The sequence below is a fragment of the Bactrocera neohumeralis genome, chromosome 3 (genome assembly GCF_024586455.1).
Source record: "Bactrocera neohumeralis isolate Rockhampton chromosome 3, APGP_CSIRO_Bneo_wtdbg2-racon-allhic-juicebox.fasta_v2, whole genome shotgun sequence".
NCBI classification, from domain to species: domain Eukaryota; kingdom Metazoa; phylum Arthropoda; class Insecta; order Diptera; family Tephritidae; genus Bactrocera; species Bactrocera neohumeralis.
The window spans coordinates 51,046,083-51,156,748 of NC_065920.1; the positions used below are offsets into that span (position 1 = coordinate 51,046,083).

The 110,666-nt window shown below is 35.2% G+C and overlaps 5 protein-coding genes across 6 annotated transcripts; 1 reads left to right on the forward strand and 4 right to left on the reverse strand.

Moving 5' to 3' along the window:
- Nucleotides 1-241: 241 nt before the first annotated feature.
- Nucleotides 242-1,488, reverse strand: LOC126753394 (proliferating cell nuclear antigen). Its single transcript, XM_050464799.1, has 2 exons — nt 1,228-1,488; nt 242-1,163 (listed from the first exon to the last, which is right to left on the reverse strand). The coding sequence occupies exons 1-2, from the start codon at nt 1,333-1,335 to the stop codon at nt 489-491; spliced, it is 783 nt and encodes a 260-aa protein (XP_050320756.1). The 5' UTR covers nt 1,336-1,488; the 3' UTR covers nt 242-488.
- Nucleotides 1,489-1,873: 385 nt separating this feature from the next.
- LOC126753378 (uncharacterized) lies at nt 1,874-65,037 on the forward strand. 2 transcript variants are annotated; one of them, XM_050464772.1, is made up of 5 exons: nt 1,874-2,248; nt 2,313-2,448; nt 2,521-3,933; nt 4,005-4,125; nt 64,238-65,037. In XM_050464772.1, exons 1-3 carry the CDS (start codon nt 2,050-2,052, stop codon nt 3,863-3,865), a joined length of 1,680 nt encoding a protein of 559 aa, XP_050320729.1. In that variant the 5' UTR covers nt 1,874-2,049; the 3' UTR covers nt 3,866-3,933; nt 4,005-4,125; nt 64,238-65,037. The 2 variants fall into 2 exon arrangements, with proteins under 2 accessions (XP_050320729.1, XP_050320730.1); XM_050464773.1 differs by lacking the exon at nt 64,238-65,037 and having other exon boundaries at nt 1,874-1,989; nt 2,048-2,248; nt 4,005-4,418.
- Nucleotides 7,493-8,364, reverse strand: LOC126753396 (putative nuclease HARBI1). The gene is made up of 2 exons (XM_050464805.1): nt 8,067-8,364; nt 7,493-8,010 (listed from the first exon to the last, which is right to left on the reverse strand). Exons 1-2 carry the CDS (start codon nt 8,183-8,185, stop codon nt 7,575-7,577), a joined length of 555 nt encoding a protein of 184 aa, XP_050320762.1. The 5' UTR covers nt 8,186-8,364; the 3' UTR covers nt 7,493-7,574.
- On the reverse strand, nt 17,974-19,726 carry LOC126753698 (uncharacterized). The gene is made up of 2 exons (XM_050465373.1): nt 18,995-19,726; nt 17,974-18,929 (listed from the first exon to the last, which is right to left on the reverse strand). The coding sequence occupies exons 1-2, from the start codon at nt 19,410-19,412 to the stop codon at nt 17,974-17,976; spliced, it is 1,374 nt and encodes a 457-aa protein (XP_050321330.1). The 5' UTR covers nt 19,413-19,726.
- Nucleotides 65,038-93,687: 28,650 nt separating the features above from the next.
- On the reverse strand, nt 93,688-95,932 carry LOC126753373 (E3 SUMO-protein ligase ZBED1-like). The gene is made up of 3 exons (XM_050464768.1): nt 95,670-95,932; nt 93,969-95,572; nt 93,688-93,900 (listed from the first exon to the last, which is right to left on the reverse strand). The coding sequence occupies exons 1-3, from the start codon at nt 95,686-95,688 to the stop codon at nt 93,715-93,717; spliced, it is 1,809 nt and encodes a 602-aa protein (XP_050320725.1). The 5' UTR covers nt 95,689-95,932; the 3' UTR covers nt 93,688-93,714.
- Nucleotides 95,933-110,666: the final 14,734 nt, after the last annotated feature.

Sequence of the window (110,666 nt, forward strand, 5' to 3'; positions counted from 1 at the left end):
AGTGTTGCTTTAGATAATATTTTATGACGAATTTTGTGAAAATATATTGTCAAATATAAAAGTCTTACATACAATTGCATGATTTTGGCTCTAAAAATTAAATCTTTCTTTACCGCTTCCTTTCAGTCAACTTTGTAATTGGCTGTTGAAGCTTTCCATATCAGACTTTATCGAACTTGCATACCTATATACATATACATATGTATGTATGTACATATATCAAAGATTTTAAACACCAAAATTGTACTGAATATGCATATAAAATTTATTTTGAAATATCTGTTGCTACATTCAAAAAAAAAATTAAATATACTCAACTGGATGTACACATGTGAAAGTAACCATTTTACAATGTTAGCAACAGTACAATGACGTACTACATATTTTAGTGCTTAAAATTAGTTAATATTTAAGTTTCTTACATCAAATCGAAAAAAGCTAGCTACACCGTGACTGTGCAACCAACATACCGATATACGCATATACAACTAATTCTCATCATCTTCAATTTTCGGCGCCAAATAATAGCGGATGTGTCCCAATTCGGCTATACGATATTCAACCACTAGCGGCACATCGGCCGACATCGACAGCTGCACTTGATTTGAGAGTGGCGTCGCCTTTGTGAATGCGTTCAGGTAACGACAAGCGAACGTTAATACAACAGGCTCTTGCATTTCAATCACAATTACTTCATCATCCTTGTCAACGTTTAAGTTTTGTGCCAATTTCACATTAGCCGAACCAACATCGCCGGATGCAGAGAACTTTACACCTTCCTTTGTACAACAAATAACAACAGATTCACTGAATTGTGCTAGATCACGACAGATGCGTGCAAATTCCATTGCTGGCATGCGTACAACGCATGAATAGTCAGTCTCCGGTATACCCAGATGTTCCTGATCTAAATTCATCAATTTCATTTCGTAGTCGGAAACTTTCTCTTGGTTTTGAGATTCGAACATAAATGTAACTGTATCTGCATTATCCTGTGCTTTAATTGTTACAGTATCATCGTTGTTGGCACATTTTAGAATTTTAGCCATGCTGCCTAAATTCATTCCCATTGAAAGATTCCGATCACAACGGAATTTATCAAAGCCATCTGAGCGTAATGTTAAAGATACAAGTGAGACGTGAGAATTATCCATAGCTTGTAACTGCACGGAAAATTTAGGAATCAGTACTAGTAATACAAAATTTGATAATAATTTGTGGACCAACCTGTATGCCGGAATCGCTGCAATCAAATGTGCCTTCGTTGAGCAAATCTTTAATGGCGTCCAAGATCTTCTTGAGTGTAGTTGCATTATTAAGACGCGCTTCAAACATTGTGCCGGTTTATTGTGATTAAAGATATACAACTTGAAATATACACAAATCAAACAAATCTACTTTAGCTAATTCACAGTGTGAGATTTCACAACCAAGCGACACGATGTAAATTTTTCAAATGATCAATTTTACAAATTTTGCACAAGAAATGAAGGGAAAACGCTTGTTTTGGCGCCAAATGTCAAAAGAGAGAGAAAGAGAGAACGTCAGCTGCTTTGGCAACAATTGTGACATCTGGCGCTTAATAGCTTATTAATCATTCCAAGTAAAAGATTGGAAATATTTGCAAATAGAACACAATTGGAATTGCAAATTAGGCTCTTTAAGTAAAAAACTATAATAGAAAATTAATAGAACAGTCAAACAATTGAAAAATAAATTATTTAATAATAAGGTATTGGTTAAACACTAATTATTAAGTAATTGTATGTAGTAATTTAAAATTGTCGTTTAAAGCGTCTTAATTCAGTCCGGCCACACACATTAATTTCCAATTGTTTTGTTTTTGTGCAATTATCATTTCTTTTTACCGCATCATTTGCCGGACGAACGTTGCATTTTTTCACAGAATTGGTTGAATTGAACATAGTGGAATGTGTAAAAAGTGGTTGCAGTAAAAATCGCATAAGCATTAATATTTTTTACGGTGAAGTAGGTGTCAAATTCTAATTACTCAGCCAAAAATTATTGTAATTTCATTGCTTTAAAGCAATGGCGAATGATTACTATGCAAACGTAACTGGCGTCCCTTCGTGTTCATCCTCACGCTGGCTAACAGAAGAGGTTTTCAAGCTGATCGATATGGTGCAGCATGATGAGGCCATTTATAATCCGCGCCATAAATACTACTTTTGTCGACCATATGTAGAGAATTTCTGGCGTGAAGTTGATCAAAAACTTGAAAAGAATCGTAAGTAAACGATAACTGCGTAGTTGTAACAAGCACATTGTTATACTTTATATTTGAATTGTAGCTGGCGCCAGCCTTGCAAAATGGACTAATTTGCGTATATCTTTTCGCCGCGAGTACACAAATTATCTAGAAGAAAAGATACCGCCCTGTTGGACTTATTTTGATCGCATGTTTTTCTTACATCCTTATTTAAGGAAGTAAGTGTGTTGTTGAAATTTAAGATTAGTGTTTTATAATATAAAAAAAACTTAACTACTTTTTTTTTTTAGAAAACATACACCACCCAAATCACTTGACTCACAAGTACAGGACGCCTTAGTACGTATCAGCTCTTTATCTGATCGTTTGCAGCGAGAGCGCACAGCAGCAGTGGCTGCCAATGCAGCTGCTGCTCTTAGCGGTAATAACGTTACAAGCGATGTACACTCGTCAGTTTTACATTCTCAGCAAACGCATCAGCAACCAATCGATAATTACTTGGAATATTTTGATGATGCCGAGCCGAATAATTCCGATGATTTAGATGATGTTATGGATGATGAGCAGCGAAATCGCTTTCGACATACAGACGGACATGTGCATACACTCAACAATGATATTAAATCGGAATGTGATGATGTTAAATCGGATGTTGATGATTATGAGCCAGAAATTGCTGCTGTGCGTCAAGAGGAGGAAGATAATGAACTTGAAGAGATGGAAATGCGTAATTTCATGATGGATTCATATGCCAGCAGCAGCACCACCGCAATTCCATTAGAAGATAGACGTGCACAACTACGTATGCAACAGTTTATGCGTTTGCAATCACGCTCATACCAAGATGAGTTTCGCATTAAGCGACCACGCTCGCGCGATAGCATAAGTAGCACACATGCTATTGCTGCTGCCGGCAATTCGGCTAATACAGCTGGAAGTAGTTTACATACTAATCCACACCCTAGCGCTCCTCCAATACCACCGGTTAGCGCTAGTGGCCATACACGCATGCATAGCTCCCAAGTCAGCACAGCAACAACACATACAAATATATCCTTAGTACGACCAACGCTGGCAAAACCAATGGAATTGGTCAGCACTACCACAAGCAATTCTGGTCCTGTCGGTCTCAGTGTTGGCGCTGGCGTTAGCACAGGCAATGCATTGACAAATAATCCAAATAACGAAGCAGATTTGAATGCGAGTAGTACATCGAATATAAGTAACCAGGTTGCAACAACTTCGACTGCTATGAGTCACCAGCATCACCAACGCCACTCAACTGCTAGTCATCACACACACAATTATAGTCATCATAGTGCCGGTGGCAGTGCTAACTCACATCATCGTTTAGAAATTGCCTCAATATCGTCTGGCACGTCTGGCGCTGGTTTGAGTAGCAGTAGTGCTGCAAGTGCAGCGGTACCGGTGTCAACATTAGTGAATGCAGCCAATACAGCAGCGCCTCCACCTACGCCTCAGTCACATGTGGAGTTATGTGACTGCAAAACGGATCCGGACGCTATGTTCCTCATGAGTTTGCTGCCTGATATTCAAAAATTGAATGGGCGAGATCGTGGTAAAATTAAGATTGCCTTTCAAAACATACTGCAGGATTACTTGTATCCCGATTAGGAGTAAGCATTCTAGAGGAGCTACCAATAAACCGTGATTTTACTTTCTGTGGTTGAATTTGTCGAAAGGTGTGTTGCTGTTAACAACAATATCACCCCCATCTTTTTTTGTTACTCATAATGTTTTGTTTTTATTGCAGATAAGTGATTTCGAGTGTTAAGCAAACTAATTTTGGTGAAAAATATTGCTGACATCGAAAAGCAGATGAAACTTCTATCCATAATAAAGCTTTTAAGTGGATTGCTGTTGTTGCCGTTAATGTAAGTTCTAAGCTTATTATTATTGAACAGCATAGATACTGAGTCACAGCGATTAGTATGTAAGACATAGAGGTACAGACCAAATAATAACATTTAATGTATGTAGGGTACATAATTCACCTTCAAGCATATATAGATTTAATACTTTTAATATTAGTTATAGAATATTCACAAATGTGATGCTTGATTTAATTTTAATACATATGAAAACCCTGCAGTAACTATTTGGGCAATTCACAAGTTCAAGAAAAGTATAAACATATATTTTCAAAACAACTATTTAAAAAAAGAAATATTTTTATCAAACGAAAAAGAAATATTTCAAAAAACAAAAATATTTTCAAATTAAAAAAAATATTTCAAACAAAAAAAAAATTCAAAAGAATTGTACATATTCAATATGAATAATTTGTTAAGGTTAACGAAAAATAGCTTAGAGATGACACCATATTACTAGTATAGTTATTTCCTAACATCAGCGATTTTGTGAATTGCCTTAATGAGAGAATAGCTGAAATCGAACATTTAGATCTTTTTTGCCAATTGCTGTTATAATTATTATTTTTTACTTTAAATTTACATATTTTAATTTTATTTGACTATATTTTACTACATTGGATTATTTGATTTGATGTTTTAGCTTATTTAACAAAGCCACTGTTTGTTCTTGAACTCTACTTAGGCTAATATAAACTAAAAATTTCATGCACTCCGGCTATCAGCTTCTTGACAAGCATTACTTCTCTAAATATTTCAAGTCAACATTATTTGTTATGTTTTTCTCAAAAGAGGATAGCGTCCTACTTTAATAGCGTTCAGCAATAACATGAAATTCTATTGTTGTAACACGTAAGGTCATTCCCACAAAAGCTAGTTCTACGTTATGGGAATTGAGCCGTATTTTATCCGGTCAATAGCTGTTATTTCGGCGATCTAACCCTGTTTGGATAGGTAAATTTTAGGTTAGATGGGTTATCCATGCCTGAATGAAAAAGAAGCGACAAATCCGTAATAAATCCGCGATTATTCGAAAGCAATACCTGATTAATATCACTTTTGATATTTTTATATGGAACAAACCTTCCCCTTCTCTTTGAGCTTGTTCTATGAAAAGACTAATTTTACCAACTTTTCTGTCCGAAAAATAGCAAAGAGCAATTTCCGGACAGCCAAGCTCCTCCAGCCGTTGCACCAACCGATCCCAGCTTAGGTAATCAGACGCCCCCTTAAAGTCAACAAATATGCCAAGGATATATTTGTTGACATTTTCCCTAACAGTATTCTGTACATACATCCAAGCATCCTCTACACTGCGTCCTTCCCTGAACCCAAACTGCCTATCCGACCACATACTCCTCGTTAGCTCCTGAAGCCGTTCCACCATTACTCTTTCCAGCACTTTTCCAAGTACTGGAAGTAGACTGATGCCCCGATAAGAACGAGGATCGCTCCTGATCTTATCAGGGGACTTCAGGAGAGGAACAACCCTAGTTTTTTTCCGCTCACATGGAAAATATCTCTCCCAAACGCACTTATCATAAATAGCCTCCAGGTATTCAGGAATGAACTTCCACAAGCTTTTGCACATCTCTCCGTTCAAACCATCAAAACTAGGAGACCGTTTAGACCTAACTAGGCCAAAGGCGTACCCCAACTCCCCATCATCTAATGGAGGGACGGGTACCTCCGGTGCTTTAGGTACCTGCACCTCGGACCTGGGAAAGAACGCACCTAACAGAACCCCCGCACACTCTCTCCACGACGATAACAGAGCGTCATCGACGCGAAGAGAGGTTATTGGTATATTGATTAGTCCCTTTTTTATAATTTCTTTAATTTCTTCTGTATTTAATGCAGCTGAGTAAAAGTTTCCATTTTTTGCAAAGTTAATTGTTGTGGTTAAGTCTAATAATTCTTTATGAGTTTCTTCGAGAAGAAGTTTTGATTTTAAAGTTTTCGGATTAAATTTACCTATTAGTTTCTCAAAGTTTGAATTTATCGTTCTTTGCTGGTTATTGTTTTCTATAATATCATTTAGTGCTGTTTTTATTTCTACTAGATCGTCATGATCTGGTACTCCTGTGATAAATTTTAATGCTGAACCTAGGAAATCTATACTTCTGGTTCTTCGTTTTTGTAACAACTGGCTTTTTAATATTTCTATCCTATTGATTAGGATATCCTCCGTAGGATCTCTTTGTGTTGCTTCGAGCATTCTGTCACCAGACAGATTAGAATGACCGCTGGGCGTCTTCTTTATTTGAACGTCAAAATACAACTGAACTTACATAAAAGGAAAACATAAGCAATCGTAGTTTACAGCACATTGTATGTTAAATGAGAGAATAAATAAAGAGATACATATATGAGAGAATTATAATACTAAGACTAAAATCTAAGAGTGACAATTCCTTTAATTATGTAATAGGGTTGTAGGATTTTTGTAAGGTTTCTTACATGGAACAAATAGTCTTCGTTTTCAAACAGATATGAAGGATCTGTTTCTGTCAGTATATATTTTTTGTCTTTAATGTCCGTTATTACTAGTGCTAGGGTTGTCCCTATCATTTGTAAAACCTTCCCCGTGGTTGTTAAGATTGTTTCCTCACGATTTTCCTTGATTATATATTTAACGTAGCGTTTTGTATATTTTTCGCGACGGCTTGATTTCTCGTAAATTATTTGTCCTGGAATATATGTTTTATTTAATCGTTTTTTATTATGATATTTTAACATTGCTTCTTGTTTTATTTCAATTTTATCCTTTATTTCAGGATACTTACTTCGTTCAAAGAAAACTTCCACCGGTTCCTTGTCCGTTACTGAATGTATCGTCCTGTTATATTCTTTTATAGCCTTAAATAATTGCTCTTATGCAGTTGTGCCTGTGTCAGCTGCTAAGGCTCTAGATATTTCAAGTATTGTACTGTGCAAACGTTCAACTTGAGCGATCAGTAGAAAAATAATGAACTTAAACTTAAAAATTCAATTTTTTAATGGAGATCAGTCCAAAAATAATGCAACTAAAATATAAATTTATCAAAATTAATTCTTCTGGTGGGAATATTTAGGAAAACATTCTACACATACGGGCATGTGCTGCAATTCGTTTTCGCATGAAATTGTCAGCGAAATCGTGCTGACATGTGCTGAATTTCACTGATCCGTTTTCGTTTTCGAACATCAAATCGCAACGATTTGACATGTGCCAGAAATCGAAACCGCCATTTGTTTTCCATTTTGAAATCGTGAAGCTGCGGGCACGCGAATTTATTTATACTTTGAAAACTGGATAAAAGAGACTGTTTTATATTGGATAAATTGAAAATAAAAGCATCATGACTTGATTCGGGGTGGCACGCACAGCTGTTATACTCATTTTATAGTCACATACCTGCAAAAGCGTTAATATTAATTTTGTATATACAATAGTATGAAAGCCATATTATTTAACTTACTATCATAGCATTGACGCTAAAACAACCTTTCCTATTTAAATATAAATGCTCATTGTCGCAAGGTTTTAGTAATTTGATGTGAGTCTCGTCGATGCAGCCAATAACGCCAGGTATAGCAAATTTGTTGTAAAAATGTAAATTGGACTGACGAACTTCATAATGTGTCCTTCCAAACTTTACCCACTTTGGACATTGTGTTCGCTCTAAAACGTTTAACATCTCTTTTAAAATTTTTGACACCGTCGTCCTATCACATGCAATATGTGAATCCTTTCCAATAGACCGTTGGAATCCTCCTTCCGCAAGAAATCTCAACGTGGTTGCTAATTTCAACTCAACAGGTATGGACGACAGATGTATTAAAGGCTTAATATCGTTAACTACATTCCGAAAGGCTTCTTTGTTTATCCTGTAGTACGAAATAAAACTGCAAGAAGATGTTGTGTTTTAATTTTTAATAGAACGCCTTGCGCATGCACTTACACAGGCTCTGGAATATCCAAAGGATTGGAGTGGTCTCTTAAAAGTCGTCGCGCAACATTTTCATCACTTTTCCAGTTCATTTGATTCAATAAATAAGCAGAAAGAATGAAAACGCTCATTTTAACACAAATCTTCAACTCAAAATTAAACAAATTTTTTCTTTTCTCTGACAATCAGCTGTTTCGAACTTAACTTCGAACTTCACTGAAATCGCGTGGAATTCAGCACACCCCAAACTAATTCATGCGATTTGCAATTTCGGAAACGGAATGAAATCGCGTGATTTCCAGCACATGCCCGATAGTTGTGATTTATTGGGACATATTGGGCAGTAGGTGGTGGTCCTTTTTAAGCTCTTTCTGGCTGTTACCCTATTAGTAGATTTTTTTGACATGGCATAACATAATACGCAAGCACGCCTTATTGTTTTTCCGTTATCGTCCTTTCTTTTTTCTTGAAAATGTTTTCCTTTTGTTATGGGTTCTGGAGACATGAAATCCAACAAAGCATTTGAAATCGCCTGCCGAAACTTGTTTATTGAAATTTGTTTGTTTGTAGCCTTTTTATATATTATAAAGGCATTTACGACAGACATTCCAAGTAACAGTTCAAAAAGTTTAAGGTTTGTTTCGTCGAAAAAAGATCTTTTTTCGTGAATTTTTTTTTTTTAAATTATTGCTGTAGATTTATTTTACTTATTATTATATGAAAGTTCAACACTTGAAGGATACTTAAAAAAAGTTTTATCGAAAAATAGCGAGGAAAAACGGATTTATAGTCGATCTTTTCAGGCACCTCAAAAGTTGTTGTGCGGTGACCAGCCTACAGCATCACTGGATCATTCGAAACCAAAAAATCAAAATGCTTTCTTTAGTTTAATAGTTTATCTTTCAATTGACGTTGAGTTTTTTTTTTAATTTTTGGTAACATTTTCAAGCCAAAATGACGATTTTAGACGAAAAAATCGACTTATTTGTTATTGTAAAATTCTTAGAAATTAAAATTTTTGGAAAAACTCGACGTCATTCGAGAGCTATATATATGTAGAATATTTGTACAAAATTTCAAAACGATCGATGCAGTAGTTTTTTCTGTAGGCTGGTCACCGACTTTAAAAATGGCATATTTGGGGAAAATCGATTCAAGTACACTCAGCGCAGGTAGCTGGAAGTACCGTTATTCAACCTGCTGTAACTTCGTTAGTTTTTCTCCGAATGACCTAAAACTTTAACACAATATTCTTGAGATGTTGATGGTTCAGAAAAAAATAAAAAAAAAAAATGAAAAAAAAAAAAAAAAGTTGTCAAACCTTACCTTGCATTTCTGTGTGATCGTGAGTGCGTAAATTCTACTATTTTTATTCTGTCTTGTTCCGCTGTAATGTCTTTTAATATGAGTTGCGCGAATACTTTGGGATAATTGACAAATATGTGTTTAATTTGTGGTTGAATTTTGTGCCAAAGTTCTAAATCAGAGTGAAATGCTTCATAACCTTTGGTTTTAATATAGCTCTGATATTTTTCATTAAAAAGTCATGATCTTTAAAGGTGTTTAATAATACCTTCTTTGCATAAGGATAATCACTTCTAATATAACTACTTGTGGCACCAGTATCTACACTGAAAAAAACACTAGTAAAACCAAAGTATTCTGCATTTGCCACAAATACTTTTTGCATTAGAAACGTGCCCAAATACTTTGAGCATTTGTTTTAAAAGTGCGAGCACTGTTGAAGTAAATGCGTCAAGTATTTAAATTAACAGTGGAACACTTTTGATCGAAATACGGGGCACTGTTGTAGCAAATACTTATACATTTATGTTAACAGTAGAAGTATTTGAGATTAACAGTAATTGCTCTTGATTCAAATGTAATCGTATTTGTTTTATTGTTGTGTTTTATATAGGCAATGTTTTGAATATATTTAAGTCAACTTCCTTTGGGTCATTGTAGATGCATAGTTGATCTTGATATTCATGGATTGCTCCAGTTCCTTGGGTAACTTCCATCTGGGCAAGCCTTCTCTGGAGGTCCTGAATTATTTCGTTAAGAGCATTTGTCTCTGGTTGATTAATTTTTGTGAATTTAATTTATTATTTCACTAATTTTAATTTATATGGAATTTATATTCCTTGTTGATTTATAGGACTATATCCTAGTTTGAATTGACTACACTTTGAAGGATTTTGTTTTGAATCCTTTTTGATGCGTAGCTCCACGTTGGGCGCCAATTAATATTTCCTGATTCAAATTAATCAAAAAATATATTTTTTAGTTCTGTACTCACACGAATGTTAGTATCAGAACGTTCGTTTATTCAATATACTTAACTCACATTTCTCACTGTGTTTATTATTGGTTGAACTTTAAAAAGTCGATCTCTATTCTGCCCTTTTTTGTCCATAACATCAACCAAATGTAAATTATTTCTAATAGAAAAAAAACGTTTTCTGGTCATATTCTCTCTGAAAAATGATATTCCAAGCGAAGGATCGTAAAACATTTCAACACTCGGAAATTTTAAAACCCCCATCATTATATGATGTGCAAAAACAAATCGAACTTCATTGACTGAGCACTCGGTGAAATTTAATTGACCTTTCTGTTGAGCATATAAATTGGTATGATACGCAGTTCCAATGAAGAAATCATCAGTAAGGTATTTTTTAAAATATGAATATGTTGTACCAATTTCAATATCTGCAGCATCTTGTGTACGTTCAAACTGAATTGCTGTCGAAGAATGTTCTATAAGATTTTTTCTCCAAGAAATAGCTTTCTTTGCTGTGAAGGTCAATGGAATTTGTATGCTTGACCTTGGCTGCTCATTATCAACTGATATACCCATTCCAGATATTTCGGCCTCAGTGATAAGCGGCAATTCCAAATCTAACACTTCATCTAAGTCTTCACCGACATCTGGAATAATTTCCCGTTCTATCACTTCAAAAGTATTTCCATCCACCTTTTCGACATCATATTCCACCATATCTTCACACTGGCACTCATTTCCATCTTCAATATCAGAACAATTTGCAAGAATTTCAAATATCTCATCATCATTTAAAGCTTTATATGCCATATTTTCTGAAAATTCATTATAAATAACCAAACTTTTATATACATTTTTTTTTCTAATCGGAAAAAAAACTTACTTTGCGGGTCAATGTCAATTATATTCGACAACAATATATTGGGAATTATACTTAGGTATACGCTAATTACTTTTTCTTTGTTTTTTTTTTGATAAGAAGGATTATTTAAACACTATTGATTAACATATAATTTTGTCGAACACTTCTGATAAATTCTAAATACCTAAATTTATGTTGAAATATAGCCGATCGGACAATCTTGTTGATAACCCAGCAAAAAGATCAAATTAACTAAGTAACTAAAATTTAGAAAACTGAATGTAGCTTATGTTCATTAAAATGCTCTCTGCCTGACTAACTAATTTAACAACAAGAACTTATGAGCACGTTTACAGTTACTTTTTTGACATGAAAAAGCGCGCTCATCCAAAGTCGAATATATGTATTCGACAAATCCACTGAAAGGGTTAAACGGTACGTCTGACCTCTATGGCTGCTTATACAATAAAAGACAAACGTGTTACTTAATACACTGGTATTTATATGTTTACTTTACATATAGATTATTGTTGAGTGGCATATGGCGTGATATTGTTTGGACTTTGTACCTAAACACGTGGTTACTGCGTGATTGCATCCTTCGGGTGAGCGTTGTTGCTATGCAATGTGTAGCATGATGTCATGGTTAGTGTTATAGATATTAACTCGGGCGCCAGTTTTCTCCCTACGCGATGGGAAGATTAAAAAAAGCTGCGCTGTGAAGTAACTTCTTGCTGATAAGTGAAGCTTCGTCAACAGAGTGCACTAATTTAAGTAAAGTTGGCGATTTCGTATGCTCGCGCAGGTAGCGTCACATACTTCTGACTGCGATAATGCTGGCTCACATATTAACTCGATGGAAGCCTCTGCAGGTTGCACTGACTCAGTTGAGGTAAAATGAACTGATGTAGGAAATGGGGTTAATGCTGTGGAAGGTAAATCTTTAATTGTATCAATAGAAGGCATATGTATGTATATTGCTCAATTTCAACATCCACGTTAATGATGATTCAACGACGATATTTGAGTTCTGCTTATTAGAGAAAAAACTCCACGAGTCGGTCATAATGTGGATACATTTTGTGTAATTTTTCTAAAATGATATTAAATAAATACAATATGGACTAGCTTAATGATAATTCACCTTATTACCTTTTACTTCGGAGCATGCATCTCTTATATCAAGTCATGCGCCTCTTGATTTTTTCCATTCTTCTGCTTTGTTGAAAGTCGCCCTCCAATACCGAACATTCCTTAGTTTCTTTCTTCTTCAAATACAGATAAGCGAAAAATTATATTTTTCGATAGATAAATAAATAATTCATTAAAATTTTTATTTATTTATGACAACAAAATGTTATTAAAAAAAAATAAAAAAATAATACATTACTTTTTTACACTGACAAAAAAAAAGCTGATTACTGTTTACCATGTAACGACAATTTGTCAGAGGCTCCCATGACCTTCGGCTCATTAACAGCATCTGGTGGGAGTTGATTATCTGACAATAGAATTTACTTCTCTTATTGGCATTGCAGGCTTCCTTTACGTTTTTAAACTTTGGTGCTTGATATTGATATTGTTGATGCAAATATGTAATTGACAAGAGATGCTATCGCCAGTGACCCAAATACATATACGTAGGTGACCTAACTGTAATGTGTAAAATGTGAATAGGTCGTGGTATATTATATACAGCCGAAATAATACCAAAGTGAATATCGAATCATTGAATAAAAAGTAATATTTTATTGAACCTTTTTTTCTTAAAAGATATATACATATTGTGAGTATTAAAAAAATTGAAAATCTGGTCATCAAATACGCACTAACGTGCAAATTTTGTTGCATTGGCTTAAACAGCCTGTTCCGATGAACAAAGCATGAAAAATTATAAGAACACACGTTTGTTGTTTTGAAACGCATACAAATGGCCTTACATTTAATATGAAGTTGCTCCCCACGATTTTTTATTACTTCGGCACATCTGGACTGCATGGAGTCTACAAGGGTGCGACATCTAGAGAGGGGTATATTTTCCCAAGTATTCTTTGCTGCTCTCCATAATTCTTCCAAATTTTGTGGCTTGCATCCCTTATTCCCTTTTTTACATCCATCCATAAGTGTTCGAATGTTAAGGTCTTCATTAATTTCACATTTTTGCTGCTGTTTTTGAGGTATGCTTTGGGTCATTATCTTGCTGATAGACCCAACGTAGTGTCAATCGTTAAAAACCACGTCAAATTTTACATAGAAAATGCGTCCATAATGCCGGTGATCTTTATTAGAGGCCCTACACCATTCCACTATGGCCGAAATTGGGATTTTAGCGACAAAAAATACTTCCTGGCAAGCTAGCTTCACCAAATTTGGTGTGTAGATTTCTAATGATAAAAAAATCGATTTGAAAACAAAATGGGCGGGCCACGCCCCTTTTTTTCAAAGTAGTGGCAAAATGTACTTCCTGGTACAAAAAAGCAACTTGAGAAAAAATTGAACGGTCCACGCCCTTTTTTGTGTATCCAAAACCCAAATTGTCGCCAAAAATACTTACCAAAACGCTGGCTTCATCAAATTTTGAAAAACTTCTTCTGACAAAAAAATTTAGAAAAAATTATTAAAAAATATATAAAATATTTTATTTTTTATATTTATAATTTTAAAGAAGTTGTAAATGTATGGATTAATCTTAATCTTTTTGATAATTCCAATGAATAATTATTTATCGACTCTGCATCGGAATCATAACTATAATTGCAGCTGGAGGCTTCTTGAGAGAACGATTCTGGTGGCAATTACTTCTCGAGGAAAAGGAAGTTTTTTTGAACTATGTACGTTCTTGCAAACATAAACTTGAAATATATGTTCCGGCGATCTATGATAATGTCAAGTATGTTGTGCACTTTTGAATCCTTTCGAGCGTGACCAGTTCGATCTTTTTTATAAAATTTGTTTCGCGCCTCAGATGCATTTTTCAGGACTCCAACAAGCCGACAATAGACGAATGCACTAATATTTTGTGTATTGTCGGTGAATTTCGTAGTTTTGGAAAAATATTTCACTGGTTTTAATGCAATAATCACGAAACCTTTCCATCAATTTCAGGTTGTTTTGTGTAAATGTTTCAAAAAATCAATATTTATACCAGTAATAGATGCTAAAAGGTCGGTGCGAGAAAATGCTCTTCTAGCTGTGTTGCCATCGTTGGTGTTGCCGCTGCCATTTGCTTTCGGCTTATCGACATGAAGCCCCATTTGCAGCAAAAACTCTTTTTGAATTTTTTGTTTCTTTTCTAAATTATTTTCTCTTCTCTTCTGAGAAACTTGATTTTTTCAAATCTAGCTTGTATGAAAGTTTTGGAAACTAGAATCCACGCATGGCGCTTAATCCATATTTCAAACGATCAAAGTTTCTTATAGTTCGAAATTCCTTTGGACCGGCATGACAGATGGGACATTGCTGTGCACTTTTAGTTTCTGTCAACACATTTAAGACTTTCCCATCTATTAATGTCATATATAAATTATATTTTACTTTAATTTTTTCCTATTAAAGTGATTTCAACTCCTCAATCTGTTTCTTTATGTTGTGGTTTTCAGTTAAAATGTGCTCTTTTGTTTCTTTAACAAACTCCACTTTTAAAGGTCTACAAAAGCGTACTGACTGAGGTGTACGGTTTACCCAAATGTTATACCCTGCTGATGAAATTATTTTTATTGGAATGACTGATGTCACAAAAAGGGAATGATCGAAACTTTCCGAAGTATTTTCCACAAATTTTTGTTTAAACAAGCTGTGACCGGTAGAACCATCAAACCCGTAGCTCGAAATTAGGATCGATTCTTCAACATCCATTGTACACAATACTTCATCTTGATATTCAAGAATTCTTTTAGCTGTGTGGTCTAACAAATTTTGCAACGACACTTCGACAGAGCTTTCATTCGCTTTGATTTCATCCGGTCTACATTTCAATTTGCTTTCATAAACTTTATCATAAGTCGGATAAATACTACAATTGTGTTTTATGTTTAATTGCCGCATATTTGAGTACACCTTTTTAGTTAATCCGTTTTCTAACACAAACATTAGAGCTTCATCAGGTGATACTGGCGTAACTTCTTTATGGCTAGTATTAAGAACTTCTCGAATTTTGGATGGGCGATTTGGAGATGTAGCAACTTGCTGTAGGACAAATTTCAAATCCGTTGCGTGGGATTTTTTGGCAGATATAGAGGCAGCATGAACTAATAATTGCGCATTGTCTCCTTGCTGGGAAGCTAATTCGGAAGCTAATCTCCTTTTATTTCTTTCGCAGCTATCATCATACGTCAGTTTTGGTCGCCCAATAGTATTAATCTTTTTCGGTATTACAAAAATTGTTTCTCCACTCAACCATTTCTTATTATATTTTCTAAATGCATTCTCATTTCTGGATTGTTTATTCCATTTAAGTTTAATAAAATTAGATAAGTTCCGAGCTTTAGTACATATCAATTTACTTAATTCACTGTCAATTGTATGAAATCTTTCCTTTTATGTAATTCGAAACATTCCTGTTGTTTCTCAATCAAAACTCAAATAGTTCAGAATTTTTGAACCTGAGTGTTTCTACAAAAGTATTAAAAATTCGTTCATTAGCAGTCAAATGCATACACTTTTACCATGACATAAAACTTGAGTTTTCTACAAACAATCACATGTAAATAGTTCCAATGACACTTCAAAACAATTTTAGTTTTACTCCACGAAAAACGATAAAACTCTTCACAATTTCACAAAAAAATACATACAAAAAACCACTAAAATTAGTACGAAATAAAAACATTTAGCAAACTATATTTGTATGTAGTAAAATAACTCACTTCGAGTAATAGAACTCATATTTACAAAGTTTTTTTACAAGAATATATTATTAAAAAACAGTTTTTAATTTTATAAAAATTTTGCTGCTTCACTTGTATTAACACGTACTAAAAAATTTGTAAACATTACCAGCTGTTTGTACATAAACAGGGTTGCCAACAGTAATTTTTTTTTTTTAATTTTTTCTTATCAATATGTTGGGTATTGAACACCATCAAAATAATTGCAAAAATTTAAATTTGAAAAATTGACTTTTTGCCGCTAAAATCGCAATTTCGGCTATAGTGCAATGATGTTTGGAAACACTTTGTTGATGAGCTCCTCTTTCGTTGAGACGAAATTGCAAAAATTTGGCGGGAACGAAATGAATCTATAATTCGATTGCGTCGACAGGAACATGTTTGTCGATTGATTACACGATAGGTCGATCGTGGTATTACTTGTAGTGTTTGCCGGAAATCGCCTGAGAGTAAAATCAATGCACCCCCAAAATGTCTTGCGTCATTACGCAGATCTTTCATAGTGCGATTCAGAGCTTCTAACGCGCGTTTATGCAACATTGTGCATTCGTCCCAGATAATGATTTTGCTTGCTACCAAAACTTTGGCCATTGCTGAATGTTTCGCTATGTTACATGTCGGTTCTTCAACCGCTTACAGGTTTAATGGCAATTTTAATGCAGAATGAGCGGTTCGGCAACCTTCCAACATCGTTGCCGCTATTCCAGAAGAAGCAACTGCTACAGCAATTTCTGATCTTGGCCGAACTGCAGCCAAAATCAATGATATGAGGAATGTCTTTCCAGTTCCACCAGGCGCATCAAGGAAAATCATGCCGACATTTCCATCATCAATTGCCTTCATCACCGTATCGTACACTTCTTTTTGTTGAGGATTCAGCAATGGTACATTCGTTCGAACCAATTGGCTTAATGCATTTGTGTCGTATTCACGTTCACGCTGCAATTCTCGTTCGAAAGCGTCGTTTACTCCACGATCAGGCGACGTCATTCCTAACCTGGCTAACAAACTGCCGCACATGAGGTAACACATGTCTTCTATCAAAACCAAAGCGTGGTTGTGCATCTCTTCATTCATATCAAGATGGGGATTGTCTGAATGGACACGAACTCGATGCAAAATGTCTTCTGGCATGTCATCCTTGTACTTCTCCCACAATTCACGTGGATTCGATGGAAAACATGTGGAAATAATGATCGCAAATAATGTGTGTATCTGATTTGAAGATGCGGAAACAGTTGCTTCAGCAATTGTCGTGTCCCAATGCGTATCGTTTTCCAGCAAATTGAGCTCCTGACATGCAACACGAAATGTTGGCAGCACTACACCATTGACAGTTCGAAGTGATTCAAATGATGTCGGGCCACGAACATTCACCAGCAATAGTCGTAAGTAAAAGCATTCATCGTTTTTCGGATGAACTGTATAAATACGGCCAAGAGCTTCAGTAGAACGCACATCCGGATGGCCAGGAACTACATTACCTTGCTTTCGACGTTGAAATTTCTTCGATGAAGCATTCCAAGTGTAATAACGCGGCATCTCTGAGTAAAGTAACGCACGTGTAAACGGATCACTTTGGCAAATCGAGAAGAAACTGGTCAATGTTGTCGCTGGTGGGTTTTGAGCACGTTGAGCGGTATTTGCTGGGGTGAAATAAACTCGTTGACCGTTCTCCAGATGCACTGCCCAATGTGTAACACTCGGATAGCGTTCATGAATGGGAAATAAGAATATACGCCAAATCGCCTCATTGCAGCATACGTATCGACCAATTTGATAGTGGGTGATTTCATCATTGGGGTCAGGAGCTTGAAGACCAAAAGCCGCCATGTCACTGCCCTTCGTGACATATTTGCAGATGTACTTGATGGACTTCACTGAATTTCAATACTCCACGTTACAATGCGCACTGAATGTTTTGGAAAGAAGTGGCGAATACGGAACAACCGAAGAGTTGTCGACCACGAAATCATTTCCTTTCACTTTGACTGTGATTGTTCTACCGCCATCATCAGAAGATCGACGTCGATACAGTGGATAACCATCTTTGCCAGTGATGGTATCAGCAGTCAAATTTTGTGGATAACGCTTGGAACACTTGCCGTCGACCATGCACGGTGATTGTGGGTTAATGGCGCCACACGGTCCATGAATCATGTTTGTAATTACGACATCATGCAGGTCTGGATCGGTTTCGGGATCAGGAATCTCGGCAAATATGATGTCATCAATTTGGTCTGGCTGTATTCTTTCGACTAACCAAATGAGAATGTGCGCATGCGGTAAGCCTCTTTTTTGCCATTCAATGGAATACATCCAACATCGAGTATCCCCAAAGACACGATGCCTAACAATATAGTGCATGAGCGACCGGATTTTTTGCCTGAATACACGTGCGGTGATATCGTGCCGATCACTTGATTGTTGGCCAGGAAGCAGCAGTTGAACAATTTCTATCCACTTAGGATTGCACGTGAAGGTGATGAACAGGTCTGGACGGCCGTAATGACGTACATATGTCATTGCATCTTGCGTATATTCATGCATATGACGTGGACTGCCAACGAACGTCGCCGGTAAAATAGTCAACCGACCAAAATCAGATGCATTTCCTTCGGTTCTAATTGCATCGCGTAAATGAATGTACTGCTCCGTACGTAGTTTGGTTTGATTTAAAGTGATAAAATGGAGGCGCTCCGCTTCTATTTTGGCATACATATCGACGCAAAATTGCTGAAACAATCGGCGAAATCGAAGCAAATAATTGTCAACATTTTGGCGAATCATCAAACGATACGCGTAAAAATTCATTCCGCTGACCTTCCTGGTAGTTTCCTCACCTAAAATGATATCAGTGACATTAGTGTCATATTGAAATGAAAATTATTATGATATCTATTCTTACCGGTCGATGGATTTATCATATTGATGTTGATATAATATCCATCGTCTCCTTGCCAAAACATCAGTGGGTATTGCAATGCATCGTATGAACGATGAGTTTCGGATATTCGTTGCAATTGCCCAGAGTCCCGACGTGTGAGCACAATATCGCGTGATTCCCGGCTTTCGCCAACAATCACAACTGCAACCTCATCTATTGTTGGAGCGTTAAATTGGCGTTCGTGCGTTCCAGCAGGTCGTTTATCCGCTCTGACCACGACTTTATAGTCATCATTTGGCATGCGATCCAACGCAGTTTTGAATAACCGAACCAATGCATGATGTTCATGAAGCAGCTGCTGCAAATCGCGAAGAATTCCTCTTCTCATTACCGTATTGATTGTTTGGCGCTGATCAAGTTGATGTTCCACATTGCCCATGAAGTAAATTTGAAGGAATTTATGTTGTGCGTCTTCAAGTGGTAGCAATGATCCAATTCGCTGGTGAATTTGGCCTTGGATCTGTAGAGTCAATTACGAAATTAGATTCAATATTTTTTGTGTATCAAAAGAAAATGATCGGTTAATTTATTACCTTGAATGTCGGATTGAATCCGCGTTCATGAATAATATCTGCTCCAAATGAAGTCATTTGAAAGCATCCGTTGTATTTCTGAGCGTTCGATAGAAAATGACGTGATTCTGGTGTTTCACCAATAAGCAAAGAACGCAATGGCTCTGTTGGCAAGGGCAATGGTGGTAATTTAACCTTGCCACTGAGACAGCACAGTCCAAGTGTTTCTCCAGCGAACTTCAATGCACCGCAATGGTTGCACACAACCTCCATTGAGTGAATTTTAATGGAAGGATGCGAGCTGTAGCCAAACGTATATAACTACGACATGTTTTTAACATTAGTATTTAAAAATATTAGCATTTTAGCCTTTTCATCGTCTAAACGCGTTCGCCTTTCACTTAATATCATTCCAGCCATAGAAAATAACCTTTCACAAACCACTGATGACGCTAAGCATACTAATTTTTCCTGCGCAATTGGTGACAGTTATGGGTACTTATAACTGTTTGTTTTCCACCATTGTAACGAATTTTCTGTTCGGCCGATGACTTCGTCTTCCAAATACCTCTGAATTTCTATAATAGCTCTCGAAGTATTAGTACCTTTAGGTCTGTTTGTGGCAATATTTGTATCCAATTTACTCCATATTGAGAGTTTCGAGAAAGAAGGTACAGGGGTTGTAAGTTGCTCATTTTGCTGGTTTTGGATTTCTCGACATACCTCGGTAGTAATGCGGTTTTTTTTACAATATCTGCTACTGTACCCTCAGAAAAGGCAAATGTTTTAAATTTCGGATCCAAAAACGTAGCCATTGTCAGCGTATTGCTCTCTTCTGTGTTTCCCAGTCGTTCGGTTAAACCTCTTAACAACGTACATAGATATAACCGTTTTTATAAAATCCGTCCATCATTCGATAAATCAGTCAAAACTTGCAAAAGCCCATTTACTAAGGGAACCACCATAGAAGCCGTGCAATATCCAAGATGCCGCCACTTTAAATCGTTCTGAATCGCATTTTTAATATTGGAGGCATTGTCAGAGACCGCTAACTTTTTTAACTAGTAATTTTACTAGTAATCCCCCATTCCTAATAAAAGATGCTAGATCTTTAGGGTTTTGTCAGGATTCTGATTTATTATTTAAAGATTGTATCTCGTACAATATTATTTATTATTACATAGTTCAATTATATTAAATATATTCGTTTTGAAAGTTAAAATAAAATGAAAACTAAATGATTATTCACGAACGATGTTGACGCGACGACGTATCTACTCCGACTACTTTTCTCGGGTTCTTGGTGCGCTCGTTCTTTTGTGTTGCAGGGATGCAATTATGCGGTTGACCTTACACTAAGTAACTCTCATTAATTCAGCTGCCAAATTTTTTGAAGTATGCGATTCAGTCATTGGACAGCATTCCAATAGTACACTGCACATACATATCAAATTTTGCATTGAGAAAATGAGCTGTGAAGGCAATAAAGCTAACGGTACTACGCGATGTCCAATAATCTGTTGTTACGCAGAATTTGGAACCTGCACATATTTTTTCTTTCATTTGTTCAAGGCATGTTTCATACAATACAGGTATTATTGTATTAGAAACTGAATGCCTACTAGGCAACTGATAATCTGGCCTTAGTGCTTTTACAAATTCGCGGAATCCATCATCTTCTACAATGCTAAACGGCTGTAAATCCTTTATAAAAAGCATAGGTAGTGCGTCATCGATTGCCTTTTTTTTGTATTCGTAGACATTTTTGTCCTGTCAAAACCCGCCGTTATTTTTGTTTGTCTGAAACAAGTTGTAGCTAAAAATAAAAGAGATTATTAGTAATTTTTAAACTAATAACGGGCTCAAACTTACTTTCAACTCTTCCCTCTGCCGCCGTAACAATTTGTCTCGAAGTTCCTTGCTCATTATCATTTATCTATTGGAGTTTCCGAGTTAGAGGGGGTTTGAATTACAGTAGTTGTAGTATGATTTGCTTATTTATATTAGTAAAGCAAAAGTGAATAACTTTATATTAAAAAATGTTAAATTATGATAATACATATAACATAAAATAAAACAATAAGTTTTTATGTACAGCACTATGTGCTTACTTTGAGCTTTATTTCAAAACTGAGTACAGTCGATCTATTTTTAACGCGGTTTGCCGGGACACAAATTTATCCGCGTAAAAAAAACCGCGTAAAACCCACATTTCAATTCAAATTTGTTTATTCGTTCCTATTTTACGAAAAATCCGCGCAAAAAAAAAAAATCCGCGCTAAAATAACCAAAATTCCAACTGAAACTCAAATTTGGGGAAGTAAACAAATTTATTACATATGCACATATTCGCTATGCGTTGATATATTCTATATCTTTTAGTTTTACAGAATTTGGACAAAAAATCATATTGAGTTCAATTACATACATATATCCGCTATGCATTGATATATTTTAAATATTTTAAATTTGTTTTACAAGATTTGTGCAAAAAATCACATTGAGATCAATTGTAACTTAAATTATATTAAACTACGTACAAACGTACAAAACAGTATTTTAGTTCTTAAAATAATCTGTTAATAATCTTTGGGGTTTTTCTTTATGCATCTCTTTATATAAATGCTGGTAGCACTCCATAGCGTTTTTAAAATCTCGACGAAACTTTGATAAGCGAATGCTTTATGTAATAAGTTTTTAAAGCTGCAATGATGCCTTGGTCCAGCGGTTGCAAAAGAGATGTTGTGTTTGGGGGAAGAAATAGCACTGTCATGAAATCATGTATCCTCTTACTTCAGGCACAAAACACTTTTCGAACCACTCCTTGAAAAGCGATGCGGTCACCCAAGCCTTTTTGTTTGCCATCCAATGTACTGGCAATTTCTTTAGATCCATTCCTAAAATCGGAAAACATAAAATTTTTGCAAATCAGCTATTAATGATTAAAACTTACCTTTCAAAGCTCGCGGCTTTAAATTTTTGTTCACTAATAGAGGTTTTAAAACCTTGTCCCCTGATGCATTGCTACACAGTAAGAGCGTGATACGCTCCTTTGCTGTTTTAAACCCGTGCACCGATCTGGTCTGTTTAGCTACGTAAGTGCGGCTTGGCATTTTCTTCCAGTATAGACCGGTTTCGTCCGCATTGAAAATTTGGTCTGCAACATAGCCATGTGCTTTAATTGTGTCTGAAAAAGTTTTCGGGAAAATTTTTGCTGCCTCTTCATCTGCCGATGCACTTTCGCCTGTTATCTTGACGTTGTGCAGCGAGTTTCTTTTCAAGAAGCACCTAAGCCAACCATTACTTGCACAAAATTATTTCGTATTTTGCATATTTGAACTAGATGGTTTTTCGCATTTAAATTTTTCATAAAACACAGTGGCCTTTTCTTTTATGCACCTAGTATCCACAGGAATTCTTCTATGGACGAGGTCCTCAATCCACCATACAAGCGCGCGTTCAACTTTAACCATTACGACATCTCTAGTGTTGTACGAATATGTAAGGCTACTGGAACCGCATTCAGTAAAAGTTTTCCTTACGGCGTTTTCCTTTCTTTTAATTGTACGAACTGATGATTCGTTAATTTTATGCCTCTTGGCAATGTTTGCAGGTTTTTTAAAGAATTTAAAATGACAATTTTTTGCCTAAGGCTTAACCTTTTGCGCTTAGGTGCCATTTCGCGGTAATTTTGTTTTTTTTTCGGTTTGACATTTGGTTCTCTTTCACATGGTTGCAGGTTTGCATTTTTTTTTGCAATACGAACATACATGCTTATATAAGGCTTAGACTTTCAATTTAAACAGCACTTGCAAAGCGCACAAGAAATAAAACAAAAGGAAAAAATCAAAATGATTCGCGAATCGCGTTAAAAAAGTAAAACCGCGTAAAAAAAGACAATGGGGGATTGTTAAAAACTCCTCGTTAAAAAAAATCCGCGTTAAAAAGAACCGCGTTAAAAGGAGATCGACTGTATTTAAAAATGCAAATAAGAATAATTGCTACAATAATAATAAAAATTGCAAGTGCTATGTCCGTGCTCAAACTAATTACATGAGTGCTTTTATTTTCATTTAATAATATCTTAATATAATCATCATGTTTTAGTTGCTTTAGGTGCAGATTCTTTAGTTTTAATTCCGTAGTTGTTATATTCGTATTTTCTCTAATTTTTGTGATTAGGTTTGGCAATATAATTTTGTCGTATATTTTTATTTTAACGTTTGAGTATGTTTTGTTTTTAGCAAAGATTTCACAATTTTCAAATTTAAGTAGGAATGTTCCTTTTATTTTTAAATCTACTTTATTACAATTATGAGATAATTCGGAGAAAAAATTTTTGAAAATTAATATACCAGGTAATATTTCGATTATATCAGTGTTTGTTAACGTTTGCATAGCGCAGTATGCTTCTTCAAAGTTCAATATTTTCGATATACATATATCAGAATTTCTTTTTAGGTTTTTCTTAAGATTATTTTTGATATTTATGTCATATACATTGTTGTTCGAGTCCGTAAAATATTCGTAAGTGCTTAATTTTATAGATTTATTGTTCATATTAGGAATAGGTTCGAAAATTATTCTTGAAAGGATATTAGGAGAATATTGGGGAATTTGGAGGATTATTATAATGTTTTGATCTTGCGTGCCGACTGCTATCTTTATATTTGTGTAGCTGTCAAAGTCAGTTATTATGTCTAGTTCTGTTTTTGTTAAAATGTCCGAAGGGATTATACCGAGCTTACTTGAAAAAATTATTTGTCCAATGTCGTTAATGTGATCTCGCAAAAGAGATATGTCATTGTCTATTCGGTACACCTGTTCTATAAATTGTACTTCGTCTTCTAATGTTTTTATCCTATTCTGTGTGTTTTCTTGAAATAAATTTATGTAGTCCTGAATAAGGGTCTGCTGCTCATTTATGTGACTCGTAATGTTACTAATTTGATTTGCTAAGATGTTGTTAAAGTAAGTTAGATTACCTATGTTGTTTTCCATAATTTGGTTATTTTGGTGAATTTTACTAAGGGCGTCATTGACCTGTTCTTCGTCCTCACTGTCCATAGTGCCTGCTATAAATTTCAGTCCTTTACCTAATATATTTACTAAGCCTCGTTTCGTCTTAAGATGTGGGTGCAAATTATCTATTTTAGCTCTTAGTAAAATGAAGTTTTTATGTAAAGTATCCAATAATTGTTTGTCTTCGAAAGTTATTGCTGTTAATGCTTCCATGTTACGTGAAATTAAAAAAGTCGTTTCGTCGTATGCTGTCAGATTGACGAAGTGAAGGATCTTGTCGTAATGGTCGATTACCCTTAATTCGTCCGTCTTGATGGGAATATACCCGTTATTATTGGTCAAGTCTTGAATGTCAATTTGTTGAGCCATAATCGTCGTTGTCAGTAACAAATAAAATGCTATTTTTTCCATGATCGTTCTTGATGTATTTTCTTTTTTGTAGAGTTGTCTGTATTTTAGTTCCCTGATGGTCTCCTGGAAATCGGCGGTGTCTTCGTCTTCTCCGTATATTTGTCCTTTTGCGTCTTCTTCCGGGATTGGCGTGAACGAGGATATGGGGCTAGTGATGTCTTCCTCTGGATGTTGCTCGTTAGGCAGCATGAGTTTCTATCGCGTAGGCTGGTACGTAGTACCTCCTTTTTACCGAGGTTACAAAGGGGCCTTTGTCGAATTAAAAGTCTTTAGAGCCGCGGTTGCTAATGTTTATATTTAGCGAAGAAGCTTTTTTTTCCTAAGCTTTTTTTTCCTAAGCTTTTTTTTTATACTTTTACACGGCGCGTGATACAGGTGGCTTTACGCTTCTTTGTATCCTTTCTTACACTTTACGTGATTTTTGATATATTTTTACGCGGCGCGTGATACAGACGGCTTTACGCTCCTTTGTATCTTACTTTACGTGGTTTTTACGTACAAACAGCTTTACGCTCGTTTGTAATCTGCTCGGGCGCCAGTTATGTTTTCTAGTGCGAAAACATATAAAAAAAAAAAATTATTTATTTTTTTATTTTTATTTTATTTTATTTGGACAGTATGTCCATCTTTATTCCGAGTCAATTCACAACTGACTTACATCTTAATAGCTAGTTCTTTTATATGCTAAATTTATGCTAACGCACCTGAAAGTTTGCTGGCTAAATTCTGAGAAGAGGTTATTGAATTTACGTACTGATCGGAAATCGCTCAAACAGCTGTGTCAACATTATTGCATTAGTGAATTACGTGCGATCTGTATTGTAACAATTGCACTAGCAAATTACATAGAATCTGAATTGCCACAATTAAATAAAAAGTTTAATATTTTTGATTCTAAGAAAATTAACATTGAGGTGAAAGCTCGTGCCGGATGTTGGCTAAGGGTTATTAACATTGGTGAAATAAAATGCGCGTGTTTGTAACATTTGTAACACCGCTTGTGTTAACTTGCTTACTCTACACGTACATACGCTGAACTGCTCCCCTCCGCTGATCACTCGTGTTCTCACCCGCATACACTCTGCATATATCGACTCAATTGCAAACACAGTTTATTTCGACGCTTTCGCCAACTGTACCAATCCTTTTTACTTAAACTACTCACTCTCTGCCTTCGCAAAGTTTGTATTTTCAAACACTTGCCTCTCAGTCTATTTCGACGCTCTCGCCAACTGAAGACAGTGCTGCTTACTTTCGACTGCGCTGAACAACGCCGAATTGGCGTCACAACGGCTTGAGTTAACGGTGCCCTTAACGGTCACGCCACGCCAAGTTAAGAGTACCCGACACTGTACCCTTTTACAAAATTCTAGAACGTTCTTTAAGATAACAACAAGTCTGTTTTTGCAGTTTGCTTATAAGTTAACGGTGCGCTTAATGGTCAACACCGGTCACTTTACATGAAGTCCAAATTACCCGACACTTCTGCCACTTTCCAGAACGTTATTTTTCAAAAAACAGTACAATCAAGGCCGCTCTTCGTTCACTCGAACAATCTTTTATAGTTCACAAAATTCGAATTTCGAATTACTCGGCACTTCTGCCACTTTCACACAAATTAAGAATATTCTTTAGTTATTCTTTAAAAATATATTTCCCTTGGATTCCTCCAAGGTTTCTTTATTTAAATATATATCGCTCATTTGCTGCAACGTCGTCATAACTCAAAAATAGGGATATTACAGAAGACGCATTTTTAGTTTTTGAATTGATGTATATTTATTAAATTTGTAGATGAAAGTAAGATTAGGGTCCAATTTGGTCAAATAACATCTGGTTAAGACGTCCATGTAAACTAAAGCTTGAAATGTATAATGGACTGTTTTCTGTAGCTTCAAAAGTACTCCGAGTTTTTCTTATGACGTTATTGCTGCTAGAATAAGTTTTATGGTCTGACATAATTGAAATTGTGACGTTACTGCAAATAACAAAAAGATTTATAGCTCAAAACCTTTTGCAAATTCTGATTTATGACTGCATTATATTTTCGCGTTACTAAACATTATAAGAGAAAAAAACATGGATATAAAATAAAATTTATTGCATTCATTGCATATTTTATTGTAACATAAAAATTAACATAAAATATTACTTCAGGTACAAAAATGAAGGAACATAAATTAAAAAATAAATGCAAAAAATTAATGAATAAGGATTACAATTGCTCGTAAAAAGGTCTATAATAAAAGGTCTATAATAGCAGATCTTTTTTTTTGCAGTCCGCTATCTGAGGTTTTGTATAAAATGCTCTTGTCAGTGTAATATCCTTCGTGTTTTTCTTTTTAATAATATTATTTGCCACCTTAAATTCGTCATCGTTATAAGATGTTTTAAAGAAAATTTTGTTTGGTGAATCGCGCCGAGCTTGCAGAACCACCACTGTGGAAATTTTTACCTGTGCCATATTTTGGAGTCCCATTTCAGTTGCTAAAGCCTTCATATCATAGAAGTCTTCAAAGCACAGTTCCGTAACGTTAAATGGCTTTCCAGTTTTTTTGGCTCCACGAATTGCAGATATGAATGACTCTGGCGTGTACATTGGACCACCTTTCAGCTGTCGTTTCACATGACGTTCAATTAAAGAGTGGGCGGAATCTCCCTCGTTTTGTGTGTGGCCTTTGATCAGGTACTTATGAGTTATGCTTCTTACGTTGAGATGAGATATGGCGTAGAGGTAGAGGGCCACCATGAACTTATTTTTTTGCTGGCCCGCACAATTATCAGAATAAAAGATGAAATCTTCATCACCTGACAAAGCTCTTTTATTCAAAAACCGAAGAACGCACGAACCCAACTCGTTAATACCTCTGTGCCCATTGGATTCATCCCAAACAAAACATTCACATTCGTTACTCTTTAGATCGTAGATTGTAAAATTAAATACATTTAGTTTTGATTTATAATAAAAAACTGAGACATCGCCCTTAGGAATCTGCATGACGGCTTGTAAATCGTACACTACCACATTAGCATTCACTTCCTCCTTATCATACTTCTTTTCCTTTCTGGATAATTCTTTCTCTACGATATGCTGATTATAATATTCTTCTTGTTTATTTTTTTCATCACCCTCAGCGATATCGTAGGCACAACAAGTTTCACATAAATCTTTTTTTGGCGTAAAGAACGAAATATTATAATCTTCTGTAAATATTCGATAAAACATTACATAGTTAACAAACGGAACGTTTTTATCTTTACACTGCGCGAAGTAGTCTCGGTGAATGTCCGCAATAGATTTGCTACCATCAATAAAATGTTTACTGGTGTTTGCACGAGTATAATGACTCTCGATTTTAGGGATTTTATCGATAAAGTTTTTAACACCTTCCTTTAAAACTTCATGAACTTTCCTTTGTTTTCCATGTTTTCCTCGACAATCCTCCAGCAGTAAAACATTTGCCACCTTATTTCGTTTTTCCTGCACAGTTCTTATTGGGCGATCATTAATATTTAAAGTATTTTTAAAAAACAATTTGCATACTCGAACTTTCTGTCCATTGAGATGGAAATAGAAGGCATTATTATTGTCCCTTTTCTTTCTCGTACCACCTTCACGCACATACCGATATTTAGGCTGAATGACCATCATACTATTCTGAATAAATAGTCGCTGTTTTTCGTACATCGCCAAATCCCAGTATGATCTAAAAATTACCATCCGTTCCTCTTCTGTAAATTTTTCAAAACATTTCAGCTTACACTTCTCTGTACATGGAGGTTCCATTTTTCTCTCTTTTCGAACTTTTTGACACGTAGACCTCATTTTGTATTCTTTTCCACTATTTCTTAACTTTTTGTTTAAATTCCTTACCCAGTTATTCTCATTTCGTTTACGCTTTACTCCTTTTTTTAGTGGACTCGTTAAGATCATCGGAGTTTCGACACCGGTGATGTTAGCCTCAGAAGTGTCTGATGTCGAATTTGCTTCGCAGTGACTGTTACTCTTCCTGACAATATCGGGTGGAATGTATGTAGTATCACGTACAGAATCGTCATCATCTTCAGAAAATGAGCTCGGGCTTAATGAGTCTGATTTCATTTCAGCAGAAGACACTGTTGATGTACTTTTTATCTGCCATTCTTTATCATTTCCTTTTTGTTTTTTAAAAGCCATTACCACCATTTTAGCGGACCGAGAATTAGATTCCATGATTTTTTTTTACTGAAAATGACAACAATACTGACAGAAATGGAAATGATTCATAGCAAATTATTTATATTAAAAAAATATTTAGTGCAAGAATGTCATAACAGCGAATAGTTCTTTAATGCACTATTGCTGCACTAATACATCTTATTTGTAATACTGTTTTAAAACAAAATATTACTGAAATAAAAATTATATTTTTCTACAAAAACGTCAGAACACTAAAAAACACTGCAAGAATTCACTCAAATTTTTACATACACAACGTCATATCTTAAAATAATGCAATATACATGATAACGAAAGAGATAGAAAAGTGATCTTACCTTTTATTAATATTGTCACAAAACGAAATATGGCACTTTTCTTGAGAACCTAACGATGTTTACCAAGCAAAAGCCGACGCACAACTGAGATAATACGTTGTTACAAATAAGACGCAATAGGATATGTAGTTAGAGCAAAAGGCTTCTATCGCGATGCTGCGTAAAATGTTAAGACCTCGAATATAACACTTTGCCAGTTGATCAAACATATTATTTCCGATATATTAGTGATGTTAACTCAAAATTTGGATTTTTTGAATTATGACGACGTTGCAGCAAATGAGCGATATATTGTGTGTTTACACAATGCACTGTGGTCTGAAATTCAAATTTTTTGGCATAAAATAGAAGGAGTGGTACTAGGCCATTGAAATTTCGCATACAGGTTATATATGACTTAGTTAAGAAAAATTCCAAGAATGGATGAAATCGGTCATTCTCCAGGGGTACCTCCCTTGGACCTATAGTAAAAATTTTTGAATTTCAGCTCCAAAAATTGCGATATCTTCACGAAAATTGGTAAATATGTTGTTCTTGTAATACGCATCGACGATACCAAAAATATTTGAAATCGGTCAGTCCCTAGGAGTACCTTCCTTGGACCTATAGTAAAAATTTGGTTTCATAAAATGAAAAATTTGCATATGATAGGCAAAAAAGGTCAAATAATTTTATTACGTATATCCAAATATTTATACATATTTTAGGATGCCAAGTCTTTTCGCTTTTATTTCTCAAACAGTACTGTTCGCTTTTTGACCGAAGACGGTTACATATACTTGTTCTAACATACATACATTTTCTCTGCTTACATGCTATGTATTTACTTATACATCTTTGAAATGGACACATGAACTTGTGAAACATGAATATATGTGTCAACACAATGACAACCAAGAATGTGTTTTAATGAATACAAATGAACTTTAAAAGAGAATCAGCAATAACTGAAAACGAATCTTAAGTTAACGGGACACATCTACATTAACCCTTCAATGGTTTACTCTTTTATATTTACATTAACCCGTCAATGGTTTACTCCTTTATATATAAGTATAATTAGAATAACTTAAAGTTAGGATGTATTATCATACACATGGTACTTATTACTACAATATGTTTTTACTGAAACAATTATTTTTATAATAACATTGACTGTACATCGGAAATGAGAGAGAAGTTACAGAAAGTAGCTTTCATCTAATTACTTCCTCATAGCTTGGATATATATTGCAATTCCTTTCTTTATTTAACAACCTCATGTTGATATATTGTCTTTTGCTTAAATCATTTTCAAGTAAAAATTCGAGAGCTTCTTCCGGAGTGAATGGATCTGCTTCCGGTTTTTTGGAGGTAACAGATTTTCTTATTTCGCTTTGTTCTGCTTGATGTGCAGTTTTCTTTAAAATAAATGCTAAATCACTTTGTTTTGATTTTTTGCCGCCACAGTAGCTGCATGAATCAAAAATCAACATCGTCATTGTTTTCACAAGAAGGATCACTTGTCAGCTTCCTCTTAAGCCGATCTTTTGCATCTGTGTAGCTAACCTTTGGTCGTCTTGCTTTACTTGAACAGGGTTTTTCAAAATCATTCTCAGAAATTTCAATAATAGTTGTTGCGGAAACCCACTGGGGGTATTTCTCTTTAAATCTATTAACCATACGATTACATTTTGATAATTTTTGGCTAACATATGCTAATAAATTTTGTATTTTTTTTCTTATTTCATCTTTTTTCTTTAAACTTAACTCATTAGTATTAATTTTTTTAAAAACCCAATCCAAAACAACATTAGTTTTGCGATCGCCTTCTATCCAAACTCCAAGCATTTCTTCATGTTGGAATTTAAAGGTTGCTGAAAATTACAAATATACTTAAATGGGGCAAAAACGGGCCAATGTTACATACTTGCTTTTAAAGAACATACCCCAAACTTCCACCGAACATAAAAATCTGGAACAATACTCACAACTTTCACTCCACAGAACACAGGTTAATACGAAATTTTCGGTTAAAAAAGCTATCAAACAAAACTCCACACTATTCAGATATAACACAATAAACCACATTTTTTTCCATTAAGTTAAAAAATAGATACCTTTTTTATATTCTTCCATTACAAATTCATTTCTTTTTTTTCGTTTTTAATTATTATCGAACAGCTGTTTTCTTACAATATTTTACTGAACTGTTTACAAGTTTGTTGTTGCTTCAGAAGCATCATGTTTTACAGCTCATATTTAGAACAGAGTTGCCATATCCAAATAATTTTTTGTATATTTTAGACCACTGAAATGTCTCAATTAATACTGCGTACCTATTTTTTTGAAATAAGAAAAAATAATTTTTGGATTTATGCCAAAAAATTTGAATTTCAGACCATAGTGTGTTGTAATGAATACAAACTTAATTTCAATTTAAGTATAAAATTAATTTTTTAACACATCATTTTATAAATTTAACAATAAAATACTACAATATACTAAAAGACGTATACGTTTTAGCAATTTATAAGTTTAAACGATTTTAATAGATAATACAAATGAGAGTCGATAAGACCCATGGTTAGTAACCATGCGACATGATTTGAGGTTAGTAATGCAGGGTTAACACTGTATTTTCTTTGTCTTCTTTAACGATGTGTTTAATGTATCTTTTATTATATTTTCCACGTCTACTAGTTTTTTCGTAAATTGTTTGTCCCGGTTTAAATTCTTTTAGAGTTCTTTTCTTCTTATGGTATTCTAGCATTTGTTGCTGTTTATGTTCAATATTATTTTTCACTGTTTCACTAGTATCCTTGTTGAAAAGAAGATCGAATGGCTTCCTTTGTGTCACTGAGTGTATGGTTTGGTTATATTCCTTGATGGCGGGAAAGATTTGTTCTTCCGTCGTAGGTTTTTTATCCTGAGCTAAAGTGCGAGCTATCTCTAGAATGGTAGAGTGTAACCGTTTAACTTGCGCGTTGGACGTTGAATGATTATTTGCCGTACGCGTGTGCTTTGCATGCCTACGGAATCGTCCTGATGAGTCTACATCCATAGGTTCGACTGGTGGTTGTCTTTGCTGTTGATACTGCTGTAACTGTTGGTATCCTTGCATCATGGGTTGCCTCATCTGTGATACCCGTGGTATATATTCTAGCTGATGATATTGTGAGTCATGTTGCATGGTTCTCGCAATACCATATGCTCTGGAGTACAGTGCATTTTTAGTTGCTGCACTTCTTAGTCCCGCGATGAATGTCCTGACTGCTTTCTGTTGTATCTCTTGTGATAACGCAATGATCACGTTCTCATTTTTGTGCTGCATTTCTATTTTGGATAATACAGTGTTTAATGCCTGATTAAGGTGATCGAAGTACACGTGAAGAGGTTTGTTTTCTTGACGTATCTTCATCATGTCTTCCTCCAGGACATACAGTGGTCGCTGATCTGCATAGGAGTCATCCAGTCTGTCTATTATTACATCAAAGTTTAACTTTGTGTTATTGTTGATGAGTATCTGGGCCGCTTTCCCAGTTATCTTTCCTCGAATTAATATTAATGCTTCCGTGTAGATATTTTGTCCACGGAATTGTTTTACATTATTCATTAATGTAGAAAATGTTTTTCCATGTAATACTCTTTGTTTATTTTATTCAATTCACGTTAACAAAGTTTAAGTTTACACGATTTTTATTTCACATTTAAGTTTAAAATATACATAACGACTTGCTCGCGGCGCTGGTCAACATCAACTGTGCTGTTGTCATATGTTCTTGTCCGTGTTAGGGTCCGTTTAATTAGTTTCGTCAAGTTCGGTCAAACCGTCAGGGATGTAATTATTGGTATTTCTGTCCGCTTCTATGTTCCCTTCCTACATTAATGTAATAGCTAATCTTCTCCAGTTACGATATTCCTGATAGTCTCCGCTGAATATGTTTATGACTGATTTGAAGAGGTTTAAGTCTACCTCCTTTGGATCATTGTAGATACAAACTTCGTCCTTGGCTTCCTCTATGGGAGCTGGTTCTAGGTGAGCTTCGGCGAATCTGCGTTGCAAATCTACCACTATAGCTTGGAGAGCTGAGAATTCTGGTTATTGAGCCATCTTTGTTTTTAATTTGAGACACTTGAATACTTTTTGAAAAATTTGTTGTTTTCTACTCGTATTCTCACTTTGAAGGAATTTATTTTGATTCCTTTTAGCAGTGGGTCCCTGCTCGCGCGCCAATTAAGAATAATCTTTAGTTATTCTTTAAAAATATATTTCCCTTGGATTCCTCCAAGGTTTCTTTATTTAAATATATACATATATTGTATGTTTACATAATGGACAATATATTACTAGCTATGCCTATGAGTATATTTAAACTGAGAACAAGTGTTGTATGCGCGTCACTCTTTTATAGCAGTGCAGTCAACTCGTGTCGGCTACCGATTGGCTAATTTCGGTGGCGTGGCATCTTGGATAATGTCATGCTTGTTGCTGTTGGTCACGTGGTGGCTGTACATTCTTGAACGATGATGCCCCTCCATGTGTTTGTGTGCTTTGTTGGTGGTTTGCTGTTGCTATGTTGTATATAACTTAACGATTTTCCTACTGAAAAAAAATCGTTTTTGGTCCAGCACGACCTTCTCGTTATGACTTTATTTTTAAAAGTGATTTTTACAATGTTCTTATTCTTAATCTAAAAGCTTAACTAAATGCACCGGGCAAAACATAATTAAATTCCACGAATTCGCTAATTTAGGTGGCGCGTATGCTGACAGTGCGTCTGGGCTGTGCTGTGGGAAACATTGTGTAACTTGAGTTCTGTTGGGGGTATAATTGAGGATCACCATATATGTATGTAGGATTGGCCGATTAAATCTTTAATTAAACACCGATGTAAAATGAATATAACAACTTTATTAGGTTACTAATACGACCGCAAAGAAATAATTGTGATCCTGCGTGGTCCGTGGTTGCCGGTGGTCTATCTGTTTGTCTGTCCTTAATTCGTCTTTGTCCCTACTGTTTCGTTATCATTTCAGTCCGTTCACAGCTGTCACATCTGTTCTCTACGCAGTGTTGCATTTCTGTTTCAGTCTTATTGTCCGTTTACACAGTCCTACATGTATAACACAAATGAAGAAAAACTTGAAGTCACGTCTTTACTCACGGGCTTTTATTCAACGAGTAACTTGCATATATACAGAATACAAAATGGAAGGATAAAACTTATACAGAGTTGCATTATTTGGTAGTACGATCTATTCGAGTTGTAATAGATAGTAACCGAGTACTTTTCAACACTCTTCCTCAACACGCGTAGATCGTTTACATTATTGTTGTTCAAAACCTAAAAGTTTTACAAATTTTTCATGTTTAATCTTACATAGATTCTTTGTAAGTACATCAGCTATCATATCATTGGTACAAATATATTTAACTTCAATTTGTTTCTTATTTATTGCTTCTCTTACAAAATGATACTTAATGTCTATGTGCTTGCTTCTTGAATGATATACTGGGTTCTTCGCTAACTGCTGTGCACTTAAGTTGTCACCGTAAACTCTGATCGGGTCATCTGAACTGCTTATACCAATCTCTGCTATTAGGCGTCGTAGATATACCGCTTCCTTCGCAGCTGTTGATAGTGCTATATATTCAGCCTCTGTACTACTGAGAGCTACGCTGCTTTGTCGCTTACTTTTCCATGAAATTGCACTACCGCCCAAGAAAAATACATACCCAGTGTATGATTTGCGGTCGAGACTGTTGCTGCCCCAATCGGCATCCGCAAACCCTTCTATTTGTTTGCCCGTACGACGGTATACTAACTTATAATCTTCAGTCATAGATAGGTATCGTAAAATATGCTTGATACCTGATTCATGCTCTTTATGAGGATTTTGATTTCTTTGAGCCAATTTAGAGACTGAGTGTAAAATATATGTTTTCGTACAAATGGCTAAATACATTAATGCACCGATTGCTGACTGGTACTGCTTAACGTCAGCTTTACTACACGATTCACTGGTGCACCCAATTTGAAAACCCATGTCTAATGGCGTTTTCGCTGGTCGACAGCTGGTCATATTATATTTTTCTAAAATCTCTTTAACATACAATGATTGGCCAACTTCTATGCTGCCTGTTTCGCCGTCTCTACTGATTTCCATCCCCAAAAAATATGAGATTGGACCTTTGTCGACACACTCGAAGTTATTTGCGATCTCTGCTTTGATTGTAAGAAGATCTTTCTTTGCTTGGCAACTTACGATCAAATCATCAACATATACAAGTTATGTTTTCTGGTGCGAAAACATATAAAAAAAATTATTTATTTTTTTATTTTTATTTTATTTTATTTGGACAGTATGTCCATCTTTATTCCGAGTCAATTCACAACTGACCTACATCTTAATAGCTAGTTCTTTTATATGCTAAATTTATGCTAACGCACCTGAAAGTTTGCTGGCTAAATTCTGAGAAGAGGTTATTGAATTTACGTACTGATCGGAAATCGCTCAAACAGCTGTGTCAACATTATTGCATTAGTGAATTACGTGCGATATGTATTGTAACAATTGCACTAGCAAATTACATAGAATCTGAATTGGCACAATTAAATAAAAAGTTTAATATTTTTGATTCTAAGAAAATTAACATTGAGGTGAAAGCTCGTGCCGGATGTTGGCTAAGGGTTATTAACATTGGTGAAATAAAGTGCGCGTGTTTGTAACATTTGTAACACCGCTTGTGTTAACTTACAGCAATGAGACATAAATTACCTTGACTGCCCATTCTGTACAAACAATGTTCATTACAGCACGCCACGAAACCAATTCGCTTCAAAACTTCGTCCAACTTATGGTTCCACTCTCTTCCTGATTGTTTCAACCCATATATAGCTTTATTGAGCTTCAAAACACGTTCTGGAAACTTTTTGTCGACGAAATTTTCAGGTTGCTGCATATATACTACATCGCTTAGCTCACTGTTAACCCTTATGTCAACGGCAACATACCTGGGTATGTTTTGCGTTTTCAAAACGCTGTAGCTCTGAACTGGATAATCGGATAGACTTGAAATTTGGTGATATCCTAGCGAAAACTGTTTTACGCAATAGTCCCAATTTTGGTTAGGATTGGATCATCCGTTTGGTAGATAAAGCCCATTTACAAAGTTGCACCCTTACGTCAACAGCATACATACCTGGGTATACCATACCACATGTATAGTAAAACGCATGCAAATATGATGATATTTGAAAAGTATAGTTTATTTTGAGTGACAAAAATACTTATGGCATAAAAATTATTATAAATTATAAAATACTTTTGAAAAACATATTAAAAACACTACGAAAAAATTTAAAATTATTGAAATTCAATTACATCTATCGCATTGCGGCAAGTCTTTGGAATGCTCTGCGCACACTGGTTTGTTGCGTAATGTGCGTGCTTTACGAGTAGGGCGTCATTTGGAGCAGATGTAGCAATTCCTCTTTACTTTTAGGCGTCCCGTACTATCACGCTCCTCCGCTTCATGTGCTCCAGCATCCACAACTCGGATGGGCCTACCTATCATGGCTTCGATGGCGTTGCGCGTTGAAAAAACTCTGGATATTCTGCTGTTATTCGCCCTTCTCTCTATTTCTGGCTTGCATAGTTGCTCACTTAGCTGATGGAGAAACATCCTACGGCGGCTTGTATATGACTTCAGGTGAGTGTTGTTGTCAACGTATATTATGTATGCAGCAAACGCAGCAACGTCCACAATATTATAAAAGAAAGTCAAAGGCCATCTATTTGTGCGCCGCTTGGTACTATATTCGGACAAGCACATGTCCGTGCTATCAACTCCACCTTTGGTTTTATTGTAGTCCAGTATAAGCAATGGCTTCTTCTTAGGACCGGACGTTTCTGTTGTATAATGAGAAGTGGACATTAAGATACGCGCTGCATACATCCATCTGATGTGTATACATTTTCAGTTCTGCCGCTAAGGCCAATACCATACGAATCGTAGCGTAACGCACCACTGGGGAAAATGTGTCAGTATAATTCACCCCAAATTTTTGACTGCATCCTTTTGCAACTAAACGCGCCTTAAAACGATTTATTTCACCATTCTTGTCATGTTTTATGGTAAACACCCATTTGGAACCTATTGCTTTCTCTTTGCTTGGTAAGTCAACCAACTTCCATGTTTTATTGCGCACTAAAGCATCATATTCAAGTTTCATCGCTGTTGACCACTCGCTCGAATATTTACTGCTTTTAGCTTCGGCAACACTTTGAGGAATTTCGATTTCACATACATTTTGCATCATATTAACTGTATTATACATTTTTCGTGGACGTCCTGGTTTTCCACTACGTACTAGCCTAGGTCTGCCTCGTCCTATTTGCTCAGGACACTCTTCCTGAATCGGAGATTCGCATAAACTTTCTTGATAATCGCTACCGGATTCACTAGATGCTTTCGCTTCTTCAAACTTGTCATCACTGTAGTCTGCTTCATCTACTCTCAAGTCACCAGATGTATCTTTTTCGTTGATAGCCTTCGCGTCCTCAAACGTGTCAGAAAAGTCTACCGCCTCATTTCTTTTAACTGATAAAAACGTTACGTCTCGTTTCTCTACGACCATACGCTGATCAGGGTCGTATAGGCGATACGCTTTCGATGTAAGCGAATACCCTACCATGATATATTTTTTACCTTTTGGTTTAAACTTTGTATTATTTATTTTATTCAATGCGATGGCTTCTGAGCCAAATGTTTTCAAAAAACTAACTATTGGTTTACGTCCAGACCATGCCTCATAAGGCGTCACATCATTTAATGCTTTTGTGGGTGACCTATTACGTAAGAACATCGCCTTATCGTTTGAATAATAAAAACACTTGTTATTTTCGCATTGAAATACGAAAAGTTTGTTCACTTTCTTTGCTTTTAATATTATTTCACTGCCATTCATTACCTTTGCACAGTTTTTATCAAAAATTACTTTTAGTCCATTCTCTACGGCTCTCGCGACTGACATGAAATTACTGTACATATTTGGCAAAAATAAAACGTTTCGAAGAATAATGTCACTCTTTTGTGAACTTATTCGCACATTTCCTACACCTTCAGCTGTAATGTATTTATTACCAGCCAAAAAGATTTTCTCTTTATGCTGTTCTAATGAAATGAACAAATTTCTATTACTACACACATGCGATGTTGCTCTGCTCGTCTCTTGTTTCTATGGCAACAACAAAATGCTCGTATTGTTTCGGCAGACTTGAAAGAAGAATAATTGTCACTAACTCATCTTTAATTTCAATGCCGACTTCTGATAACTTTTCAACAATTGATGTAAAATCATTTAAATATTTTGGCATACCATCATTGTCTCTTAACTTCATATTCAACAGTTTCTTATATAACGACACTTTATGCACAGGCCCACTTGGCTGATGCAATTTTTCTAGCACTTTCCACGCTCTGTAGACGACTTGCATTGCTTGATATGGCTAAGCTGCGACGCTTTCACGCTTAGAGTTATTGTAGCCAATGCTTTTTCGTCGAGTGCTTCCCACTCACCCGCGTTTTCTTCATTTTTTCTCAATTTTTCGTTCACTATATGCCACAGTCCACGGTGTATAAGGACACTTTTCATTTGTATTTTCCACGAATCAAAATTCCTTTCGTCCAATTTTTCGATTTGGTACAACGAATTCATTTTTAAGTATTTTAGCGCGACACACACGCTTTAGCACTTTAATGGAAAAACTCTTTTGAACGCGACACACACGCTTTAGTATTTTAATGGAAAAAAACTCTTTTGAACGCGACACACACGTTTGCACAATTGAAACCATTACGTGGGAAAAACAATGTTCTGGGCCCATAACCTATGTTGGGGGTATAATTGAGGATCACCATATATGTATGTAGTATGTCAGATGGTAATGGAGTAAAACAACACCATTTAATTTGTTTAAATTGTTATGATTTTCTTTGTTGACATTAGATTTATCACTTAGTTTTTCTAATATTTCCAATAATTTTCCATCCATAATGGAGTGGCTTGTGACTTGAGTCATTTCTTGTAATATATAATCATTAAACACCATATTTCCAACATCATCTTTGTATAGTAGTAAAATATCACTTGGCAGGGACATCCACACTTTTCTAGTATGACCTCTTCTCTGTAATGTTTTTTTAATCTTCAAAAATTCTGGTAACTTTATCAGTTGAGGGTGGTGTTTTACTGCTTGAAAACCTGGCGGCATGAGATATGTCGTTCCATCCTCTTTTGTTATTGATTTTATGATCATTATGTTATTCTTTGGATCTTCGTCTGCAGCCAGCTCAACTTCAAATTGTAATCTCTCCATGATCTACTACGTACTATGAACTCTGACAATTGTCGATTTGTAGTATGTCAGATGGTAATGGAGTAAAACAACACCAATTGATTTATCTAAAATTAGAAATGTTTATTTTTAATGAACAAATTATATCACATGTGTTATAACTACTAACCTAAAATTAGAAAAATCGACAATTAAGGTTTTTTACTTCCAATACTTTAGTAGATCGACGTTGTATTACTTTAGTTAATTATACTAGTTATTTTAGAATGATGATTCAATTACTAATTAAGTTAATAAAAGTACGTTGTATAATTCTCTTTGTCATGAATCCCGTCTGTCCATACTCTCCTTCTGTTCACACACCCAGTTATAAGGCTGCGTTCACATACTCAATTATAAGGCTGCGTTCACATACTCAGTTATAAGGCTGCGTTCACATACAGTATGCAAAGCTTACATGTATAACACAAATGAAGAAAAACTTGAAGTCACGTCTTTACTCACGGGCTTTTATTCAACGAGTAAATTGCATATATACAGAATACAAAATGGAAGGATAAAACTTATACAGAGTTGCATTATTTGGTAGTACGATCTATTCGAGTTGTAATAGACAGTAACCGAGTACTTTTCAACAAGTTCCATATCCTCTCTACCTGCATTAGTAAGTATTGCTGATGAATTAGTTTATTATTTCGGCAATGTTAACATATGCCATGTTAACATATATGTGTAGTTGTAGGTAATATGAGTCATACGTGTATGGCTGGGTGTTAACTCACGCGAAGGGATTTGCATCCCACTTCTGACACCACTTTGTGGGAGACTTACTTTATTTGAATTAAACGTCTTAGTTTTGTTTAGTATATAAAATGATTTATTTAATAATACCGGCTGAACAATGTAGGGTTAAACACTCAGTGATATTAAATTAGTTTAGTGACCAATTAATCACCCCTATCATGCATTTCGATTACGTTCCCGCTCTACGCTCCGCCGTAATCGAAAATAGGTATCATGTGTTGCAATTGGATTGAAAGAAGAAGAGGAAGAGTTATAACTCTTTCGAAATCAGCTGTTTGCCTTGAAATATGTGAAACTGGAACATAACAAAGCAAAAACACATAAATTACTGCTGTTCAAAGAAAATAAATAAAAGTAAAATATACATTCTAAAGAACGATTCATGCGACGTAAATATGTAACCACTTCTTCCATTCTACTAACCGCAGCTTCATTATGGTTTTTGGTGTCCTCGTAGAATTCTTTCTGGAGAGCTATTTGTTCTTTGAGTAAGGAAGAAGCGCTCTCCTTATCAGTTCTTTTTTCTCTGCGCTGGCTGCTAACTCTGCTGCATGAAGGAATTTCATTTTGATCCTCCGAACGTGCGGAAATGTCCATTTCGGAGGTTGGGCAACGTCTTGTACCTGCGCACTATCGCCATATTCCCGCGCACCTCTTATTCCACTTGTACAAGTTTCCAACCCCGTCAAAACTATAACCTTCTCCTCAAGTGGGCTTATTCGTTGCAAACGACAATGACCTCCACCTGTGCTCATAATTTCCTTTTTATTTGCAGACAGCTTGCGTTTTATATAGCACTTCCAGTCAATCCACACCTGTAACAAAACGTTTGAAGTATTTAGAAAATGTATTTTCAGTAGTACATACAATACCTTTTTCCATGTACTGGAGTCTTTTGATGGTGGACCAAGTGTATTTAGGGCATTTGCAATTTCCTCCCAAAACTCCTTCACTTCTTCCTTCGGTCGCTGTTGGAAGCCCTGCGCAACATCTCTTTTGGTTGGAGAATATCGTGTGTTTTACAACTTTTAAATACAAGTTTTACTTACATTTTTAGAAAATTCAAAAAAAAATCACGCAAATAATAAAAACACTTTTCCCCACTCTGAACTCGCAAATAGGCCTTTCCATATAGCTCTGCCATATCGAAGTGTGTCAAAGCTCTGCCGTTCGAATGCATCCAAACACGTATTTCTTCCGAAAGATAACTCTTAAGAGGTCCCATGAAAGTTTTATCTAGCGGCTGTATTTTGTGACTTGAGTGTGGAGGGATGGATACGATAGATACGTGATTTTCTCTAGCCAAATCAACAAGCTCAATATTTCTTGTATGACTCGAATGACCATCCAAGACGAGCAATACTGGTGAAGCTGCTGATGGTTTGACGTGTTTTATGAAATGTCGAAACCATATTGTAAAAATGTATGTTTGAACCCAACCGGATTGATGACATTCGTATATTGATCCAGGCGGCGCTCCTCTTAGCAACAAATCTGAGCGTTTCTTTCGTGGAAATATAAATAGTGGTGGAACAAATATTCCACCTGCACTCATACAAAAAATAGTTGTTATCGTAGAACCTCTCTCTGCAGAAGTAAGGCTACTGCTTTTACCCTTCCTTGACAATACTTGGGGTAATTTTGATGGAACGACACTTATGCCTGTTTCATCAACGTTAAAAACATTGTTGGCTGAATAATTAAAATTGTCCATTTCCTTTTCAAGGATATCAAAAAAGGTATTCACATTATCTTTTGTGAAACCTCGTGCTCTTGCCCGTCGGAGAGCGGAACGCTAAATTTGGGTTCCTCTTTAAAAACAAGCGCAGCCAATCCTTACCCGCGAACTGATTTTCTTTTGAAAATAGGTGCATAATATTATTTTTTTCAGCAGGCTAAGTACTTAACATCCATTCTGCTTAGACCAAATAGTTTCGATTCCATTGTCAAAACGTACTCCACCAACATCTTTTCAAAATTTTCAGGAAAAACTGGTTTGCGCCCTAATTTAGTGTTTACGACCTTTTCGATTTCGGTGTCTATCTTTAACGCTAGCCTTATTAAAGTTGACTTAGGGACATTGTACATCTTAGCTGCTTTCAGATAACCGCAGGTATTAGATCGCACCGCTGTGATCGCCTTTTTCATGTCCTCGGGATTCCAATTTTTACGCTTACCAGGAGCCATATCCTACATTAATAAGATCTTAATGAACTTAAAGATAATCGAGCTAAAAGAGTAAGAATTGTTCTGCGGGTAATATGGACCATTAGTCCATATTAGCCTCTACTGTGGTAGTCCATATTACACTCAACATGTGGTGGCGATATAACTGAGTTTAATTCCAATCTGAACTATCAGCCATGCTCCCAGTTTCACATTTCAATTTCACAATGTGATTTTAAAAATTTCCTGTGAAAGTGAATTCGTGTGCTCCCAATTTCACAAATTTTGTTATCGATATTTTCCCATTGTTTCCTCATTCTAAACAGCTGACAAGAGGATCTGAGAGGATTTTATTGAAAATTTATAAATATTGTAAAATGCCATTGATTTTTTCAATTGCTTGTTTTGAAGCCAAAAGAAGGCGTAAAATTATGGAAATTAGGCGTAACAGACATCTGAGGAATGCCTCTAGCATTCTTAAAATTTCTGAAAAACGGTAAGTTAAATTGAACAACGTATTTGTGCCCATAATAATAGTGGCAAGTTTTACAGGTTTATTCAGTCGTTCCGTCTAAGTAAGGAATTATTTTTATTTGTTTTAAATAAACTAAGTCCCCATTTAAAGCCATCGAGGCTGTCCCACTCAATCCAATTGGCTGCTGTCCTTCGCTATCCTACCAATTGGCAATAGCAAAGGACCACCATATCAACATTGGCAGGAGTACATTTGGCAAAATACTGTATTTAAATGAAACCAAGAGTTTAGAGTTTTACGTTATAAAGTCCTTTTAATTCCTGTTTTCTCATTGGCTGCTTACAAAGAACTGAGTAGAAAATTAAAATATAACATAAACTGTAAATACATAGATGCATGGAATGGAATTCAGGGTTGCAATAAATAGTAATACATATCTAAAATATATGTACGTTGGTAGTCTAAACTACTTCGTTGCGCCAACATACTGCACAAAATTATTCGAAAATTGGAGATTTTAATATGCATTAGCCTTAATGCCATGGTGGTTTGTTCTAAAATCAATATATTTGATTAAACAATTTACTATGTATTGTGGTCCCAAGGTCTGTAATTACAACATGGAGATAATTGCTATTGATTGTACACATCCTGGGTCCTGTCATGACTCTTTTATTTGGAATAACAGTCAGGCTCGGTTATATTTCTCCAGGGCGCTAAATGGACACTTTGTTTTGGCGGACTCGGGTTATGCTTTAGAAAATTTCGTTTTGACTCCATTTAGGAGCGCTGAAAATGGATCTCCGTAATATATTTTTAACAAAAAACATGCCGCTGCTAGAAATATTGTAGAGCGCACTATTGGCCTACTCAACGGTCTTTAAATTATGAACCCGGATTTGCATGTAGTATTATAAACGTATGTTGTGCTTTGCACAACATTTGCCGCAAGAATACTGGACCATTACTAGATGATTACTGTAGCTACGACGAAAACTTTGACTATGAAGACCCAGCAACTGAGTTCGAAGATCAACAAGAAATGAAATAGCGCAATACTTGTCACAGTAACTGGTCAAATTCACTACTTTTTAATCAAGTCTTTTCTCTATACCAATTAACTTAAAATTATACCAACGGATACTCAAGATTTAAACAATTTTGTTTTCTATGTATTTATTTGGAGTTTTCAGTTTTATTAATTATTATTAATGTTTTATTGTAGTATTGATTTGTATACTACAGCGAGATGCAAAAATAAATATAAAATGTTCACATCGTTGTTTGTGCCACATTTTTTACAATAGATATGGTTATATTTATATATGACATAAACCATGTTAAGTTAAAGTTTAAAACCTCAAACGTTATTATTTATCAGCCTTTTTAGAACTTCTAACTTTTCTGCTTCAATTTTTTGAATTATGCGGTGGTGCTCAAGCTGTTGGCGGTTATGCTCCTCTTGATGTGTTATAAGTTTCTGTAGACTGGTTGCAATGGTTTTCATGGTGTCCAGTTGCGCAGCACACACTTCGTCCAAAGACTGCACATTTGATGTTTGGGGCCCTAACTTTCGACGTTTTGGGGTAGGCTCAGCTATCTCCTCAACAATTGGTGTTTCGGTTTGTATTGGCTCTTCAGTGCGTTGTGATACATTTTCTGCTTCTGTGTGCTTTTCCGGTACTCCAAAAGTAAGGGCACCATCTAACCCATTCACCATTTCGAACAGACCACATATTTTTGCAACTTCCTCCTCAATTGGTAAAATAACGGTCTGATCATATGGACCTCCCCCGGTGGCTTTGCCTTCCTTCTTATTGTGCGCCAGTTTTTTGCGAATATGCATTTTCCAATCGAGCCATACCTTTTAAGAAAACTCGAACTTACTTTTGTTTAACATTTATATTTGCTGTTAACCTGAAATGCCTTACTTTTTTCCAACCGGCAATGTCCTTGATAAGTGGGTCAGCAGCATTTAGTTTGCAGACTAATGCATGCCATTTTTTGTCAGCAGCTATTGTCCGGTCACCTTTAATTAAGCCACTGGCTAAATCCTGGTTCAATTTCATGAACGAAAACGTTATCTTGCATTTGAGTTTTATGTTTGCCCCTGCAATGAAGATTATTTAATACTCATAAAATATGACATCAATTAACAAATTTAATAATTACTTACATGTTGCTGGTTTCGTTTTTCCCAAATAATTCCGATGACATGAAACAGCTGACGAGCTTAAGCATTGTTGCCACAGCTGTGATTTTAAAATCGCGTTGTTTTTATTTAAGAATGCTTTGATATTGTATGAAAACTATTCATTGTTCTTTAAATAAGTTAACTCAATAATTTTTATTTTGGATATAATATGTTGGACATGCCAAGGATTGCAGAAGTCAAATCGTATGGTTTTTTTCATATTAATATCAAAGCAAAGAGGTTATCCTCAAAGCAAATATCATAAAGCAATCAATATTCAGTGTATAAAATACTACAGAAAATCCATTTTGATGATGAAAAATATTCCGGTTTGTAAGAAACATCGACGGACTAACAAGGGTATTAACTAATGTTAATTATTTAAAATTTCAAAGAAACCGGCAATACTAATAAAAGAAATAACATTAGTATTACTTAAATAAATTAAAGAATACACCTTTACATAAAGTTTTATATAATTTATAACGAACACGAAATGAATCGTTGGGAATTTGTTCCGCAAAGCAAGTCAACCCTGCCTCACAATCGGTTATCGTTGTAGCAATTCACTAACAGCTGTTGTTGAATATTTCCTTTCGGATTGAGCGATGCATGATTTTTTTGAGTATATCAGCAAATAATGTAAAAAATTCGTATATACCAATAAATAAATAATTTAAAAAGGTCATGAGTAGCACCTACAAATATCAAAGGATATATAAAAAAATTTTCTTATAGAAAATAATTTCTCATTTTAACACATTTTGCCATTTACTTTTCATTTCACTGCCAACAAAGAACTCGGATTCGATTCACAAAAAATAATGTGAATGTGAAAGTGGGAGCATCAAATATGTGATTTCAAACCGAATTCACAAGGAAATTTGTGAATGTGAAATTGGGAGCACGGCTGTATATTTTTTAAACTATAACCATTCAAAATTAGCAAAAAGTATTTATATTTAACACACATTATTTGTCAATTTATTCGTTCCACAATAAATTTTAAGTAAAAAAGTAAAATTCGCTTACGCACATATAATTATCAGCAACCACTATTTTACAAAAATCACTATTGCTCGAATATCCGCACTTGCTGAACGGTAAATTGAAACTGAGGAAACTTGCGCGAATAGACGAAGAAATCAAACGACAATAACGGAGGATTTAACAACTGAAATTCAAGATAACTAGGTGGTCCATATTACCCACGTGGTCCATATTACCCACCTTTACTCTAAGTTGACTCCTAATTATGCAGACATTGTTGTCAGCGAATTTATGTTGTGTTAACTTATATATCTTTTAAGCTGATAGTTCTTCTGTAGGATGTCTATTCTGGACAGGTTTTTTTTTTTAATTTGTTAAAGATGTTTTAGATGAAATTTTTGATTTGCAAATATTGCATTTTGCATATATTTCATCTACCACTTCAAACATCTGCCATACTTCACTTCTTTTCCTTAATACATTTCCTGCCATTATTAAAAATTATAAGAACGTTACACTCAAAACTTCAAACCGCTATGACGAAAAATAGCATATACGCATATACATCTATGTACATATGTGTTGTTGCATTTCGTCAATTTTTTTTTTCCAAGCTTGCGATTTTGCATGGACAAGAATCTGAAAACGTAAATTAAACAAGGTACATATGTAGTGAAATATCTACTTTTCGCATTAAAGGAATTAACTTTTTTTTTTTAAATTTACTAACTCGACCTCGTTGGTCCCTGCTCGGCCGCCAGTTAAGTTTTACTTTATTGAGTTCCAAAATGTAACTATCATCCAACTGTGGGTCAACACAGCGGCATCGGAATTTTTAGCGGCAGAGTTTAGTGGATATTCGATGGTCAGCAGAATTTACAATTTATGTGTTGTTGATATTTCTGTTACTTGAGATGAATGTTTGTTTATTTTAAATGATTAGCAGAAATATCGATCGATTCCGAGAGTTTGAGCGGACATTTGTTTCAACAAATTTCTATATGTTGTTGAACTTTAATAACATTGCAATTAAATTAGGTATAGTCCAGTTTCATCGGCATTAAATATGCATTCGGTAGAATATTCGTCAAGAATATGAGGTGAACGGTTAGAGATGGAGGCTTCTGCACTTGCTGTGTTGTTTTCGTGAGCTTCTCTGTAAATCTTAGTGAAGTTAAAAGCATTTCGCTGGCACTAACGCTGCAACCAACTACGGTCTGGCAAATAATCTTCATTTAATTTAAAGCAAATTCCTGTGCTTTAGAAAGCAATACAGGTCCGCTAACAATTCCATTTAAGAACGAATTTGGGTAAACCAGAACAATAGGGTTCTGTCCAAATTTACGTGTGCGCTTTTTCTATCCCGTTTCTTATTGGGATTTGTTATAGCGCGGATCTTGCTCTCATTGATTTTAATGCGCGATATGGCGCTAATACTCACCTTGTACAACTGCAATTTTTTGTTTGGTTGTTAGAACACGACTCGACATTTTTACAGGTGTATCACAGATTCATAGTTTGATAATCGATAGAATAAATTCAGTGTTTCAGTGCTGGAAAATTTGCTTAACTCGGCGTCGGTTCGCCATAAGTCACTCAAATTTTGTCGATTAGAACGATTTAGTCCGGCTAAGTATAATAAGCCGAGCAAAGCTAAAAGTTCATTGACAGTGGTCTCTTTCAATAAATACTGAACTGATTGTTTATTGTTAGATAATTGCCTTTGTTTGATTTTGGTATTAGTATGACAAAGTATTTGTTCCAAAATATTACTAGTTATAAAGCGTCTCCAACACTCTATTTCAGTCTTATCATTTTGTGCAATAGGCTTTACCCCAGGTTTTTCCAATATGATATTTTCTGCCCTTGTGCGAAGGTTAGTCCTAGGTGGCTGCGAAAACCATTTAGTATAATTGTCTTTACCAATATAAAACTACTGGTTACTGGTTGAAACAATTGCTTCTTGCTCATTATCGCTACATTCTTGTTCCGTATCATTGCCTTGACTTCGCTCTGATATGTGGTCGACTTCATCTTCCTCCTCTGAACTGTATTCTTCATTGTTACTGCTAACTTGTTCAAACAGGGCCTGGAGTCGTCTTTGTTCGCTTTCGTAAGACATGGTTCGTAAAACTGTATAAAACGATATGCAATTCGTTAACAAACAATAAAAAAATACCAGACTGCATATATATACATATACATATATTACGTACCCATTGTGGCCGCTTACCCGCCCGCTTTTTGCAGACGTCTGTACTCAGTCGTAGCCGAAGCAATACTAAACCGATTAATTAAAACGCTCAAAGAAGTCAACGACCGCAGCTAATGTGAGTGGCTATAACCGCGGGTATTTTTGTTTAAAGTTTTTAAATAAAACTCCACTTGCCGTCAGATCGGTCAAAACATTGTCGATCAGAAAAAGAACTTTAAAATTAATATTTTTAAAGGAAGATATTCGCGGACCTCAGGTACAAAATGCTTCTCAAACAAACTTTTGAAAAGGGAAGCTGTTACCAAGCTTTTTTGTTCGCCATCCAATTAATTGGCAGATTCTTTATGTGAAAAATTAAAAAAAAAATGTTAAATTGACTTATAGTCAGGGTTGTACTACCGGACGTGTTCCTTCACATACAATATTTTCCAGAAATGATGATTAGTAATTATAACCAGTTTGAGCTGAGAAGCACTTTCTCTTTAGAAAATGTTAGAGGCTACCTGAGCTTAATTTTAATTCTGACTGATCAATATCTACATTTGCTTTATAAGTATCTACAAGAATTTTGATGTTTTTATTCCTGATAGCTCTTGTAAATACTCTTCCTCTAACAGTCAAATCTCCGGGTGTTGTGCAAGATCCATCTTGATAATAATTTTAAATAAACAATTTGGATATTCTTGACATCTCAAAAATGGGATTACAAAATCCTAATACTGTACGAATTTGTGGAACAAAATACGTCTGGTGATTTCATTTTGTAAGCGATTAAAATTGAGATTGAGAATTACCAGATTCACATTAATAATTTCTAACTGGTTGATAATATATAGTATTGTGCTGTAATTGACTGTTATCTTTGCGTCTTCAAGAGAAATTTCAGCAAAACCGTTTGTTCCATCAACGTTTTCCACCATCAGGATTGCGTTGCTCAGTATCAGAAATGTCATTAGTGTTGTAATCGTCAATGTTAAATGAGACGCGCAGGGTTTTAGTTATAAAATAGTACTCAGCTCTGGTTGCCCAGAGCTCCTTTATTTATAGAATTCCTTATCCTAATTCATATATGCACCAAATGCAGAGTGCATACACATGTCTTAATTCTAATCTACTGTACATATGGAAGTAGTATGTAAGTTATGTTTTCTGGTGCGAAAACATATAAAAAAAAATTATTTATGTTTTTATTTTTATTTTATTTTATTTGGACAGTTTGTCCATCTTTATTCCGAGTCAATTCACAACTGACTTACATCTTAATAGCTAGTTCTTTTATATGCTAAATTTATGCTAACGCACCTGAAAGTTTGCTGGCTAAATTCTGAGAAGAGGTTATTGAATTTACGTACTGATCGGAAATCGCTCAAACAGCTGTGTCAACATTATTGCATTAGTGAATTACGTGCGATCTGTATTGTAACAATTGCACTAGCAAATTACATAGAATCTGAATTGGCACAATTAAATAAAAAGTTTAATATTTTTGATTCTAAGAAAATTAACATTGAGGTGAAAGCTCGTGCCGGATGTTGGCTATGGGTTATTAACATTGGTGAAATAAAGTGCGCGTGTTTGAAACATTTGTAACACCGCTTGTGTTAACTCTTCCCCTCTTAAATCGATTGTCCTCAATCGGTATTATTACTAGGGTGCTGAATTTTTAATTTGTAGGAATGGACCATTTAGCTCACTTTCATTGGTTTTTAGCGTTTCAGATGTAACATAAAATTTTTGCTTATATTTAAAAATGCGAATATTCTTCTAAAGCTGCTTTCCATCTTTTCATTTTTCTGTTTTTGTTACTCAGCGCATATGTAAGCGGCTGGTGGTCAGTAAAAATTTGTAACTTAGCTGATCCGTATAGATAGTTTCGAAATGTGTTTAGAGACCATATTATGGCTAACATCTCTTTCTCGTTAGCTGCATAATGCTCTTCAGTTTTATTTAGTGTTCTGGAGATGAACGCTAAAGGTTTCGAATCTTGAGATAGGACGGCTCCAATAGCATAGTTGGAGGCGTCTGTTACTAACTCGAATTTCTTACTGTAATCAGGGTATGCTAGTACAACATCTCTAGAAATTAGTGAATTTTTTATATTGTTAAAGGCTTGAACTGCTTCTTTATTCAAAGTGATTTTCACATGTTGAGATTTATTTTTGGAAATTCTCCCTTCTTCCCCTCTTAAGAGTGATGTCAAGGGTTTAGCTAATTTTGCATAGTCTTTTATAAATTTGCGATAGTATCCAGACATTCCCAGGAAGCTTCGGAGTTCCTTTAGGGTTGCTGGTTGTGGAAATTCGGCAATTGCATCCACTTTTATTGGATTTGTTTTTACACCATCCGAGGTGATAACGAAGCCGAGAAATTCTACTTCTTTTTTAAAAAAATTACATTTGTCTAATTGAACCTTCATATTGGCTTCTTCCAGAGTTTTGAATATTCTTTTTATGTGGTTAAAGTGTTCTTCTTCAGTTTTGCTGAAAATAATAATGTCATCGATATAAACATAACAACATTTTCCAATGTGCTCCCGGAGTATATCATCCAATGCTCGTTGGAAGATAGATGGGGCATTTTTTAATCCAAATGGTAACCTTGTAAATTCGTATTTACCGTTGTTAATAGAGAACGCGGTTTTTTCGATGTCAGATTTTTTTAGTGGAATTTGGTGAAAACCACTTTTTAAATCAAGAACGGAAAAGAAATTGCTATTTCCGAGCTGAGATATTACTTCTGATATCTCGGGTATAGGATATCTGTCTGCGGTTGTGACAGCATTTAGTTTCCTATAGTCAATTACCATACGGTATTGTTTGTTACCGGCTGAATCTGCCTTTTTTTGGTACGATCCATACTGATGAATTGTATGGTGATCTGGATGGCCTTATGATACCATCGTTTAAAAGTTTTTTTTACTTGTGACTCTACCTCGCTCCTAAGGGATGCGGGGTAAGGATAGAATCGTGTGTAAACGGGAGAGTCAGTCGTCGTTCAGATCTGTCCCACGACCTTTGTTGTGTAAGTAAGTTTTTCGTCTGGTTCCGAGAACAATTTTGAATTAACACTTACAATCTTTTCCATTTCTTTACTTTGTTTGGAGGATAGGTTTTCCATTTTAATATTTATTGTATTTACGCTTGGCGAAGGAAGCTGCTTAAGGTAAACAGTGAAACCGTTTCCTAGCTTCATATAGTTATTATTGGCTTTTAGTGTGTCATTTCCTAATATTCCATCAAAAGTCTTCAAGGACGGCATTAGGTAAAGTCTTATTTTATTTGGGATATTAAAGAGTTGTGCGTAAGTATGCTCATTAATTTTTACATCGCCGATTATTGATCTTGCAAAAAATGGGTTTTCATTTTGTATTCTTTTTACAACTAATTCAGGTTTAACATAATTTTTACTTGATCCAGTATCTACCAGAAACTTTAAAATATTACCGCTCTCCGTCTTCACTTCGAAATAAGGAAGAGAAGAGCTAATCATGCTAAAAAATGGATATCGCTAGGCTCTCCATATTAAATTTTTTAATTTTCTTCTTCCATTGTATCAATGTGGAAGGTTCTCTGATGTTTGTTATGTTGGAAATTATTGGGCGAAGGCGGTCTCTTGCCTTGAAAGTGATTTTGAGGTGATCTATTCATATAATTAATTCGCCTTGAGTGGATACTTTGGTCAATATCCATTGGTTCAGGTTTTGGTTGGGGTTTTGGTGGTCTAGGAGGAGCATTTGTATTTTGGAAATGCATCTGTTGTCTACCCTGCTTGCCTAATTGCTGTGGTTGTGGCACATGTGCCAATTGAGGGTAAAAATTTTGGCGTTGACCTTGAGATGGATAATTTTTAGGAAAGAATCGATTTTTGTGGTACATCTGCTTGGCGTGGTTTGCATGGTTTGTGCGAAAGTTCTGGTTACCTAATCTTAAGCATAGATGAAGGGCTTGTGGTAGGTCACGAGGTTCCTTTATGCCTAACAGTCTTGGTAGGTCTCCGTTTAGTCCTCTAATGAAGGTATCTAATGCCTTATCTCTGTAGGACTGGGTCATCATGCGTAGGGATTCATTACCCATTTCAAGGCATCCTAATTTGTCCAAAATTAATGAAAGGTGTTTGTAGACTTGCTCATAAAACTCAGAAATTGTCTTGTTACCCTGTATTAAGGTTGTCATTTGATATTCCAAAGTGGAAAGATCGCGTTTCTCTGCATAATGCATAGTTAAGCACTTAGATATAGCTGACCAGTCAAGAGGCGTGTTGTGTGATTCTAATGCCAGATCAGCATTGCCTACTATTTTATTTCTGACTACACTAAGTATACCGTAATATTTTGGTGTTCCTTTTTGGTTCTCATAGATATTGAGAATGCGGCCTACACTCTTTTTCCAAGAGTTAAATTCACCTGGACAACCGGAAAATATTTATTTTAAATATTTTACTACGTCGGGTATTCTATCTAAATCTCCAAGATTTGTTAGATGCCTTTCTTCAATTGTCTGATCTACTGCGGAAGATAGGCTACTGTTAGGATTCAGTGTTGCTTCAACTACTAGTGGTCCTTGTCGCTTAAGAATGTCTGAAGCTATATTCGATATTAGGGCAGTTAAGTCGTCCATACTTAATTGGTTGTTTTGTGGTGCATTTGGAGCCGCCGGTGCTGCAGATGCAGCCGGTGCAAGGAAGAGGGACGGATTAGGTTGTTAGGATTAGACATGGTTTTCTTTATCTATCCCTAGGACTCTCTCTTATAAAAATACTTAAGATACTTAAGCTTACGTTCTTGATGTATTTTCTTTTTTGTAGAGTTGTCTGTATTTTAGTTCCCTGATGGTCTCCTGGAAATCGGCGGTGTCTTCGTCTTCTCCGTATATTTGTCCTTTTGCGTCTTCTTCCGGGATTGGCGTGAACGAGGATATGGGGCTAGTGTTAGTTACAAAGAAAATGTATGAAGCACTGATCCAAAATCGGTGGCACGTAAGATCAACGGCGATCAAAATGAAGACGTGAAGAATTGTAATCCAATCCAAGTATGGATGCGGTACCGAAGGATGCTGTAACCGGGTGGTGACGACGTCGAAGTTTTATCAAATCTTTAAATTCAGCGCGCCAGTTGTCGATAAAGCGAATGTTAATAAGATGTGTATACGGATTATGATGTGCGAATTGAGCTGTCGAATTGTTTAGGAATTGCGATAGCGAATTGTTTGTAACGAAGTGAGGCTGCTTTCCCGATGCCCATCCTTTTTGTTAAGTGGGTTGGCGTACAAATGTGTTGAGTTGTGCAGTAGTGTCATCAGCTGTGGTGAATTACACTGTAGCATTAGGATGCGCCAGTTTTACCGGGTAGAGGAGGTGGATGCTTAACTCATTTAAACAGTCCTCTCTTCCACTGCAATGGTGGAATATTTTGTTCTTTAAAAAATACAAATGTACCACTTACTTAATATTTTCAAAAGAAACTTGGCATTTATTTCTTTTTCGTGGTTTATTATTTTTAAATTTTCTATCTTGAGAGATTAATCTTCCTTTTGTTTGTGAAGAAGAATCTCCTAAGTTTATATTTTTATTTTCAAATGGAAAGGCTGCAGTAATTTTACTATCTGCATAAAATTTTAAATTATTACGAAAGCATTTCTCGTACTGTGTTTCTTTTTTGGTATTATTAACGTATGTTTCAAGGGATTCTAATTTCCCAAACTTTTTTCGTTGATAATCTAATTTTTTATCTATATGTGTTACAACACCACAGTGAGCTAATTTGGAGCTTATGTTGGTTGATCCGTATATCAACCACCCAAACACACTGTTCTGGAGTTTGTAATTCATATTTTCAACAGTTATTTTTTCTTCTTTTATCAAATCAAAAAATATGTCTGCACCTAAAAGTAAGTCAATCTTACCCGGAACATTAAATGAAGGGTCGGCCAGCTTTATAGTTTCTGGAATTGTTTTAACTTTTATGTGTTCCGTGGGCACATTGGACACAATCTTTTATACTACAACGGTGTCTAAATTTGCTTCGAAAGGATCTATTAATGATTTTAAATGAAGATTAACTCTTTCATTTGTATTTGTCTTATTTTGACCAACTCCTTCAATGGTCATAGATTCTCTCCTGGAAGGAAGCTTTAATTTATTTTTTAGTTCTTTGGTTATAAGGTGAACTTGAGACCCACAATCTAATAAAGCACGTGCCTTTATTATTCTTCCATCACGACATTTTATACCAACAATTGCTGTTGTTAGCAGAGCATGTTTAGAATCTCTTTTTAATCTCCCATTTTTCGTATTTTTAATGATTGTGCTTTTGGCTTTAGAAGTTTTATCTTTGTGGAGCCATAAATGATGGTTTCCTTTACAAGTGAAGCAACTATCGCCTTTACAATCTTTTATATTGAGCCCTGTTTTAAGACATTTGGTGCATAATTTGTTTTTAATTACTGCATCCCATTTGTTCTGGGTAGAAAGAGCTTTAAATTTATAGCAATTGTATTCTTCACAACCTCACCCTTTGCGGCGAATTCTTAATCTTCACACTCACCTTCTCGATGACCACCAAGTTTGGTTTTATAAAAATTTTAAAGAAATGCTTGTAGCGTTTGATAATTCCGACTCAGGATGAAAAAGTGTTGAAACTGGAGGATGGACAAAACGCCGTTCAAAAGTGTTCGCACACGCGTAACGTCGACTTGATATGAAAAATGTTGAAATTGGAGGATGGACAAAACGCCGTTCAAAAAGTGTTACACGCGTAACGTCGAACTCCGACTTGATGGAGGAAAAAGTGTTGAAAGTGTTGAAACTGGAGGATGGACAAAACGCCGTTCAAAAATGTTCGCACACGCTTAACTCCGACTTGATGAAAAAGTGTTGAAACTGGAGGATGGACAAAACGCCGTTCAAAAGTGTTCGCACACGCGTAACGTCGACTTGATATGAAAAAGTGTTGAAACTGGAGGATGGACAAAACGCCGTTCAAAAGTGTTCGCACACGCTTAACTCCGACTTGATGAAAAAGTGTTGAAACTGGAGGATGGACAAAACGCCGTTCAAAAATGTTCGCACACGCGTAACGTCGACTTGATATGAAAAATGTTGAAATTGGAGGATGGAAAAAAACGCCGTTCAAAAGTGTTCGCACACGCTTAACTCCGACTTGATGAAAAAGTGTTGAAACTGGAGGATGGACAAAAACGCCGTTTCACACATGTTCGCACACGCGTAACGTCGACTTGATATGAAAAAGTGTTGAAACTGGAGGATGGACAAAACGCCGTTCAAAAATGTTCGCACACGCGTAACGTCGACTTGATGAAAAAGTGTTGAAACTGGAGGATGGACAAAACGCCGTTCAAAAATGTTCGTACACGCGTAACGTCGACTTGATATGAAAAATGTTGAAATTGGAGGATGGACAAAACGCCGTTCAAAAATGTTCGCACACGCGTAACGTCGACTTGATATGAAAAAGTGTTGAAACTGGAGGATGGACAAAACGCCGTTCAAAAATGTTCGCACACGCGTAACGTCGACTTGATATGAAAAAGTGTTGAAACTGGAGGATGGACAAAACGCCGTTCAAAAATGTTCGCACACGCGTAACGTCGACTTGATATGAAAAATGTTGAAATTGGAGGATGGACAAAACGCCGTTCAAAAGTGTTCGCACACGCGTAACGTCGACTTGATATGAAAAAGTGTTGAAACTGGAGGATGGACAAAACGCCGTTCAAAAGTGTTCGCACACGCGTAACGTCGACTTGATATGAAAAATGTTGAAACTGGAGGATGGACAAAACGCCGTTCAAAAATGTTCGTACACGCGTAACGTCGACTTGATATGAAAAATGTTGAAATTGGAGGATGGACAAAACGCCGTTCAAAAGTGTTCGCACACGCTTAACTCCGACTTGATGAAAAAGTGTTGAAACTGGAGGATGGACAAAACGCCGTTCAAAAGTGTTCGCACACGCTTAACTCCGACTTGATGAAAAAGTGTTGAAACTGGAGGATGGACAAAACGCCGTTCAAAAATGTTCGTACACGCGTAACGTCGACTTGATATGAAAAATGTTGAAATTGGAGGATGGACAAAACGCCGTTCAAAAATGTTCGCACACGCGTACTGGTTGCTGCTAATATCGAAAGCGAAGTGAGTTGCAGTTGTCCTTTTGGTCCCCTTTTCTTTTCTTTTGTGTGTGGAATCAGCTGGTGTGATGTGGTTGGTTGGTGTGTAGGGTGGAATGTAAGCTTTGGTGGTTTGTGACGTGGGTATGATGAAGGTGCGTGTCAATGTTGTGAAGTTGATGTGGTGTGATCGTGTGGTGTGTGTGTGGATGCCTAGGGGAGGATGCTCATTTGTACAGCAATAAAATATAGGGCTTATTCGAGGCACTCCATAACTGCGACAATATTGCAGCCCTGATACTCAATTTGCAACACTGTTGCAGATGCTCAGTTGATACTTAAGCAAAATAATTGCAATATTTTGCGCGAATTGTGACCGAAAGTGAGGCTCAATGGAGTGCCTATTTCCGAAAACGTTATCAAAATCCTTAAAATATTCCCACGTCGTGGCACCTCGACCTGTCGCGTCGTTGCGTTTTTTAATCCTCTTATACGTCGCAAACAAATTTAAAAATTTTCTCTGCATAAATTCTTTTGTTTGCGACACCTCCGGATTTATAATACGCATATTTTCGACCACCTTACCCCATAGGAAAGACTTTTTCCTCTTCCCGCCAGCAAATCCGGGCTCCAGGTCAAGTCGGGACCTTACTAGAAGTTTTGTAACCGGTGAATTTAACTTTTCACTGAAAAAATATAAATCACGATATAATATATATTATTAAATTCAATAAATATCACTTTTACTTACCTCTCTTCTTCCATTATTGGCGCGCAATACAAAAATTTTTGAAGCAACAAAATACAACTATTTAAGAATTACTATAAAATATTTGCGCGCAGTAGAAAAATTTTTGATGCATAATGATGACATTTGGCGCGCATCAAGTGTCAAATTTTTACTCGCTCGAACGTCTGACTTTTGCACGAGTTGCCACATTTTTACATCGAATATGATGTTTGCGCAATATTGCGCAGTACTGCCAAGCTCGAATAAGCCCATATTGTGCGAAGTATTATATCCCATTATGCATTTAAATTCTGCTTTTTGAAATATTGGTGACGTTTTTGAGGTTTGTGCTGCTTCTAGTGCATTCCCTTCATGGTTCAGAAACGACTGTAGTGATTTAAGGTAGGTATTTCCTTAGAATTTTTAAGGGAATTTTCATACCTAAGTCTTAAATTGTTTGTCTAATTTTTGCACAAGCGTATAATTTAATAAAGCTTGTAGCAAATTATCGGCAGACAAACTGAGGCTTTCCAATGCTTGTGTACTTTCAGAAATTTTTTCTTGAAATTTTCGTACACTAAAAGCAGTCTCAGTCACTACTGGTGCATCTAAAATCTGTTTAAAATAAGTATTTGCGAGTAACCTTTTATTTGTAAATTTTTCATTAAGAAGGTTCCAAGCAACGGAAAAATTTGTCGAGGTTGAAGGCAGATTTGCAATACAACTTGCAGCCGATCCTCTTAATTTGGTTTTTAAAATACACATTTTATACGCGTCTGAAACTTTTTGAGAGACTATGAGTTGCTCAAACAATTCTTTAAAAGTTTGCCATTGAGCGTAATCTCCTTAAAAATGGGAGTGTCTATTTGAGGCAACGTAAAATTGGTAGAATTTTTTTTGTCAATAGATTTTAGTTTGAGTTTGTAAAATCTTTTTCTTAATTCATAGAAATTACTTGTTAACTCATCATTTTCGTGTTGGCTAATAAATTCAAGCACAGTATCACGAGCTTTTTCTATAAGCCTCTCTATGATTTCTAAAGAGCATATTTCGTTTATTTCGCAGTCTTCAATATTCTCTTCTAATTCCGTTAATAAGAATTGAAGCCTGCGAACTAAACCAGGATTTGGAAGGCATTCCATTTTCCTGGGAGCACTATTTTCTCGAATTATAGCGATCAATTCGCTTAACTTGGCGTGCGCTGTCAAATAGAGCGTGCCTACCGACCCTTCTACATCATTTTTAAAATAATTATCTTTTTTATTTTTGGGATCTTTGGACAATTCTAAATGGTTTCGTTGAAACTCTGCCCATTTTTTGTCCAAACTATCTAGGAGTTTTTCCAAATTTTCTAAATCTTCATTTATATCCATACCCATGGACTTAAAATGAAGTTTTTGCAGTTCTTCTGCTAATTTAATTTGGTTCTCCATTTGCCAAAAACAAAATAAATAATTGTATATGAATGAAAGAAAATGAAAAATGTTCTTACCTTGGTAAAATGTGGATGTGATTTATTGCAGAACACTCACTTCCGTTCTGAAAATTTCGATGTGATGTTTCGGTCTGTTGGACACTTCGTTTTTTTAATATAATTAAAAATTTTAGAAAAATATTTTTTTCTTTTTTATATATATATTTAGTTTATTCGCGTTCTTTATTTAAACATTAAAAAGGCTATTACTCGCAATTCTCACTATATTTCCTGCAGCTTTGTCCCAGAAAGTTATTTATAAGTTGATGAACAAAATACGGTGGAGCGCTGCACGTCTGGTTGCACGTCTGGTTGCTTAGAAGGTTGAGATAAAAAGGAAATATATTATTTATGGAGTCCTAACCGTATATGTGCATAGAAGTATATTTCCAATTTCTATTTTTAAATAAAAAGTCATTCAATTTAAAGTTTAATTAAATGCACGTATTTATTAAAAACCAAAAAAAAATTCATTGCAAACTTAAAAATAAAGTGAAGCCAAAGCTTCAACACAAAAATTCCACTTCTCAAACAATGACGAAACTAATTTTGTAATATGGAAAAAAGTGCAACACCTTTAATAGGAAAAAAGTGGCACTGGCAAAACTGTTGGCACTAGCTACGTGCCAAAAGACACTCAATTTAGGAAATATGAAACAACGAAATTACGTGCATCACCATCAAAGGTATTTTCCAATCCAGTGGCCGATTCCCCAAAATAACAGCAACTTTTTGCGTTACCATGCTGCTACTTTCTACAGCAGCCGAACCGCCACCTGTCCGATAACGCTCTGATTTCTCGGTTGCCTTTTCTGCCTTGGACTTTCGTTTCAGGCTTTCGAACTTATCCCGATTAGTCTCAATCCTAGCTGTGAAACACTCCGCCAACTTTTTCCAGGCCTCCTCCTTCTGTTTCCATGTGACAGCATCCGATCTTTTATTCTCCAGAATATGTCGTTGTTCATCCAGCAACTCCACTAATGCATCCTCTTCTTGGGAAGTGAAGTTTTTTCCTCTTTTTCTTTTCAGCAGTGTGCTTTCCATCATAACTTTTTAATTAACAGCTGATTTTGTTTACGTTTTGCTTGCATGACATTGCCAACATGCCAATTTTATAGGCAATTGTTGGATTTTAATTTTGGCGTTGCCACAATTTCGAAATAACAAATATATTTTTACAGGCAAGATGAGAGAACGTAATAACTTAAATCGCGCTTTTAAGTGAGTGAACGAATTGGATGCCCAATTTAGTGGGGAACATCCAGCACTTAATTTTTAGTATTTATTGAACCATTAACTATGCCAAAGAAAACACATTATTTGTTGATTAAATAGTAAACACCTTTAGAGTTAACTTTATTGAAATTTCATAAAATTAAAAGGAATGATTGCACAAGGTAATGACGACCATTTCCGAAGCGCACAGGATCGGTATCTATAGAAGATGATCAACGTAGGTGTCGACGCGGCGCAGTGTGTAGACGAATGTGTCCGCAATCCTTTTTCCCAGCCTTTTTGTGAAGTGGGTTGATTGATGGAGAGGTGTGGTGAGTTGCATTGTGTGGTGATGTATGAGTGTACTGTCATCGGAAGTGTAGTATTAGGGTGTGCCAGTTTTTCCGGGTAGAGGGGGCAGATGCTTAACTCATTTAAACAGTGAGGAACAATTTATCCTCCCAGTTAGTAAATGGAACTTTATTGCTTACATAAGAAAACGGCCCTTAGTCAACTACTTTACTATCAAACCACCAATATTATTTACCGTCTGTACTATATTGGTGATATCTTCCATATGTTGTTCAGGTGTAGCTGAATGTATTAGGATATCATCTATGTACAATATATATATGTACTATATACCGATAATAACAGATTTTGTAAAATTTCCTTTTACTATTAATAAAAATATTTGATAGCCTTTCTTTTCTTTTACAAATGGCGATTTTTATTTGTACAAGAGCTGTTAAAGGATTTTTAGAATAAGTGCTTTTCTTATAAGACTTAACTAATGATTTTAAATTGTAATTCATGTCTTTTAAAATCTTAGTACAATCATTGTGAAACTTGGTTTGCCCATCTACTTGCATTTTCTGGAGATTGTTTTTACTTTCGGTACGGGACTGCACAGTGCAACATTTGGGTGACGTTTGGGGGGCGAGAAGGTGGTGTTAAAAGTGGTAGTTCTTCAAAATTCTGCAAATCATTTATGTCGTTCTCAGCACTTGGATCCGTGGTTTCACATTGGTAGCTTTATGTGACTTCACTCGTTCCCGCACCGAATGTCCCGTATGGGTGGTCCATCTCCATTTAATTTTTCAGTCAACCGCCCTCATAAATGTTTATTTGTTTGCTTAGCGTCTGCACATTTTACATAGCCTTTGGTCAAGTTTGGATGTGATTCCATAAATTCCACCATTATTTCAAATTTGGCTTTGTTTTGTGTGCTGGCTTTTGCTAGTCGAGTCCCTATTAAAAATTATATTGCCTTTAAACTTCTTATCTATGTAGGTAAATGCTCGATGTACCATTTGGTGTTGTTGTTCATTTGTTCAGCGTCCTTCTTTGTATGTTATCACCAGGGCTGATAAAAATATGCACGAAAAAAAAATTTTTAAGCGCTATAAAATGCTTGATAAATATGCAAAATAAGCTTTCAAATACTCTGCAGCACTTAGCCATGTGCCCCAGCGAGCTGTACACGGCTGCAGAGGGAGTTTAACATCAGGTAAAACTCTTTTAAACTCGTGACGACGACAAGGAGCCTAAAATAATTTTATCTTGTGAAAAGAAGAGATAATATATGCCCATGTTTACCTTTGAATAAATAGCCTTAGCTATTAGTTTGTTTACGTTTGGAAACTGGAACCGAATAAACTCTGCTAATCTGAGGAGCCCATGAGCAAAACAGGTTACGTGCAGCATTTTTGGGTATAAAACACATAAAGACCTCATTGCAGCGAGCATGTAAGCGGCAGCATCTGTTACCACAAGAAGGAGTTTTTCATATTCAATTCCTAGAAATAAAATTGTAATAATTTGTATGAAAGAAACACTGTAAGCACTCACTTTCTGGCCATAATATTTGAAGCGAATCGTTTAAAAATCCAGCCATGCTACTTGCATTTGCTCTTTCAACTTCTGTTACGTTTAATAAATAGGATTTGCCTCTTTCTTCTGCACTATCATCCAACACTCCAAATATAGCATTCGCAATCAATCGCTGCTCAATATCGGTAGTCTCATCTATACTTATCCAAATATATTTATTCTTGGCTTTTTGGCGCAATTTTTCAATGCAGCTGTCATATAGAATAGGAACATATTTATTCCTAAGCGTTGATTGGCTGGGTGTTGTATTCTTCGTATAGGCCGTAAGTTAACATCGATGATCGATTCCGTTAACATCGATGTTGCGATATTTTTCGTATGGTAACATCGATATTATAACATCGATGTTTTTGTTTTCAATATCGATGATCATCGAACATCCCTATACTGCAGTCGCGAATGAGATGTGTAGAGCTTCCACACCTAAAACACGATTTTGAGACTTTTTGATTAAAGGTGTATTTACGACATTCTGTATTGACTTGACTGGTTTGGTATGGAGTTTTTCGTAAATTTAAATTTTTTCTTTTAACTCGCTAATCGTTTTTGCTTCGTACAGAACCGCTTTGTTCAATTTCGTATCTATTGTACCCTCAATGAAATATGTTATTAAACTTTCAGTATCGATATTTACTGGCTTTCCAATTTCAGTAAGAATATACAAATACTCGCGAAACGTTTCGTTTACCCTCTTCTTACGACTTCTCAACTAACTATGCACTTCTGACGACGACACCTTTTTCTCAAATTCACTAATCAATTCTTCATTCAGTGATTCCCAACTGACCAAGCCTCGTTGGCTTCTAATAAACAATTTGGCAGCTCCTTTTAGCAACTGCTTACTATAAATAAATGTCTGCACACTATTCCACCGTACTACTAATGCATTCTCCTCAAATTCATTTATCCATTGTTGAATATCGATATTATCGTCACCACTAAATTGTGTTAGGCTTTCTTGGATATCATTAAACGTAAATGCAAATCTACCTATCGGTGCCACAGCGGCAGTAAAATTTTTTATTTGGTACATCGTCGTAGGAACTAACTGATTCAGCATTTTCATCATCCTCATGTGTCTCATGTTCATGGTACAACAACAGTCTCTTTTGCAACTCCGCTTTAGTAGTGGACATATTTAGTTCACGTAGTGCTTGCTGCAATTCCCTAATATTGAGTGTCAGTATTGCTTGTCTGTCCATTTTCGCAATGCACTGTTACAATTCAAAATTTTCACTTATAATTAAAGGGTATTTCTAAACGAACTACTAGAAATGTAAAATGTAATGAATAATATATAAATATGTATATCGATCTTATGTTCAACTTATCTGCTTTCAGCGTCCAACTTCTCTATTTCTTCATTCAATCTCATTTCTTCTATTCAACTTGTACGAGTATGTTTCTTCCCTCAGCTAATTCAACTTGTTCAGCTTTTCTGCTTCTTCCCTCAGCTTATTCAACTTGTTCAACTTCTCTGCTTTCCTCTTTAGAGGTGGAGAAACATCGATGTTCACGGGCATCGATGTTTTCGATGTTTTTGGCGAAAACATCGATGAAACATCGACATTTTAAATAAAAAAATTAGCAGTTCTTTTAGTTTATTTGAACTTTATTTTAATTTGTGATGTTTAAAAATTAAAAGTCAAATTTTCAACAAAAAATATCCATTTTATTAATCACTTATTAAATAAAAAAGAAAACGAAAACGAAAAACAAATTAAAATAAAATTGTTTATGATATTCATGTTCCACTTCTTTGGTATATTGTCCTATCCTTAGTTTGTAAATAAAAACTAAAAACAAAAACAAATTTAATATCAATGTTTCAATATATACATGGTCTAAAGAAAATAATAGTTCTTTAGGATATTGTGCTATCCCTACTATACTATTGCTTATTTTACTATCCTTACTTACTATCCCGAACTCTACTATATATATTTACATATTATTTACATGTTTGTTTTTGTTTAAGAAGAGGAGCTTATCGACAACGGTCGATGATAGCCGCGTGAATTACGATATTATAAGTTAAGAAATTTGATGTTAATTTCTTTTAAAAAAAATTTTATTTATTGTTCGTTTCATTACAGAGCTAAGACTAAACTTAAGAATTAATTTACTTAAAACCTAAGCTACGTTGCACCGGCCAACTGCTGACTTTGTTGCCGATTCTCCGAATTGGCTTATTTCGGTTGCGCGTGTTGGATTTCCGCTTCACGCCGAAAAATGAGCATTTATGCTGATGAAAGCGTGTGGGAAATATTGTGCAACTAGAGATGCATTTCCGCTATGATTTGCACATTATCGCTGATTACGTGTTATTACTTATTTAGTAATTGTTAACATTTGCCATGTTAACATATATGTAATTTATCAGAAATTACAGACATATTTTCCGTTTGAATAAAAAACTCCGGCTAATTTTCCGTACTGTGTGGCTTGCCGTTCAGTTTATTAATAATCATTTTATTCTTTATAAAAATCTTATTTGCTAAATTTACTTGGAGCCGTTGTGCTGACTTGACATTCCTCAGCATCAACGACCCGGCATACACCTAGCGAAATATTTATAAAGCCACTTTCGTTAAGCTCAATAATGAAAGAAAAAACCTATAATTTTGCTATTATTTATTATTTTTTCGAATAGATATTTAATTCAATTAATGTTATGCTTAGTTTTAGGAAAAAAAAAAAATAAATTATGCAAGTTTTCTCAAACATAATTTAAATAAGCCGAACGAAATAATTATAAAGCCACTTTGATTATGCATTATATTTTTAGTAATTAAGAGAAAAATGAAATGTTTAATAAGATGTATGACATCCATTGTTAGCAATAACTTCTTCCAATCGTCTGAGCATAGAATTAATAAAAGAATGGATAACGGTTTGATCAATTGCTTCCCATTTTTCAACGATGGCATTTCTTAGACATTTTACGTTATCAAATTGCCGTCCCTTTTCGAAAACCTTGGCTGATAACACGGACCAAAGGTTTTCAATAGGGTTTAGGTCGGGACTAATTGCAGGCCAATCGAGAAATTTAATATTCCGAGCCAGCAGGAAATCAACTGTTTTCTTGGAACGATGTATCGCTGTATTGTCTTGCTGGAAAATGAATTCATTTCCAACAAATTCCTCTCCGAAATCAATAAGAACTTCATCCAGTAATTTAATGTAGTATTCCGAGTCCATTTTTGTTGTTACAAAGCAAACTGGAGTTTTCCCTCTGTAAGTTATCCCAGCCCAAACCATGAGTGATCCGCCACCAAAATTTCGTCGCTTACGTTTCTGCCTAGCGGGAACGCAGAAGTATTTTTTAGCTAACGTTTTAAACGCGTCGCCATCTGTAGTAATCTAAAATATAATTAATACAATAAATTGGAAAAAATATGTTATTGCATAATTTCTTACCTGCCAGTACGCAAGAGGGTCACATTTTTCCGTCTGGTTCTCCTTTCCAAAATGCTGTCTCATCAGGATAATGGCATCTGCCCAGGAAGAGTGCACCTTGTTTTGGCTTTTGACTTGTAGTAGAAATGAAAATCGGCTTGATTCCTGTGTTGGTGATGTTGGCGGATGTAGTGGGTTTGCAGTAGAGGAGTCAAACTATCGATAGTCGCACCATCGATAGTTTCAAAAGTTAAAAAAAAAACTATCAATTACTCATCGATAGTAAAAAAAACTATCGATAGTAATATCGTACTTCAAAGGTTCATAAAAAAATTTGTTGAAAAAAAATCAATTGTATTACAAAAAACCTGTCTTTCCAAGAACAAAATAACCCATATTTATTTTCAATTAAAAAAAAAATAGATTAATAAATTCATTTACAACATAAGTTGAAAGCTTATGTTTATGTTAAAACGGAGATCAAAGAGCCATCAGCGGTTTTAAAGAGATCAATATTAGCACATTTCGTGATTTTTGTTGAGAAATAACAACATATCTACATTTTTTCCTTCAGTCTAATTCGTCTGTCTGAGACTAATTCTCCAGCTTTGCTGAACATCCGCTCAGACTCCGTTGAAGTTGCCGGAATGCACAAATATTTGCATGCCATGATTTGCATTGACTTCATTTCAGTCGATCTAGTCTGAAATTGAGATAAATGTTTGTTTATATAAGCGTTACACAAAATGTCATTGCTACCTTCCAGTATTCCAATGGATCTACATCTAGCGGCTCATTGGGTTTTTCAGTGTATTCGCGTAGTGTGATGATAGCATCCGCTCTGTTGGATTTGACTTTGCTGAATAGCTTCTCTGTCAAAAACTTATAAATCTGTGGAATTTTAACGCTTTTTGATGCCGACGGTTCCTCCCTGTTGTCATTCGATGACGATGCTGCAATTATGTTGATTTCAACCAATTCGTTTCCCAGCAACATAGACGCTTGGGCCGCATTTTGACCTGACTGAAACCCCTCTTTTTTAAATCTCGGATCTAGCAAGGTGGATAATCCAGTATACTTTTGTGATTCATATGGAAACAGAAAGCCTCTGTTTAATTCCCTTTTTGTCGCAATCGGATAGTACAATTGTGCTTCTGATCCATCCAACATTTAGTTGGAAATGCTTCCAAACATCCGAAATTAGCATGAGAAATTATTTTTAAGAAATGTACTCACCTGATGAATTGCTGTCCCCGATTTCCATTTTCCAACGTTCGGCGATTTTGGTTTTTTTTGTTAGGCAAATAGTGTGAAGTTTTATTTATTCAGTCTGAACAATTAAGTATGAAACGACAAAAAACAGTTTTTGTTGGTGTTACAGCAATGATGTACATTACACTTAAGGCACTTGGACATGGGAGTTCCCGTTTTGCATAGTCGACAACGCCTTTTTTCACCAAAAATGACCCAATGCTCCAATTTGTCATAGCGCTTTGTATTTGGAGGGTTGGGCTGGACTCTATACTTTTTGGTACTTTGTGAGGCGACACTGCTTGATGGAGTGTTACAAAGGGAGGAGGTTGGTCTATCATTTTCCACATTTGATGGACGACCTTTTTTTTCGTTACATAATCCTCAGAAGAAGTATATTGCAAGAGTGTATTAGCAATTTCCAGTTGAAATTGTATTTAGTGGCATATATTTTTTGTTCGGCTCCAGCAAACGTAGGTGTTTTCTATATAGAAGCCATGCATTTATAACGGATGTTCCCAGGCACCAATAAAAGACTCTGATATACCACTTTCTTGAGCGATGGTTGATCTTGTAAAGTTCCATGAGCATGTCTGCTAAGTCAACCCCTCCCATGCCTTTGTTATAGGATTCAATGATCGCAGGTCTTGGAACATCAATATAAACTTTTTCTTTTGGACACCAACGTTTGCATACCCCCACAGGTCGATGATCTGTACATGAAGACATGACTTGGACTGGCTTATTGTCATACCATTTTAGACATACTAAATTGTAGTTTGTTTCACATTTCACAGCGAACGATCCTCTCCCTTGCTTTTTGAGTTCAGCGTCTGAAACCAACTGGCAACTACTAATTCTGTTTTTTCTTACAGTTCCTGTTGCAAATATCCCCATTTCCTTCAAAGCGATAAGAAGGCTTACTGAAGTAAACCAATTGTCGAAGTAGAGTTTGTAATTCTTGTGCTTTGGAAGATTTTGCGCCAAATAGAGGACTACATCCGAAGACAGTCCCAATCCATAAGACGGGCAGGTACCTTCACCAACATACAATGTAAAATCAAATACCATTCCAGATGTTCCAGCTCTGGTGCAAGCATAGCCAAACTTGTTTTTTCAGGTTTTCGTAGTGCGAGGGATGGATTTCGCTTCAAAAAGCCGTAAAGCCAACTTTCTCCAGCTGCCTTGTTAGTTTCCCAAGTAGATGGGCATGGTATGTTATTAGCGGCAACAAATTCGTAAACAATTCTTTTGAATATATCATTCGACAATCCATATGCAAAAAACGCACACTTCTTAGCATATTCGACTAATTGCTCCTCTTGAACTCTCGTTAGCGTTTGATGGCTGGTGTATTTAGAGTGATAAATTAAATTTTCATCACTGCTACTCTCGTTTCCAGAATCTGAATCGTTCCTCAAAGGATCTAGTTTCTTCAATCGCATGATCAAAGTTGTTCTTTTCAATCCGTACTTTTCCGCGGCTGACGTAGCTGTTTCGCGTTGATGCTTTATGTCTGCAAGAGCTTTTTTCATATCATTCTCACTTATCTGACATCGGTTGGTCTTTTTCTTATAGTTGCGCACCATTGCTAAAGTAATACTTAGCATTAGAAAACTCCTTAATTGTTTTAACATTACCAAATGTTAAATGGGGTACATTTGACATTTGTCAAACACACCGCGCATTTTCAAGCGACAATCGAACCGCATGGCATCACATACGAAACAACAACAATACTCACTTGCTTTGTGTTGTACGCAGAATGTTAATCACGTTGAAATCTGAGAAAAATACACACAATGTTGAAACATTTTTTTTGATACACTCAGTGCATTCGGAACACTTACGTTCTGTATGTCTTGTTAGCTTGACAGTCATCCATAGAAAGAACGAATGACAGGCAAAAACGATCAACATGCGATGTCAATGTTTTTTTATTATTTGTAAACATCCGCCAGTTGTTTCTGTTTATTAGTAAAAGGCATTTTTGCAAAACATTATTTCATGAGAATTTGTATAGGCGGGATGTTTTTTTTTTTTTTTTTTTTTTTTTGCAAAACGTGTAATGATACACACATTAAATTTCTTATGTGCACCCTCCAAACAGACCCTAATCACCCCTGAAAATTTCATTGAAATCGGGCATGCCGTCTAGGAGTATGCGAACAGGAAGTTTTGCCACCTCAATTTTATATATGTAATACATAGATATGTATTTAAAATTTGCAAAATTACTTACATATGCTGATTATCCATTTGTGTGTCCATTTTTGTTTGCTTATTTTTATTAAAACAGCTGTTTGACAGCAAAAAGCTTTTTACCTCACGTGGTGACTTTTTTAAGATTTTTTCTTATGAGGTTTGAGCACGAATAGCTTCACAAAATATGCCTCACAAGAAATCTTTTCAGAATAGGGCTGTAATTTGAATAGAAAACAGCTGTTTCTATTTACATTATTTTTGTTCACCACACGTGTGGGAAAAAGCTTTGCGAACTGAAGCTTTTACTTTTATCAAGATTGCCACAGAATACCAAAATATTTCTTACTTGATAAAAATTGGAAATTTATTTACCTTTTTAGTTTTTTCCTCTACTTTTGTTAGATTATTTAGTTGGGCTCTTATTTATGTTATTAGGTGGAATATGAAGAGGTAGTTAGGGTTTTTGTTCAAAATTGGGTTCCTAATCCTAGTTGATTGAATATAATTCTTATTAGATCCCGTATCAATAAGAAAATCTACTGTGTATCCGCGCCTTGTTTTAAATTGATAATAAGGCAGCGGAGACGGCGCTAATAAAAAGGATAGTATCAAGCTCATTTTGACTTGCATTATCGTAATTGTTATGGTGGAAAATGTCACATCTCCGTCTTCTAATAATACGTAATCTTCTCTTGTGTAGTCCTCAATGTCTGTCATTATATTAGTAATTAATGTTAGAATAATTAAGGGTATCATCCTTCCTTCTTCTCCTCGTCTTTTGTGGTATGTTGGACTCTTATTTTCTTCAGTCCTTTGGTTTCTAGGGATTTTCTAGTCCTTTGGTTTCCCACGACGGCTACGCCGCTGCTTGGCATGCAATGCCTAATGATGTTTTTATTTTTGCACTTTATTTTTGTCTTTGCTTTTTATTTATGGTTTAATTTTTTTGGTTACTTATTGTCTTTTTGTTGATTTACGCGACACGTTTTGGAGTTTTGGAGTTTTTTTTTTGTTTTTGTCTTAGCGTTTCTCCCTATTTTTGGGATACTTGTTTAAAAAAAAAAAAAAATTTTTTTAATGCGTTATTCGCATATGTACTAGTTCTCGCAGTGTGTAGAGCCAAGATTAAATAAAAACACAAAGTTGTTATAATTAACTGCACTCTACTTTATTGGTTCTTCTGAACTGAACTTGAAATGTCAATGTCACTGCTATTTATAATAATCAAATTGTTCAGCTGCTAAGCTGTTATACGATAACTTATTGTTTATTTGTTTGTGTACAAATTCTGCATATGCAGAATTTACTGGTCAATGCTCGAAAAGTAATATAAACAATAATAAAGTGAACGACCCTTATGCAAACATATTGCTTAAGTGTCGGTCTGTACATAAATAGTGTAAGTGTCGCTACAAAGTAATAAGCGACAATAATTAAAACTGCTGTTTATGCTTAATCGGCATATTTCGTTTTTGATTGTTTATATGTATTTTCGTGCATTGGCTTTTTAATTGTGGAGGCTAAGCCTTAGCTGTGGTTTTGGAGTTGGAGCTGCCGTCGTTGTTACTGACGTAACTCACGAGGTTTATGTACATACGTTTACCGGTTAGTGTTCACTAATCGCGACCGTTATGGTACTAGGGATACATTTATGGTATAATCGTGTTCTGAATTATCATATAATTGTCTATTTATTAAGAATCTCACTATATTTATTACAATATTTTATCCTAAAATAGTTATTTTTGCGTTATTGTGTTTGAATGACTAACTTGGATGTATGTACGGTCCGTGTTCCGTTTCCTTGAGTGGTTGAAGTAGAAGTGAGTGAGTCGTCTGTGCTTGACTGGAGTGTCTGCTTTATACGATGTCGTAATGGTCGGCTCATTGAATCGTCATGGCTGGTGAGTGAGACTCGTTGGACTAAGACGGTAAATCAGTGTTGTCGGTAAAATCAGCTGTGGACTGGCGTGGCGTAGCCGCCACACATTTCTCTCCCTTCTCAAGCTGATCACTCACTGCGCTCGCCGATTACACACTGATCTTTATTAGTAAAATCACTTATATTTATATTCTTAGAATTCTATGTGTAACGGCTTATTACTAAAAATGCTTTAGCATTACATTAAGTGATGAAATGCCAGAGCATTGAATTTCCAATTATTCTCATTATCAGAACAAATAACATAATGGAATATTGAATTATGCTTACTTATCAAAACAAATGATGTATTCATTTCTTAATTAATTAAAGTATTCTGCTGACCAAGTAGTAATACCGTGGGAAGATACAATTTGTTTACATTTATCATAAAGTGTCTGTGTGGCTGCTGCCGTTAACTTGCAAATAACGCGGGTAATAACTATACCATATTGACCTCACGCTGGTATACCATATTACCCGTTTTCCTTGCTATCACATGTTTTACTAATATTTTTATTTAAAGTATCAAATTCTTTCAAACTAACCTTTCGTAAATGAAGTTTGGTGGATTACCTACAGATTTATAGTATACGTGAATAAAAGTCTTAAACTTTTTATTAATATTAATTTAATTTATTAATCACATATACTTGTGTCGCTAAGTGCTTCTCGTAGTACGACCTTCGTGGTCCAATTGCAACGCTATTCTAATTAGAAAAACCTCCAACAAGAATAGTCATACCGCTTACTCAGTCTCCTGTGTTATTCGCAACTGTAGTTACTTATTCAATTCCAATAAGAATCAGGTGATCGTTCCTTGCTCTTCCAGAGTAACTCAGAAGTTACGTTATCCGACTCTGCTCAACATACCAGTCAAAGAACTCTCTCACTTGTTAACCGCAAATGTTAAACTTCATTATTAGCTTAAGAATAAAGTTACTTGTTGGCTCTACGTTGTCATACAGACAGATCGGTCTCCCAGCAATCAACTTACTCTTGCTTTGCAAGTGTTGGCGATGCTGTTAGGTGTTAGTGAAGAACAGAAATGATTACGAGGGTGCCCGCTGGACTATTGTGGCTTAACTTATATAAAAATTTCTTTCACCAATTTTTCAGTGCGCCGTGCTAAAGAGCTTCTATTCCACTATGCAAAAATATCCATGTAAAAGTGCACGTTCTTAGCAACTGAGAAAAAACTGTGCCGTTGATGATGACGTTATTTTTTTCTTTTCTTATCTTTCAAATTTCACAGCTGCTGGTAAAATTTGGGTTACCATATACTTAATAGTTTAGCAAAAAAATGCAGGTGTACCATATTACCCACACTTACTCTATAATTGGTGGAGTGTTGGGGATACCGATTTGGTTGACGACCGAATGCATGTTGGTCGAAATTTCGTAGTAGTGGTTTCCAGCCTTCCATAGGATTGTTTTAAGACGTTTCGGGGTTGTCCTTTTTTCTGATGATACTGGGGTCCCTCGACGTTGCCAAATCCCACGTAGTATTGCGTTGTAGCCGCTCGTCAGCACAGTATTTCTTATTAGTTCTTACACGCGTAGCCTTCCTTTTTTTTCGGGCTTTTTTATTGCGTTGCATTTGTTTTTGCTTTTATTTCACAATTTAGTACCGTTCGCCACTCGCGTAGCCTTACTTGTTGATTTTCAGGCTGTTAACTACTGCTCGGGCGCCAGTTAAAAAACTTTTATTTAGTTTTCAAAAAAAAAAAATATTTTTCGGGATTCATGCTCCTTTATTGAACTCTGCTTAAGAACTAAAGTTTACAATTAATTACACTTAACTCTAAACCTATGTTTGCTGCGCTTCCCACAGGTTGCCACTACACGTGTCGCACTCTCAGCGATTTGGTGTGGTATTCTATTGTTTTGTATCATTATGATATTAATGCATCATATGATACTTTTTAAATGTGTGGGGTGCTAACTTGTACAGCTGCGGTCAATATAATAGCACCACGCATAAATTTATACTAACTCCGTTTATATATCTTTAACTCTTGGGCCAATTCAACTCATAACAAAATAATAAATTCTTTGATGCTAATAGTTCATTATCATAAAAAAATTATTTGGTTTTTTTAACAGTTTATAATATGTTAATGAATTTAAACAAACACCTTAAAAACTACACAGTCAATATAATAGCACTTCAATTCATTTTTAACAAAAATAATGGTCTTTCTTAAAATAAATCAAAAATTTGAGTCAGATATCTTTTAGATAAATTATTTTTGTTTGCTATTACAGCGGCACAACGCCTTCCCATGGAATCCACTAAATGCTGGCATCTTTCAACTTTTATGGAGCTCCAAATTTTCTGCACAGCCTGCCAGAGCCCTTCAACAGTTGTTGGTTTTATTGTAGATACACCCTTCTTTATGTCGGTCCACAGATTTTCGATAGGGTTCAAATCCGGGGACTGTGCAGGCCACTCCATTACATTGATGGGGTTATCGTTGAACCATTTTTTTTGCCATTTTGCTGGTGTGTTTGGGGTCATTGTCTTGCTGGAAGACCCACACCAGCGGCATTTCGTAGGAAGCATACGGCAGCATAATTTCATCAAGGATTTTTACATAAACCGATGAATCCATAACGGTTTTGATCCAATATATGGGACCCACACCTTGATATGAGAAGCAACCCCATACCATAATACTATGACCTCCATGTTTGATAGTTTTTGATGTGAATTGTGGCTTGTATTCGCTGTTAGGTGGCCTACGGACAAAACATCTGGAACCCTTTCCACCAAAAAGAACAATTTTGGATTCGTCAGTCCATAGCACATTTCTCCACTTTTCCTTTGGCCAATTTAGATGTGCTTTAGCAAAAGATATTCGGCACTTTTCGAGGACTACAGGCATTCAGGCTGTTGTCTCGAAGTCTGCGGCGAATAATTTCCACGCTCGCCGGCACATCCAATGTTTTTTGAGCTCCATAGCTATCATAAAGGGATCTGCTTTAGTCGTCCTTACTAAACGTTTTACCATTAAGGGTGACAAAACTCGCTTTCTACCACGGGATTCAACTTTTTGTTCATATCTTACAGCATTTATTATCATTTTATTGGAACAGCCCAGCATATCCCTTATCTGGGAATACGATTTACCCTCGGACGCAAATTTTTTTTATTAGTTCACGTTTTTCCGGCGAACAATGCTTTCCGCGACCCATAACTATAAAATTTTTTGTAAATTATTACACGATTTAATAGAAAAAATATAAAAAGATGTTTATTACCTTCCGTTTTCACTTTTTTCCACAAATTTTTGCAAAACAAACAAAAAAGAGTCTACTGGTGCTATTTTATTGACTGCACGAAATGAGAAGTGTTGACAAAAGATATTTTATAATAGAGGCTAAGTTTTTGGCAGTATGTGTCTCACTCATTGGACAGCAATCCAATAAAATATTGTTAAATTCAAAATTTTCACTAACAAAATGTAGTGTAATTGCTATGTAACTCACTGTATTGCGAAATGTCCAACAATCGGTTGTAATGCAGAATTTAACACCATTCGCCATTTTTAGTTTTACTTTTTCGACACATGCTTCATATAATGCCGGAATTATCGTTCTTGTTACTACATGCCGACTGGGTAGTTCATATGCAGGATTTAGCGCTTAAACGAATTGAACAAATGCGCTGTCCTCGACAATGCTGATAGGTTGTAAGTCCTTAATGAAGAGCATTGGCAACGCATCATCTATTTCCTTTTTTGCCTTTGCAGAAATCTTCATATTACATATCCCGGCAGTTATTTTAGATTGGCGCAGAACAGGCTCTGAAACCATATTTAAATCTCTTAACTGAAATCCGAAGTAAAAATGTTATGTTTTACCGTATTGTACATTTGTTTCCGTAACTTCATGCGGTGCATCTGGATTTTCCGTTTCTTTACTTCCTATTTTTTGCAAGGTCGCTGAACCTGGAAGTTCCACTGTTGGTTGCCGATTTTGCATATGCTTTTTTAAATTCGTATTCGACGTTTTATATGATATATCTTTTTTACAAATTTTGCATTTTGCATGAGTTTCACTTATTGCTTCGAAAAATTGCCACTTTTCACTTCGCTTTTTATTTATTTTAAAAGACATTTTCACAATATTTAATAAATTTAAAAAAATTCGAATTCAAAATATTTGTTTTAAGCAATCGTTCAACGGAATTAAATAAAACGCAATACACATATGTATGTGGGGTTCGTCACCCTCCTCAATCCTATAATTCCAAATACCTTCCTTTTCATCCACTTTTAGTTCCAGAAAATCTTTATTAGTTCACTTTTAGTTACAGAAAATCCTTATTAGTTCACTCTTCGTTGAAATTTACAATTTGCAGTTTAGTTACAAAAATCTTTATTATTCCACTCTTAGTTACAATGTACAGTTCGACACCTTTGCTTTAAATTACAATTTCACTCTACGACCGTTTCTCTGTTTGCTGCGCACGTCCGATTAGCTTAGCGGCTGACTTCTGACTCTGACTCTTTTTGCTCATCGTAATCGGAGCAACCCACGCTAAGTCATTTCTGTGTTGTCCTTTTTCCTTATTTTCCCTTTCTACCAGGGATGCCATCCCACATGTATAAAACTGTTTTATTATTAAATATTCGATGTTTTGTACTTAAGATATTATGAATAAATTCATTGGCTGAAAAATATAAACCTAACTTAACTTAAGCTACTATATTGAAACGAAAAATAATTGGTACTGACAGTAAGTCCAAATAAGTGCTTTAGGTTGAATTAAAAAATGCGGTAGACATGAGATAAGATGATTTTTTAAGCTTTATTAGAAATATAAGAATCAAACAAAAAAATAATCCATAAAAAAACACAGTTTTTATAAAATAATAAGTTAAATTAAAATTAATCCACATTTCGATATACATAATTATTAAAAATTATATTACCATATATAAGAAATTACTCATCATTTTCAGTTAGATCAGGGTGAAAATCTAGCGATTTCACTGTACTTAAATTTATATAGAACTCTCTATATATTTCATCAACTAACGGTAGCATATCTAATAAATCTTTTTTTTTGTTTTCGTTAATTAGTATTGGTGACTCATAACATAGTTTTAAATCTTTAATATTCACCCTATTGGTGCCCCGCTTTACTATATTTATAACATGGAATGGTTCTTCTTCATTGAGCGTTTTTTTAAAATAAACTTTCCCTTGATCTCATTCCAATTATATTTTTTGCCGGCATCGTCAATTTTTCGCCAAGTAAATAATTGTTTAGCAGCGTTTGCAAAATCATAAATATTGCTTTGCTGCATTTCGATAACTAAAAACGGGTTTTTCCTTCCAACGGATCGAACAAATTGAAACCAATCACGAGGATGGTGTATTTTTATTAATGTTTTTTTCTTCTTTTTTTCGATTAGTGCATGGTCGCTATCACACTCCATGTGAGTGTGACCAGGCACTAAGAATTTGTGATCTATATGTAGTACTTATATTGCTGTCCATTTGCGCAAAAATTTCAAACATTGTTGCAACGTAACTATTTGATTAAACAGCCTCGAAAATGTTGTTAACGCCACAGAATGGTGCCACCGATAGATCACTTGGAAGGTAACGTAATGATGTATCACGACGACTATAGTGCGACTCGTATGATGGAAAACTGTTAATGAATTCAATAATTTCGTTTTGCTTATTAGATGATAATTTTCTGGTATTTTTGTGTCTCCCACGCATATCTGTAAATCCAGTTCCCTCAATTTTTGCTTTAACAACTGATTTTATGAACTGTTCTGACTCGCATCTTAGTAAATCTAAAGCATTTTTGGCATACTGATATTTTTTCAGTATACACTTCGAAAAAATAGTTGTAAAAATAATCTCTTCTTCTTGGATTTACAGCAGACTTAAACCGCTTAATAGTTTTGGTAGTCTGCAGTTCAATCAACGCAGCAGCAGCTGCTCTGCGCAAATGATATGACCCGTGTGTCCAATAAGCCTTATGTATTTCTTTTTGCTGGTCATAAGATATTTTAGAAGCGCAGTTTTTCCTGCAAGCTTCCAATTTACGCAATATCCGCGCTGAAATTAATTTGCCGGACTTTGAAATGTAAGATTTTCCCTCGTTTCTCAGCTGCTTTGCAAGTTTCCTTGAAGATACTGCATTATTCGCAACGCTTGATGTGTTTTCCTAAATTTAAATTTTTAATATATAATTTCAAGCAATAAATGTGTAAGATCACAAAACTATTTACAATATCATGGTTAGTATCACTTAAAATTGAATTCTGATCAACATCATCTTCATCTACGGTGTTATCAGCAACTACTTCATTTTCACAAGAATTAGCAACTGCTGCATTTGCCGTATTATTAGTATTGAGCTCGATATTCGTATTATTGTTAGTACATAAAGTATCAATAAATACAACTTGTATTTCAGTATTATTATCAGCACATGTATTATTACTTAATAAAGCATTCAATAACTCTGAAGAAGCACTTTCGTTAAAAATACCTATTATTATCCATTTTTCTACGACACTACTCGCGCCAGCACTGTCTACAAACTGAACACAACAACTTATGTTTGCAAAAAATTCCGTAAGCACACACTAAAAAACAAGCTATATGCAGCTAAAGTACTGTTATATTTCAACGGCACTTTAACATAATAGCCTTAGTAGAGTTAAGATGTTTTGCAAAAATGAAGATTTCAAATATCGTAAAAAGTAAATTTTGTTATAAGAACGTATGTTCACTTAAGTAGACAAAATTAAAGCAGGTCGTTGTAATATAAGAGCTTAGTTAAATATAAGTTGTTTTTTTATGAGCTATAATTTGAATCGGCTGTTAGATATTCAACTTAAGTGTGTATAAGTTTTAATGCACAAACATTTTAATATTGATTAAACTACCTTTAAAAAAATTAAGTGGAATTAAGATGTTGTGGCTAATGTATTATTTTCCAAAAAGACTTAAGTTAAAATGTTAATGCGTATAACTTCATCAAAAATAACATTTTGTAATTGAAATTTGGCTGAGTGCTAGAACATGAAGAGGAGAATTAAAATATGTAATAAAATCAAAAAGCACTTATGTCGACTTAAGCCGTTATTATTTGTTGCCACAGATATGTACCTGCAAAGAAATATGTACAGTCAGCGTCATATTTCATCGTACGGCACTCTAAAATCAATTTTTCCGTTTTCAATCCACTCAAGTGCAAAAAGTTTTTCCATAAATAAAAGAAAGCTTGTAAGTTATATAATTCATAAGCAAATTAATTGATTATATTTCAGAATGAAAATGATAATAAAAAAAGTATAAATCGAACAAAATTTTTGCGTCATATTTCATCGTACGCTACATATTTATATAATCAATTTCAATTTCACTTGTTTTGACACTTAAAATCTAGTATTTTGTTGGTTCATCGTTTAGAGTTACTACGTCTTGCATTCTATTTGGCATCGAAGAGATCAGTTTAGCTGTAAATGAAGTTGGTATCTTGTTCCACTCTTCTATTAAGGCCTTTTTAGAGTGGCCCATGACGAAAATGTATGATTTTTAAGATTCTTTTTCAAATAATCCCATACATGTTCTATGGGACTCAAGTCCGGGCTTTGTGGACGAGCGTGGAGCTGTTTTCGCGTATTGTATAGCAGCCCTTCGGGAATCAAATGCGCAGGATGTTTTGGTTCGTTGTCCTGTTGGAAAACATAATCATCCGGTAAACCCAATTTTTCAGCCGACTGTTTTAAATCTTGCTTCAAAATTTCTAAATATTGTAATTTCTTCATGTAGTTGGCTTATATACTCCTATTATCATAGACTCCTGGCTTGATATAATTAATTTAAATTTTTATTTTAATTTTAAATCATAAAGTTTGAGATAGGGGAGTTCATCCAGTAGCTCTCATTTATATTAAAAATTCTTTGATTTTTTCCTTGCGAGCGATAGTTTGATTACTTTCTCTTTGTTGCTTTACACCATGTGCTTCCTGGTTTTGACCCCTCACTTTAAAATCTCTCTTAGCTATATTACTGTCTGCCATAAGGCGAGTTATTAAGTCTACGCTCAAAGCCTCACCGTTAGCCATTTTGTCTTATTTTATGTATTTCTGTTGTTTTTGTTTTTTTTATGTGGCTATTTTCACCACAACCGTAACAATTTGAGATAAATTATTTGTTTTTGTATTTATTATTTTGAATAGTGCCTCCATCACCCACGCCAAACAATGAAGCAACCTTTCGTATAGATAATACATCTCCGGAAGATCCCAACCTAAATAGCATTATTTTTAATTGTAAGTCTAAAGCAAGTTGTGCTCCACTGGAATTTGTGTTAAATACACTACTGTCCTTTATATACTCTAGTATGCGGCGAAATTCGTCCGGGCGAACACGAATCATTTCGTTCGTTGAAACGTCATCAAAGTTCCTAAGTACATTATGCCGCCATTGGGATGACTTTGGTATTCCGAGATGAACACTTCTAAGAGTGTTTAATAAGCAAAGTAAACTCAATGAAAAATTTTCAAACATTTCGTCATCATCTTCGTCGTCGGCTGGAAAGTAATTTTTACGTAAATAAATATCAAAGTGAAACTTGCTTATAATGGTAAAACTCACTATGGGGGTGAACTGGAGGCTCAAACAGGACATCAGGTTCATTTGAAATCGCATCTTGTTGAAGTATAGATTCATTATCATTGTCAGCGGTTGGATGTTCTTCATTTGGTTCGTTTATGAAGTCTGTTTCAGGAAATATTTGTCTGTTAAATGGGCTGATACCTGTCATTTCAAATCCTTTGCAAATGTTTTCAGCAGCAAATGCCTTCCGAAATGGGATATTAGATAGCGATTGTATATCGTAAATTGTAATTATTCTACCAGGGTTGGATACAAGGAAATCATTGAACGAAGTCGCTAAGTACTTGTTAAACGGACCAAATACAGATACATCCAATGGTTGGAGCTTGTGTGACGTATATGGCGGAAAAGTAATCATATGAATACCATTTTCTCTGCAAAATATGATTGCTGTTAGACTGCAGTGGGAGACGTGATTGTCTAGGAAAAGGATTATTGGTTTCTCCTTGGAACACCGAGTGTTATTTTTGATGTGCTTTAGGACTTCTATAAAGCCTTGAGCTGTCATCCATCCGCTCTTATCTGTTATCCCCAGACAACCGTTGGGACTCCCATTCACTAAATGTTCTTTATACTTTATACGAGGGAACACATAGACAGGTGGTAGAGCGTTACCAGAAGCATTTACAATGCCTACCATTGTCACAAGCGATCCTCTTTCTGCAGACGCTACTTGAGAAACTGTTCGTCTTCCTTTTGTAGAAATAACCTATGAAATACAAAATAGGTACATATTATTATATGTAATGTAGGTGTTTCGGTTAGAATGCTATTAAATTACCTTGGGTGATTGCAACACAGTAGTAATACCCGTTTCGTCTAAATTATAAATATCCCCACGCGGCTTAGTTAAGTAAACAACAAATGCACATGTTTTAATACGAATAGCGCTGATAAACAGAATTGAAAACAAACGCACTGTGTTAGAAACTCAACTGTTCACGCTGAGTGATAGTCAGAGACTGTAAAAAAAAAAAAATATATATTTTTTAGTACGATTATTTAAGCAGATACTTGATAACAAAGGGTCAGAAGAATCCATAGCTCTATTAAACACATCGACAATATTGTTACTTCGTGAATTTTTCCTCGCATGAGCAATACGATCTTTTTTGTAAAACTTATTTCTTGCTTCTGATGCATTTTCGCCTAGGCAGCCAACTGATACTAAAGGCGCCTCCATTATTTGTGCCGAATGAACTAAAATCTTGTGGACTGTTGCCGACATTGGGTACCAGTCGTACTTATTGAAATATAAATCGGCAGTATCTATACAGAAATCATTGAACTTTTTAAAATTAATGCGAAATTCGCACGAAATCGACACCAGTATTATGTGAAAATGTCTCAATAGATCAATGTCAACATAAGTAATTGATGCAAATAGTTCTAAGTTAGCGAACACTATTCTAGCCGTATTCCCGTCATTTGTTGAGCCACATCCATTTGACTTAGGTTTGTCAATATGCAATCCCATTTTCTACCGATGTAATACAAATTCCAGAAATCATATCCAAGCATGTAATGGACTGACGCCGTACTTTAAAATGCTTGGTTTTGGTGCACAAACAGGAGATTTTAGATCTCTTATAGACATAAATTGTTACGGACTTGCACCACAAATAGGACAAGATTGAGTAGAATTTGTTCCGGTTAATATGTTCAAAACCTTGCCATCTATCAATGTCATATTTAAATCATATCTAATGATAATTTCCGTACCATCCTCCAAATCCCATTTTGTAATACAAATTCTGATTCAAAAATCATATAATTTAAGCATGTAATTGAGGTTACAAAGAGGGACTGATCAAAGGACTCGCTTGTTTTTTAAAATGAACATACTTGGTCCTTTGAACCATCGCACAAACAATGGAGATTTTAGCTAAAAATCTCTTTTATATAAATTTCATATGCTTATTTTTTATAATTGTTAATGGAATTGCATCGAGAAAATATTTAAAACCAAAAGACTTATTAATAAAATTTGTTCCGGAAAAAATATGTTACAAAAATACATATTAAATTGCCATCTATCAAGTGTGTAATATATTTAAATCATATCTAATGATTCAATTTGGAAATGGGTATTTTCTTCCATTCGGCTTCAGCCTCCAGATCTCTAACAGTATCCATTTTAATGGCGCTAAACCAGAGATATTTGCAGATCCATTAATGCTTTATTTTTTCAGCTAAAGAAACGTTTTGTTCATTTTATCGCGGCGTTATCTTTAACGACAAAATCGTTCAAAAATCAATTGGTCTGCAGTTCAATAAACTCAAAGAATTCATTTTAGTTGATTGGGTGTAACGGTTAAGCCCCCATACCAAGAGATCTGATTCGAAAATAATATCTCTCCAATTTAAGCCATTGCCGTCGGGGCCATAATTAAATTTTTTTTCATCACAAAGACCACTTTTTTCCACTGATCACAATGAATGACTTTCAGATATTGTTTTCGTTAAACATCTGTTTGCAACATATGTTACTATTCTGTTTAAAACCATCGAACTCGACGGGTGGACACTTCAAGATTTATCAATTTTTGCTTCATGTTTTTAGTGCTGAGAGACTCTTTGTTCGTTTTGACCGTTCATCAACCTTTGGAGGACTCCATTTCATTTTGTTGTACCATAAAATTATTTTGGCAGTGTGGTCTACCAGTCCCTTTTTGTATTCCCGCATCGTTTTAATTTTAGTGTGCTCAACAAGCGATAAAAGTTTCATTTCTAAATTAGTTACTAAATTAAGCTCGTTAGGATGGATAAATATTTTTTTGATTATTTATTTAAAACAAAATCACTTCAAAAATCCTTAAAAATACTGAGTAAATGGTACGTCTTGCCGATACGGAATACTTTTTCTTATTGTACGCTATAATTATTTCGCTCTGAATGTACAAGTGCGCAAATTAAATAGAAAGTAACGGTACTACAAAAGTGCCGGTGTCAATAATAAGTACTGATCAACAATGAACAAATAGGTCGCAATTGCTTACATGCAATCATTTAAAAACAAACACTTGTATATTTCCAAAAATTAGATTTTTTAGTTTGTACACTATACTTATTTCGGTGACTGTAGCTTCATTTATATCTGAGAGTTGTTCAATAACTTCTTTTTGTAGCAATAAAATTATTTTGGCAGTGTGGTCTACCAGTTTTTGTAAAGCAACTTCTACGTAAGTTTCACAATTCGTTATCCCCTCTGGCCGACAGTGAAGCTTGCATTCAATTAACTTATTGTACGCAGGGTATATGTCGCAATTACGAGCTTTGTTTAGTAATCGCATGTTTACGTACTGTTGCTTGCTCAAGTTATTCTCTAATAAAAACACTAAAACTTCTTCTGCAGATAACGCAATTAGACTTTTCGTTGTAGAAACAATAATTTTCTTAATTTTCGATGGCCTTGTCGGAGATTTAAACTAAGCTAACTATGTTGTGGTCTTCCTCTTTTACGTTTGCGACCAATTATGAAATTTGTCTCACCCGCTAGCCATTCATTATTATATTGCTTAAAACGAGTTAATGACCTTTGGTATTTGATCCATTTTCGATTTATGAATGAACAAAGATTTTCAATTTTCTTTTTAAACACTTTCAATTCTTCTTCATTTATATTTTTATTTATTTCATGGATAATCCAATTCTCAACTACATCTTTATTTTTCTTATTTTGTAGCCATACATGAAAAATATCTTTATTTTTGAGGTTAATCGATTCTGAAAATATAAATTATTTCCATCATTCGCAAATATTCGCAAAAATTTTAATTACCACATGAAAGTACACATTATCACCTTTAACCTGATATATTGTTTATACAAAAGGGACCAAAATGAAGTAACGCTCACATCCACAGAACACAAACACGATTGATAAATTTACACAACAAAACCACATACGTACACGTAATTGAAACTCGCTCACAACAACAAATGCTAGTATTCCATTTTATATAAAATACCTTGATAACTATTTTCCATTTTTAGAAGAAAAAAAATGTTCACCCTTCACTATTAGAAACACTTGCGTTTTTAGTTATTATTCTTCATACGAATCACGAAAAACAATTTGATTGAAATGTCATCTTTGAACGTACGGTAAATGAATAGGATTGTCATCTGTCCATATAAAAAATTTTTTTTTTTAACCCATATAATCCCAACTTTTTTCTAGAAAAATTTTGAAGGAAAGAAAGCAATTGCGGTTAGAATCCAATGTGGTTTAACGTGGGTATCTGCCTAAGGAGGCTCAAATCCACGGTGTTTTCTATTGCTAGAAACACATAGATCAAAACAATGCGTTGATCAGCGCCCCAAAGTGTAAGTGTGTGCACCCACACTACACTCTGGAAGAACCAAGGTATGAGTGCCTGCCACACACACATACACTTTGGTTCCAAATTGAAAGGGTGGGACTCCCTTTCCACCTTGGTCGGGTGCGAGGCCCATCTAAAACCTCTGCCGTACTCTGGGTCCGGCACCCGGCCGCAGTGCGACTCCACATTGGACTAATGTCCTTCCTGCATTTAGGTTTAAACCTCAGCCACCACGAATCTCCCCAAAGGGCCAAGACCCAATGAGCAGACTGAAGCGAACTTCAGGGGCGGCTGCTCCCCGTGGTACCATGTTTTAGTCTTTGGTGTGACCTGTAGCCCAAGCTTGCGCTTAAGCTACTGCCAGTCGAGCCCCCAAAAATTCCGAGGAATTCTTAAGAACCCGACTGTATGATCTTTTTGTTATCCCTTCAATTTTTGTGTTTGTTATATAATCGCAAACCCATTCAATGAATTGATAGTATTTCAATATAGCACTTTTCTGACATCTCTGACCATGCCGACATTCAATAAACCAGACATGTGAATGTCGGACATAGTGCATTTGGATTTTAGTCGCCTCCTACGACAGGCATGCCTTACCGCGGGAATATTCTTATCTCCCTCCCCGCAGGGAGAATCATCAGCGCAAGCACCATTTTGTCCGTCCACAAGAATTGCGTCATTGAGCAGGGGATCGTTCCTTTCAATTGACGAGGCCGATGATAAGTGCGTTGGTCGAAATGCTGCGGTATTGCCACGTTGAATCGGCTGGCCATATGATGCGAGAAGTCCGGTTTTACGTTGTCCTGTTGAGGTTTGTTGTTGTACCGTTTTGACTACCTCTTCTTCCATTGGTTGGGCAGCTTGCACTTGTTTCGGTTTTCTGCGACGAGTTTTCTTTTGAGTGGACTCAGCGGATGCTAATTGTCAGAAAAAAAAAAAAATAATGACAATGTCCTGTGCGCGTATTCAATTCAATTGGTTGGGCAGCTTGCACTTGTTTCGCGTATTCAATTCAATTTGCCCTGCAAGATTTGTTTGAGAATCGTTGTTGTTGTTGCTGATTGCTTGTTGTTGCTGATTGTTGTTGTTGTTGTTGTTGTCTCATAGCTAACCGCACCGACAACATCAGCGCAAGCATTTTGTCTGTGGTATTATCTAGCACTTCAAGATGTTTTAGAACTCATTTTGTCGGTGCGGTTAGCTATGAGACACCAGTAACCAAGCGCTTAAGGCCTTTTATTCATATCTCTCGTAGTTTTCGAGAAAATAGCCGCCCCAAAAATTGGGCGCTGGCCACACCAGCGAGCACTAAAAATATACTATGTAGTTCAGTTAATATAAGATGTTATTTCAGTTTTATTAAAGAAAATTATAAATTTAATTCAGATTCCACTTTTTAATTGATTGAATTAAAATAAATATAAATAAAATTATGAATGGAAAGCCTCAAAACAGTTTGTGTGACATCCAACATCACATTTTCGACACTTTTTAGTTGTTTTTTTATGACACATTGCACATCTTATTTGAGTTGCATTTGAAATTATTATGTGGCCTTGACCATCAAGGCGAACTCCGTCTGGAACTCTTCTGTTTTGCAACGAAGCTTCAAGGTGCGACCCATTGTACGTGGAAGGGAGTATTTTCCTAAGCAAAGAAGTAATTATTGGAAATAGAAAATAAATAATGAATATATTTACCAAGATATGTAGTAGTTATTACTCTGATAAATGCAAGATAGTCTAATGAACGATTTTCTTGACCATCTGGAGACAGTTTATAAAGTTGAAACGCATTGTTCACGGATACGTTCAAAGGCCACATCATCAACTGCCAGTACCACTTTTTACGATTGATACTGATTCGATAACATCCCACATTCTGATCTAGTCGGTCAGTACCGCCCATATATCTATTGTACTGCTGGATACATAATGGTTGTGGAATATCTATCTTTTTCTTTTGACTGCTTGACCATCGTTGAGCCAATCCCAGAGGTAGTACTCCTTCGGCAGAGGAGGCCAAAGTAACTACGTTGTTGTCATTATAGCGAACTAGCGTAATACCTGATTTCTTATCAGTAATCTGATGATAGCTACCCCTCGGTTTGGATTTTATGCTTTGAAGTGACTCCAAAGGTGCTTTTTCGACGCGATTTGCTCGAATAGTGCCAGTTCCCTGATGTCCAGATCCGTTCAGTGCTGTTAGCAAACGAAGTGACGTAAAAAAGTTATCGATGTAGACGTGGACTTTGAACCCATTTGGTAGTTTAGACAGCAAATTCGTAACAACGGACCCACCAACTCCTAGCTCGGGATTAGTATTACCGGTGGAGGCTCCTTGTTAAGGTTCAGCTTGAATCAAATATCCTAGGCGAGTTACCATGCACCAAATCTTATAACCAAATCGGATTGGTTTTCCATGGATATGTTGTTTTGTGCTATTGTGGCCGTAATACGGTACCATGGATTCATCTATACTTACAATCGTAAAGCGCGGAAAATATCTCATCCAACTTGCGTTAAGTTTATCCCACAATGGGCGAGCCTTTGTAAACTTATCTCCCTGATCTAATAATGTATTGTCGCTTACGTGCATATATTTCAAAATTTGCTTGAGTTTTCTTAACTAGTTTCTTAATTTTTCCTAATTTATTTTCAAGCTTGAAAGCACTGGTAGTCTTTAGAGATCCAAAGTGCATGGAATCTATGGCCAAATGACTCAAACAGTGGCAATTATATGTTAACATTAAATCGTCATATAAAACAGGGACTCTGAGTAAGAAATCCTTTATCAGCTCCTCTGCGCATTTGTTATTTTGTACACAATCTTCAGCATTGAGGAGAATTCGCATTGCAAAACTAAGTTGCAAAAAATGAATGTACCTCTCTTCGCTCAATATGTCCTTTAGCAAAGCCTGGCCTGTATAAATTATTCAAAATGTATCGTTCAATTTTAAAATTATTTTATTTGCCGTCATCTCGGCTTAGTTGTCAAGTATAAAGTGCCACTTAAAATTATTCCTAACTTAGCTCAAGCCACCAACCCGCATCGCGTTGTGGCTCCTCTGCTGACGTTTTGCTGACCTTGCGCCTCGTGCATGGTGTTTGTTTACTTTGATGTCTGGCCAATGTTCTCACGCAACATGTGCTGACTTAGCGACATGTGCAGAGTGGTAGGCTCTTATTACGACGGGAATTAGGGTGTGTCGTTTCCTCGCGATAACTTATACAAAAGGAACTGACGGAATTCCGTTGCTTTGAAGCGGTCTATCTCTTTTAAATCCCGTGGTTTCCTACAAAAGTCTCTTGCTATGTAACGCGAAATGGATTGAAATTCTGTGTTTAGTTTTCGTATATCATTTTGTTGCAAAGAATAATTACGATTTTTAACTTTTATCCAGGATCCAAGCAAAGCCTTCATTACACCCAAACACACCACGTGCATGTAATGTAGAGCGAATACTTGGATCACGTCCATTGGAAGCTTTTCAATCTCCAAAGAACTTTGCTGGTTGTGATGGCTGACATCAGTTCTTTGCCGAAGATTTATATTTGTGCGCAAAGGATGATTTTGATAATGGAATATAATACGATTCTCTTTCCGTTCGCTCCTCTGAATGCACTTTGTGCAGCAACTATAGCCTGCGTGACCTTTGACTCCAAGCATAAGTGCCCTAGCTGGTGCATCCAGAATAAATGCTCGACATTTTATTACAAAAGTTTTACTTTCGTATGAGAATCCATTTTGGAGAAGATCGTTCAACTCATCGACAAATTGTGCCGAATCCGTCCATCATTTACATTCACTAAAATAGTCCACACGCTCTTCAGCGAACTTTTCGAAATTGGCAATCCATCGATGTTAAAGTTCAATTCTAAAATATTTGTATGCACTTTATGTTCCCGCAAAAAATGTGTCAAACAGTCTCTCAAGTCATAATGCGCATATTCTCCACCTGCTAACGAGACAACTGGAGCATCAGTCGGCGTACGTTTTAGCGTTCTGATATCTTTTGGTAGACGTTCAATTTTGTCGCTTAATAAGTCCAATAATTTATTAGCATGCACATTGGACACATTGCTCTCTACAAACCATGCAGCTAAACGTTTATTGAAATCAATAACGGCGCCATCGGACGAGTTCTCACTTTCATCAGAAATATAATCATCGTTTGGCAACAAGGAATCTAAATTATTCTGTGCTTCAGGCACAACCTCCTGTTCCACAAATTCACTCTGGGTATTTACAGAACTTGCAGCCGCACCGTTCCATAGATGTTCAAAAATTTCGAAGCTGCTGCGCACAACACTTCTCTTCTTTTTTGCTGCAGACATTAAATAAGTAGATTATTACCTGGTGAACATACAAGTAATACAATTCCTTTAGAATTTGTTTTTAGAAAATTTTATTTCCCTTGGTAATCCCAAGGGCAGCCGGTCTCAGCGGAAGAGTTGAAATAACTGACTACATAAGAGCGACGTTAACGTCTAAATACCGACACTACTTTGCCCTAACTTTAGTTGCTGCACGTTATTGGCCGCGTAACTTCTTAGTTGCTTACACTAGCAACTGTTTACCCAATTCTTTGCTGTCTTGCGTTTATTTTGTTGTTGTCACGCGCAAGGCTAAAAGTGTTCGATCAGCATAATGGCCGGATGCATACTTAATGCGGTATTGAGTTCTTATTAACGTGTAAAGTTGCAGACGCGCCGTCAGCGAATTCGGTGCAAGTGATATTTTTGCCGGATGTTTGGTTACCTGTGCTAACTTACACAGTGGAACTTTTCTCTCAAATAATCATCATTGAGCCCTCTTACGAATGTGTCCAGGGCTTTTATTCTTTTTCTCTTATATTTAATACATTAAGGGGTTACATACATACAGCTTGTAGTTCGGCGCCTGTGGTTTATACTCGCTGATCATTCTGGACCTCAAGGTCGGCCAGTCTTCTATGGTTGGCAGACCCAATGTTCTAGTCACATGACCCTCTATGTTCCGCTCAATGGCTCCAAGCAGGATGCGTTGTTGTCGCACATCATTGGTATGGTAGAGGGACAGTATGTAGTCCACTCTGCTGATGAAGGTAAAAAGTGTTTTTGGCTCTCCCCTATATGGAGGGACATCCTTAAGTTGTCCACGGGCCTCAGCAAGGTTGCTCTCGTTTAATGTATTCTCTGGTTGTGCTGGTTGTGCCATTTTTTTGTTTGATTGTCACTTAATTCGATGTTTTTACCTTGCCTTTGGACTTACAGGTTTTTGTGTTTTTGAATTTTTGTTTTGCTTCCACTTGTTTGGGATGACCGAATTGGAATTATTTTCCCAGTTGAAGCGCGTATTTTTGCGAATTGCGGATTATAAAATTTAACTTATTTTCCACTCGCGGTTCTTTTTTTCGGTTACTTGTAGTATCCTACCGACTGCGCCACTGAAATAATTGAGTCAAATAAATGTCCCGTCGAAAGACTAAGGACAACGCTAAGATCCGTTTTTTTTAATAAATTAAATTAAATGTTTAAAATGTTTTATTATTTATTATTTATTAAAATTGTACGCGACGAAAGAAAGGTTTCGTGTGTGTCAATTGGATTTCAGCTTAAGACTAATTTACAAAGAGAATGAAAATCTTGGTTTTGGCTATTGGCTATTGTTTACATTAAAATGAGTGTGCAGTTGGTCGCTTGATTCATTGGATGAGAGCTTATAGATTATTTGGTTTGTATAAGCGAAGACGCTTAAGGCGCGATCGCCACTGAATATCGGTCATTTGTTTACATTAAATTCTCTGCACAGCAAAATGATGCGCAGCTCTTGTTATTTGTTTACTTGACTTTAATGGATGGGTGTGAGAATGAATGTGTCACCAAAATACTGATGCTGCAGTAATTGGATATTAGTAGATGGATGTGAGAGTGAATATGTCACTATATGTATGTGGGGATTACTATAGTGACCACCACCCACACTCCCCGTCAGGATATTAAACACAATATTTAAACGTTCAACCAGTGTTTATTTAAAAAAAAAACAAAGTCTTGAATATAGTTCTTAAGATTACATGTAGTACACACATACGCACTAGCGTAAACGTTTTCGCGGACAACGGCTCGGCACGACTTACAGTTCACGGCAACTCAAACTCAACTGAACTTTGGCTGGTTTGTCTTTGTTCGTGTTTCGTCAAAAGTTCGTCCAGTTAAAGGGTTGCGTGTCATTGTGTTCTTTTGTCAGCGTTGTATTGTTGACCACTTCTAGTCCGGTATTCGGATCCCACATGTATGTACGTCCAGCAGCACCAAAAATGCGCTAAAAGAAAAACTTTTCAGAAGGGACAACAATAGAAATATGTAAATATAAAGAAATTTTATACAATGTTTATTGGTACTTGAAAGTTTATAAAAAAATGTATTTTAATTTTTCTTTACAAAAACTAGTACATAAAATATCACGTGACCCAAAGTATAATGAAAAAAAGTTGCTCCACGGTCTGCATCATTTATCCTTGCAATGTTGAAAAAATTTGTATTGTATAAATTACACTACATATATGAGTGTCCATCCCGCGGTGTGTAGATACTGGTTGATTTACCCTTTCCTGTGTACTCGGGCTCTTACTTAGGTTACTCCCGCGCAATTATTAAAAATGAAATGCATAGAGATTTTTCAGTTTAAGTAAATTTATTTCACGTTTAGTACTCAAGTGCTTAATGATAACTTAATCCTAATTTGGTGTTCTACATAACACCATTTCCATCGAGCCAGAAAAAGCACAATGCTTTAAATAAAGCTAAAAAAATTCGCGAGACTTTTGAAGAATATTTTAGCAACGAAGAGGCAATTTCTTGGCAAACGAAATACGCACAACTTTAACTACATATTTTGTATGTTTATAAATATACTCTAAAAATAAAAGTTTATCGAAACATACATTTTTTATGAATTTTACTTACTGTAGTACTTCTTGATGTGCTCGGTGCCTCCATATCGTTTAAAAATGGGATATGAGCATAATAAAACAAATTTGATTCGGAATCTTCAGCTCCAGCACCACTTCTTTCGCAATCAGCCAATCGCTGTTTCTCCCGCCTGAAACCGGTACGCAAAATTTTTATTTTTTTTTAAGTCTTCGATTGTGGCCTTTGGATATTGTTCTTTGTATATTTCTAGAAGGATGTGGTACTGCTTCATCTTTTCTTCTCTATTGCTGTATGTTTCCACTCTAGTATTCCACAATCCTTCCAAAATTTGATAGTGTTCAATCGAACGGAGTATAAATTTTTGGTCGTTTAACGATTTTCTCCATTTTTATATTATTTATTTAATTTTACTTTATTTATTTGATTTGATTTTACTTTATTTATTTTATTTTATTTATTTTAAAATTTCACACTTATTTCAATTAACTTTTTTCTGTGTCAATTCACTTTTTACTTCTTCACTTCATTTCACTTTTCTGTGTCCTCTCAGCTTGAAATCTTCACTGCAAATGAGCTCATGCTTGTCAAACATGAGTGGAGACGATCAAATTATCGTCCGTCAAATAGAAATATCAAGAATTTTTGATTTTTATCAAACAGCCGACAATAGGTGTTTGAGGCAATTATTTGATCGTCTCCAGGGCACTTTACATTTTGACTTTTAAATTTTACAATATTGATGTTCGCCATCTTCTTCAGTTTTAATAAGACTAACTTTTTTGTATGGATTACTAAGTTTGTCTAATCTCTTCCTCGAAACTTCTGCGTTTACAAAGTTTGTGTCAATTTCCTTTTTCTTGACGGTTTTTATTTACATTATTTATTCTTTGTTCTTTAATAATTTGAGGATCATGTTTTGGTGAAGAAAGCTGTGAAATTTTGTTCGTTTATCAGTTGACAAAGGAAATCTTAGCAGAGTTTTCCCATCCTTGGACTTAATGGGATACCTATCATCGATAGTAATACTTTTTAAATATTCATGTAGAAAATACATACAACCTGTAGAAATAGGTAGGTTAATATATTCTAATACGCAGCCGGTTTAGAGGAACTGAATAAATAGCAGCAGAGCAACACGTCTTGTCTTCTAAAACATTTATTTGCGAATGACCAATGGTACAAAAGAATATAACTAAGAGAGTTGGCTTCAGTTTCAAATACAGTTATGATAAATATTATATGTAGCTAACTTTAATACAGTAGTGGTAAATATATTACAACACTCCTTCTCTATATATAATATTTGATTTAATTCATTTAATATAAACCCATGTTATTTCGAAATTTACAATGTTTAGTTTTTTGCAAATTCTTTGTAAAGATATCTGAAAACATTTCTTCTGTACAAATATAATTCAAATTAATTTCATTGTTTTTATACATATCTCGAACATGATGATACTTTAAGTCAATATGTTTACTCCTAGCATGGTAAACTGGATTCTTAACTAAATGCATGGCACCCTGATTATCGCTATTTATAACTGTAGGCTCAATGACTCGAAAGCCCATCTCATTTGTTAATTTTCGAACGTAGGCCGCTTCTTTTGCGGCTGTTGACAAAGCAATATATTCTGCCTCAGTGCTGCTTAACTCTACAACACCAGTCCATTTGTAGTGAAGTTTTAAATCGATTGTCCCTTTTAAATAACGCAAAATATGTTTTGCACCAGCCTCGTGCTCAGAATGCGGTTCTACATTCTGCTGCGATAACTTACATACAGAGTGCAGGATGTCTGGTCTTGTGGATACAGCCAGGTACATTAAACTGCCGATCAATGACTGGTAATTGTTTGTATTTACGCGCCTGCAGTCTACACTATTACAGCTGACTTGAAAACCAGCAACCAACGGAGTAACTGCAGCCTTGCAATCTTCCATCTTATACTGAGAAAGCAGTTCGGTGATGTATTTTTTCTGACATATCGTGATCGCTCCCGTCTCACCTTCGCGCTCAATTTCCATGCCAAGGAAATACTTGAGCGGACCGCCATCCACTACGTCAAATACGCTAGAAATTTGCTCTTTAATCGTAACAACTTCATCCAGCTTCGAGCAACCTATAATTAAATCATCAACATAGACCATGATTATATTATAGTTACCATTAACATTTCGTGTGTAAACACAAGGATCACTGATGCACGGTGTAAACCCGAATGACTTCAGGACTTCATCAAGTTTCATATTCCACTCACGGCCGCTTTGTTTTAGACCATACAGGGCTTTATTTAATTTTAAAACCCGCTGAGGAAACTTCCTATCTACAAAGCCTTCAGGTTGCTTCATGTAGACTACTTCGTGCAAATCGCTATTTAAATAAGCCGTTGATACATCCATTTGATGCAAATGTAGCTTATATTCGCATGTTAGTGCTAACAACATACGCACAATCTGCACTTCACCAACTCCTTCTGCTTCTACGTATTTTTCACCAGCGAGTTCGATTTTCTCATTTCTCTCTTTGTATGATACAAATAACTAACGATCAAAACAGAGATGTGCTGTCGCTCCACTGTGTATACACCAGTGATCTGCAGTGAATACTTGGCTTATGAATACACTCTCATATTCATGAATCACCCCCATTGTTCACTCATACTTGTTCTCACTAAAAATATTATATTCTCACAATCACATGGCTTGCTGGTGTAATAATGAGTGTGAATATGTTTCACAATCACTTATCGCTCACACTTGGCTTTAGAACTGGAAAACAATCGATGTCTGGGGCCATCGATGTTTTCGATGTTTTTGAAAGAAAACATCGATGTTTCATCGATGTTTTCAGTTAAAACAAAAAATTAAAACTTAACAAATTTATTAAGAGATCATTGTTTTTGATTTTTGTTGAGAAAAAGTAGCTTATCTACTATATTCGATTTTAAAGCGCATCTCCTGTCCGATACAATTTGTCCAGCTTTGCTGAACGCTCGTTCAGAAGCGCAGGAAGACGCTGGTACGCAAAAATACTTCTTTGATAATATTGCTAAAGCTGTCGTATCCTTTGTATGCTCCTAAAATGAAGAGAAAATTATTTTTGTTATATTAACCATGTGAATAATTATATTACACTTATTATTACCTTCCAATAGTCAAGTGGATTGACTTCTTCAGCTTCATGCGCCGTTTCAAAATATTGGCGCAAAAGAATTATGGCGTCAGCTTTATTTGATTTTACTTTATCCTCCAGCTTTTGACTCATGAAGGAAAAGCGTTTGGGTTGTGGTGGTGTTGGCTGTGGACGTGGTGTTGTTTTTGACAAAAATGTGGAGACTTCTAACTCTAAGGCTTTTTTAGCCTGCTCAGCATTTGATGGCTGCAGGAATCCATCCTTTTTGAACCGTGGGTCCAAAATGGTTGCAAGCCTTGTCGCGGTACGCTCCTCGTACTGTGAAAATCTCTCTGCCATTCGGACCCTTAGGTAGTCGACGACTAGTTTAGCCTCTGGAGATATGAAAGAGTTCATTTCAAATATTTGTTTGCGCAGCTCACAGCATGTTGGAATGATCAGTGATATAGTCACTTTTGTGTCTGCAGAAACGGATACGGTTGCATCCTGAAATGGATTAAGTATCTCAACCAGTTCCTTTATGAGTGTTATTTCGTCTGCAGTAAACGGCGGTAAAGACTTTGGGGTTTTCAAAAGAACTCTCGAGATTGCTTCATTTGTCTCCAAAATACGCTGCATCATAAAGAGAGCACTATTCCAACGCGTAGGAACCTCCTGGATCAAACTGTACGGCTTATTAACGCCTTGCTCTTCCTTGAATTTAGCATAAGCTATATTGCTCGCTTTAAAAAAAGCGACTGTGCGCTTGCACTTCACAATAATTTCGGAAACGCATGGCAGCTTTAGCACATCTTGCACTAATAAATTTATCGTATGTGCAAAACAGGGAATATGCATGATTTTAAGCAGCTCACAAGCTTTTTTCATTGTGGCGTCATTGTCTGTTACTACACAAACGACTTTACCTTGCAAACCCCATTCAGTTACAACATTATTTATAGTATCAGCAATGTTAACAGCTGAGTGGTTAGTTGGTGTGATAAGTTGGTTCGTCGACAAAATTTTTGAAGCAAGCTCAAAAGATTCGGTTACAAAATGACACGTAACAGTTAGATAGGATTCATTGGCTCTTGATGACCAGCCATCGGTTGTTAATGCGACGCTTTCGACAATCTGAAGCTCTGCTTTTAAAGTTTCTTTTAGACTATTGTATTCATTTTTTAATAGTACATTGCGCAGGTGAGTCTTACTCGGCATTTTGTAACGTGGATCTAGTTCATGGATCAGCTTGGTTAACCCAACATTATTAACCACATTTAGAGGTAAGACATCGGACGCAACCATATTTAGTACCAGCTTGTCAATGCGTTTCTTTTTTTCAGAGGTATTAGAGTAGAGGATATCACGCTCTAGGAATTTCGTCATGCATTTTGCTTTCTCTAAAGGCTGATCTTTAAGTAGCGTAGGATGCATGCGCTTCAAGTGATCCATAAGGTTGGTCGTGTTTCCACCGGTTTTGTACTGCTTACCGCACTGGTTGCAAATAGCCATATTACTCTCCTTGCATTTCTTAAAAACCTGCCAAACCATCGACGTTTCCCTTTTGCGTTTATTTGTGTGCTGCTGTATGTCATCCTCAACTACATTTTCTTTATCGCCAGTTGATATTGATGTTACTAAAAAAATACAAATACAGACACATGTTATAAGTATACATATACAACATACACACATTTTTACTTGTATGCAGAACTATTTAGAAACAATACTTACTTTTCACAAATTTGTCCATTTTTATCACCACGCTTAAAGCCAACACCACCGTTCGCCTTCAAGTTAGTCCAAGTTTACTGTATATTATCATAAATTTAATAAAAAAATAAAATAATGCGAGACAAAACCAATTCTACTTACACGTTGCTCCAATGCACAGATACAATTAAAAACAATCGATAGTGGTCTATGAGCCATCGATGTTTAGAAAATTTAAAAAACATCGATGGTATCGATAGTGCCATCGATTGTTTTCCAGCTCTACTTGGCTTGGCTTGCTTCTCTGTATACAATTGTTTGAGCTATTCGTTGCTTACCATTAGATGAGTTGAAAGGCTCATGAATACATTCACTAATAAGTGGCTCATTGTTTATTCATGAATACATTCACAAATTCCGTGCCTATTCAAAATATATTTTATACCTACGCGGAGGGGTTTTAAAAGGAACGAAACGCGCGATTGTAGTGACGACAAAACTGAAACTTCTTTGTTTATTATCCTTTTATTGAATTATTTTCTTAAGATTTATCTTACATTCTAGAAATTGGAGAGCTTAGGTAGATGAGTCCCTGAAGTTTATACCTACGCGGAGGGGTTTTAAAAGGAACGAGTGAGTCTATTGACTTCGTAAAAACTACAAAACTGAAACTTCTTTGTTTCTTATCACAAATTCCATCTTCACCAATTACTTCAACATCAAATACGTCTTCACCTGCAAATGACCTGAACCTTTTTTTTCCACATATTTCAAACATGGGCGCGCAGGAACGTATCGAAGATGAGATAGATCGATATTTTACAGAAATAATACAATTTGATAACGACTTTGACGCAATTCAATGGTGGAAGCAACATAAAGCTAACTTTCCAAGCATATCAAAACTTGCACTTAAAATATTAACTATACCTGCAAGTAGTGCGGCGTCTGAACGTGTATTTTCCTTGGCAGGCAATTTAATAACTGATAAAATAAATCGACTTGCACCCAAAACCGTAGATAAAATAATATTCCTGAATTCAATATTTAAGACTAACTAATATGGCAATAAGACCTTAGAAACTTAAAAAACTAAAATATACAATGATATTGAGAAGTAATTTTGTGCCAAACCTCAATCTTAATATATATTTAGAAGCTATACTTATAATATATACTTGTATCTTTGGAGTTGAATCTTATGTATGTACATAAATCTTGAAGTAAATTTTATTCTTATTATTTTTATTTTTTACCGAAATTAACTGAAGTTTGTTATTTAGTTTTTTGATAATAATTCATGTAATTTTTATACCATTAAACTGACGTGATTTTTATTTTTAATTTTAATTCCATTGAAAGGAACTGAATTATCATTTTATAAAATAAAATGTAATATTATAAGTGATAACATAATAATGTAGGTATGTATGTATATGTGATTTTTTTTAATAATAGAGAAAATTAACACAAAATTGAAAATCCAGTTTTTTATTTCATTATATCTAGTCATTATTAGAACCAGTTACAAAATCCTTGTTGTTATACAATAATATAATAGTAACTCTTACTAATTTCGTAATGGATTTCTTAGCCTTTGGTTCATAGCGTTACGGCTCAAGTGGCTTGCGCACAATTGAGCTTCTTCGTATATTCACAAGTGTTTTGTATTCATGAATGTCAGAGAATCCTAAGCAAAGATTCATAAGTATTGTGAGCTCATAAGCAAACACTTGTGAATATATGCTTCATACAAGCTAAGCAGCTCACAAGCCAAAACTCTCTCTCTCATAATTGTAAGTGAGCAGTATTCACACTTATACTCATTCCGTGAATAATTTGCTTGCTTCATACTCAATTTTTCGCAAGTGGCTCAAAGTTGTGTTTAACTCATTCATTGCAGATCACTGGTATACACCAAACGTTACGACGTATTTTGAAGGGAGAAGCAGAAGCGAGAATAACTAACGATTTATTCTTCACTTGCCGTTCTACTCGTTGCTCTTTTCTCGGTTCTCTGCATTGTGCAGCAAAATGACCAAACTTCCGCAATTGTAGCAAATGATTTCTCGACGATTGAACCTTCCGCACTCTGATGTTGTAGGATTTCTTTGGAATCTCGCAACTCGCGTGGTGTGATTCGGAATTAACGGATTTTTCACCGTTTCTTGATCTTCAAGCAATTTTAGCTTAAGTGCATTCAATGTTGTATCACGAGATTCAATGGACAAATGATTTTGAACAAAATTATGGCTGTCACTTCGTCAGGAAGGTTGACACCTAATTCAGACAACCTCTCCTGAACTTCAAAAAACTCAGTTATGTGATTTGAAATTATATCACCTTCTGCAAATTTTAATGACAACAACTGTCGAAATAGTGTCACTTTTCTTGCAGGGCCACTAGGTTGATGAATCTCCTTCAATTTATTCCATGCTGCAGCTGCTGTCAGACAATGTCTCACGTGGCTAACTTGTGACGATTTGATGCACAACAATATGCTCGCCAACGCATTTTCGTCTTTTGAATCAAATGCCGATACTTCTTCCCCCGTTGAATTTTCATTTTTTGTTAGCTTTCCGCTAACCACTGTCCACAACTCTGAGTGAACCAGTACACTCTTCATGTGGATTGACCACGACACATAATTGGCATCATCGAGTTTTTCGGTGACGTATAAACCACTACCACTCATTATAGATTCGCAACCACTTAATAGTTTTTACTTTTCCTTTTGATTTTTTCAAACACTTAATAGTTTTATTTTTTCACTTAATCACTTAAGTTCCTCTTTTGGCATGACCTGGGCCCATAACCTGTAGAAAATACATACAACCTGTAGAAATAGGTAGGTTAATATATTCTAATACGCAGCCGGTTTAGAGGAACTGAATAAATAGCAGCAGAGCAACACGTCTTGTCTTCTAGAACATTTATTTGCGAATGACCAATGGTACAAAAGAATATAACTAAGAGAGTTGGCTTCAGTTTCAAATACAGTTATGACAAATATTATATGTAGCTAACTTTAATACAGTAGTGGTAAATATATTACAACAGTTCAAGTTTAAATTTACTATTTTTAGTGTTATGATTTTCGTTCATATTTAAATCTCGAAGGCAATTATCAAAATTTTCAGAATTTGATTTCTTCTTAAAAAAGTTATATCATTTAGACAAACTTTATAACTTCAAAAATACGGTTTGGCATCGAGTCCACTAAATTTTGCAGCAGCGTCCGGTCCAAATCTTCCCAAGCCTCTTTAATAGCCAATTTGAGCTCAAGTGTTGTTTTAAAGAGGTGTCCTTGAGCTTTTTGCGCGTAGATTTTTCGCGACATGTGCCCCCAAAGGTTCACCACTGGATTCAAATCGGGACTGCATGCAGGCCATTTCATAAGAGATGTTGTGCTCTTCAAACCATTTCAGAGACTCTTTAGAGACGTGGATGCCAGCGTTATCTTGTTGAAAAATGCTATCTTCATCCATTTTATCTTCCAAAAATGAAATGAGAGCGTCATCCATCAATTCTGTGTATATTTTTGAGTTCATTTTGGGCGGCATAAAGCAAATTTTTGCTTTTCCTCTCGATGAGAAAGCAGCCCACACCATAACGCTGCCACCACCAAAGTTTCTCTTTGACATGCGAACGTCATTGTTACGCAAGTCATGCCAGTAACAACTGTACGAGTCTGGACCATCCAGGTTGAACTTTTTTTCATCGGAAAACACAACTTTGTCCCACTCTATTGACCACGGCATGTGCTCTTTGGCGAAGTCTAACCGAGCTTGTTTGTGGCGCGGCTTCAATACAGGCTTGCACACCGGTTTTTTCCATTTTACGTTAGGTGACATGCGTAAAATGTGTGCAATGTGCCTTGTTGTCACCGGTAAATCCAACTTCTCCTTTATTTGAGTGGAGTTCAAAAAATGTTTTGTGGCTTCCGTTTTAATTTGGTTTATTTGGCGTGAATTTAGTTTTTTATTGCCTTTCGTGGGCCTGTTTTTGCTATTTGATTTAAAATGCAACGATTTAAATATAACAACAACAACAACAAAAGTGGGGGTTTGCACTCAATACGAATTTCCGTTAGTTTAACAAACAATATGAGAGAGAATTTGTTGTAATTAGTGCAATGCAAAGAAAGAGAGAAGTTAGCAAAATTAAAACTAAGAGTGCGTTTATACGTATATGTGGCACTGTATATTGTTGATTGCTATGTTCATTGAAAAATGGTTTATTTTTATAATAATTATTTTGATTGGAAAAATGGATAATTTTTTGAAAAAGTGTTGTAATTGGAACGAACTGATTTGCGTTTATTAACGCAGTTAAATAGTTTCGCAATTCTCTTTTTAATGTTTTCAAACTAATCTGATCTAATTCATTGTACAAAAATATTTTAGTTGAGCAACTTTCATTTTTTAGTTTGATAACATCCTTTACTTTACAAACTTCTAAATTAATCTCTTCGCATAGTAGCTTAACATTATTTTTAAATTTAATATTGCTTATTTCTAGGATTAGTGTGTTGAAACTGCCGTGTGTTCTCCGAATTCATCTATAAGTAACTGCCTCAGCGTCATCCAATCTGGTGGTTGCTTTCGTCTAACCACGTCCAATGCAACGCCTCTGAGTGTTTTTATGACACAGTGTAGATAGAATACTTTTGTCTCTTCCGGTATAACAGGAGACTGTGGCATGATCGCATCGACACCTTGAATAAAGTGTGCTAAGTAATTTCGATCACCATCAAACGGTTGAATAAGTTTGATGTTTTGTATCGCCACTTCTTTGGTTTCTCGCTCCACTTTGTTGTTTGCCTCTTTAATTTTAATGGATTTAAAAATTTGGCTTAGTTCGTCCACTTCTTCTTCCATAAACTCTCTGCTTTGTTTTTATTCACCTTCGTTTTTAATGTTGTTTTTGGACTTTTGATTTTGTTTCAACAAGTAGGTAATCGCACTTACGACATTCTGCATTCGTTTTCTTTTCAACTTTTTCGTTATTAAGGATTGTGGAGTAGAGTTTTTGTTGAATAATTTATCGTATATTATATATTTTTATTTTATTCCGTTTTAATGAATTTTCTTTTTTTGTTTTTTTTCTTTATTTTGTTTTATTTTATTTTATTTTATTTTATTTTATTTTATTTTATTTTTAACGTATTGTGATATTTTTGTTCCACTGTTCCATTGTAACTTGGTCGTTTTTTTGTGTTACGATAATTTTTTTTTCTTCACTGTTCCATACTGTTCGTTTTGTTCTTTACGGTTCTATGTTAAACAATTTAGTTTTATTTGTTACGATAATTGTTCTTTTTCTTCACTTCGACGTTCCACTTTTACGTTTTTGTTGTTATACTGTTCGTTTTGTTCTTTACGACAATTTTTCTTTTTCTTCACTTTTTACGTTCTTATCTTCAATATTTCTGTTCGACTGTTACGTTCATAATATTCAAAGTTTTGTGTGTTTTGCACGTTTAAAAATATTTTTTTTTAGGAGAAATCAAACCAACAAATAAATAAATGTTTTACACAGTAATGTTGTTGGGTTGATTTAAGTATTTTCTTATGATTTCGTCTACGTGGGGGTTTTCATTACATATTGTTGTTTGTGGATCTATATATGTAACTCTTCCACTCCTAGACGAAGGATTCTCCTGAATTCTTTCCTTATTTCTTTTACAATGATTGCACATTAATATTATTGCAAAGAATATTACTATTAATATTACCACTGTTGGTACACTGTATGTTACAACTTTATTGTTGTATTTTATTTCTTCTATTACTTTTAGATTATGTATCGACGTTAATTTTAATTCTTCGAAAGTTAGAGTGGCATTAAAAGTAATATTGTTGGATTGTGATAATATAATTTTGTCAATAAACATTTTGTAATTATTTGAAAATTTTTGGTATGCTAATTCTATTGAACAGTTGTTGTATTTTATTATATAATTTCCATTTAATTGTAATGTTTCCGAGCCACAATTATTTTGAATTAATAAGCTAACTAAATCTCTGTCTACCCTATCTGGCTTATAAATATAAGGCTTATCCTCATCAAATATGTAAATAGATTTGATTTATCTCAAATTTAGCCTTTTGAAAATAATCAAATAATTCTCTTAAATTACTTACTTTTATATTTCTGCATTTGTTAAAGATGTCGCCATATGTTGTCTTTGGTCTTCCTTGTTGTATTAATTTAGTTTTAATTTCCTGCCATGTTGGGTTGTCGCCTAGTTCTTGTATGTGTCTTTCTGCATCTCCCAGGATCTATTATTGTCATCGCCAGGTTTATCAATTGTTGGTTGTTTTGTGGGCATAAGTTGATGATGGCTTATACTGATTTTATGAACGCCATTATATTATGCCCCTCGTCCAAACACTTCAGCTGTCTAAATTGTTGTAACAGTTCTTTCGTGTTTAATAATGATTGAGATTGCACTTGATTTGCATATTGTAACCTCATTTGGTTAATGGCTTCTTCTTGTTGAGTAATCACTCTAGCCATCTGAGCCATTTGTTGCTCCTGCTCGGTTAGTTCTCCTCAATTTTCCAAATCTCGGTTGACATCAAATCGACTCATCTTTTTTTTTATATGAAAAAAAAATTGTTATTTAAAGGGTTTAATTATTTTAAATTTTAACACTGTAATTGTTTTTTTTTTATTTTTTTTTTATTAGAAGATTAACTAACACAGTTAACACAGTTATTTAATTAAAGTGCATAGATTTTTTATTTTTTATACATCGACTTCACTTTGAACTTTTTATTATTTTATTCACTTTCGAGATAGGTAAACTTTTATTATATTTCTTAAGAAACACAACTCCGTGACTGCGCCATTTATATGTTTTATGAAAGAGAAGATCATAAGTTTTTTTGTTTTTAAAAATAAAATTGTATGTCTTTAATCTTTCAAATTGGTCTTAAGACTAATTTTACAATAATTTCATTCTTAAAATGAAACCTTCTATATTGATTAAAATAAGTAAATGTAAACAAAATTATATATGTAATCTTTTAAAACTTTTCCTAGTATTAAATTCGGTGCATTTTCCTTAATTTTATTTAATTACCTAAATCTTTGCGAAATATTGTGCATTTTTGATTTTATTTCACCCGCTGTGAAATGCATACCTTATTGCTGCAACTTCACTGCAACTTCCGCCATTATGTGGCTATTTTTTCTTGGCCCGCGAAGAGCACCAATTTTGGTTTGCCACAATTCAATGAGTAGGGCTTTTCCCCTAACACTCCACAAATGTCCTTTTTTATATTTTTGCTTTTCCATCATTCAATACCAATATGACAATATTAATTGGCAAATTAGGGCCGGTAAAATATGTCTACCAATAATATCAATTAAACTATTATTAATAACAAATTATTTATAACAAATTTAGCACAAATAACGAATAATAAACCATTTAAATGTAACAAATAAAATGTTACTTACTCTGACATGCATACCTTGTACCCCCTTTTGATAGGCTCTTTCGGCATATATTGCTTCAGACTGCTTCTACCTTTGAATTTGATTATTGACTCGTCGAAAACATGTTTTCATTCAGTTTTTGTTGTAAGATTCTCGAGCATTTCTATAAGCCACCATAATATATAATTTGTCATATTTCATCGTTCCGTAAATGAAAAGACTGTTTCATTTAAATTTTCAAGAATCCTCAAAACGGTTGAATGGCCCAAAATGTGTATATATTCGTTTTTTTTGGCGTGAGGATGACCAGTAGTCTCTATAACACAAAATGTTTCTTTATTTATTAAATTTAGCATAAAAATGGACATCTCTTTAAATGACTGGATTGTAAAAATTACTTTTGTTGACATATAGGTTCCAAATGAAAATGTTGCATAATGTTGCCAAAGTAAATTAAAAATTTTGAGAGGAAACTTATGCATTTTACTAAATCATATACATATTTCGTTTAGCAAATGAGATGAAGGCTCTAGTTATCATCTAAATATACAAGCATGTTTTCCATTTAGGTTGCAAAACAAAATGTTGCAAAGGTTGCCGGTTTATTCTTTAGCCCAAATGGCATCCTTGTAAATTTCATCTGACCGAAGAAATGTCTGTTTAAATGAGTTAAGCATCTCTTCCCATTGATCATCCTCAAAGACAGATCACCACCTGCACAGCTATCAATGTCTGAAAGTATATCTTCAAACAAGAATGCTTCATTTCCGATCTGACAACTTGTTCTTGGATTTTACCAAAAAAGTAAATTTATTCTACCACATTTCATGTGAATTTCTCATAATTTAGTCTTACCGCATGGTTACCACACAAGTAACCACTTTGAATAAGTGTAATTTACTAAAAGTTTTAAAAAACTTTTTTTTTGCGAATAACACTATACAATTTGCACAACTGTGCAAATTTTTATTTTGTGCTCAAAGCGAAAAACTATAAATATTGCGCGACAAATATTAATCGCTATAGCGATAAAAAACTTTCATAACTGTAATCGAAGTGTGTTTATTTTCAAACAATTTTTTTTAAAAAGAGACATAGTTATTGACAGCAGACGTTACCTATGATTTGAAAGAATTAGAATTTTCAGTGGAAATGATTTTAAAACGCAATTTTTATTTATGTAAGAATGAGCAAAGAAACTTTTGATGAATGTTAATATAAAGTGGCATAACGTAATAAAAAAAAATGATCAATTTTAAATATTTTTCCAGTGCATCTTCGTTTGGCCTTGATGTAGTTTTAATGAAGCTGTTGTAAATGCAAATTACGAGTTTTTACTTATGTATGTACATATGAAACTGTAATTTTGAACTTAAACGCAAAAACGTTTGAACGCTCAGAATGAACATTTCCTCTTTTAGATTTGCTGTGTTGTAGGAATTTTTGAATAGAAACCTTAGTATATATGTATTTTAAAAATGATGAGTTTGAAGAGGTCAAAATTTTTAAAATTATTGATGAAAATTTTCAAAATGTCTAATAATGTCCACAAATTTTCATGAAATAGTTAATGTTTTTGATTTTATATTCAAGTTTTTAACTGAAAATAGTTAATTACAAGCCGTTCAGCCATACTTCGATGATAAAAGATGATTTAATATTCAATTTATAATCGGGGAGTTGAAAATACATTTAATTTTTCATCAAGATTCAGTATTTATTTTTTTGTTATAAACATTTTAATTTTGTCAGCTAAAAAACAACAATTTTTGTTGCCATTTACATAATTTTTTAAGCTAAAAAAAATTTGACCAAGTATATGCAACAGTATATCTTGCAGGGAAAACAGAAACAGAAGTCCTAGCACCAGTAAATCGTACTGTTATAAGAAATCATGCAACTAATGCAAAAGATATGTATAAGAAGCCAATTTTGTAAATACTTTAATTCTGAAGGATCTGTTTCATGGCAAAACAGTATATATGAAAAACTCACAAACAAAAATGTCAATGATTCAACTAATTAAAAATAATTTTTAACCAAACACCAGAATTATATAATATAAACGACTGGATTTACAAAAAACAAATAATTATTTTTTTATTTATTCAGCTCTAGTACCATTTGGTAATAACAAAACATAAAAAATTCACTTTAATTTCAGTAGTATAAAACAAATTTTATTGAAAATTCGCGTAGAATCCCTGTATTGATTCCTGTGAATTATATGTTGTTGGGTCATATGGAGCATTTATAAGCTCTACTGGCGATGTATTTTTCACTAACTCACCTTCTTCTTTACCACCACAAGATTTATTTTAGAAATGAAAAAATGTAATTGAAAATGTAATTAGAATGGAATATACGCGTGTATATATGTAATGCGGTTTTCTTGTTTGTATACAATGTATTTCACTTTATAAATGTACAGAGGAAACTATGGTAATTAAATTTTTATAATTCCGAAACTGGATGGAAATGGCGAAACTCGAAAAAAACGCTGATGCTGCTCGATGACGAAAATTCGGGCAAAAAACTGATGATGCCGCTCGATGGCGAAACTTCGGGAAAAAAACGATGATGCCGCTCGCTGGCGAAAAATCGGGAAATAAACTGCTGATGCCGCTCGCGGTTGAAAATTCGGGAAAAATACTGATGTTGCTCGGTTAACAATGTTTGCACACGCGTGGTCGCTGCTGAGATCGAAAGCGAAGTGAGTTGAGGTTCCTTTTTTTCCTTTTTTATGTTTTATGTGGAATCAGCTGGTGTGATGTGGTTGGTTGGTGTGTAGTGTGGAATGTGGGTTGTAAGCCCTGATGACTTGTGAAGTGAGTATGCTGAAGGTGCGTGCCCGTGTTGTGAAGTTGAGTTGATGTGGTGTGATAGTGTGGTGTGTGTGCGGGGGAGGTTGCCCATTTATACAGAGTGGATACATAAGAAATTGCTGTTGTTGGTCTGGATTGAAATATGTTGAATAATTCCTGTATGTGCGAATTATTCAAACTTCCAACACATCCTTGAAACAAAACATCCGATATTAATTTACGCACCAATATTTTGTGTTGAGGCTCCATCTCTTTTAATTGCGCACCCCAAGATTTGGCAACCACATCATCTGGGTCATTGTTGTTTTGTTGGTTACTGTTATTTTGTGATTTCAGGTGTTCGCACGCTATTTTAATTAAATTATCTTCCTCGGTAATTTTACGTTTTTTTAGTCTATGTTGTGTTGTTGATGTTTTTGGTGAAGTCTATAATTTAAAAAAATAAGTTTTACATATTTATGCGAATATTTATATATGTATATAGATTATAAAAACTACTTATTTTTACCTCTTCTAAACTATCATATTCTATTGAACATGTGCTAGGTGCACTTTCCTCTTGATCCTCGAGAAAATTTAGAATATTATAGAACCATAATGTTGGCTCATAAATATCCTCAAATCCAGCTCCAGACTTTTCGCTTCTTTGCACTTTCTTGAATTCTTTTCTGTATGTTGTCCTATATGTATTAATTTTTTTAACCACCATATCTCTGTTTGCGTCGGGATATTTTTCTTTTAATTTTAAAACTAATTTTTCGTATGCTTCAGCTTTCATTATTCTGTTGCTATATTCTTTCCTTTTTATTCGCCATAATGAAGGTAATTCTTTATAAAGTTCAAGGAACTCGGTCCAAAACTGTTTGTCATCACTCATAATTAAAATAAATGCGTTGTTTCCTTTTTTGGTTTGATGTTAACTTCACAAAAACTGAAACAAAACTGAGCTAATTTCGCCATATACTACGCAAATTCACTGCGCAGTATTCAGACTTGTGTAAAAATATCAAAATCGTTTTGATCACTGATCAGTTCACTGCACAAGTAGCACAAACACCCCCATACACTACACAAACGCACTGTGCAGTGCTAGACTTGTGCAGTTTACTTGTGTGGTCTATGGCCGGCATTAAAGGATGGTCTCCTGAGCAGGTTCAATTCATTCGTCACATACAGTTCGCACATCAATTTTCGTTGTTTCGACACCCAACCTGCGCTTCTTTCTTTATTTCTTCGTCTCTTGTATTCGAAAGCAGATATTTAATACTGCTCATAAATGAATTTATGGTGACTTCTCCTTTTTCAGTAAACGTTGGTAAGTGTTGTATATTTTTTAGAATTCGTTGTCGTTAGTTAATTGTTGATGCTTCAGTTCAACATATACCTGTTGCTCCAACTGTTGTTCCCTTCAATCGCGTAGCTACCCTTCAATTGATCGAATTTATCTACGAAGTTCATGTTTTCGTTATAATCTTTCAATGCTAGAGGGTAAGGCACTTCCACTTTCTCCCCAGTTTTTTTCTGTTCTTCGGACACAAACTTCCCTTCTAGGATCGTGGAAATTACTTAAGATGAAAACAGAACGTTTATCTTTCCATTTCAGAAATGAAACCATTTGATTATCACTGACTCGATAATCGAACTCGCCGCGCTTTAGTTGCTTATCTGGCTTCAAATTTGGAAGGTGTTTACGCGATTCATTTACTGTTCCACATGCATATATCTTTTTATGGCGTAAATCGACATGGAGCTCGTTGCTATTAAAATAATTGTCGAAATATACTCTATGGTTCTTGTTTTCCAGTTCCTCGCAAAATTTTTTTACGACATTGACTCCTAAATTAGTTTCCACCTTATTTCCGATTTTTCCTGCATATATATTGAAATCCAGACAATATCCTGAAGAAGCACACTTTGTCCATACCTTGTACCACCTTTTGATAGGCTTTTTCGGCATATATTGCTTCAGACTGCTTCTACCTTTGAATTTGATCATTGACTCGTCGATAGCGATCTTTTCAGAGTGGTTGTAGTTTTCTTTTGTAAGATTCTCGGAGCATTTCTATAAAAGGGCGCACCTTATATAATTTGTCATAATTCGGAGGGTTCCGTGAAGGCAACAGATTGTTGTCATTTAAATGTAAGTGTCCAAGAATCCATGCAAAACGGTTGAATGGCATAAAATGTGATATATATTCGTCATGCAAATCAGGTGAGGATGACCAGTAGTCTCTATAACTTGGACTTTTCTTTATGCCCATTATTAAATTCAGAGCAATAAAAATGGACATCTCTTTTACACTGACTGGATTGTAAGAAACTCCCTTTTGTTGAGCATATAGGTTCGTGTGAAATACTATACTTATGTTGCATAATGTCATCCGTCCAAAGTAAATTAAAAATTTTGAGAGGAGTTACACTATGGCTCACTACTAAATCATATATTTCATCCGGCAAATGAGATGAAGGCTCAAAGTTATCAGGATCCAAAATTGTATACGCTTTCTTCCATTTGGGAGGTTGCAATGAATGAAATGGTAGCGGAGCAACTTGGAATGGAATTTCATCGCCAGAATCAAACTCGTCATCTGACCGAAGAAGATTCTAGTCTAATAAATCCCATTGATCATCCTCATCAGACAGATCACCACCTGCACAGCTATCAATGTCTGAAGGTATATCTTCAAACAAGAATGCTTCAATTTCCCGATCCGACAACTTGTTCTTGGCCATTTTACCTAAAAAGAGTAAATTTATTCTACCTTGCACTTCACCGTGAACTTTCTCATAATTTAGCCACTTACCGCACGGTGGTTACCGCTGCTAACCACTCTGAATAAGTCTAATTTACTTAAAAGTTTTAAAATATTTTACTTTTTTTTTTTGTTAATAACAAAGTAAGTAATTCATTAACATTTGGTTTTATTATTATGTTAAATACACATTTTAGATTTAGAACACTAATGTAGATTTAGAATGCTTCTGGAATTAAATTACTCTCGTCTCGCAAGGTGCGCCGTCGTCGCTTACTTCTCTACAACTGTACTTTACTTTTTGCTTTTCAGCGTCACCATGGTTGCAATGCGTTCGGTAGTTGTCAGGGTTGCAATGTGATATAATTCCTACATGTATGATGAATATTGCTACTCTTACAACAGAATTTTCCATTTCAAAACAAAAAGTGAAATATGTATATGTAGTAGTATAAGAGGTGAAACTTTACAAATGTAGCAGTGATTGGTATCTCCATCTTGTAGGGTACCGCGTGACGCAGTCTGCGTGCTGCACATTCCCTCACATTGGTCATGATGTGATATCATCTTAAGAAGATTGGGAAGGAGATCATTTTCTTCGGTAAGTATCGTTTTCTTTTATATTATCTCATATTTAACACGAATATGTCTTATACAGTCTGCGTCAGTACATTCCCTCACATTTTCTGGTCATTTTTTTGTTGATGTGATATCATCGGTGTAGTAATGAGATTGGGATGTCCTTCAGGGAGATCATTTTCTTCGGTAAATTATCGTTTTTTTTATATTATCTCATATTTAACACATCAAATATGTCTTTTACACTAGTTGCGTATTAATTTCTTGGTAGTGTTCTCGTTTTTCAGTCGTACTCAGACTAATATCGATTTTAATGATTAATTTTTTTGTTGTGGTGTTGTGTGTATGTTGGAAACGAGGATCCAAAAACAAACACGAAATGAGAAATTTATTATTTAATAATATTTTCGATCGCCTTTCTATAGAGCTCAGAATCTTTTCACCAGTCATCCTTGTCATATCGTGAGTTGCATCATTTACAGATTTTTCTGTGTAAATTTTTTTAGCCATTGGGCGTAAAAATTTCAATAATGCAGGTGCTCTTCTTTAAATTTTTTTATTGTTTTCATCAATGGACTGAAAACTAAGCAATAGTTTTCAATAAAATCCCACAACGATGCATCCACTTCAAAATTGTCTTCTTCGATTTTGTTTTCAGTTGACTCAATTTCAGTTAATTCATCTTTAGCCACTAACAAATCCTTTAGCATCGTGTAGGTGGATCCCCATCTGGTCGGACAATCTAGTTGCGGCATTTTTAGCTGTTTCAGCTGGAATATTTCGCGAAATCCATTTGAAGCTTTTCTTATAAATTTCGTCATATTGCGACAATTAAATAGGTATTTCAACATATCCGACGATTTGGTAACATCGAGAGCAACCAGTTGAGCTGTATGTGTAGCACACCGATAAACTTGAATATTCCCTATTAACACGTTTGGCACTTTTTCAATATTTTCAGTTATTTTTAAATATACATCGTTTGAACAATATGCGTCGTCCTCGCCAAGCTTTTCATCGAAAACAAATGATAATATATTTGTTGTCTTAAGCATGTTGGCACCATTGTCAGATGTAATTGTCATTATTGGGCTTAAGTTTATATTATATTTTTTTAGGATTATTTTTTTGATTTTCAAACGAGGGCTGCCGTTGCTATGACTTGCAGAAGTCGAGCAGCTGCTGTTGTTTCGACTTGCGTTGCTTAGCGAAAGCAGCAGCAAAAGCAAAATCAAAAACTTTTTACACGTAGCATGGTCTGCTGCCGCTGATCTGCTTTTCGTCGGCGATCGTTTTCGCTTTGCTTCGACTCGCGACTTCGTTTTCTTCAGAAGCAAAAGCAGAAGCAACTGTTCATTTTAAGTCGCCGTAGTCGAAGCAGTGAAAAGAAAAAAATTGCGACTTTTTCTACT

Bases quoted from the DNA above. Each gene is read 5' to 3' on its own strand.
- LOC126753378 (XM_050464772.1), top strand. From the start codon at position 2,050: ATGGCGAATGATTACTATGCAAACGTAACTGGCGTCCCTTCGTGTTCA. The intron at 2,249-2,312 runs GTAAGTAAACGA...TTTGAATTGTAG, and splicing joins TCAAAAACTTGAAAAGAATC to CTGGCGCCAGCCTTGCAAAA. The intron at 2,449-2,520 runs GTAAGTGTGTTG...TTTTTTTTTTAG, and splicing joins TTACATCCTTATTTAAGGAA to AAAACATACACCACCCAAAT.
- LOC126753394 (XM_050464799.1), bottom strand. From the start codon at position 1,335: ATGTTTGAAGCGCGTCTTAATAATGCAACTACACTCAAGAAGATCTTG. The intron at 1,164-1,227 runs GTTGGTCCACAA...TTTTCCGTGCAG, and splicing joins GCAGCGATTCCGGCATACAG to TTACAAGCTATGGATAATTC.
- LOC126753396 (XM_050464805.1), bottom strand. From the start codon at position 8,185: ATGAGCGTTTTCATTCTTTCTGCTTATTTATTGAATCAAATGAACTGG. The intron at 8,011-8,066 runs GTAAGTGCATGC...ATCTTCTTGCAG, and splicing joins TTGGATATTCCAGAGCCTGT to TTTTATTTCGTACTACAGGA.
- LOC126753698 (XM_050465373.1), bottom strand. From the start codon at position 19,412: ATGGGCAATGTGGAACATCAACTTGATCAGCGCCAAACAATCAATACG. The intron at 18,930-18,994 runs GTAAGAATAGAT...ATATCATTTTAG, and splicing joins TATGATAAATCCATCGACCG to GTGAGGAAACTACCAGGAAG.
- LOC126753373 (XM_050464768.1), bottom strand. The intron at 93,901-93,968 runs GTAATAATAAGT...TCTTCATTTTAG, and splicing joins ATCCACTTGACTATTGGAAG to GAGCATACAAAGGATACGAC.